This window comes from Lagenorhynchus albirostris, chromosome 14, assembly GCF_949774975.1.
Source record: "Lagenorhynchus albirostris chromosome 14, mLagAlb1.1, whole genome shotgun sequence".
Classification (NCBI taxonomy): domain Eukaryota; kingdom Metazoa; phylum Chordata; class Mammalia; order Artiodactyla; family Delphinidae; genus Lagenorhynchus; species Lagenorhynchus albirostris.
The window spans coordinates 87,837,480-87,962,900 of NC_083108.1; the positions used below are offsets into that span (position 1 = coordinate 87,837,480).

Below are 125,421 nucleotides of genomic sequence, written 5' to 3' on the forward strand. Positions count from 1 at the left end.
CTAGTACAGGGGTGGGGGGAAGAGTCCCAGCCCCCAGAGACGCCAGGTCTCAATCCGTGGGACCCGTGAATAGTTACCTTATGAGGCCAAAGGGCCTTGGTCCTCAAATGGGGAGATTGTCCTGGGTGATGGGGGTGGGCCCAGTGTCGTCACAAGGGTCCTTATAAGGGGAGGTGGGGGGTCAGTCAGAGAAGGGGACGTGACGGCAGAAGGAGAGGTTGGAAGGATTGGCTCTGAAGTTGCAGAGGGGTGGGAGGCAAGGATGAGGACAGCTTCTAGAAACTGGAAAAGCAAGGAAAGGACTCTCGCCGGAACCTCCGAAAGGAACCACCTGCCCAGACCTGACCCCCCAGACGGGGATTCGTGGGGAGAAGAGGGCCGGGTGGCTTTGAGCCGTGAGCTCCTGTGATTGTCAGGCAGCAGGGGAGCCTGCCACCCGGTGACTGTTCCCTCTCCCAGGGCCTCCAGTGTCCTCTCGAGGTCTGCCCCGGAATTGTGCCCAAGGCCACATCCATCTCAGAGGTCCGAGGGCTTGGCCCCCATCCTCTCCACCCTTTTGGAAACTGAAATCTCACTTTGTTTGGTCCCCAGCCTCCTCTCCTGGCTGCGAGGTCTCTCCCTGAGCTGCTGACTGGGGCGCAGTCAACACCGCCAGCCCAGAGGTGCCCCCGGGGAGGGCTTCGTGGAGGGGTCGGGTGTCTCTGGCCATCAAACCGCATCAGTCCGATGTTTGCTGAGAGGGCTGGAGGGCCGGGCTTGCATCCCATGGTCTGATGGTCACAGGAATCAGGAGGCAGAGGCAGGGAGGCAGCCCTCCTCAGCGCCCCAATGCGGCAAGCCTGGGACCCCCATAAAAAGGACTTCCTCTCCCGTGCCGCCAGCTCTCCCAGGCCAGCAGCCTCCGGCACCTGCAGCCAGGCCACCTGGCGGCACCCACCCGCCGGTCCCCAGCCCAGGACTGGCTTTGGGGGACATCGAGGTGCTGGTGTTTGCATCGAGGCGCTGGTGTTTGCATCTGTCTCTCCTATTTGTACGTCACACTTCGAAGTTAAATTTTAATCTGCATTTAATTGCCGTCATTGTCTAGGTATTATATGCTCAGAAATGAAGTCTAAGATGGAGCAAGATGAAAGTCAGGGTCACCCTCCGCCACCCCCGTCTCTCGTCCCATCCCCGAGAGGCCCTAACAGAGCTGGCTGTAGACTTACAGTTAAGGCAGCCTCCGCCTGGCGCTGCCCGTGTCACGCCTGCATCTACGAATTCATTTATTCCTGGGCTCCTGTTCTCCTGAGTTCCAGCTCTCTCACTTACCATTCGGTGGCCCCCAGAGGTCATCAGATGAGAAAGGGAGGGCACACAGAGAGGTGGAGGTGACGTGATGACGCAGGCAGAGACGGGGCAACGCAGCCACCAGCCCAGGACAAGGATGCTGGCAACTCCAGGAGCCGGAGGAGGCCCGGCCAGATTCGCCTTGGAACCCGCAGGAGGGAGGGCCCAGCCCTGCAACCCCTGATCCCAGAGCTCTGGCCTCCCGGCTGTGAGAGGATAAAGTCTGTTGGATGCGGCCCCCAGTTTGTGGTTACTTGTTGCAGCTGCCCAAGGTGACCAGCGCAGCTGGATGGCGGGTGAGAGCTGGGTGGAGAGCAGGTACAGTAAATGGTGGAGCCGCGTCTGGACGATGGGCTGTGGGTCTGCACTGGAACGTTCTTTCGGCTTCCCCGTGTGTTTGAAAATTTTTCATGACAAGTGTTGGGGAAGAAATGAAATGTTAGCAAAATAGAAACCTGTCTCTCCCCACCACCGCTTAACAAAATCTGAACAGATGTTTAAAGACCAGCAGTGTGAAGGGCAGCTGAACTCTGGCCAGCGGGTCCAGGCCACCCGGATGTCCCCGTGCTACCTGCACAGAGGCCTTCCCCTCCCCGCTCCACCTCGGCCTGGCCTCCCACTCCTGCACCCCAGCCTGCCTGACCTCCATCGGGTCACCCGTCCCGGTGAGGCCTTAGCAGGAGGACCCTATTTCTCGCCAACGTGTGAGGCTGGACATTCTAGGGACGGAGGGCAGGGCCACGTCCTGCTCTGCCCATGGCGGCCACCCCGAGAGCCCTGGAGCGGGACAACCCCATGGGAGCAGGGCCTCTCTGTGCCTGGGCTCTGCCTGCCGCCAGTGCCCAGAACAGGGCCCGACCCACAGGCCACAGTCAGCACTCACCCATTCAAGTGACGAGTGAACGAGAGCATTAGCCAGCACCCCGCAGTTGCCTCTGTCCTGGGGACGCCGTGCTGGACACGAGGGCACTCACAGCCGTTTAGGTGAGTCCCTGTCTCGGGCAGAGGAAATAGCTCTTAGCTCTTTTCATGTCATAACCATTGTTATTCAAGCAGAATAAATATGCAGCCACCAGGGGGAGGCTGGCCTCCTGCCTGCCGCCCCAAGGAGCCGGTGGGCCTCCCCCAAGGGCGGCTCTGGTCCTGTCCCCTCCCCTTTGCGATCCGGCCTGGAAGCAGGACACAAGCCTCTGTTTGGACCTCAGCACCACAACCTCTTGCTGAGAATCTCAGGCAAGTCGCTTTGCCTCTCCGGCCCCCATGTTCGTCGTGAAATGGGTACAGGGCCAGCAGCCTCGGAGGCGGCCTGATAGCCAGGGCCGCAGTGCAGGTGAAGTACCGTAGACAGCCTGCAGCTGAGCAGCGCTGCTGTGCAGGTGCTTGGATGGCCACCTGGCGTTAGACGTTTTCTCCTGGAACAAAGTCCATGTTGGGGTGAAGGAGGGGAAATCCCTGTCGAGAGACACGCCACGCCCACACAGACAGATCCAGGTCCTATTCCCGGGCCCTGGGTAAGTAAGCAAGATGCCTGGGAGAGACCTGCACCCTGGAGAGGAAAAGGGCCGGAGGAGGGTTGGGCAGAGGAAGTCCAGCTGGGTGCAGGTCAGAGACGGGAGTGATGGGGCCACAAGCCCAGGGACACCTGGGGCCCCCAGAAGCTGGAAGAGGCAGGAAGACCCTCCCCTGAGCCTCTGGAAGGAGCGTGGCCCTTCACACACCTTGACTTCAGACTTCGGGCTTCCAGGACGGTAAGAGAATGCATTCCTGTTGTTTCTGGTTTGTGGTGCTTCGTTGCAGCAGCCCCAGGAAGCAAGCACGACACCCCAAACCTGCCCCTCACACAGCTCCCCCCGTTGAGAGACGACTGCTCCTTCCTGGTTTCCTAGGTCAATAGGAGGACCTTGGCGCCTTCCCATACTCCTGTCCTCCTGGCCACGTCCAGCGCGTTGGCGCGTGCTGGCGTGTCACCGGCAGCTGGGTGCCGGCGCGCACGGTGGGCCAGGGACATGGGCTCGGAGCAAGTGCATCCGACCAGGACGAGAAGGACTCGTATCCAGACGCACGTCCCCAGCCCCGCCTCTGCTGCCTAGGTTTGCAGTGGCTTTAGCCGGCCTGCTGCTTGCATTCATTCATTCATTCATTCTAGGAATGGGCTCACGTGATTATGGAGGCTGGGAAGTCCCACAACCTGCCGCCTGCAAGCCGGCGGCTCAGGACAGCCGGTGGGGTAGATCGGCCCGCGTTCTAAGGCCTGAGAACCAGAGGAGCCGACGGGGTGAAGCCCGGTCCGAGGGCAGGAGGAGGTGAGACGAGGTGTCCCTGATCGCCAGTGAGGCGGGAGGAAGGGGGGCGTCCTCCTGCCTGCACCTTGGGCGCTACTCAGGCCCCTCTGGACTGGAGAGGCCCGACACCGGCGAGGCCTCTGCGGCAGGGGCCCGTGGCCAGGCGAGCTGACACACGAGGCGCTGTCTCCGCCTCTCCTGCCTCCCGGGTCTCACGCCCTCCCCGGCGCCCGTTTGGCTCAGAGGCCGCGTCACAGCAGCGATAGGTGACGGGCCTGCGCACACGCCCCACTGCTCCCCGCCGGGCAGCCTGCTCGCCCCCGCTGACCTTCCCCGGGCATCACGTGGCTCGCTCCCTCACCTCCTCCAGATAAGGCACCTTCTCAGCCGGCCCTGCTCTGCCCTTTGAGTACCCTCGTTCCCTACCCTCTTCCTAATGCATTTTTCCGTGTGACACTGGACAGGACACACAGCAGCCCGGCTGCGTCCCAAGCCCGGAACACCAGCACACAGTGGGCACCCAAGCCGTGCCACCCGAGGGAGTGGCAGCTGGAGCCCGAGGCACAGCGCTGGGGCAGCGTGGAAGCCCCACACCGTGTGGCCACTTAGTGTGCCCCCTGCCCCCGCCCTGGCCCAGGGCACAGTGACGGGACCCGGATGGCACTGTTGGCAGTTGTAGCCGTGAGGCTCTGCCTCATGGAAGGACCTTGTGTGGCAGGTAGCACGTTCTGACCCTGCCTCGGGGATTCTCAGTCTGCTGCAGCCAGAGACGCTTTGCAGAGGGTGTAGAGCTAACCCGCCCCCCCCCAAGTTGAGGGCTGGCCTTTGTCCGGCTCCAGGAGGGACCCGAGGCCCCGGGCGTCCTGATGGGAGCGCCGTCTGCAGGGCCGCCGCCCGTCAGAGTCCCCGATGGGGGTCACGGCGGGGCTTTGGGCTGAGTGGCATCCGCTCCCCCTCCGGAGGGGCTGGACACTGGGGGCAGCCACGTGGGTCCCACAGCCCCGGTAAAAATGGGACACCGAGGCGGGGAGCCCCCGGCTGGCAGCACCCCGTGCGTGTGCTGTCAGGGACCATGGGGAAGACACTGGGCGCTCGTGCTCGGGGATCTCCGGGGTCTGTCCTGCGCCCTTCCCTTGGCCGGGGTACTTCACGCCCCCTCCCTGCAGTGAACCAGGACCGTGAGAACAGAGCCCTGAGGGGGCTCGGGTAGTCCTCCCGGGGGGTTGTCCAACCTGAGGGGGTCTCAGGGGCCTTGGACTCGTAGTCGGTGTCAGAAGCAGGGCTCTTGTGTGCACTGGGCTCCCCCTAACTTTGAGGGTGGCTAACGCTCACACGATAGCCAGCAGAACTGCTTCCAAAACCCACACGGGGCACCTTCTGTGCTCTGTCTCGCTGCATCCTGTAACGAGAAGAGAGCCTGACACAGAGCGGGGGCTTAATCAATACCGGCTGGAATCAGTCAATTGCCCGGTTGGATGTGAGGGTCGGGGAGAAGCAGGGGTGCCTTCCAGATTCCAGGAGCGCTGTCTGGGCCTAAGGACCCAGGCACTGGGTCACCGTGACAGAGAGAAAGGCCAGGGGGCGGGTTGACCCCTCTGCTAGCACCTGGCCCCTTGCTGCTTCCCAGGGAAAGCTGTGAGAGTCGGAGATGACCTTCCGTCGCATCTATGTGGACGGCGGGTCCTCCCAGGCTGCAGGGGCTTCCTGCTCCGAGGGCTCCGTCCCGGCCCTGGGAGCGCCAGGTGGCCTCTGATGGGCCGAGGGTCCCTCAGTGCACGGTCTGACCTTGACCCCGGCCGCAGTTCACTCCCAGGTCACATAGGCTGAGCTCACTGGGAGCTGCGCCGTCGTCCACTTGTACTCACAGCCTCTGCCCCTCACCCAGGGGTGGCCGCGTGTTCACGCGCTCTCCCCACTGCCACAGCAGGGTCCGCTCTCAGGCCTTCACCCAGGCCTCTATTTGACGCCTCCCCCGCCCCTGGCCTCCTTTTTGACCTAAGCCCCCTGGGCCGTGTCTTTGCCAGCCCTCACCACCGACTGTCACCCACCTGACTCACTTACTGTGTCTCACTGGGGTGAGGATTGGGGCCTGACTGCAAGCAGCGCTCAAGAGCAGGGCCAGCCGGCTGCCTGGGGCGCCTGCCGACTCCTCGACCCCTTGGCCCCCATGAGACCCGCATCGGGCTCCTGGCCTCCAGACCGAGGGAGTGCCTCTGGCGTGGCCCTCCCTCCGGCAGCCGGGAAACCGCACGCCCGGTGACAGTTGTGAGAGCACATTCATCCCACGGGCTTTGCCAAAATCAATCTGTTTGAACAACAACCCTCTGACAGAGCCCTGGGGTGGGGGGACAGACGGAAGCAGCTGTCACCAACAGCTGGTGGGTGCCAGGAGCCTCCCGCAGGGCCTCCCTGCAGGCCCAGAATGGCCCTGGGCTGTCCCCACCCTCTGGCCACATCCCTGCTTGTGGTCGCCTGGAGGCTGTGGGGTGGAGAAGGATTGCATTTGTTAGATGAGTAACGTGGCTGATTAAATTTGCTGGGCAGGCTCCTGGCCCACCACGCCGTCTCTCCCTGGGGGGCAGAGCATCTGTTTGAGGTCGTTAAAAAGACGGTGATTGAGACATCCTGAGGACTAGATCCCGCCATGAGCGCACAGCCCCCAAGGACAAAATCCTGGCCCCATCACTCAGGCTCCAGAACCCCCGAGGGGGGCGGGGAAGTAAAGCCCAGGCCCAAGGACAAAATCCTGGCCCCTTCACTCAGGCTCCAGACCCCCGAGGGGGGCGGGGAAGTAAAGCCCAGGAACACAAACAGGCGTCTAGCAGCTCCCGGGTACTGAGAACGGGGGCGGGTCACCATCTGTGCTTTTCCTGGAATTTCCCTGCCCCACACTTCCCCATCCTGCTGTGGGCCCAGACAGGGCAAGTCAGGGGCTCCCTGCCCTCCCGCCGCCACTGAGTCCAGCCCAGGGAGCGTCCACAGGAGAGCAGGGCCAGGGGCAAGAGAGGGAGGCCCCCTGGATGCCGCCCTTGACCTACCTGGACCACAGCCCCTGCGGGCACCCTGCCCACGTAGGGTCCCCTACTCTCTCCCTCCCCGTGTGTCTGTCTCACTCCCTCAGTTCCCACGTCTGTCCCCTCCCCTCCGCCCTTCAGCCCCAGGTGGGACGGCTCCTCCTGTGCCGGCCCCACCTGTGGATGCCCACGCCCCAGACACACCTGTGTCCCTTTGCAACACGGCAACTGTACTTCCTGTGAAAAAAAAAATGTTTGGTAGTTGCCCTAGAGTCTGCGATGTACATTCACAACCAATCCAAGTCCACTTCCAATAACACTGCCGGGCTCCACAGGCATGTCCACACCTTCCTGGAACACTGCTCTGTTCACATCCCCATAAGCTATAACCCCCCGATACATTGTGCTGGGATCATTCTGAAGAAACTGTTACGTGTTAGGACAACTAGAATAAGAAAAAGCGAAGATTTTATTGTGCCTTCATTTATTCCTTCTCCAGCTCTCTTCTCTTCTGCAGACCTGAGCTCTGACCTAAATCATTCTCCGTCTGCCTCAAGGCCGTCGTCCACCATTTCTTTCGAGGCAGGTTCCTGGCGCCTGTTTCTTTTCTATACCTTCCTCAGAGGGCCCAGGTGGAGGGTGCCTGACTCATTCCATTTCATTTAAACCTACGATTTTCAACAACCCTACGACATGGGCATGATTTTGCGTGTCCTACAGGTGAGGAAACTGAGGCCCAGATTGCTGTGTGCACAGCGTTGGAGGTCATTCACCCACGCAATGACTTCAGAGCCAGGCTCCGAACCACTGCACCTGCACCCAGGAGACTCTGCGGGATGGGTGAGAGATGAGCTTCAGTTGGCCCAGCCCTGCCTGGCCCTCCTGGGAGCCCCCGGCCTCCTTCCACCTCCTGCCAGCCGTGTCGCTAACGCCGCTGTGGGCCACACCCTCAAGCCTGGCTTCTTCCCTCATCAGGACGCAGGACGCGGCCTCACGTCCTCTGAGAGGCTCGTGAAGCGCCTGCCCAGCTGCCAGCTGGCCCAGTTGTTGCCATGGAAAAGCCCAGAGCGTGTGGGCCGCCTGGCAGCCCGACACCCGCTCCCCTGGGACCCCCCGGCCAGGCTGCTGGCCCAGTGCCCAGAGCACACATGTGGCTGGGGACCTGCTCCCAGCGGGCCTCACTGAGGACAGCCAGAGGCCTTCCCTGGGAGGGACAGGCGATGCTGGGCCCCTCTGCATCCGTCAGGGCCAGGGGAGCCCCACTGCGGGCGACAGGGCTCTTTCTGCCTGCCCACCTCCCTCCCCCTTTTTGCTAATGGCACCCCAGCCTGCTTTGAGGAGCAGCCTCCTCCTGTGAGTACAGACTCAGGGGCCCCACCCTCACCTTGGTCAAACCCAGGTCTGGCCAGTCAGCAGGTGTCACTCCCCTACCTCTGTCTGTGTCACACAGGTTGGTCCAGGTCTGGGCAGGTAACCTTAGTCAAACCAGTGATACTCCTGGATACGTGCAAACGCCTAGCAAAGGCAAATGGCTGAGCACAGAGCCAGGGAGACTCAGATGTGTCGGCCTGGGTTGACCTCTGGTTCAAGCCATACCTGAAACCAGCATCCCTGGCATCTCCCATTGCCTGAGGTAGCACAGCTCCATCTTTATTCATGCCTGACTGGGTTGGGTCTTTGTCTCTTTGGGGAGAGCCCTCACTAACACTCTTTGGGTCCTAAGAAGATCCCTCCAGGTAGGCTGTGTCCTGTGTGCCTTTAAACTAATCCCCCCCCGGGAGCTTTGGTGTCTGTGTCGTGGGGACTGGGTGCTACAAGGGCCTCTCACTGTGAGAGCATCCTCCACTCTGTGTCATCAGGAGGACGTCAAAAGAATCTCCTTGTGACGTCAGCCTTTCCCCGTCTTCAGAAAAATGTCAGGGCGCCCAGGGGAGCAAGAAGGGCCGAGCATTGTCTCTTTAACAGAGGTTTGAGCTGCCTGCCTCACTGCAGCAAGAAGAGACTTGTCTGTGCACAGCCAGCCAGGAGGTTCTTTCTTGTTTCCACCCTTGTGTTCTAACTTGTGCCCAGCTCTTTGCCCTGGGACTCATTCCTTGCCCATTCCTGACCCTGCAGGTGGAGCCTCCCAGGCTGGCTTCTGCCTGGGCTCAGCCAGAAGGAGCCTTCGCTGGGAGACTGTGTGTCCATCACCCTGGATAGGAGCCCGTGGCCCTCAGTACTTCCTGCAAGACCTGGTGTGGGTGTTCCAAGTGGGGCTTGGGGGACTGGGAAGGAGTCACTCCACATCCAACTCTGCCTTCTTGGAGGAAAATTCCACAACTTACCCCAACTGTGAGCAAGTCCCCATGTCTCCCCAGCACATCACATCTATGAGTAGTGACACTGCAAAGAAAGTGAGCCTGCAGCCAATATATTGGTCCTTCAGCAAAGCCGTGATATTTCCAACGTGCCCCCCTGACTCTCCCCATGCAGGCAAAGCACTGTTGCCTGACATCTGGGCTGGAGACCCCAGTGCCAGAGAAGTCTTCCCTGCGTCCCTCACCACTATCACCACCTCCGCCTCCACTTTCACTCTCAGGATGTTGATGATGGGGGTGGAGACAATGAGGAGGAGGAAGATGGTGAAACAGGTGATGAAGAAGGTGATGGTCGTGATGATGGAGGTGAGGGTGGTGATGATGGAGGTGATGGTGGTGATGATGGAGGTGAGGGTGGTGATGATGGAGGTGAGGGTGGTGATGATGGAGGTGATGGTGGTGAAGATGGAGGTGAGGGTGGTGATGATGAAGGTGAGGGTGGTGATGAAGAAGGTGATGGAGGTGATGGTGGTGAAGATGGAGGTGAGGGTGGTGATGATGGAGGTGAGGGTGGTGATGAAGAAGGTGAGGGTGGTGAAGATGGAGGTGAGGGTGGTGATGATGGAGGTGAGGGTGGTGATGATGGAGGTGAGGGTGGTGATGAAGAAGGTGAGGGTGGTGATGATGGAGGTGAGGGTGGTGATGATGGAGGTGAGGGTGGTGATGATGGAGGTGATGGTGGTGAAGATGGAGGTGAGGGTGGTGATGATGAAGGTGAGGGTGGTGATGATGGAGGTGAGGGTGGTAATTTGGGACCCATCACCCTCGGATCATGACTAAAAGCTATGTGACTTCTAGGTCAAGTTGTTCAACCTCTGTGTGCTTCAGTGTCCTCAGTGATAAGATGAGGATGAAAAGGAATTGATCTCATTGGGTTGCTATGACGATTAAACATCTAGGTAGCTAGATGGCACTCTGGTCATTGATGACACTCAATAACTGCAAACTATTAGTGTCACTGTCATCATCCCCCTAGTCACAGTGTTTGATCAAGGATCCCCACGAGAGTCCAATCAGAGTGAACCCTGGGATTTCACTAGGACCATCTCACTGGGGTCACTGCCCTGGCAGAGTGCAATCGGGCAGCTTCAGTTCCGGGCCATTTTGCCCCAACCTGCACCCCAGGGTGTGAGCCTGGCCAAGAACAGGGCCGACACAGGGGACACTGGAGCTGGTGGAGGGAGGCAGGGTCTCGGCAGGTTATCTGAAACCCTAGGTCAAGCTGGGTCTGCCCTTTTCAGCAACATGAATAAAGTCCTTTCATTCTACGTCCGCCAGTTGTGTTGGGTTTAGGTTCTTCACGATGGAAGGGGCCCCAGTGGGTCCATGTGAGGCTCCGCTGAGCCCTGAGGGCAGGTGATAAGTGAAGGATGAGCCATGCAGGGTCTGAAGGGTGAGGGAAGGAGGGAGAAGAGGCTGTGGCCATGGGCAGCAGCTTGAGCTTCCTCACACCATGGTGGCCAGGTTCCAGAACTGGCCCGTCTCTCATTCCCTTCCAGTCAAGGGTCGCCGTGTACACCCACACGGGTTATGCACTGCACAACTTCAGGAGATGCCAACCTTCAGCACTTAGGCCTTCCAGCCTGTATCTGGAGTGACAGTTTTCAGCCCAAATCTCTAAAGGTCAGCTCAGGTCAGGTTAATCATCAATTCTCTGGAACCACCTGAAACAAGGCTTAAAGAGAAACCTGGACAAGCAGATAAGGAAATCCAGGGGCAACAGATATCTGCGGAGACAGGCAGGAACCAACGAGCGAAGCACATGGTGGAAGGGAATAGGGAGTGGTGAGGATGGTGGCAGGGAAGCACGGGCTCTGCCTAAAAGTGTTCAAATGCCTTGACCTTCCACCTGCCAAAAAAGTGAGCCCACAGCAGAATTCAGGTCAAGTTCAGAATCTTTGAAATAGAGACACTGTGCCTTAAGCAAGGATGGAGTCTTATGTGTCCCACAGAGAGCCCAGCAGAGCAGGTGCTCGGTAATAACACTGACCTGGGTTAACCTGAGACTCGAGACCTCATGTAATCTCTGAAGGACTAGAAAATAGGGCTTCTGCGTACGAGTCCAGATAGTTACAAGCGCAACGGCTGGTGTGTATCGAGTCCTGTCCACACTCCAGGACGCGTAAACGCTGTTGGAGAGACACCTACTGCTTACAAATACCTGCGAGCTCCTCTCACTTCCCAGCCCTCTCCTGTTTTGGGGACCCATGTGGCTGCTCTGCCCTGTGTCACTTCAGGGCCACCGCAGGACGGGTTGGGGCCTTCCCTCCCAGCTCCCTCTTACACGGCTCGGGCAACTGATACTGTTCCAGACAGTAGACCCTCCACCGGCCTGGGTTCCTGAATGACCACGTGGACAGGAATGGAATGAGCCTGTGAGAAGCGCTGCACTTCCAGCTCCACTCGCACCGTGAGCTAGCCTGTCGTGGCTAAGGCCTGGGTGCTCACACACAGTTCAAGGCAGTGGAGAGGGAAACAGCTCCGAGAGCAGCCGCCGCCCCTCGGAGCCCGTGGACGTGCGCCTGAGTCCCATTCCGGTGGCTCCTGAGCGCCCCCACCCCGCCCTCCAGGGCTCATTTGCTCAACCTCCCTCCCGTGCGCTCAATAGGCTCCTCTGGCCCGAGTCAGCGGAACCGGAACTTGCGTGTCTGCCGTTTGCAAGAACAGCCAAAGAAAACCTGACAGATCCAACGTTGTCCTGCTCTCCTCTGGGTTCTCCATAACCGAAGGGAAGTTCTGGGGTTCCAAGGAGCTCAGGAAGTGTTTGCTGGATAAACAAAGAAACCAAGCGTGGCACGGGTGCCTGAGAGCTGCCGGGGCCGGACGCCTCAGGGGCCACTCCCTGCCTGAGGAGGTGGTGGGTGGCATCAACCCTGACTGAGGGGCAGCCAGGACCCTGGGAGGGAGTATCAGGCTTCAAGGCACAGGGAACCAGAGAACCCGGGCCCCATCCCCTTTGCTGTGGCTTTCGTGGGCTTTTGACAGGTAACGGGGTCGTTTCAGATGCACTCTTTCAGTAAGATGTGCTTGTGGCGGAAGACTCAAACTGGATTAAGCAAAAAGGGAATATATTGAATCACGTGTATGTGAAGTCCATGCATAGAACTGGCTTCGGGTACAGCTGGATCCGAAGTTAAAAATATCGTTAGATCTCAGTCCCCTCAGTCTCCTTGCTCAGTTGTCCTCCATGTGGGATCCAGTCTCTGGCAGGCACTCCCCTTGTGATGGCAAGACCCCAGCTGACACCTGCCTACCCCCAAGACCTGAGGAAAGAGGGAACCTCCCTTCCATGGTCACCACCAAGGCCCTGGGTCATGTGCCCACCCCTGGACCAATCACTGGGCACATAAATGGGATGTTGCAACTGGCATGGCTTGAGTGACACACTCACACCTGGAGCCAGAGATGAAGTTAACACCTCCTTAACTTCATGGACTGAGTACAGGAGAGGAGGGATTCCCCAGAGGAAAATCAGGATGCCAGCAGCAAAGACGTGCTGCACGATGGACGATGGACGATGCCCGCTGTCCACAAAATAGCCGTCCATGCCCCCCTTCCTGGCTCACAGAGCCCCATTTTGTTCCTTCAGAGGCAGAAACCCCAGGACCACAGGAAAGTCTGACCCCCAACCCCAGCCTTATGACAAATCATATTTGGTGGAAGACAGTCATTAGTAAACCCACCCCCCCTTTGCCAGTTTTTCACTTTCCCAGCTTCCTTTACAACAATTAATGGCCATGAGACACACTATTCTGGTGATGAGAACTCCTGGGATTTGGCATCACTGTTGCTTTCCTCTCCTCGTGGGGTGCTGGAGTGACGCCATGATGGCTGGAACTGCAGCAATCATGTCGTATCAATAAAACATCGAGTAAGATAAATAAAAGCCAATGCTGTAAGTAACGTTCTATTTCTTGATTGTTACATGGGTAACACGGAACACGTAACATTTTATGAGAATGCGTTGAGCCTTGCACTTTTCTAGCTGGAGACAATTAAGAATTGCAACTGGGCTTCCCTGGTGGCACAGTGGTTGGGAGTCCACCTGCTGATGCAGGGGACGCGGGTTCGTGCCCCGGTCCGGGAAGATCCCACATGCCATGGAGCGGCTGGGCCCGTGAGCCATGGCTGCTGAGCCTGCGCATCCGGAGCCTGTGCTCCGCAACGGGAGAGGCCACACCAGTGAGAGGCCCGCGTACCGCAAAACAAAACAAAACAAAACAAACAAAAAAAAGGACGGTAACCTGTAATAAGAACACCTGCAAAGAGTCTTGTGTTAGCTCAACTAAGAGATTAAATGAGTTAATGCAGGAAGAGGATTTGGAACCACATCTGACAGATAAACTCTCAAAAAGCGATGGCTGTTAGTGCCCTTGTCACCATCACCACTGCTGCGCCACCACATGGTGCCCCCTCCGTGGCGAGCTTCTCCCGGCCCTACCTTTCTCTCCAGGTACCGTCCCACACCATGTTCCCCTTCACTGTCAGACTCATTGAAAGAGGTGCCTGTGCTTCCTAACGTCACACCCACAGTCAACCAGCCATGGCAGAATCTGGTAACTTCGAGTGTAATGACTTGCTAACTACCCACCTCCAGTACTGACTGCAGGCCCCCGAGGGCCAGGTCTGTGCCCCTCGAGGTCACCACTGCCTCTGCTGCACACACAGATGTCCTGAAAGTCACTGCAGAACCAACAGCTGGTTCCCACAGGCTGGCAGAGCAGAAACATTTCAGTCCCTGACCACTGGGCTCATCACAGTCCATGCCTGAGGCACCCAGCTGTAGCTGAGGAGCTTTGTGAGGTCTTCTCTGAGCCTGGCTGCACGTCCCCTCTACCCTCCTCATCCCCATCTGCATCAGTCAGCTAGTCCACAACATGCTGAGTAACAAACAGCCCCAAGATCCCAGCTTCTTTGGACAATAAGTGTTTATGGTTCACGTGTTTGGACATTGGCTGGACTGCTCATTTCAGCTGGACTCACTCTAGGATGGGCGTGCCCAGCACTGTAGCCAGGGCACTCAGTCCTCGGTGTGTCTCACCCTCCCTATCCTCTGGGTCCAGTGGGCTAGCCTGGGCACGGCCTTCTCACGGCCCTGGCAGAGGCATAAGAGAGCAAGTGGAAACACACAGGGTCTCCTGAGTCTAGGCTCAGAATGGGCACATGGCCGCTTCCATCCCTTCCATGGACCAAGGCGAGGTTGTAGGGGCCTCTAGGAGGGGGTGCTGGTAGGGGAAGCAACGCACCCCCCTCAGGGTAGCAGCCTGTAGTCATTTCTTGTGGCCACAAAATGGGCAGCTTAAAGCAACAGAAACTCACTCTCTCCGAGTCCTGGGGGCCAGAGGTCTTCGATCAAGGTTCCAGCAGGCCTGCGCTCCCTCTGAAGGCTCTGCAAAGACTGCCTCTTTACTGCTGACCTGAACTGAGCAGGGTGAGACTGCTGCAAACCCTCACCTCCCAGGTGGAGCCAGTCTGAGTCCAGCCCGACCTGAGGCCCAGGTGCACATCTGAAGCTCCACAGCAGAGGAAGCCAGGCTGGGTTTGGGTTTCTGTCCACTTCAAGTGGAAAAGCCCCAGGGGTCCCTGCGGCCCTGTCCTCCCTCCCACAGGCTGCCACCCCCAACCTGCTGTGCATACCGCTCAGGGCCATGTTGGGGATACAGGGACAGTGCAGACAGGATCTCCCTGCCTTGCAAACACCCTTTTCTTTCTTTTTTTATAAATTTATTTATTTATTTATTTTTAGCTGTGTTGGGTCTTCGTTGCTGCATGCGGGCTTTCTCTAGCTGTGGCAAGCAGGGGCTACTCTTCGTTGCAGTGTGTGTGCTTCTCATTGCAGTAGCTTGTCTTGTTGTGGAGCAGGGGCTCTAGGCGCGTGGGCTCAGTAGTTGTGGCTCGCGGCCTCCAGAGTGCAGGCTCAGTAGCTGTGGCGCACGGGCTTAGTTGCTCCGCAGCATGTGGGATCTTCCCGGATCAGGGCTTGAACCTGCATTGGCGGGCGGATTCTTAACCACTGCGCCACCAGGGAAGTCCCCAAACACCCCTTTCTTGCATGAGCCTTCCACTCCTCCAAGGCTGGACCTGCTGGAAGACACCCTCCAAGGAGAATCAGGAAGCCGGGACTCCTGGGGCGCCCCAGACAAAGGATACTCAGGGCCCCCAGTGTGTGCGGCACGGAGTCAGGCCCACAGCTGCTCTTCTGGAGCTGCCGCACCCACGAAGGAGAGGGTACCAGGATGGCAGGAGGGAGCCTGTGCCTGGAGAGGCCTTGGGCCCAGGGAGGTGCACTGCCTGTGGGACTGGGCCCCAAAGCCTGGCCTTCTGCGATGGGTGGATAGGGGTGGCGGGACAGCGCTACGGGGTGTTGCCTGTGTGTCTCTAGCATGGCCAGGAGGCCGGGCAGCAGCTGTTAAGATAGAGCCTGGACAAACCCACGCTCCAGAGGGACCTCTCACAGCCGTCCCGGGGAGCCAAGCCCTTCCTCGGGGCTCCAGGAGGGGCAGGAGATGGAGGAAGCCCCTGGGGCTGCAGCCCAGAGCTGCCTGAGCCTCTCGGGGACAGGGGCTGGTGGGTCCTGACTCCGTGGGTGACGCTGGCAAGCCGGGCGCCTTGCAGGGCCCCCGGAGGTGAACTGATGGCTCTCGCTCTCACTTCCGCCTGCCAGAGCGCACGGACTTCTCACGTGGGCATCCCTGACCGGCCACTCGGCGAGGGGAATTCTGAGAAATGTTCCCACTCAGCTGGGTGAACCCAGCACGAAGCGCCCAACTGCACTTCGGGGAGGAGTGACATCTGAGTTAGGGCTGATGAAGAGGGAGGTTGTGGACAGGGTGGGGCAGTAGGGGGTCAGGACAGCTGGGCAGCCCCCGAGCAGCAGTGGCTCAGAGCCCAAGCACAGAGCAGGTCCTGAGCAGCAGGAATGAGTTGGGGGGGGCACACTTGGGATGAGCACACCCAAATTCCAATCCCCTGGATACCCTGCTCAAAACAGATTCTAGGGAATCCCCTGGCGGTACAGTGGTTAGGACTCTGCGCTTCCACTGCAAGGGGCGCAGGTTCCATCCCTGGTGGGGTAACTAGGATCCCACAAGCCTTGCAGCGTGGCCAAAAAAAAGGACAGAGTCTAATTTCAGTCAGAGGCCATTGGATTGGCGTAGCCTGGGCCCCTGTTGTGACAAATGGGAATATGGTCCCCAAATCTCTACTTCCTTCCTGCAGCAGGGCCACACACACACACACACACACCCGAGAATACAGCGCCACCCTCCCCTCCCCACGCTGGAGCGGCAGGCCTCAACTTCCTGCCCCATGGGTGGCAGTCTTGGTTGACAGACTTGCTTTGGACAGGACGTGAGCAGACATGATGAGGCTTAAACATAGACTTTCAAAGTGCCTGTGCAGTGTGGCTTGGCCCCATGAGTTTTACAAAGAAAATGCCTCAGGTAGCTCACGTCTTACAGCCTGGGTCCCAGAGAGAGACCCTTGAAACAGACCTGAACTTGACCCACAGTCTGAAGCTGAGCCCCTCCAGGAACCTGCAGCCCCACCGGCAAGAAAGAAAGAGTTATGTTCCAAGTCACAGAGATGCCAGGGGCTGTTTGTCACACAGCATTAATATGGCAGGAACTAGGACACCTGCCCATTCCGGGGCTAGGAGAGGGGGGAGCGTGCAGTGGGCCGTCCACCCCTCCCAGACTGCACCCATGGAAGGAGGCTATGGAGGCACGCTTGCCGGAAGGAGGTGGGATGGATACTGGGAAGGCGGAAACCAACATCATCTCTCACCGTGCTGGAGCAAACAGCTGTTCACAGACGGGGCAGCAGGGGCTGGCCTGTTAGCAGGAACTCATTTTCTGGCTGTCACCCTACAAGCGAAAAGTATGTTTGAACCCCAAAGGAGCAGCTGACTCTGATGATTTATAGGGCCTGAAGCGGCTCTGTGAGGGCAAACTGAATTCTGAATACAATTCCACACCAATTACCTCTGCTCAGAGCCTGACAGAAAAGCAGTGACTCTAAGACAAAGCCAAACAGCGGAGACTGATGGGGCTGACAGGCCACCCTGGAAGCAAATAACTTTCAGCGATGCCTCTCGGAGCTCTGCTGGGGAGGGCGCTCTGCTGTGTGTGGTGACCGGGCGAGGGCCTGGCTCTGGGGATGGGCCCAGGGGAAGGCTGGGCTTCTGGCCTCACGGCAATGGGCCAGCAGGCTGGGGGTGGGATGGGGGGCTTCTCTCTGGCAGCGTCCTGCCCTTGGGGAGGGTCCCCTTTCCCCTGTTGGACTGGGAGGGATGAGTCCTCAGGGATGGGATGAGGCAGGAGAGACCTGGCCTGGCTGCAGACCAGAAAGCTGAGCCCCAGGGGCATGGAGGGAGCTTGTGGGAAGGCAGAGAAGAGGGAGGAAATCAAGGTCATCAAGAGCCAGGTCCTGAGGGATGCATCTCTCGGGGGAGGTGGAGCAAGAGGCGAAGAAGCCCTTTCTCACGTGAACAAGAGGGGCGCACAGACCCGCAGCCCCGCTTGTTGGAAAGGCAAATCTCCAGGACCAGCTGAGTCTCTGGTACGGTAACAAGCCTCCTGCCTGTGTCACTCCAGGTGGAGTTCAGACCACCCACCACAGGGAGCGTCGTCATCACGCCCCCACCCAGGGTTTACGGAAGGGACAGCTGATGCAGAGAAGTGAGACCATCTGCCCACAGTCCGATGACAGAAGCTGAGGTTGGAGCCCAGGTCCTAGATCTGCCCTGCCCAGCAGAGTAGCCACCAGCCGCAAGGGGCTGTTTCATTTCAGATTAAAGTTAATAAATAAAATGTACAGTTCAGTTCTTCAGCTGCATGAGCCACATCTCAAGGGCTCAAGAGCCTTGTATGGCTGGTGGCTACTGGACTGGGCAGCATAGATCTAGAAAGTTCCCATCACTAGCATGGTGTAGAAGCTATCCCTTAGCCACTGTTGGTGTCCGCACTCCAAAGCCACCCCCCCATGTCTGTCCAGCAAGAAGAGAGCAAATGTGTGTGCAAGCAAACAGGTCAAAACGAGAGACACAGGGGCCCTGCCACCCCTTACACCAGCAGGGAGCGGAGGCGTCAGGCGCTCAGCTCTGCAGGGCTCCTGCAAACCCTGCGGAGCAGGTTTAGAGCCCTGGGAAGGGTACCCAGTCATTCTGTCACCATGTGCACAGCTGGGGGGAAAATGAGTACAAGGCAGGCAAGTAGGCTTCGGCCTCAGATCGCCCCACCCTGCCCCTCTCCAGAGGGGAGGTTCCCTGGGCCCAGAATCCTGAGGAGATGGCGGCAGCTGGTCCCTAAGGCGCTGGCCAGCCACCTGGAAATGAATCGAGGGAGGGAAACACCTGGGGGGGAGGGGGGTGCTCCCCAGGAGAGCTAAGAAACTCAGAGAGGAGTTCCCACAGGGCATCTACAGAGACCCCATCCTTCACCCTGAACGCACATCCAAGCGTCTTCAAGAACAGATGAGCAGACACAGTCATTTCTACACTTGAAAATTTCAACACTAGAAGCTGGACCTTCCCAAGCATTGCTCTAGGAGGGTGGGGAAGGGGTGACAAGGAAGGGCCCATAGGAAGCCCCTACAGTCCCCAAGGTCAGTTCAGCAGCCCAGGCTGCAGGTCTCTGAGGCCTCCGGAGCAGGTATGGGGCCTGGAGACCCCTCTGGGGATGGGCAGGCAGGCCCAAGGGCCTAGATCCAAATGAAACCCGAAAGATTTCCCCTGGGACCACCCCCCAACACAGATTTTCTGGCCTTCTGTCCTCAGAGGGGAATTAGGGGAGGACGAATGCAGAGAAAGTTTGCTGCGTTCCTAACAAGGCTCTGAAAAATCAAAAGGGATATGCTGCTGGGGGAAGTCAGAGTCATAACAAAATCTGGAATGGGAAGAGGGGGAGGGGGACCCTGCCCCCACCCCAGAGAGGCTAGGAGAGGCTGGGGGGAGGGCCCGGAGCAGAGGGAGCCTGGCAGGATGGGCCTGGGAGGACTGGAGGTTGGTCTGGAGGTCTGAGCTCCCCACCACCCCCGTATCCAGAAGTTTGCAGAGCAGCCTTCCCAGCCGCCCCCAGGGACAACCCTGCCAACAGCCTGTGACAACCCAGACCACACAGCTCCCTGCCCTGCGCACGCTGGGGCCCTGGGCTGGCTGCTGGCTGGCCCCCTCTCATCTGGTGGGTCTCAGCTCGAACTGCCACTCCTCAGAGACCTTCCGGGACCACCCCATGCGCACTTCCTGTGACACTTCCCGTGACACTTCCCTGTCAGTTTTCTTCAAGTTGCCCTTCCATATTATGTTATTTGGCTGCGTTCATGCTCTCTCACTTTTAAAAGAGCCATCTGTCTCATCGACTACTGCATCACAAACAGCGCTGGGATGGAGGGCATTTGGTAAATGTGTGCTAAATGAATTGATGACCTTAAGATTTGAGGAAGACAGCGGGCCCCTCCCGACCTGCAGTCGGTCCTCACCAGTCTCCATGCGTGAAAGAGGAAGGTCCTCCTAGACCTAGCTTTCAACTCTCAGGCTGCCCTTTCTCATCCGTTCCTGCTCTGGTGCAGCCCTGGATGGGGAGCAGCCCCTGCACCCCAAATTGCTGTCTCTGTGCCAACCAGGCACGCCCGGGGCCTCCCACCCAGAGGGGTGAGGTGGGGAACTTGACCCAGGAGAAGGGAGAGGGGCTGCACTTCGTGTAGAACTCCCCCTTCCCAGACTAGAACCCAGAGGTTGGGGTGCCTGGGCAGGGGCCGGTGGAGAGCACGGGGAAGCCGTGGAGGGGCAAGACCAGCCTGCAGGAAGCTCCCGGGGGAACAGGGGCAGGAGACACGTGAAGAAGTCCTGGACTGGGGCGCAGGGTAGTGAGGGGCCGAGAAACTGTCACCCGACTTTCACACGCCCCTACTCGGGGCGGAGGTGGTCTGTGCCCCTCCACAAGCAGAGTAAGACCCTTACCCTCCCCTGTATCAGGAGTGGCGGCGAGGACGCCCCACCCTCGGCCCTCGCATCAGGGCTGGGACAAGGACGCCTCATCCATGCTCACCCTGCGGGGGCGGGGGCGGAAGGGGGTGACGGTGAGCGTGGAGAGGCCCCCACTTTTCTGCTCATGCGCTCCCATTTAAAGATTCTTCGGAACGAGGCTGCGCCTGGGGAGGCGCAAAAACGCCCCCCCCACCCCGCAACTGAAACAGCGGGCAGCGATCCAACTCCCCACACCTCTCACTTTCGGGGACGCCTGCCCAGGTGCGAGCGGAGGGGCGGGAAGCGGGTCGGCCTCCCAGCTGCCTTCCCCGAGGGGCGGGATGAGGGCGGGGCGGAGCGCGGCTCGGGCGGGGCGGGGCCGGAGGCGGGGCGGTGGGGCAAGGCCGAGGGGCAGAACGCGGCCTGGGCGGGGCCAGGAGGGGCGGGGCCAGGACGGGGCCAGGGCGGGGCGGGGCTCGTGTCGGCCCTGCTGAAGCGCCCACTTCCTCTGGCGCCGGCTGCCTGGCGGAAGTACGTCAGTTGTTATCCGCTCGGGGCGCCGCTGCCACCGCCGCCTCACGAGCCCAGGCGCCTCAGCCCCGGTCCGCGCCCCGCCCGCCCACCGGGCCTCCGCCCAGCCTTCGCCCGCCGCCAGCCGCCCGCCGCCAGTCGCGCATGGGGCGTGCCCCCGGGTCCGCGGCCGACGGCCGCTGAGCGCCGGCCGCCCCGCCGATGCGCGCGGCCTCCCGCGCCGAGGCGCCCAGGCCGCGCCGGGCCCGGGGCTGAGGCCACCCGCGCGGCATGTCTGGCCCGGCCCGCTGCCCGCCGCCGCCCACGGCCGGAGTCGGCGCGGTCCGCACCGAGCCCGGCGGTGCCGCGTAGCGCAGCGGCAGCGGAGCGGGAGCCCGACGGCGCGGCCGCAAGGTCACCGCGCGCCATGGAGGCCAAGGTCCGCCAGAGCCGGCGCTCGCGCGCGCAGCGGGACCGCGGCCGGCGCCGGGAGGCGGCCCGCGACGCCCGCGACCAGAGCGCGTCGTCGGGGGACGAGCCCGAGCCCGGGCCCGGCAAGGAGAACACGGGCCTGCCCCGCGCGCCCCCGCCCCGCGCCGCCGCCGCGCGCCCCCCGCGCCGCCGCCGCCGCGAGTCCAGCTCGCAGGAGGAAGAGGTCATCGATGGCTTCGCCATCGCCAGCTTCAGCACGCTGGAGGCCTTGGAGGTAGGTGGTCCCCCCGCGAGCACGCTGCCGCGGGGTCGCGAGCGGGAAGCCCCTGGGGCATGGGCACACCCACCCCTTAGGGCTCCCCGGGCTGCGTGGGCCCCGCGCGCCCGGCGGGTTGCTCTTGGAGGACCCGGCAACGTGCATTGGGTGCAGGTGTGTTTGTGTCTTGAGGTGCTGGGGGGAAAAATCTCTAAATTACACTGTCCGAACTGGGGGCTGTCTGGCTACTCAGCCGGTCTTTTTTCAATTGTGTTTCTGTTGCCAAAATGTCACTTGATTCGGTTCAGGATGTGCTAGGGAGGTGGACACTGCTGGACTTGGTGGAGGCCGTGATAAAATGGATACATGGGGAATTCCTCCTGTTCCTCTCCTCCTCCTTGAGGTTTCTGTTTAGACGGGGAGAGGGAGGGTCATGTTTTATCCCCCTCTGTGCGACCGCTGTTTGCTGCGTGGTTAATAGGATGGCAAAAAAAAAGTTGTTTGTCTGGTTGAGGTATCATGGACAGTATTTGTTGAGCAAATGCTTCCTTTCTCGCCTGGAACCAAGAGAGTGGAGAAGGAAATGGATGCTGTCAGAGTTGGCAAGTGGACCGATTGGGCCCGGGTAGGAATGCCGCCTGGCTGCGGAGTCCCGTGAGCCCCAGCCAGCCCGCCCCTGCACCCTCCAGGGGCCCCAGGAAGCACTTATTTTGGGGGACCAGCACCCGCTGGGTTTGGGGCCCCAGGGACCGCTCAGTTAACAGCTCCCCTTTTCCTGGGGGTTGGGGCCAGTGGCCTAGGACTCAACCAGTCACAGAGGCTGAGCTTTGGGGGAAGGGAAGTCCCCACAGTGCAGGTCTCTGCAGTGAGCCCCCTCCCAGGGGTGCCCCGGGTCCGTAGAGAGCCTCAGGGTCAGGTGCTGGCAGCCAGGGAGAGGTGGCCCAGGGACAGGTTTGCCCCTTCTTGTCTGGGCACGTGGATGCACAGAGGTGGGGCACCTGTGTCAGGATCGTCTGTTGTGCACATCTGGGAGGCCTGAGATGCCTCCTGGGCCTAGGGGTCCTCAGCGAACGCGCTTTGGTGGGGTGTGGTGGCACGTGCCTTGGCTCCGTACTGGGCAGGGGAGGTCCCAGGGCTGAGTTTTCTGCCTTTGTACAAGCCAGGTCCTGCCCTGCGGCCTCTGAGAGGGGATACACCACCCACCTTCCAGAAGTGTACCCGCTCTGCCCCGTGGGGAAAAGACAGAACCCCTGCTGCGGCCTCCGAAGCCCTGCGTCCCATCAGCTGGCCTCTGCCACCTGCCATCCTCTCACACCGGCATATCAGCCCCTTTCGGGTTTTGCCTCAGGGCCTCCGTACTTGCAGTTCCCTCTGCCTGGGTTGTTTGGCGCCTTCTTGTCTCAGACGCAAATGTCACTCTGAGAGGCCCTCTCCGGGCATGGCCTGAAGCAGCGTGCCTTTCCCCCCAGCTGTCCATCTCCCCGTCTTATTTCACAGACTTTCTCTGCTGTCAGTTACCACTCTTTCCGAAGTTGTCTGCTCTGTTGTGATGCTCTCCCCGCCAGAACTTGTAGCTGAAAGAGAGCAGGCCCCATGTCTGTGTGTGTGTGTGTGTGTGTGTGTGTGTGTGTCCCCTGCGGGGTCCTAGTGCCCCATACGTGTTTGTGGAATGAACCAGTGAGAGGAGAAGCTGAGGTTCAGGACAGCTGCGCCCAGGGTCACTCGGTGCACCTGTCGGGTCCACACGCCGCCCGCAGTGGCTCTGGCTGCGCCCCTTCTGCATCAGGGGCCGGAAGGTGCAGCCTCGGCTTTAGGGGACTTCTGCAGGCTCAGCCCAGCCCGGCCGGGTCATAGTGAGACTGAGCTTGCGTTCTGCTTGGCGTTCACACAGCCGCACCACCCCAGGGCCACTCCGTGCCCCTTTCTCTGCCCTTCTGAGCCAGGGAGGAGCCTGCCTGCCTTGGAAAGTACGGGGCTTCTGGACGAGTCATAACTTCTCGACCAGCCCCGCTTGTTTGGCCTCATTTCTTGCTAAAGTGTAGTGGTTTTCCCCCAGAGTTCAGATAGTTGATAATGAGGCTGATAGTGACAGCTAGCACTCAGCAGATGAGTGTGCTCTACCGGGTGCTGTTCTGAGGCCTGCGTGTCCCCACGGCACGGATGGGGACATTGAGGCCCGGCACCGTGAGCGTTGAGGCCTCAGCCTGCCTGGCCTCAGAGCTCTGCCAAGCCCTTGGGGGTCCGTCTTGGCCTCCATGCGGACACAGGCTGCCACCCCTGGAGCATAACCTAATGTTGGATGTGGCCCTGCTCAGGAGGTGGGACCTGTGCGTGGTGCCAGTGTCCCTCAAGTTCTCCTTGCCTTTGTCCTGAGGATGCAGGCCCCAGTCTGGGCAGGGGGTCTCACACCTGAGCCCTGGTCCCCATCGGCTTTCTGAGTCTGCATCTATCTGTGTGGGGGCAGTGAGCAGGTAGCAGTGGGACAGCGGTCTTGTGGTTTGGGCAGGACTGGGGCTCTTTCTTCTGTTCTCACTGACCAGGGACATTTGGGACAGACTGATGGACAGCCCTTGCTGTCCCTCTGATTCCTGTGATGTCTCCACCTCCCAGTGTGTTGACCAGAGGTGATGGGAAGGCCCTTGGGGGCAGGCCAGAGCTGCACTGTGGTTCTCTCCCCAGGTCCTCTCAACCTTTCTTCCTTATGGCAGATCTGCCCTCCGACCGCAGGGCAGGTTGTGCGGGCCCCGAGGTCTCCCGGGAGTCGCCTCGCAGGCAGTCAGGACGTGCCCAGCAGACCTACTGTGCGCCTCCTGGGGCTTTCCCTCAGGGCCGCCAGCCCTTGCCCTCAGCTCCGTCTCTGCAGGTCTGGAGAGAAAGCATTTGCCGCTAGAACCACTCTTCTGGTTGGGCATCCATGTGATTCTTTGTTAACTTGCTTTTCGAACAGCAAAACACTTTTACGTGCTTCAAAAGTCAAGCTTTATGACAAGGTGTATTTTGAAAAAAGTCAGGTCCAAACTCAGCCTCCTTCAGTGACCGCTCTGGCCAGCCCGAGGCCTTTCCAGAGCATGTTGTGCGGCTGTAACCGCGCTTTCAGTCTTGTGTCTCCTTTTGTGCAGCAGGAAAAGGTTATTTACCACATCTGTACACATGTCCGGGAGGTGTGTACCCGGGAATAGAGATGGAAAGGAAAAGACCCCACATTTTAGCTGTGGTCGCAGGTGACTGCCTTCCTCTAATTCTGTTTCCTACATGCTGACCAACACGTGTTACTCTTATGAGCACAGGGCACACCCCGAGGCTGCACGTGAGCTGCTGCACGTGGAGTCCTGCCTGGGGAGCCCTGCCCCTGCTGCACTCCACGCGGGGGGCTGCCCAGGGGCTTGCTGTGCATTTCCCCTAAAAATAATGGCGCTCTTCCAGCTTGGGAGGCAAGCCTCACGCCCGCTGAGCGGTGGGATCAGGTCTGGACCTGGCCCTGTGGGGGGTCGGGGAGTCGGTGAGGGGTGCCGAGATGCCCCCTACCCCCGGCTACATCAGGAGGCTCAATGGTGGTGGTCTGTCTGCGCGCCGGGTTCAGCGGCCCACAGGGGCAGAGAGCACGTGGTCTGTGCTGGCTCTGGGTGCTCAGGGAGCTGGGGTGTAGTCCCCACGGCCCATGGATGGAAGCCCATGCTGTTGGTTTGCCTGCGGGGCCACGTGTCCAGCCCAGCCCTCTGACGGGGAAGCAGGGCTGAGACCACGCAGATGATTGGGCTCTGTGAGGAGAGCCAGCAGCCGGAGAAGCCTTCAGCTTGCAGAGCGTCTGAGCCTCCAGGCCAGAGCACCTCCTCCAGGCTGCCTTCTAGTCTTCAGATGGGGAAACTGAGGCTGGGCGGGGGGACAAGTCCTCGCCCAGGATCTGCCCGCCACAGTCCCAGTCCGCAGATGGGAAGAGGCAGAGGGTGGTCCTGCGTGACATCGAAGGGGCAGCCTTTTCCTGCACTGCAGGAGCAACGTTGTGGCCCGGGCCGGCTGTCCCACCTCTAGGGAAGGGCTGTCCCTTCTGAGCACCGCGGGGATCGACGCCAGACTGCAGAGCCCGAGGCTGCACCAGGCTGGGAGGGCTCAGCTGCGTCCCCCGCGTCACCACGTATCCATCGCGGGCAGTAGGATCACAGAGCGAACACTCAGAGGTGACACCCAGCGTGGAGGCAGCCACAGTCCTGACGGACGTTCAGCTCGTTACCCTCGCCTGCCCCTGAGCACAGGTGAGGGTCTTGAGCCCCATGCAGGGGGCCAGGGCCATCTCCTGCGCTCCGGCACGCTGGCCCACTCCCCTGCTCCCATGGCTGGGGCTTGCACACACAGCACTTGTGGCCCCTGGGCCTTGGTTTCCCTGTGTGTCCCACCCACGCTGTGAAGGCCGGCGGGGGGCTGACGACAGGACAGGTGGTGGACGTCCGTCTCCCCACCGCCACCGTCCTGGGCCTTGGTTTCCCTGTGTGTCCCACCCACGCTGTGAAGGCTGGCGGGGGGCTGACGACAGGAAAGGTGGTGGACGTCCGTCTCCCCACTGCCACCCTCTCCTGGGCGCCTGGAGGCTGTGCTGCGCCTGGGGCAGAGCGTCGTGGGCCCCCGCGGCCTGCAGCCTCCCCTTCCCACAAGCTGAGTTTGCCCCGGTGGTGCGGCCCGGGGGCAGCTGCACCCCGCTTTCCCTTTGCCCCACCCTGGCTTCTGGGCAGTGTGCGCATGTCTGCGCTGCGGAGGGCTGGGGGCCCGGGTATGCGTGTCAGGCGGGCAGAGTCGGCCTTCTGTAGGAGGGATGCTGGCGCTTGGAAACCACCCCTACCGTGGGCGTGGGGTCACTGTGAGCTGGGGGCCGCCAGAGTGACAGCAGTGGCACGCAGTGAGACACCCGCTGGGGGACACCACCGTCCTGGCCTTGACCCGTCTGGTTCACGTGCTCTGCGCAGAGCCCTGGGAGCGGGGAGCCATGGTCACGGGGGCCCTGTGCAGATGGGGAGAGTGAAGCATTGGCCTGGCCTCTGCCACTCACCTGGGGCAGGGCCCAGGTGCCTGCTGTGGTCTTGCTGCCCAGGCCGTGCTGCCCGCCTGCCTGCCGGCCCGCACTCCTCTGCCGAGAGCCCCTTTCTGCCTCCTTGGTGACTGGCGTACCTGCTGGCCCTGGTGCCCCTGAGGATGTGTCCCCAGGTGCAGCCTCGTGAGGCTCCTGGGCAGCCGGCCCGCCTCCCAGTCAGAGGCTTTCAGCACCGTGGGTTGCGTAGCTGAGCCGTGGCCCCCCTCATCCAGCCCTGGCAGCCTCCCTCTCCTGGACGGCTGCTCGGGACGGTCTCTCGTCGCTCTCGCTCCTTGCGGCCCAGGCAGCGGTGGCCCCAAGGTAGGCGAAGGCAGGCCCGCATGAGGCTGCCGGGCCTCTGGCAGCAACCGCTGGCCACCAGGGAGGGCTCTGACCCGTCCTTCTCTCCTGACTCACTAAGCATCGATAAGCAGTGGCCGTGCCCGTGCTGGCTGCGGGCTTGGCTCCAGGCAGATAGGTGACTAGACTCGCCGGAGGCTGGGGGGAGGTCACGGGCTGTCATGACAGCGTCCGCCGTGCAGGCCAGGCGGCTGCTGGGCAGGAGCCGGCACGGGTGGGGCTCTCAGGTGGAGACGCCTGGGGAAGGTGGGTGAGGCGCTAGTCGGCTGGGGTGAGGGTGGGGATGTGGGTGGTCACTGGGGTCACCTGAGGCGCTTTCTCCCTCGGGAGCTGGAATCTGAAACCTGCATGGAGTCAAGTGCTTTGGGGACTTGGGGCAGATGTATTTGGCTCCAGTTGAGTGTGGAGAACCTTCCAGTGCCCTGGTTTCCCACAGTAGTCCTGGAAGGAAAACGCACTGCGCTACTCCCTTCATTCAGCTCACCAGGACTCTGTGTGAGTGTGGCGGGCGAGCTGATGGGATCCTGGTGCGCGCGGAATGTATGTGAGGGCAGGCACTGCCGGGTCACAGCCTGGCCTGGGGAAGCGTCTCAGTGGCCCCGGCTCTGCTCCTTCCTTGGAGCAGCCACCTGGGGCGGTCGCTGCCCTCTGGACGCCGCACGGAGCAGCACACGCTGACCGGCCGCAGGTGCCTGCAGGTCCCAGACGAGGGAGGGTTCTCTGGTGAGAGCTTAGCGTCAGCCGGTGACTGTGGTGAGCAGAGCCGCCATGCGCGAGGCACACGTGTGGCCCTGGCAGGGGGCCGCCACTCACACACCACTGCCAGGAAGGAGTGGGAGGCCCGAGTCCGGCCCGTCTGTGGTGATGCCGAGAGCCACGGAAACAGGAGCGACGGCCTCCGGGGCCTCGGCTCACTTCATCCTCCTAGCAGCCCTTGCAGTGGGTGCTTGCTGTTCCATTGTATAGACGAGAAAACTGAGGCATGGGGGTTAAGTCACTTTTTGAGTCTACAGGGCTGGCAAGTGGCAGCGCGGGATGGGAGCCAGGCACAGGGCGTGGGTCTGTGCTGCTCCTTGGGGGCTGGGGGTGGAGGCCATGTGACCAGAGAGCGGCAGGGCTCCCACCTGTCCAGCCTGGGCTTCACCTTTCTGGCCTAGGGCTGCGTGTCTGGCCACCCTGCCTTTCCTGTCCTTGGGAGGGAGGGGCCTCGCAGTTTCACGCTGAGTCAAGAGTTGACCCTGTGAGGATCAGGTTCCTGGTGGGTCCTCCAGACCAGCTTCCATGGGAGCTCCAGCCCTGCGTGGCCATCAGCCACGTCCTGAATCCTCTCCCCTGGCCCTGTCCCACTGGTCGCCCCCAGTCTGACATATTGTGCCACCTCGGGTGCCTGGCAGCTGCCACCCTCCCTGCAAATACTCTGCAGCCTTGGGTGGGGTGTTCTTGTGGCCCCAGGGCTCCCGTCTCTGTACGAGCCAATCCCCACAGGGACCGTGGGTCTGCCATGACCCCATCACTCAGCTGACCTCACACACCACAGCTGTCCCTTCTGCCCCCCAGCCCTGGACCCACATGCTGGTCCTCAGACCCTGGCAGGCCCCTAGCCGATGCTTTTCCCACGTGCTGCCTGGCCTGCCCTCAGCCCTGGCTCCGCCTGCGGCCCAGTGAGGATTTGTCAGACAGGAATGCTCATAGACTCGTCTGGATACAGCCAGGGGCCCCTGGCTCCAGAGATCACATCTCTGCCTGGCCCAGATCCCCTAGGGGTCCCTGTCTGTCATCTGCGGAATGAACCCACGTTCCCCTCGAGGCCTGGCCCTACCCATCTCCTCACCTCGGTCCCTGCACCCAGGAACGTCTGCCCTGGGGCCTTTGCCCAGCTCTCGCCGTCACCCAGGAGCAAGTTTAGGATGCTTCTTCCGAGGCCCTCCAGCCAGCTGAGGTGGCCAGTGAAGCTAGTGAGTGTCTCCCTCTCCTCACGTGTGGCCCCTGCCAGCCCTGTGCCTGCTCCGGGTCTCAGTTTCCTCGTCTAGGGAGTGACAAGGTGGAAGTACCTGCCGCGTGGTCCTGCGCCCTCCCCGTCTCCTCTTCGAGGCCCTTCTCTGAGCTTGTTTCTCTTTGTGCCCCACCCGAACGGAAGGCAGGCACGAGATGCTTCAGCAGCAGCGGCCCCGGCCCCCACAGCTTCCCCTGCCGGGCCAAGACAGTGTGGGATGCGCTGTCTTGGCGTGGAGGAGCTGGCGGTCATGCCGAGAGGGGCCTGGACAGACTGACGTCGCAATGTCACTGTCAGGACAGTGGCTGTGACCGTAAATCCCAGTCGAGTGCAGGGCAGAGGGTGGCCCAGGCCGCCGGCCAGGGTCGCGGTGGGGGACCCACACGTGAACATGGTCTTGGGTGGCGGCTCAAGCGGATCCACAGGGCGCAGACCTGGGCAGGCGGCCGCCTTCTTCCACCAGGCATCGTCTGGCTTGTCTTCAGCAATGGGGTGGGTCTGTGTTTTGTTTCCAGGTGACTTCTCTGTCCCGGCACACTGCGGGGGCTCACTGGATATGTGAAGGGGTGGGTACAGGGCCTGGGAGGGGCCTCCCTCCCGGAGGGGCTCCCCACTCACGTGCAGGGGGCTGGCGCTCGGAAAGCACTCCAGATGCCGTGGTCGTCCTGCTGGAGGCCCGGCTCCTGACTCCCGGCTCCCTGACCACCTGCCATCCAGCCATGCCGGCCTCACCAGGTGTTCAGCGGGCCAGCGGGAAACGGACCCAGAGGGACCAGGATGCAACGAGGCAGGTTCTGGAAGCTTCCGGAGCAGCTGAGATGTCAGTGAGGCCTTCAGGAAATGGTCCTCAAAGGCCAGGTGACTCAGGCAACATGACTTGCCTGGAGGGTTGGCACACTGGGCGTGGGGTTGAGGAGAAGACGGGCAGCGGTGCCTGTGCGGTGTGAATGTGACTTAGGCAGTGGACGGGTCAGGGAGGACAGTTCTGTCCCAGCAGCATAGCTGGAGGTGGTGACTGGACCTGGTCCCCACGCCAGGGTTGGGACAGCCGGGACAGCTCCCAGTTCAGCGTTCAAGCCCGGAGAGAGGTCAGCGGCAGGTGCTGGAGGTGTCCCCGGCCTTCCTGCATCTGGAGCAGGGCCCGTGGTGGGGGTCAGGCCAGGCAAAGGGACCTTCTCACCCCTCCATCCTGGCCCCGAGTCCACTGTGTGGGCAGGGAGGGGCTCTGGTGAAGGCTGTCTAAATGAAGGAAGATGCTGTCGTCATGGTTCACGGGGCCTCCTCAGTGTCTCTAGGACTTCCCTGATTTTGGCACTGGAGTCCCACGTCGTCACCAGAGCCTCCTTAGTCCCAGACAGGCGTGGAGAGTTGGTCACTTGGGGGTGTCGGGCACCAGTTGCTGGTGGGTGGTGCAGAAGCTGCCTCCTATCTGGCCAGGGGAAGGGGAGGGGGTTCCCGCTTGGGGAGAGACCCTGCGCTAAGCCACCTGCTCCCCCGAGCACAGGAAAGGAGCACCTGCAGTTGAGTCTCTGAGGAGTGGGGAAGGCGGGGCGGGGCCTGGGGGCTGCGGTTTTACCCTGTGTGGGGTAGGGGGAGTTGGAGGCAAAACTTGCAGGTGAGAGGGAGTGAGCCACGTGGGTGCCAGGGCAGAGGGAGCAGCTGCGCCAAGGCCCTGGGGCAGACGCGCTCTGAAGGGCATGCAGGTCGGGGGATGACAGCCTGCCCGGTGAGCCATGGCTGAGGCTCTGAAGGTAGAGTGGGTGGGGCCGCACTCAGACTGGACGTGGGTGGGATGTGGCGTGAGCTCCTGGAACCATGGAGAGCAGGTGCCTGAACCACGAGTCGGGAGGGCTGCTGGGGCCCTCAGGTCCAGAGGTTCTGGGAGAAGGCAACCTCCGCCACCCGCAGCCTCCTGGCCCCTTACGGGGATGGGTCTCCAGGCCTGGCCCTGTCCTAGGGTGACATGGACATCCCACAAAGCCTTCCTCTGGGAGGTGGAGGGACAGGTGGGGTGGGGGGCAGTGGTGAGGGCCCAGGTGGGCCATCTGCCTTCTCACCCCCGGCGGCGAGAGTTGCCCAAGTTTGGTGACGAGGGGTGAGTTCTATGGGCTGGGGCCCAGGTACTGGGGAGCAGACCCCAGCGTGGTTCACAGAGTAGAGGGGCCCCCGCCTGGCCAGAGGGGTGTGGCCGCGCCTTTGCCTGCAGGGTCTGGGGGCCTGAAAGGGCCTGATCCAGGTGGGAGCAGGCAGCCTCAGCCCCCCGGTGAGGGGAATCATTCCAAGTCTGTGTTTACTAGTTGTAATTGCTTTTATCTCTCCGCGGTCGGTTTACAGAAGCGAGTTAGAAATTGTATCGGTGCTGCATAGTCATCCTGCTTAGGGGGGTGAACAGGTGGTCACGTAAAATCGCTGCAGGAAGATCTAGTCTGATTTCACAGCAACGTGCCCACCCCCGCCCCCGTGGTCCGGGAGGGTCAGAGGGCCTGGCTACTGCGGGGGGCTTCGCTGCAGGGCCACTGCCTCAAGTCAGTGGGGGCCCGCAGTGTGGCTCAGAAGCGTGGCACGCCTCAGCCTCGCTCCTCCCTGCAGGCCTGGGCACAGCTGCCGCGCCAGACTACAGATGAGGAAACTGAGGCCAGTGAGGGCAGAACTCTGGCACTGCGTGTGCCCAAGCATGGCTGAACCTTCAAAACGGGCCCAGATACACCCCCGTGGGGCTGGTGTCACAGCCCCTCGAGGGCAGCCCCAGCCTCGGGCACCAAGCTCAGGCCTGGCTCGCGCTCACTAGCAGTGCGGTACAGAACAGAAGCCCAGGGAGCTCTGCGGTCGTTCTCATGGCAGTGGCTTGGGGTAGGGGCAGCTGCATCTGGACGCTGGTAAGCCCTGCTCCAGAGAAATCCTGCTGAGGTGGCGATTTTCCTTCCAGGAGAGGAAACTGGCAGGGCCCTTGGCTTAGAGTTCATGCTCTCGAACCTTCAAGCGGGAAACACTATGGGCCTCGCTTGGAGCCGGGACGTGTGCAGCACGAGGCCTCCTGCCTGCGGCAGCCAGGAGAGAGCCGGTGGTCCTGCCGTCCCCTCCGTCTGCACAAGGCCCACGCCTGGTGCACCTCAGCCCGGCCAAGGCAGGTGGCTTTCCTGCTCCCCCCATTCTTCCAGATGCAGGAGGTCCCGCCCTGGTCCCCACCTGCCACTGTGGGCTGTGGCCAGGATGGAGCTGGACTGAGTCCAGGCCAGGGGAGAGGCACTGGTGTTTCAAAGATTCTGACAATCTAGTTGTTTTTAATGAAAAACAACAGAATGCCAAAAACAGGTTTACAGAAGATGTGACGAGTTAGAACAGTCTGTGGTTGACAGACGCATCCTTTTTACCACATGAACGATGCGGTGGCCAGATGTGTCTGGAGAGATGACCTAGAATTTTCCTGAGGCCCTTCCAGAACCTGTGGAGGGGCCGAGGTGGGTCCCGGAGCGCGGCAGGGGCGGGTCTGTCTGAGGTGCTCACCACGTGAGTCAGCACCACGCTTGCTTCGCTGCACGTCTGCCCTTCCTTGTCCTTCTTTGTTCACAAATACTTGTTAGAAAGGCAGGTCCCAGGTGTCCCCCTGGGGCAGGCTGCCCCTGTAGATTCATGGGTAGTAGTGGACTCGTTCTCTGTGTTTGCTCGGACGCGCCACAGGCAGCCCTGTTCTGTTGCAGGGCTCAGACATGAGAGCTCAGAGGTCATCCCCCGGGCTAGAAGCAGTCTTTGTGACTTCAGCCAAGTAGGTCAAAAGTGGCCTCGGGTGGCCCTAGAAAGACCCTGAGGCGGGTCCTTGCTCCCTTCCTGCCCTGTAAAGGCGAGGCTCACCCCGCAGTGATGCGGGACGTGCGCATCCCAGGACCAGGTCGCACGGGGACAGGATGGTTAGTTACTCTTTCCGGAAGGAGGTGGCCCATGGGGAGGTCGGGGGAGATAACTTGCCACTTTCTGTGGCGATGAGAAGGTCAAGGTGGCCCACGGTGGGGGGGCTCCGAGGTGTGGGAGTCGAGAGGCCCGTTGTCAGGGCAGGCTTGGGCCCGGGGCCTGACCAGAACGGCTGCAGCCCAGAGACTCGCGTCCTGCCCGGGGCCCCAGGGTCTCCAGGGTCCCGGGTGTGCAGGGCGGGGTTGCCTCAAAGCCCCACCTCCCCACGCCCGCGGGGCCCCTCAGGTGGCGCCTGCCCGTGCCAGCCTGGCCCCAGACGGGAGGCCGTGTGGATGGGGCTGCATTTCCACCGCAGACTGAGTGCGGCAGGCGTCCCCTGCATGCGGGCGGGCCTCGTCCTGTCTGCTGAAGGCCTGTGTGGAACCAGGAGGCCCGCCCTGCTCCGAGGAAGAGGGGGCTCCTCCTGTCTGACGGGGGCCTTTCCTCCACCTTCAGACTGGAACTACTCCCGCGGCCCTCTGGGGTCGCGAGGCCGCCCGCAGCGGGTCGCCTGCACGGTCGTGCCGCCGCCTCCTTCTAATCGAGCTTCGCCTGCGCACGCACGCTGTGGGTCTGTTTCTCTGGAGGGCCCTGGCTCATGCACCCCTTACAGCGTGGTGCCTGGGGACTTGCCCTGTGTCTCCCTGGGGCCTCTGACCGCAGCCTGCTGGGCCCACCCTCTGCACCACGATGGGGCTGGGTGGAGGTGGGCACCCACGGGTGGGCAGTGAGGCTCTAAGGTAACGGCCCTGCAGGCTGGCGCCCCGTGGTCAGGAGGTGACATCCAGGGTGGACAGGTAGGGACTCTGGGGGCCTCGCTGCTCTCCGGGGCCTGTGTGGGAGCAGCCTGTTAGCAGTGAGACCCTTGTGGGCTGGGTGACCAGGAATATCTCTGGACCTCTCTGGGCCTTGGCCTCTGTCTATAAGGGGGCTGACATTCATGCGTCACGGGCACACCAGGAGTCAATACGTATTAAGTACTTTGCGTGTGGAAAGCGAGCCACCTTCACCAGTGCTTCCTCGTCACCGGAGGGACAGCCTCAGCGTTCTTCGCCAGGGAAGCCTGTGGCCATATCCTGGGCCAGCTGCTGACCAGTAGAACCTCCCTCCTGGCATCACCGTCCTGAGGAGACGGGCACCAGAGGGGGAGCATGGAACTCCTCGTCACTTCAGGGACTTTGCACTGGCTGCTCCCTGAGGGAGGCTCCCTGGGCTCTGACCAGGGGTCGTCCCCAAGCATCCTGAAGTGGCTCCTTCCTTTCCGCTTCCCTGCCTGTGTTACCCTCCTGCCTTTTTGGGTGTCGTGACAACTCGCCTGTTGGGCCAGCTCCCTCCTGATCTGGTCCCAGGTGCCTGGAGCCAAACTAGCCTAGAGTCGGCGCTCACTGCCAGTTTAATGAGTTGGCCTGTGAGCAGGGCCGGTGCTGGGAAGTCCTGGGGTCAGCAGGGGCTCTGTCGGCAGGGCATGAGGGAGAGTGACCCCCTCGGGCTAAGATGAGCTGGTGCCCTTGGGGTTCTGGCAGTGGCCACGGAAGTGCAGATGACCTGTGGGTGTCCCTGGGGTCTGATAGCCCAGAGTGTGAGCATGGGGAAGGGTCAATCCTGCATCCAGGACGTTGGGGTCCCACCTGCTGCTCAGGCAGAAGCCTGTGGAACTTCGGGCAGATCCGTGCGTGGCGGGAGTGCTTCTGCGTGGAAGGGTGTCTGGCCTCACAGGTGCACCAGGACGAGCGTCCTGCCTGCGGCCTCGCGGCCCAGCTGACCTTCAGGAGCCCCAGCCCCACTGGCACAGCATCCCTCTCTCTCTTCCTGGCTGACGCCGAGTCAGCCCCTGAGTTGACACTGGGGACAGGGCAGGGGTGCAGGGCGTGCAGGAAGGTGAGTACGCCAGCCCTTGGTGTGGGGTCGGAGGTCAAGGGGTGCCACATGCCCCCTCTTGAGAAGCTGTGGATGGCCCTTCCCTCCCCAGATCCTGCTTGAGCCGCAGGTCTGTGTGCCCATGCATTTGGGCCTGGGAGAGGAGGGGCATCTGCTGCCGCCGCCTTGTGCAGACACGACTGTGTGCAGCCGCCGAGGGGGGTGGTCAGTCAGCCTGCGATTGGACATGGCTGCTCCCAGGCCAGGCCACGGGCCACACCAGGCGGGGCAGCTGGGGGGCTTCCGTGCCTGGAGGGACAGCTCCAGTCTGGCTGACCTCATTGGCACTCCTCTCGAATTCTGGGAATTGTGGCCCCCTTCACTGGACGGGAGGAGGGACGTGGGGAGTCGTCTTGAGGTAGCTGCTGGCTCCAGGTCAGAGGAGCCCACGCGGCAAGCACAGCACATCCCTTTCCCTGCCGCCAGTCCAGGGGACCACAGCAGGCTGGGACATTGGTCCTTCCTGCCACCTGCTTAAGTGGCTTAGGGACGTTTCCTGGGGGGCCGTGAGGGTGTCACCTGGGATAAGTCACCATTGCCCTCATTCAGGCTTTCCTCTTCCCCTCCTTCGTGGGCAGATACTTTCGGAACCTTCTGGGTCCCTTGTTGGCATTTCCTTAGCTCTCTCTTTAGCAGCCCAGTGGCGCTGGCACTGCCCCTGGTTCCCCCATGGGCCCAAGCAAGAGGCCGGTGGGTGCACCTTCCCTCTTCACCACCAGTGAATGCCAGGCATCTCTGGGCACATTGGCAGAGCTGCGGGTGGTGGTGGGTCCAGGCCCCCTTTGCACAGTAGGAGCTGTGCAGGCAGTGCAGAGGCCCAGCCGCCCGTGGGGATGGGAGACCATGCTGCCGTTGTCGGCATCGTTTTAGCACGTGCTTATTAGACACCCACTGTGTGTCAGGCCCGGCTCCAGGCACTGGGCACAGCTGTGAACAAGGCAGGCCCAGCTCCCTGCTCCAGGGGTGACGTCTGGGGTCGCTGCAGCTCTGCACACCTGGCTGACGTGGAGACTGCTTTCCCAAGACGGGCTCCCATTGGGTCAGGATGCCAGTTGGGCATCCTCGAGTTGGGCTGATAAACCCACGGGTGGCTCAGGACCAGGGGACGGGGCAGCTGGAGTTGCAGCATCTCTGCCTGCAGCCAGCTACTGCGGTGATGGCCCTCAGCCCAGGGCTCGCCCCGGTCTCAGACCAGGAATCCAGAGGGTGCCAGGATGGGCCATGCCTCCTGAAGGCCAGCCCAGCCACCAGTCTCAGCAGCTGCTTCCTGCTGAGCTTGGGTGAGGCCTCACACTGGGCCAAGGATCAGGGCCCCACGTTACTGGCTGGGCTCCTCGGGAAACTCACCCCAGTCACCCTCCCCAAACCCCCAGTCCTGACAGGCCCACCCACGCTCATCAGACCCGTCTGCCGCCTACCCATTCACCCATCTCCCTTCATTCCCCTTCATGTGGCCCTCCCAGGATGGGAGGCTCCTTCCCGAGGTGTGGCAGCCTGACAGCCCACTGCAGGGGGGTGGCGGGGAGTGGCACCTCCAGGTAGGTGCTGTCACATGCCCAGGGCCCCACCTTCGGCACAACGTGGTCTCTCATGGTGTCACTGGTGGGATAACACTTGGAATCGTGTCACTGCCGATTAACTGGCTTTGTCCTTCCTCACCCCACAGAAGGACATGGCCCTGAAGCCACACGAGCGGAAGGAGAAGTGGGAACGTCGCCTTGTCAAGAAGCCCCGTGAATCAGAAAACTGCCCGACTGCAGAGCCTGGTGAGAACGGGCGGCCCCTGGAGGCAGGCAGCTCCGAGCAGGACCTGGAGCCCACCTGCGACCGAGGGGAGAAGAAGGCCCCGCTGCAGCCCACCAAGCAGGTGAGCGCTGGGCCCTCCCACTCCGAATCAAGGGCTCCCGGGCGGCCGGGGGGCCACGGCAGCACCTGGACACCACCCGTCGGCATCTGGGCCTGCCTGGCAACGCGCTCCATTGTTGTCGGGGGTGGGGTTAGGGGCATACGTGGATTGGGGCCGGGGGCAGCCGCCTGCCGGAAGTCTGAGGGTGCTGAGTGGAGGCAGGGGACACCCCGGGTGGGGGGTGGGGGTCACAGCCAGAGAAAGACAAACCAGGCCAGGAACCCAGGAACTGGGGGCAGGGGGTGCTTGGCTCAGGCGGAACTGGAGGGTGCACCCGCTGATAGGCTGGCCCCGTTTCCCCATTGCGTCTGTCAGGCTCCGCCGACTATGGGGTGTCCAGCGTGTCTGTAACGCGTGGGGACCAGGCTCATTGCTGGGTGCTCTCCATGTGCTAAACTTACGCGAAACGCAGTGGGTCTGCGAGACAGGGAGGGAGTCACATCAGTTGTGGTTGGTGGACCAGGTGCAAGGAGCAGCCCTGCTGGGAGGGGCCATCCTTGCTGTCACCCAGAGCCCAGCTGGCATGGGGCAGGGAGACTGGGGCCAGGGGCTTTCTCCCAGGGTACAGGGTTCTGTCCTAGGTGTCGGCTCAGCACTACAGCTGTTTTCCTCTCCAGGGACTCACTGGTTTGCGCCTTCTTTTCAGAGAGGGGTTCTTCTTGGTGTTTCACACTCCACTTTCAGCTCCCTTGGGGATTGGAATGCTGGTGAGGGGGCAGCATGTCTCAGGGGCCTGGGCTGGATGGGGGGTCTACAGGCACACCTGCCCAGGTGGACACGTGCTCTTTCTTCCATGCAGGTGTGCTCCCCAGAAGGGGGGCCGCTCCCAGCCAACCACTGGGACCAGAACGGCCCGGCCCAGCGCCAGCAGCAGCTCCAGCCCAGCCAGCCCCAGGGGTCACTCCCAGCCCCGTGTCAGCGCTGCCAGCCCCGTCGGGCTCTCCCGGACCCTGGGCAGCCCTTCCAGCCCCAGCGGCCACTCCCGGGTCAGCACAGCTGGCCCCAGCGGTCACTTCTGGGCCCAAGACAGCCCAGCCAGCCCCGGCGGTCACTTCTGGGTCCAGGTCAGCCCTGCCGGCCCCAGCAGCTGCTTCCAGCCCCAGATCAGCCCTGCCGGCCCCAGCGGTCACTCCCGGCTCAGCCCCGCCAGCCGCGTTGGGCACTCCTAGCCCCCAGGCAGCGCTGCCGGCGCCTGCGCTCCCTCCTGGCCCCGTGGCAGCGCTGCCGGCCCCTGCGGTCCCTCCTGGCCCCGTGTCACCGCTGCCGGCCCCTGCGGTCCGTCCTGGCCCCGTGCCACCTCTGTCGGTCCCTGCTGGCCCTCTGGCACCGCTGCTGGCCCACGCGGTCGTGGATGGGCCCGTGTCTCCGTGGCCAGCCCAGCAGGGCATCCTCAGGACAGCGGTGCCGGCCCCCACAGTCACTCCTCGTGCTGCGCCCACGTCGCCGGCCCGCCAGCTCACTCTCGGGCCAGTGCTGCTGCCCCCGGCGGCTGTCCCTAGCCCCATGCCAGCCCCGAAGGTCCCTCCTGGGCCAGCCCAGCCGCCCCCGGCGGTCCCTCCTGGGCCTCAGTCAGCCCCAGCAATTAGTCGAAACCCCAGAGCAGCCTGGCCCCCCCAAGCCTTCACTGCTGGGCCCTGGACAGCCGTGCCAACAAAAGCGGCCACTCATGGACCCAGAACAGCCTCACCCGCCCAAGCGGCCACTCTTGGGCCCAGAACAGCCGTGCCGACGAAAGCGGCCACTTCTGGGCCCGAAACAGCCCTGCCAGCCCCTGCGGTCACTTCTGGGTCCGAGCCAGCCCTGCCAGCCCCAGCCGTTACTCCCCATACCTGAGCGCCCGTCACTCCTGGGCCGGCCAACCCCGCCCCGCCGGCCTCTCCTGGGGCCCCCGAGCCAGCCACGGCAGTCCCTGCTGGACCTGGTCCGGGCCCATCAGCCCCAGCTCTCCCTCCTGGCCCCAGGCCAACCCTGCCGGCCCCTGAGGTCACGACGGACTCGATCCTCCACCCCTGCAGTGGCCCGCCAGGCCCCATCTGTGAGCCCTGGAGCCTGACGCCCGTTTTCCCAGACCACCCCAGGTGTGGCTGTGCTGGGCCGGGCCAAGGCCCCCTCAGCCTGTGGCCCGAGATGTGTTGTCAGACTGGCCGGAGGCCTTCTCCGGACAGGCCGGGCCGTTTGCGGCTGGAGGCTGAGGCTCAGCAGAGACGGGAGCCCCTGCAGGGCCACCACCGAGCCGAGGCCCCCCACGCCGGGAAGAGAGGAGAGGACCACAGCGCCTTCCCACCTCCCGCCAGGCTGGCCCCCGCCGTGCCCGCTGCTCTGTGACGTGCACGCGCCCGGGAGAGGGCACACAGCCACCCCCGAGGCTCAGGCTTGTGGGGTGGGGGGTCCTTTAGCATCTCTCTGTGCCTCTAAAGTGCCCACATGTCCTTGGATGTTGGACTTCCACGCCCGGGTGTGCTGCCCAGCCAGTGTGTGAGTTTGTGTGTGCATAAACACGGCGTGTGTCTGCCTGTGCGTGGAGTGTGTGCGTGTGTGATTTTGGGGGGCGTGCCGGCTGTAGGCCTTGCCCTCCTTGGGCCCCACCCCATCTGGCCAGTGTGCATTCCCGTCCCCCACCAGGCAGAATGTGGGCACAACCAGAGCCAGGCCTGAGGTCCTGCCGCTTCCCTCTGCAAAGGGTGATGTTTGCCCAGCTCTAGAGTCCTGTGACTGTGGAGAGGGGACGCGAGGGATGCTCAGGGCTGTCTGTGGTTGAGTAGCAATTACTGGTGAGACAAGAGGCTCCCCCTCAGGACTCTTCTTCCACCCCAGTGACTGAGCACTGAAGCCGGGGGCGGTCTCCTGTCCACCCCCCCAGCTTTGGACCAAGAAAGCCTGCAGGGCCTGAGGCCATTCCCAGAATGTCCCCTCCCAGCATCCCACTCGTCCCCTACAGCTTTCCGGCTCCGGGCCCCCTAGGACGTCCCCGGTCAGGACAGACCTCACACTACAAACCTTTCTCTGCTTCCCCCCACTCCCACCCGACCCGCACCTGCGCTCAAGGGCCACCACCCCTTGCCCCTGACCTCTGGCTCAGGGCAGCCCCGCACTAGTGCTCCTGGAGTCCTGGGCACAAGGTGGGAGAGCAGCGTCGGCCACCAGGGGTGCCCTGGCCAGGCTCCCACGCAGTGCTCTGTGCGCCCAGTCTCACCCGGCTGTGACAGCCACCTCTAATACCGACCCGGTTCATGGAGGCCACGGAGGTGCCCCCCGGTTTCCAGACCCGAGCCTTCCTCCCTGCTTGGTCATGAGGACCCTGGCCCTCGGGGGGTCCTGACACCCAGAGCAGAGCCTACAGATACCTGGTCTCCCTCCCAGAAACATGGGGCTTATTTTTCTGATTAAAGAAAATAAAAAGTGCTGTGCCATTATTTTTATAACAGCATCAGTGTTTGTAATTTAACAAAGTATGTGTCGTACTGGAAGTGCTTTACTCTGACAAGTGGTTTTCTGCACATCTGGACTTGCCTGTCGTTCATTCCATTCCGGCTGAGCTGCAGGAGAGCAGCCAGGGGAGGGGGTGCCTGGCCTGGACCTGGCTCACTGCGTCACATGGTGTGGGCTTGGGGGGACTCAGCTCGCCATAATCACCCTCCAGGCCTCCCTGGCAGCCTCCTTGATGGATCAGCTCCACCTGTCCTGTTTCGGAGCCCCGGCTCTGGAAGGGGTCTTTTTCTAGATGCCACTGAAGGCGCTTCTGAGGTCTTGTTGTTGACCCTTCACGTTCATTCCCACTGTTCCCTGTCATCATGCAGTGAGGGTGGCAAGGCTTCAGGCCACCCCCTCCCTCCCAGTGCCCTGAACTCCCAACCCAAGGGGCAGCGCGAGCATCTCTGCACCGCCCACGCCCCCGGCCCCGTGCTCTTGTCTGGGCGTGGCACGGGCAGGCCAGGACTGGACGGGTGCAGCTGCTGCCTTTATAGGCCTTTCTGCTCTGGGCATGTTGGCTGCAGTGCTTGGGTGCCACTTAGTGGGGGAGACAGGACTGTCGGGGCACCATCTCTGATGGCAGAAGGGGGGTGGGGAAGAGGGCTGAGCCCACAGGGACACCACGGCTGGGGCCGCCCTCCTTCTTCCCCTCCGGAAGGGCCCCGACTGTGGGGGAGCTCCGAGGTGACTGGGGTGGGGCTGTTCCCTGTGTGATCGCTGCTGAGGAAGGGGCTTGGCTTCTGCCTGAACCTGCAGGGGCCCTCTAACCCCTACGGGGCTCCGCATGGCTGCAGCTGGCCTCAGGTTCGAAGTGCTGGGACCTTGAGGGACGTGCACTTTGGCGAGGCACCCGCTGGCCACGGAGGGGACTGGGCTGCGTGTGTCGTGTCCTGGGGGACCCGTGTTGCCATGAGAAAATATAGGTCCAGTGTGGCCAGATCTTTGTTTCCGCGAACAACTGGAAACCTGGGTTTTTCTGTGGATTCAGTGAGTTTTGAAACTTTGGTGGCTAATTCTAATTTGATGACTCACCTTGTTGGCCAAAGGACACAGCTGTGTGGGCTCTGCGTGGCCTGGTGGCAGAGGTTGGGGCCCTGGCAACTGACCTGGCCCCGAGGCCAGGGGTGTGGGGTGTGGCCCACCCCGTCATAGGGAGAGTAGGGCAGCCCAGCCTGGTGGGTGGGGCTGGAGTGAGTCTTTGGGGGTGTCGTGGGGCTTTGGGGGAGGCCCCATGCTGCCCCAGGGAGCCCTCGGACGGAGACCAGAGCCTGGGCACAGTGCTCTACTGGGACCTCTCCTCCGGCCCTGCAGCCCACCTCCCCTTCTGCAGACTGGGCTGTGGGGAGGGGACAGGCACCTTCTGGGCAGGAGCCCCTGACTTGGTGCCTGGTCCCTGTTAAACCTGTGATGGGCAAGGGCAGTGGTGGTTGTGATTTGCTGCCAGGTTGAAGAGGGAGGGGTGACCAGGTGGTCCGTCCAAAAGCGGCCAGAGATGGAGCGTACTGTGCAGGTGCTTACTAAGGAGACCCCTTGGGATCCAGCCAGTGGGTGGCAGGGCAGCCCCGGGAGGTGAGCGTGGGCGACCCCTGATGAGTCCCTGGCCCTCAAAGAGGACCACACGCCACTTCCAGCGTCCACCTGGGACGCCCAGTCCCGGCTGGCAGTTTCCTGGGGAGGATTGCTTGTCTGCTGCCGTGCGCAGGCCTTCCCCATGTGCGTGTGCACGCACCTCTTCTGAGCACAGAGGTGCTCCACACGTGAACGCCTGGTCACTCCCAACAAGATCTACTCCATCACGTGGGAGACACTCTGGGGAGGACAGGCCCCTGGACCGGCCGCTCCCCGCACGAGGACGTCGTCAGCACCTAAGGCGCCGACACTGAGGATGCGTCCCGACTGAAGCAGATCACCTGCGCCCCGTGAAGCCTCTGTCCCTGCAGACACGGAATGTGACTCAGTCCCCCAGTATGTTAGGAGAGGCAAGCGTGTGTCTGGTGTGCACAGACGTCTGGCTGGCCCGCCTCCCCCAAGCCAGGGGCTGCATTGACCGCAAGACACCCCTAGCAACTTGTCAGAGCGGGGGTGGTGGTGTCTAAGGAAGATGGTGTCCATGTCCAGCCACCTGCCCTTGCCTGGGGGGCTTGGCAAGAAACCTATCCCAGGGGTGGGACTGGGGAGGTTGAGACTGAGGGGTGCACCGCCCAAACCCCTGGGGGGGTCCCAGGGGCCTTGTCAAAGGCAGGTCCTGACCCTGCAGGTGACGCTTGGAACAGCACACTCTTTGATAGGACTGTAATAGGAGCCACATTACAAGTATGAAGAGAAGAGACAAAATTAATCCTAATATATTTTAGATCCATGTACCGTCAGCTCTGTGTATCCGCGGACGCAGGGGGCTGACTGGGCTACATCATTTTATATGAGGGACCTGAGCAACCGTGGATTTCGGTATCTGCAGGGGGCTCCTGGAACCAGTCCCCCACGGACACCGAGGGACGGCTATATTCTAAGTAGTATCGTTTCAACATGTAGTCACTATGAAAATTATCAATGGGATATTCCAGTATTTTTGTACCAAGTCTTGGAAAGGCAGCGTGTATCTTACTCTGCCCTTATGCAGCCCTTCCCAGTAGAGACTGGCCTCAGACTGGTCCAGTGTGTCTCAGAACCGGCAGGGTGGGGAGGTGAGCTTCCCAAGTTCACTTTCTCCCCACACTTGCTCCTCTTGTTGGTTTCCTCATTCTCTCGCTCAGCCAGCCTTGGTTTGACCCCTCACCACTGGACCGCAAAGCCGGGCGCGTGTCAGCCTAGAACCTCCCCTTGAGCACCAGGCCTGTGTATCCAGGGCCGAGACCCTCCACTCAGATGCCACAGCCCCGCGCTGAGTGAGAACAAGCCAGAACACAGCTCTAAAGCTTCCCCGCACTTCAGTGGGGAGCCTTGCGTCTGCCCCAGTGATTGGGCCAGAAACGGGGAGCCACCTTCCACTGCTCACTCCCCTATCCAGGCCAGTCCTTTGCTTCTGCCTCCTACCTGTCCTTATGAGCAGGGTTTCAATAGAAAATTCAAATGGAAACAAAAATTCACCATATAGAATGTGTGGGGTGCAGCTAAAGCAGTGTTCGGAGTGAGACCTCCAGCTTCAGTGCTCGTGTTACAAAAGAAGACGGGTTCAAGATCAGTGACCTGAAGAAGCTAGAAAGAGAAGAGGAAGGAATCCTAAAGAAGAAAGGGGCGAATGCAAATGAGCGTAGTTAGTGAACCAGGAAGCAAACGATAGAGAAAATAAAGCCAAAAATTGTTTCTTGGAGAACATCAGCAAAATTGAGAACTCCCTAGTTAAGACTGATCAAGCAAAAAAGAACGCAGATTACCAGTGTTAGGAACGGAAAAGGTAGTAACACTGCAGGTGCTACAGACGTGGAAGGGATGGCGCAGAAACGATTTTATTCCAGTAATTGAACAACCTAGGTGAAATGAACAAATGTTTTGAAAAATACAACTTGCCAAAACCGACATAAGATGAAATAGGTGATCTGAATAGTCCTGCACCTGTTAAAGAAACTGACTTTGTCACCGGGTGCCGTGCCTACCCGTCACGGCCAGCCCACCACCATCTCACCAGCAAAGAGAAGCTGACCTCACAGTCGGCCCAGGGACTGTTCAGCGACCACGCCTGTGAGGCAGCGTGTTGCTAGTGCCATTTTCAGACGAGGGCACTGAAGCAAAAAACAAGCAGCAACAGCAATAACAACACGAGGAAGCATCTCTGTAACTTGCCCAAGACAAGCAGGAAAAGTGGCTGAGCCAGAATTCAAACCAGGTGGCTCGGCTCCAGAGTCTCTGCCCTTGACCCTGACCTTTCCGTGGAAGACAACAGCAGCAGCTGGCCGGCCCCCGTCTCCCTGCCTGTCTTCGGGCAGCGAGGTTCCTCTCAGGAGCTCATTTGAGCATGCCCTTCCCTTGCTGAAAGCGTTCTGGAAGGTCCCCTCCACCCTCGGGAAGTCCTGGCTCCTGGATATGGCCTGAGCTCCCCCTGCTCCCCGCCCCTCAGCCTGCCTCCCAGTTCACTCACCCTGTGGCTCAGCTCCCGCGCCGCCCACCCCTCCGCATACGCCCTCCCTCCCCTGTGCCCGTGCCCCTCACCCCCGCTTCTTTTTTTTTGTTTGTTTTGTTTAATTTTTATTTTGACTGTGCTGGGCCTTCGTTGCAGCACGTGGGCTTCTCTAGTTGCAGCGCGCGGGCTTAGTTGCCCCGCGGCATGTGGTGTCTTAGTTCCCCGAATGGGGACCCAGCCTGCGTCCCCCGCATTGGAAGGCGGATTCTTAACCGCTGGACCACCAGGGAAGTCCCCCGTGCCCCTCTCTTTCAGCTCACCCTTCTGCGGGGTGGTGATGACCCGTTTCTCATCTGCACCCCTCCACCAGGCCTGGTAACCCCGAGGCTGGCAGAGGGCTGGGCCCCTGAAGCCTCGGTAAACGCCGAGAGTGAGACAGAGAGTTGCAGAGTCCTGGGCGCACCCCACGTTGGCCCGTCCGTCCTCCTCACCATCACACCTGTCGGCCGGGCCCACATTTGTTTGCCAGTTTGTCACTTACAAGACAGTTTCCGGACTGGGCCAGGTAGAGTCCTTCCAGAAGATTCACACCTGGCCTCTGGCAGATGAGCACCGTGGTGGGGAATAAGCTCTGACACCTACTAGCGGTGTGGCCTCGGGCAGGTGACTGCCCCTTGGTGCCTCAGTTTTCTCATCTGTACAGTGGGGTAATGACACCCCTCCCTAAGGGTTTTCGGTGAGTCAATTTAAAGTCAGAACCATTCTGGGTCCTGGCTAGCTGCTGTAAATGCCTGGCTCCTTTAATGTGCATGGTTTCTCCCACCTCCACCCGTTCTGAGGCCTGGGCTGCAGCTTGGGGGGGGGGCAGCCGCGGGGGGCTTTCCTGGGTCGTTCTTCATCCTCTCCCCCTCCCCCCCCATCATGCCGTCATCGTCATCGTGGGCTCTGCGCCAGCCTGGCTGGGACCACACACGCGGAGGTGCAGTTCCAGGGTTAGGCGCCCGGGCTCTGCAGTGGCCCCAGGCAAGGACTCCTCCTTTCAGATGGCCTGTCTCCTCGTGTGTGAAGTGGGGCTGTCAATACTGCATGCGCCTCAGGTTGCTGAGATGAAAAGCTGAGTTGGCGTGCACGGTCCGTGCTAGACCCGCTCGTTTGCTGCGCTTACCGTGGTTGCTGCTTTATCGTTATTCCCTGTAGAAGGGTTCCTCCTGCCTCCTGGGTGAGGCCTGGCCGGGCGAGGCTCAGCTGTGGCCTCCTTGGCAGGCTCACCTGGCCCCATCCTGCAGGGGGAATCCGGCGGCCTGGCAGGGCCTAAGGGCAGAGTGCTTGGCATTTCCGCGGCTTTGGCGCCTGTGCCCGGGGCCTGCAACATGGGCCCCCACCCCAGACGGGACCCTCATGCGGATGGAGCATGGGGGACTTGCTGAGGGGCGCTGTTGGGAGGAGGGCGGAGGGGAGCGGACGCCTGGGCGCGGCCGGCACCCACCCCACGCCCCCGGCCCGCCGTGCTGTCACAGCCCGTTCGGCGTGTACTTCTTTGGGCTCTGTTGTCAGTCCCTGTCTGGGCCCGGGAATGCCTCGGTGACTACGACACCCGTTGGAGTTCCAGACAGGCGTGACAGGAGTGGGGAGATTTGGGGGTGACAACAGGCCTGCCTGGAAACGGAAGGGGGCTGCTATAGACCAGGGGATCGGGGCGGCCTCACCCAGGAGGTGACCCGAGCTGAGGCCCGAGTGACAGAGCCAGCTGGCCAGTACCCTGGGATGGGGGTGGCGCAGGGCCTGGGCAAGTGTGAATGCCACTCGCCCACAGAGGGGCCACTTGGGGGTTTTATGCTGCGCAGTGACGTGAGCTGAGTTATGTTTTTCAAAATTCACGCTGGAGGAGGGCTGGGCGGCTGCGGGGAGGTGCTTGCGGCCTGACTTAGCAGACAGATGGGGCCAGCAGTGGAGCAGGCTGAGTGGAGGTGAGATGGAGCCCAGAGGACCCTGCTCTGGTGGTACACACACCCAGAGTCCACTGGCAAGACTGGGGGCAGGACACGGCACACCACCCCGTCCCCAGCAAGAGGGACCACACTCAGGGCGTCGCGGACACTCACACGCACTTGCTTACACAGAGCTCCCAGAGCCTGCTGGCTCCTCGGGGTGTAGCCTCAACTCAGCCAGCATCCCGTATACAGTCTGTTGCACGTCTCCATCCCCCACCTGTCCATCCATCCATCAGTCACCCATCTGTCCATCTGTCCACCCGGCCGAGTCCTGGGGAAGGACGTGGAGCAGCGGGAGGGGTGGCCAGCCTCCGAGGGCAGCAGCCCGCTCGCTGACCCTGTGCTGGCCGTGGGACCCTCCCCACTGTGCCGGGCCCCATGCCAGGTAGTGGGGACTTAGGACAGCCCCTGCCTATTGGGCACTCGCGGCCCAGCGACCCTGCTTCGCTCTCAGAGGGACACCTGGGGGCGCAGGAGCGGAGGGAGCGTCGGGGAGGATCCTGGGAGAAGCAGGGCCCGCGCCCAGAGCCGGGGCTCCTTAGGGCTGACTCCACGGTTCTGGGGCCTCCACCCCTTCGCAGCCGGAGAAGCGCCCCCTCCCTCCCGCTTCCCCGGGTCACCCGGCGGCTGCAGTACCACACTTCACCAGCAGGCGCTGCTGTCAGTCGCGGACGCCAGCCTGCAATGCTGCACTTGGGGTGACCGTCCTCCACGCGGAGCTGGGGGGGGTGCTGTGCGCATGCGGAGGAGAGGCCGTGCAGGCCGCCTTGTCGGGTGGGGCGGGGGCCCTGACCTTCCTCGCCCACCCCAGCGTCGGACTCGCCCACCAGCCCCCTCGTGGGTGTGTTTGCACGGTCTGTGAGAAGGGCCCCTCCCCGGGCCAGCCTTGCCCTATGGCCCTGCCCAAAGCCCAGGCTTCCCAGAGTGGGAGGCAGAGCACAGACGTGGAGCTCGGAGGGCGGGGGCGGGGGGCTGAACAGAGTAAAGTATGTGATGTCCTCACTGCTGTCACGTGCCAGGCCGGAGGGGGTGCAGGTTCAGTGGGGTCAGGTGGCCCCCTGAGCGACAGAGAACGGGGTACAGAGCAAGTAGTCTGGGCGGCAAGGGGCTTCCTGGGCAGAGCTTGGGGTTTACAGCCCTGGGCACTGATGTAGCCGGGGTGACAGAGGGGCTAGGGGGCGGGGCACCATGGGGAGGGGGGCTGCATCCCCGGCACAGCCTGGGCCTCGGACCCGGCTGCAGTCCAGGCTTCAGGTGGACCGGACAGGCTGTCGCCCCCCACTTAGCTGTGCCGGGCACCTGCTCCGAGGGATCATGGAAGGCTTCGGAGCCCACAGAGCGCACTGGACACTGGGGATCGGCTGGAACGAGCAGGGGCCGCGAGTGGGGGCGAGAAGGCAGATGGGTTCTCACGGATGAGCGCAGCTCGGCCTCCCAGTCCAGCCCGCGGGGGCCAGTCAGGGCCATGGGCTTGACCTATGGCTGCCCAGACGTCCTTGAGGTGCCCAGGGGAGTCACCTGGGGGGCCCAGGAGCGCTTGGTTTGCACAGGGGTTGGTCCCTGAGAGGAAATCGGGGTGCTGGGAGGAGTGGGGAGTGAAGGAGGAGGAGCCTCCGCTGCAGGCCTGGGTTGCCATGTGGCCCCGGCACGGAGAGGCCGGGAGTGTGCACGTGCGTGTTTGTGCGTGTTCGCTGAGTGGACACGGGATGGGGTGCCTGGGCTGTCGTGAGCCTGTTTCTGCAGGGGTGTAGTGGAGTTGGTCATGGCGGCACTGTTCCTGACTCCCTTCTCGCTGGGATGTGCCTGACCCTTGCCCCACCCCCCCAGAGCCTGTCCCCCGACTGGTTTGAAGGAGACTCTGGGTGGCCTCAGCCGCAGCCCCCTTCCAGGGTTCCCCAGGTTCTGCACTAGGCCATCCTCCACCCCTTCCCCTCCCAGGCCCGCAGGTGTGGAGGCCAAGTGGGTCTCTCCTTATCCTGGAGGCCAGTGCAGACCAGCCGTGGGTCAGAGGGCACCTCCCACCGCTGGGGGGCATGGGGGAGAGGCATGGGGCAGAGCCCAGAGCCCCTGAGAATGTGTGTGTGCTCGTGTGCACTCCTGAGAGCTCCACGGGCTGGTGCTCGTCTGCGGGCAGAACCGTCTGGTGGGGCGTGAGCTCCCGCAGGGGCTGTCGCGTGTGGCTGTCCGGGTTGTGCACTGCACAGCTCCAGGGCCGCCACCCCACTGTCGCCAGAGGTGGCGCGTGCATCTGCGTGCGCACAGCAGTCGGGTGTGCGGAGGGAGGGCGCCTCTGCTCCGTCTGCGCGGCAGGGCTCCATGGGTTGCGGGGGCCCTGTGTGCGCCCTGCTTCAGCCGAGGGTCTCGGCAGGGTGGTGTGCATGCGGGGCGCCGGGCAGGTGTCAGGAGCTGGTGGGCGACGGTCGGGATGTGGGCAGGAGAGGCCGGGGTGGGTTCACGCGGGGCCGTCCAGGGGCTCTCAGTCGCCCTCGTATCTGTGTGCTCTGGTGGGCGCTGGTCTGTGAAGGGTCTGGAGTCCTCGTGAGCCTGCTCACTGCTGGAGAGAGGGGTGCCGGCTGCCCCCAGCCAGCCCCAGGGCATCCCAGGCCCAGGGCGTTTCCTCCCCCCACCAGGGGGGAAGCCACCTGGTGTGCAGCTTGAGGGGCAGCCTGGGGACACCGCTGGGTCCCACCTCTTGAGCCCCTTCTCAGCCGCACCCCCTGGACTGGACGCCCACTCCCCACACTCTGGGGGTCTGATCACCAAGTGGAACCACATGCTGCCTCCCTGTGGCCAAGTGCGCTTGGCGGCCGGCCCGGGAGACAGACGCTTCCTCCTGGGATGTGCCACAGAACCCAGGGCGGGGAGGGGAGCCCTGCTGGCCGGAAAGCCCCGGACCCCAGGTGCTCCTGGGGTGCCTCAGTCTGAGGGTGGTGTCCTCTCCCCACCCTTCTGAGGGCCGTGACCTGACCCTGCCAGCTGGAGAGCAATGCCCTGCTTCCACATATCCACCCGTCTAAAGGGGAGTGCTGGCCCCGCCAGCCTGAGGACACGTTCTGGTGGTGTGCCACCTTGCACGAGCCGATTGTTGTGTGTTCAGGAATTTTGCACACCTCGAGGAAAGCCTCGTTGCTCCCGGCAGTGCCGTCCCCTACCCTTCCCGATAGCCTCGTGACCCACCTCCTCACCTTTCAGAGTGTCACCTTCTCAGTGAGGCCCTCCCTGGCGACCCTTCTTTGCTCTTCTTTGCCGTAGTCCTTTCAAAGCACCTGTGGCCATTGCCAACCGTGTGCTGGCCTCTTTGTGGGCTTCAGGGGGCGGGGCTTGTGTCTGTTTGTGTTCATTGCCCAGAACAGAGCCAGCTCATAGGCACTCGGTAAGCCTTGGGTGGGTGGATGGATGGATGGGTGGACGACGGGTGGGTGAATGGATAGATGGATAGATAGGTGAATGGATGGTGGATGGATGGGTGGGCAGATGGATGAATGAGTGGACAGGTAGATGGGTGGATAGATGGATGGATGGATACGTGGGTGAGTAGATGGGTGGATAGGTAGAAGGGTGAATGGATGGATGGATGGATGGATGGATGAGTGGGTGGCTAGATGGGTGGATAGGTGGAAGGGAGAATGGATGGATAAAGGATGGATGGATGGGCAGATGGATAGACCACAAGGCCCAGGGGTGGGCACAGGCACAGGGCCTCCCAGCTGCCCTACCAGGACAATCTGTGCCCAGGGAATCTGATGTTATCTCTCCAGCTCCAGCTAGAAATGGAGGCATGGCATCCCTGGCCTTCTGGCATAGCAGGCTAGCAGCATTTCTGAGCCGCTAGGAAGCAGACAGGGCTACAGGACAGCCAGACCCGAGCTTGGGCTGTTTGGGGTCCTGGCCTAGGAAGAGAAGGTGACCAGCCGTCCCAGTCCAGGGTTGGGGTGGTTCCCAGGGCACAGGACTCAGTTTTACAGGATTTTCTGGGAAATGGGGCTTTCAGAGCTAAAACCAACTGCCTAAGGAAGGATGACAGACTCCAGCCTGCCCCCCTCTGCAGGGCACCACCGAGGAGTCAGGATAAGGCATCCTCTCTAAGGCCCAGCTTAGAGAGGAGACAACTTGTGTGAATGTATGATGTGGAATGTGGCATCCTCCCTCCTCACATTTCAGCAGTGTGGGGGTTGTTCTTCAGCCTCTGCTTCCCCTCCCGCTTCGTTGGGTGTCCTTGTGCAGTGAGCAACCTGCACAACTATACACAGCGGCCCTGCGCCAGGCCTTTCCTGTCCTTGCAGTGTCCCTGGGTCCAGCCTTCTTCTTCTTGGGCAGGGACCCTGCTCCGAGCCCAACCCAAAATACTGTCCCCAGCAGTGAATGTGGGGCTCATGGGGGTGATTACTAATGATCAGAGCTGTGAGTCCCAACTGGAGCCGCAGCAGAATCCCCCCGAGGCCTGATGGCACAGCGGGTCTGCGGTGGGGCCTGAAAGTGCGCACTTGCACTAACGAGCTCCTGGGTCCCGCCGCTGCAGGTCCAGGGACCCCACTTTGAAAACCACTGGACTAGGGCGTTTGTTTTCTTGCAGAGGCTCCCCACCAGCAAGGCCGTGAGGAAGGTCCCCCAGGCTCCCATATTCCCTCCTTTTGGTGAGACCTGTCACGGGGTCCAGAGGCAAGAAAGGCCCATCCCTGCGGGGCAGTTAGAGCCCACTGGGGGCAGCAGGGACACCTGGTGGCTTCTCGGTGCTGGAGAAGGGTTCCGGCTCACAAGCAGAGCCTCTTACCCCCATAGTGCCTGTGCAGGGCTCTGTCGGCACCCCCATTTCACAGATGAGGAGACAAGCTCAAGCACAGTCAGAAGAGGCAGCGCTGGCCCAGGGGCTGCGCGTTCACCGCTTGGCTGGGCACGATGGAGCTAGTGAGGCGGGGGTGCTCCTGCCTGGGCGAGGACTGGAACCCCACCCTGGGCCTGCCGTGGGGAGCGAGGGTGGTATTGAGGCGTGGGCTCCCCCGGCTGTGGCTGTTCCAGCTCCCCAAGAGGGGCTGCCCTCCCCTGGGTCCTTGCACCCAGGGCCCGGGCTGTGGGTGGTCACTGGTTCTGTGTTTGTCATTACACTCTGCTGGCCGCACAATGTAGGGGCCTGTGGCTTTGGGGAGTTGTGCCCCATCTCAGGGCTTCGGTTGGCCCTGGGGAGCAGGGGCTCTGAGGGGCTGCCTCGAGAGAAGCTTCTGGCTGAGTCCACCCTGGGCTCTGCAGGAAGAAGGGCGCAGGCCATAAGGGGTTTCCTGGGGACTCGAGAATATTCCAGAGCATAGCTGGTGCACCCTGCTGACCCGTCCTGACCTTCCGCCCTGCCTGGGGTCTCCGGGGCTGAAGGATGCTTATGACAAAACGGCTGGGTGTGGAGGACGGGGCCTGCCTGACCCCATCGTGGTGCAGGTTCTGAGCACTCCTGAGCTCCGCGAGCTTGTGCACTGGGCTGGGAGGCCTGGGGGTGGATAGGAGGGCAGGACGTTCGCACGCCCTGCACGGCCCCCAAGCTGCCCCACAGGGACAGGGGCCGCCCCTGGAGCAGGGGTCATCGGGTGCTAGGCAGCGTGCAGGCCGAAAACCACGGCCTCGGTGTGCTGCTAGGAGACGTCAGACACGCAGACGAAGGTTTGGGCTGTCGGTGTGTGTCCAGACGAAGCTGTGGGAATGTTCCAACACAGGGAGGCTGGAGAGACTGGGAGGTGGTGGGATGGCCGAGCTCAGTGGGTCCTGCCAGGAGGGCACCAGGAGCTGACAAGACATGGGTGGAGGCTGGCCTGGTTCAGGGGTGGTGACTTCCTGGGCCAGGGAGGGTGGAGGTCTGGGGCTGTGATGTGCATCCCTGCCCCACAGTTTTGTGAGGTTTGAAACTATTTCCGAGTAAAAAGAAAGATGCAAGCAGGATTCTGGGTCCACTTTCCACACTGTCACTTAACCTCTCTAGGCCTTGGTTTCCTCGTCTGTAAAGTGGGCACAGAGCATCTAACAGGGCTTTTGTGTGAGGAGCAAAGAGCTGAGGGCCCGCCAGGTCTACAGAAATTCTGGCAGTTATATGACATGGCAGCACCTGTCCTAGTGAGCACTACTTGCTTCGTTCTGCAGATGACAGAACTGAGGCACAGAGAGGTTGAGTAATGGCCCTAGGACACAGAGCGGGGAGTGGCTCTGCAGACCTTGCAGCCCTGACTGCCCACCTTGGGTTGTGGTGAGGACTGAAGAGGCCCGGGAGTGACGTGCATGCCGGGAGCGGGGGTGAATTGCCGCCGGCCTGTCTTGACGCCCCATGACCGGCCCTGGTGGAGTGGAAAAGGGCAGGGCGGCCCATTGGCCCGCTCGCCATCCGGGACTCTTTACAGCCGTCCACTGGGCCAGCGGGAGGAAAGGACAGACAGAGCTGGTAGCAGTTTATGCTGCTGAGTGCCCGCCCTTTGCTCTCTGAGGCATTTCTTTCCCACTCTGGGTAGGAATGGGCGGTAGTGGGTTGTAAATGTTTGGCTGTACCCCTGGCGCCCCCGCCCCAGGCTTCAGCCCAGAGGGACCGGGTCGCGGAGCGGGGAGGGGGTCGCGGAGCGGGGAGGAGGCCGAGCCTGGCTGTGCCCCGGCCCCACCCTGCAGGGTGTTTGCTGAGCCCGTCTCTCCCGTTCCCCAGATGAAGGTCACAGTGTCCAGAGGGGGCGACCACAACAGTGACGGCGACAGCGTCCGAGAAGCCACCAGCTCCCGGAGGAGCAGTTCTCGGGACCAGCTCAGTGACGTGAGTAGCCCAGCCGCTCACCGGAGCATTTCTGGGTCCCTGGGGCGACTGCCAGACCAGCCCCCAACCTTCAGACACTGCAAGCCGTTTGCTTAGGGGCCCAGAGTCTCAGCTGAGGGTTTTGTGCTCACAGTTAGCATCTGCCTTCATTAAAACATGATTTTTCACTAATTAGGGCTTCCCCGTTAGGAGGGATTTAAATGAGGAGCAACCATGAGGCACTGGCAGGGGCCCACGGAGGCGACCGTGCTGGGGTGCAGGTCCTGCATCCCGCTGGGGGCAGGCTCGGGGTTGATGCCAGGCTGGCAGCCGGCAGGGACGTGGATGGGGAATGACTCCCACAGATGTGTTTATTAAGAAGGGCAGGGGGAGTGTCCCTGGCCCGGTGAGTCGGTCTGGAACTGCAGGGAACAAGCTGGAAGCACTCCCACCTGCCCAGGCGGACCAGCCTGTCAGCTCGGGCTGGCAGTGGCATGGGTGTCCAGCAGTCCAGCTCTCTGCTGAGGCAGCCACTGGGGGCCACGCGGAGGGGAGGGTGCGCCGCCGAGGCACAAGCTGGCCCGGGTCTGGGGACACCCTTCGGTGTCCTGCCTAAAAGACGGCTCCCTGAGCTCAGGTCCCGGGGTGGGTGTTCTTGGGGCCCAGTGTGCAGATGACCCAGGCAGGCAACACACAGGAGCTCCCGCTGGGATTTGGCCCACCACAGTGGGGGTGCTGGGTAGCCCTCCAGGGCCCCCAGGTCTCCCTGGACCATGGAGAAGGGGATGGGCAGGTGATGTAAGGGCTAGGGGTGGGGACAGAGGGGCCCCAGGGGGAGGGAGGACTCAGGCAGAAGGGGCCCCAGGAGGAGGCGCTGCTCCGGGAAGCGGCCTTTGTCTTCTTGACCCCCAGCTGCAGAAGTGGCGGCAGAGCAGAGATGGGTTTTCTGCAGGGCTAAATGGAACGAGCCGTCTCTCATTATCATTTAAATGGGGGCTGGGGGAGGGCGGGCACGGGAGGCCGGGAGGAGGGCCTAATTGCCGGGCTCCGATCTTGTTGCCACAAGATGGGAAAATAGGCTGGTAATTGTCTGGGGCCGCGGGGGCTGCCCTAGTTCGAACTCCTCTAATTGCCAGCCGGGGTAAATGAACGGAGACCGATTCTGAGCACAGCGCCGGCGGCATGAGGGCGCAAGCTTGGGGGCAATTGTGGCACCCTCCCCACCCCCATCCGCAGGGTCTGGGACTGGGCCAGCCCTGGTGGTGAGGGACCCCCACTGCGGTGAGCTCGGCCTGGCAGACCCCAGGGGCTGGCCCGGGCCGCCAGGGTCTGCCTGGGGAGGGGAGGGGTGGCCTGGCGTCAGCTGAGCAGGGCAGAGTGGTCCAGGCTGCAGTGGTCACCCCTCCCAGAAGAATCTTGGCATCTGGACCTCAGTGCGGGCTGGACCCTGGTCTGTGGGTCCCACAAACCTCAGACAAGCCCACCCTCGCTGACTGCGCCAATGTCCCCCGCACACACACCTGCCCGGTCACCATGTCCTGTCCGCCTGGACCTCAGGGCTCAGCCCTGGTGACCACCGCCAGCCCTGGGGAGCTGGTGAAATGCACTTGACTGGTCTCTCCCGTCAGATCCGAAATGCCCTTTTGAACCAGAGGGAGCGCCATCAAGCATCGCTGGGGTCGCCCTCACAGGACCTCTGGGGTGGCTGCCAGCCTCCAGGCCACAGCTGACCCCCACATCTTGACATCTGAGGCCCCAGCTCCTCCCCCAGGAAGGCTTCCCGCTGGACCCTGTGACCTGGGAGGCTCGTGGGTGGTGAGGGAAAGGTCGACCTGAGCACAGAGAGGGGGTCGACCCCTGGCCCAGAACCCCGTGTGGAAAGGTGGGGTTGGTCCTCTGGGAGGGGCTGAGATCTGGCCAAGGGCTGAGCCCATCCCCGAGGCACGTGGGGAGACCCCGCTGGGCTGGACCACATCTCCAGGTCTGGGGGTGGAAGGCTCCTGGTGTGGGTCTTCAAGCCAGGCCCCAGGCTGATCTGGGCTCCATGGTGCTCGGCGTGGCCCCAGGCCAGAGTTCCAGCAAAGACCCCGGAGGGGGCTGCCGGTCTCTGCCCGCTCAGGTCCTCGGAGGAGAGGGTGGCCATCAGGGGCTGCCCCCGGTTCCTGACTGTCCTTCTTCCTTCCCTGCAGAGCTCGGCGCAGGCGGTCTCAGGCAGAGGTTACTCCGTAAGTCTCCCGCCCTGCTTCTGCTGTCTGCTCCCCGCACCCCGGCCCTCAGGAGTCCCGACTGTGCCAGGCGCTGCCCCCAGGCTGGAGGGGGTTGGTGCAGGTTGGGGGTGGGGCCAGAGTGGGCAGAGGCGGCAAGGGAGCATCCCGCCTGGGGTCCTGGCCTGCGAGGAGTGTGGGTGGGCCGGACACTCTGCCTCTGGGTCCTGTGGGGCAGCGCTTGGTGTCAGGGGTCCCACCCGTGGAGCAGCTGCCCCCCAGCGCCCTGACACCACCTCCTGGACCATACTCGGCCGGGCCGGAGAGTCTGGACCGGGGCATGAGGCCCCAGCCCCTTGGCTGTCGTCTGGGGCCCAAGGGCAGGAGGGGGACGGCCTGCTGCCGCCTGATACTCCGGCCAAGGGGGGTCCCGTCCCTGTCCCCCAGCCCCCTCCTCACAACTTCATTTCATTTCCTCTTAAGTATCAGGAGGACTGTTAATGACACCATAAACCCAGAGCTCCGTAAAAGCCATTTCTGCGGATTTACAGCCGTTTTGGCTCGTTGGAGGGCAGGGGCCTGGGCTCCGCCCGCCTCATCCCCGCAGCCCCTGATTTACTGCGAGTTCCAGAGTTCCAGGGTTTGACAGGCAGCCTCTCTAAATCACGGGGGCTTTTTATAGGGTGTGTAATTAACCCATTAATTCCCCGGGTGGCAGGGACAGCCATGGATCCCTGGCCGTCCTCTCCCCCAGCTGCCCGACCCCCAGGGTCCGCTGGCCCAGGCAGCTCTGCCTTCTGCCTCTAAGCCCGGGCCAGGCCATAGCGTCTGCGAGCCTTTGACCTGGGGGGGCTGGACACTTCTGGGTGGTGGTCCCGGGTACCACCAAGGGGTGTCTCCCTGGGGAGGCCTCTGCCCTCCTTGGGCAGCCTTGGTGCTCTCATCTGTGGTCACAGTCATGGTTGGTGGCCCGTGCTGTCCCTTCCTCCCGTGGGCCTGGGCGGGCCTGACACACCAGCATCCCCTGGAGCTGACTGTGCTGGCAGTGGCATCCCAGCCAGGAGCTGGGCCAGGACCAGGGCTGTGGGAGATGGTGGGCCGCGCGGCGCAGGCCGGCATGGGGCGAGCTGGCATGGTAATGGGAGCCAGGACACCCACCGGCCTGCATCGGCCCGAGGGTCCAGGAGTCCCGAGAGGCTGGGCCCAGGGACGCCTTGTGTGGAGCCTCCCGCTGGCTCTGAGATGCCCGGGGCAGCTGGGGTCTCCCTGCCCCAAGTCTCCTTGCCAGAGCTGCTGGGCGGCCCTTCTGCTTCCAAATCACCATGTGTCATTCGTGGTTTCTCCCCAGAACGCTGCTTTGAATGTTTCCTGGAGAAGAACCTGTAATTAACATGCCAGCTGCTTGCAGCTTAGCTCCGTACCGCCGCTGCACAGGAGTGACAGATGGTGGCGGGCAGGGGCCCAGCCTGCTGCTCAGCCGTGGGGTTCCTGAGCCATGTCTGCGGCAGCCTGCGTGTGCGCACCAGGCCCTGGCGTGAGCAGATGTGTCCGCAGGTCCCTGACGTGTGCCGGCCAGCACTGCAGGGCATGCGTGGTCAACCCGGCCCTGGTGGCACTCTTGCCCAGTTGGCGTGGTCGCAGGTGGGGCTGCCCCTGCAGCTGGAGGAATGGAAGTGGGCCCGGAGGACCCTTGCCCAGCAGGCAGCGGCTCGGGGCTGGGGGCAGGCAGGCGGCTCTGCCAGGAGCCAGGGGGCTGGGGTTTGGAGGCCAGCTGGGCTGAGCTCAGGGCGGCTGCAGTCCTGCCTCTAGACCCAGATTTCACTGTGGAGGCCTCAGACACACCTGAGGGTGCCACTCAGGTTGGGGGCCGTGTCTGTGTGTGGCTCTCAGTGAAAGGGGAGTGTGTGTTGTGTACCCCTCTGTGTTGACATATGTCGGTCACATGCACGTGCCTTGAGGCGGTGTCTCTGTGTGGCCATGCGGCTGCACGCCTACGCGTAGAAGCGTTACGTGTTTCTCTCTGGCCGTCTGTATGTGTGTCTGGGCCTTGTCCTCTCGCATGTCTGTCTGGAGGTGCCCGGATGTGTCTGTGTTTGTAGCAGGTGGGTGTGTGCCACACGTGTGTGTCTGCATGTAAGTGTCCATCTGGGAGCCTGTGACTGGACGTGGCACGGGTGCATCTGTACATGTACAACTGTGATTCTGCAGTACGTGTGTGTGTGTGTCTGGCCACGTGGCATTGCGTGTAGGTGTGTACCTTGGCCTGTGTGTCCCTTGCCGTCTGTGCGTGTCTGCAGTTGGGGCCTCAGGCCCAGCAGGGGTCACGCTTGTCCTTGCCTCTCCCCGACAGCGTCCCCCCACCCCCATACTAGGTGACAGGGCGGCCGGGGGGGGGCATCTGTCACCTGACCTGGTTTATAGACCGTACTTAAAAAAGTTTAATTTGCCGAGATTTATCCCCAGCAAATCCCCAATTATCGTTCATCCTCAACAGCGTCTGTCCTGAGAGCTCCGTGCAACCTCCCCTGCCCGCCATCAGAGGTTCATTAGTGCCATAAAATTACTTAGAAAGTGATTTTCCTAATTTGACTGCTTGCAACCAAGGACACGAGGATTCGTCTCCCGCCGAAGCAGGGGACTTGGGGCTTTCCTGTATTAAAGAGAAATGAGTATCTAGACTCCCGCCGGGGCGGGAGGCCAGCCCTGCCCCCACCCCGAGTGTGCTGCCCGGGGACGGGAGTGGAGGACGCCAAGCGGCAGTGACGCCGTGGTGACCCGGGCAGGTGTCCCATGCCACCCTCGGGGTGAACGTTGTTATCCTGGCGATGGCTGCCCACTCTGTAGATGAGGGCGCTGAGGCACGGGGGCAGAGAACCCGCTGCAGCGCCCACTGTCAGGAGGGGTCTCTGCTAAGGACCCCGGCCCTGGCCACACCTCTGTGTCCCTGCCGTCCCCTCCCGCCCAGCCCCGCCCGCCCCCGGCCCCTGCTTGTCACCGACGGGAGGAAGCCTGCCCGCCACCTCGCCCGCCTGAGCCCAAGGCGCAGCACCCAGCTGGTTGCCTTTGGCACCTCTCCCGCCCTCACTGGCCAGTCTCAGCTGAGCCGCCATCCTCCCGCCTCCCCTGGGCTTGGGTGCATTTGTTTCTTCCCTCCTCCCCTCAACACACCTGGGTTGAGGTCTGCTCTGCACCAGTCACCGCCCTTCACGGCAGGCTGGGAAGGAATCAAACAGCCAACGCCCTGCCCCGGGGATAAGTAGCGTCCCTGTGGAGGCGGTGAGCGCGCTGCGGAGGAGTTTGCTGGGCGCGGCGGGAAGGCCTCCCCACCTCACCCTGACACCGGAGCGGCCCTGACACACACGCACACACAAGGAGCGGCCCTTGCCGCGGGGCCCACGTGTGTCGTGTGTCGGGAACAGTGCGGGGGCGGTCAGTGAGCCTCTAACTCTGGTTCCCAGTAGAGTGGTGGAGGGCTGGGAGGAGGGGGCACCTGCCTGCACCCTGGCCTCCAGGGTGCCCAGGCTTGCCTGGGTCGGGCGGGACCCCACCTGCCAAACCTGCCAGGGTGGCCCCCGTACACACACACACACACACACACACACACACACACACACACACACACACACACACACACACACACACACACACACGAGGCACGGTTAGCTGATGGGCGTGACTGCCTCAAGGGGGTTTCTGGAAATGAACTCTGAGCTGTTGGCTGGGCTGCAGAGAGCCTGCCAGTCTCACATCACCTGCACTGCAGCGCCAGCCCCGGGTCTCAGGGACCTCCACACCTCGCGTTCCTGGCGCAAGTGGGTGAATAAGACGTGTCAAGGCCCAGCTGGCGCCCTGCCCCAGGGCCACGGGGGGGGGCGCTGCTTCGGCCTGTGGCGCGCCCCTGGCTGGTCCCTTCCCCTCGGAGCCTGGGCAGTAGGGCAGAGTTAAAACTAGCAGCTGGCGTGGCCCAGACAGAGCCGACACGAGGGCTGGCAGGGCCCAGGCTGGCGCTGTGCCCAGCCAGCTGTTGCCGAGGACGTCTGTCTGGAGGGGCGGGGAGGGGGGCCGCCGGGGCTCATCGTCGAGGAAACACCTCGACATCTGGGGTCACGGGAGGCTCCTTTCCTCCCGTTCTGGGGCTGGGCGCCAGCTCATGGCTGGCGGCCTCAGCTCCTCTGACGTGGGCCTCCCCGGCGGGCTGGTTGGGCTTCCTCCAGCGTGGTGGCTGGTTACCAGGGTCCCGAGAGCGTGGAGGAAGCAGTAGCGGTGGCGTGGCCTCAGCTCCGGGTGGCACGGCGTGGCTTCCTGAGGCTGTGTTGTCGTAAGCACCCCTTAGGCTCGTGGGGAGAGGCTGTGGGTGCCTCCCCTCTCTGGTCAGAGTGTCAGCACCTCATGAGAGGGGTGCAGGCACCTGGGCAGCCTGGGGAAGCACAGGAGCCCCTCCCCACTCTGACGAGGCCTCTCACACTCGGGGGCGCAGCGGCTTCCGCTGGGGAAGTCAGCCGTGCACGCGCATGTGACACTGGCATCAGCCCGCGCGCAACCCTGTGAGGTGCGGCGGTGGCCGAGGCCAGCTGCGCTCTAGCCACGACGGCAGGGCCGTGTCCCGTGCCCCGCGTGTGCACGCGCCCACCACCCCGTGGCTCCTGCCGGCCCTCCTCCCGGACGTGCTCGTCGGGGCTCCCGGCTCCACACTCAGCTTTCTGCCCTGCCACCCTCTCTGGCAGGAGTGAGCGGCACAGCCCTGCCTTCTGGGAGCCCCGGTCTGGGGCTCAGGAGGGCAGAGCAGGTGGCCCCCGGGGACGGGGTACCTGGTTGGCCGCCTGCAGGTCACTTGCTAGCTTTGCCCGTAAGCCAGGGGCGATCGTGGCTGAGATGAGGTGCAGCACGTGGCGGGGGACTCGGCTCTCGTGAGCCTTCAGGGGCGGGACGGCTGGTGGACGCGAGCGGCAGAGTCCTGCTGGCTGGCAGAGGCACCCGGGGTGCCCCTGGGCCGTCCTGAAGCCTGCCTGCCCCCGTGCCCACCGCGGGAGCGGCTCAGCGCCCTCAGCCCCTGCAGCGCCCACTGCACACTCTGGCGGCCCGGGCCTCCGCTAACCCGCCCCGCTGCCCCCTCGCAGCCCGCGGCAGGCTCCGTCTTTATGAGGCGGGTTTACAACATCCGTTACCCTGCTTCTCGGGCCACTTCCGAGCAGCCGTAATTTGTACAAAAGCAATAAAAGCCTGTCAGGCTTTCCCCGGAGCCGGGAACTGCATCCTCGTCCCACCTCCGAGCACAGGACAGTCCTCAGCCGCCCGCTGGGAAGGGGTCGCCAGGGACGGCGGGTGTGCGGTGGGCAGTGTCCTCACCTGTGATGCAACCCCAGCCCGTGCCCAGCCAGCCTTCTGTCAGGAGGCACCGTCTGCCCATACATCCATCCGTCTGTTCGTCCATTCTTCCATCGTCTGTCCTTCACTTGGCCCACCTCTCAGGGTCCTGGGGTGCAGCTGTGCCCCACATTCGACCAGGCAGAGGACACGGAAGTCCTTCCCTGTGGGTTGATGGAGAGCCTGTGTCCCGCTGCCCCTGTCATCCGGCACCTCTCCTGGCCTGGCTTGGGGAGGGGGGTCAGCACCGCCTCCTCGGCCAGTTGTGAGGGGTTCTGAACGAGGCATGTGGGTACATCCGTGGTTGTTATTCCCAGGGGAGCAGACCGTGATGTGTTCGCCTTGGGAGCCAGGGCCAGGAGGGGAGAGCGCCCAGGACAGCCGGACCGTTCCTTGTCGCTGACCTGGGTCGGTGGGTGTGGCACCAGGAAGGGAATGGCCCTCAGGGCCTCTGCTCAGCTTCCTGGGAGCGGGCACTGGGTGGGGGGCCTCTCTAGGCCGGGGGCAGCAGGGTCTTCCTAAGAGGGGTCTAGGCCCCAGAAAGAGCAGGGACAGAGCGATAAATAAGAGAAGCCGGTGACCCGCGCGGTGCTGTAGGCGTAGGTGGTGCTGGCTTTACAGGGGTGCTGGCATGGGGGTGGGTGCTGGCTTTACAGGGGTGCTGGCATGGGGGTGGGTGCTGGCTTTACGGGGGTGCTGGCTTGGGGGTGGGTGCTGGCTTTACGGGGGTGCTGGCATGGGGGTGGGTGCTGGCTTTGCGGGGGTGCTGGTGCAGACGGAGGAGCGGTCAAGGGCTCGGGGTTTTCCCGGCACGAGCGGCCCCGAGTGGAGCCGTGCGCATCTGACGGGTCTGCCTGCGCGGCTTCCCGTGGGCGCACTCTGGGCCCCTCTGTCTGTGGCCATCCTCTGCAGGCAGCCGGGTCCTTGGCCCCTGACTCTGCTGCCCCGCACAGAGGTCAGCCTGCCAGGGCGCGGGGTGTGCAGCAGGCAGGCCAGGGCAGCATGCCCTCCCCCTGAGGGCTCCAGCGTCTGGGCCCCTCCGGGGTCCTGGGGACCCGGCCTCCCGGCCAGGAAACCTCCTGCGGCCACCCTCTGTCTGGCCAGACGCTGGGGTGGGAGAAGGAGGCGTCCGTGCTCCCCGGGGGTCCCTGGCCCAACCTCTTGGCCCTGAGCCCGCGTCGCTCCCTCCGCCCCACCGCTGTGTGCTGCTCGCCCTCTCGAGGAGCAGCGCCCCAGCGTGTGCTGCGGGGGGCCGTCTCCGGGCCCCCACGGGTCACAGTCCGGTTGGGGTGGCACAGACCTGGCGGCCCCCTGCCTCTGGGAGCCCTTGGCCTCGGCGCGTGGCCCGGCAGGACGGCTTGGCCCTCCGGTTGAATATTCTGGTTCCTGGCTCTGCTCTGTCAGGGACACGCTAGAGCCTCCTCCGGGAAGGCCAGGTGTGGCCCCAGGTGTCGATCAGGGATGGCAGAGCCAGAGGCCGCTAGCCCCTGCCCGCCTGGAGGCTGCACTGCCAGTCCGAGGTCCTGCGAAGCCTTAGGGCTTGAGCGGCCCGCTGGGCAGGGCCTAGCAGCGTCTCGGGTCGGGAGAGGAGGTGAAGCCGCCGGGCTGGGTGCCACCCGGTGCCCCAGTCTTCTCATCTGTAAGACAGTGAAGCCCCGGGACCCGCCCCACAGGGCTGCGGGGAGAACCCGCGAGCCTGCCAGGCGCCTGCTGTTACTCTCTGCGTGCGGCGGGTCGCTGTCACACTCCACGTGTCTGCCGAGGGCACCACTGAGGCCTGTGGCCTCTGCGCCGCCCGCCCTGGGGGCACAGGATAGCGAGTCTTGGGGTCCCTTCCCTGGTGGGGAGATGGTGGGAGAAAGCAGGTACACGAGCGGCAGGTGCCTCCAGAGAGCGCTGGCTGCTGCGGAGGGCATCTGGGGCAACAGTGCCGGCGGTTGGGGCAGCGTCCCAGGAAGAGCCAGCAGGGAAGTCGGGCCAGGGGCACCCAAGCTGGGGTGCAGGTGCGCCAGGGGCCCGAAAGGAGGAAGGGAGGGGCCCGCCGGCCCATGGCTTCAGCAAGGCTCGTCCCAGCTGCCCAAACACATCAGGCGTTGGCACTCCTCTGGGTGGGTGGCTCCATGGGAGCTCTGGGGAGTGGTCAGCAAGCCGGACTGGAGGCTGGGAGGCCCTCTGCTCGCTGGGGGCCTGAAGCTTCAGGCTGGGTTGTCCGGGCCTCGGGTTTGACACGGGTGTGTCACCCTTGTGTGTCTCGTGCTGTTATCTGAGCAAGGGTCGGATTTAGTGGCAAGAGAGCATTCATTCGTGAGAAAACCTCAAGTCTCCGTGGCATTTTGCAACCATCTTTAAAAGGCTCCCCCCCACCCCCCATTATTTTATTTCAAACCGCAGCAGACCCACGAAGAGGCATCAGCCCGCTGCAGAGGCAGGAGCTGAGACGCACGCACCAGCCCGCCCAGCGTTATGGAGCCGCTGACGGGAGAACACCCGCAGCTGGCCTTGCGGGGTCAGGCCTTCAGGGGGCCTTGGATCTGGGCCCCCCTTGGGCACTTAGCAGGCACTGCCGGGAGAAGCTACCCCGGACCCCGTACCAGCCGCTGCCCTGCAGGCACCTCCGTCCCGATGCCGAGCCCCTGGCCTCCGTACGGGGTCCCTCCCCTCCCCTGCTCTCCATGTGGAAGGCTCTGGGACATTCTAGAAACCACTGGCCCCCAGAGCTGTCTCGTCGTATCCCACTGCTTTGTGCACTCAGCTCTGGGCGTTCTGCCCCCATAGCTGGGCGGCAGGCTGCAGGTGGCCTCACCCACACTCCTGGCTCCTGGGCGGGCGCAGACCCACCCTCTCCATGGCAGCTCGAGGCCCTCCACGGGGCTCTCCCTGTGGGATAGTGGGGCGGCTCGGGGCTCTCAGGGGGCCAAGGCAGCCGTGGGGCTGGCCTGGTGGCACGTGTGCCACTTTCCGTTGGTCGGCTCAGCCACGCCAGCCCAGGTCCGAGGGGAGGGGATGGGCCTCTGCCCTCGATGGGAGGGCGACCGAGAACATGGCCTGCTGCGGTGTGGCCCTGCCGCCTCAGGACGCCCCTCGCCAGGCCAGCGAGCTGCTTCTCACTCGTGTGTTTGTCATAGTTGCTAAGTAACCAGTTGCCCTGACTTAGTTGCTTAGGGCAGCAGCGCTCACCATGAGCGGTTCTGAGGGCGGGCGTTCAGGGGCGCTTGGCTGCGGACCTCTCCAGAGCACGGCCTTCGGTGGGGGGGCGGGGGGCGGTGAGGCCCAGCTCTGGGCAGCGCGGTCACTCTGCAGTGGGCTCTGGGAGGGCTCGTGGGGGCCACCGCAGCCCCCTCCCCAGGTTCCTCCCCCGCCCCTCTGGACAGGCGGCAGCTTCTACCCCCGGCCCCACCCGGCCCGCCCCCTCGGCCTGCGGGGCGGCTGCAGAGGCGACATGCGGCGGGCGCCCGCCCCTCCTGGCCCAGCCCGGGTACCAGCAGGCCCTGAGCAATTCAGGCCCCTGGAGGCCCCGCCCCCCCGCACGAGCCAAGGACTCTCGTCCAGTCTGGTCCTGTCCCTAGAGCCTGGACGCCGATGCTCTAGGGAACCCCTCAAGGCCACGGCCACATGTGCCAGGAGCCACGGCTGGAGGGACGGTCATTCTGGGGAGTGGGTGGGTGACAGGCAGGCCGCTGGGAGTGAAATTCAATTATGTGGAACAGGCGGGGCTGCCAGGACCCAGAAGGTTAGGAATTAATGTTAACACCGTTCTGGTTAAGACTTTTTGTGTTGATAAATAATTCATAAGGCAGTTAGCGCTTTGAGTCTGACAACAGGAGAATATATTAATACAGTCGACTCCAAAAAGGTCAGCGGCGGGCGGCAGGGGCCATCTTTTATTCATTCCTGACATGGGATCGTTCATTATTCCAGCCCAGTGAGGGCTGCGGGGAGAGCCGCTGATGAGAAAGGGAGAGCGGGTTTGGTGTGACCCAGCGTCCTAGGCGTGGAGGAAGGATGGACCCAGCAGGCCCCAGCGAGGCCCCTGAGGCGAGCCGAAGGCTGCAGCGAGGCCCCGCCTGCTCCCCCGCAGCTCGGGCGGGAAGTGGGTCCTAAAGCGGTGACTGCTGGCCGTCCCCAAGTATTTGTGGCGCCCTCGCTGTGGGCCAGGTACCACTCCAGGCCCCAAGGTCAGAGGATTGAAGAGAACCCAGAAATCCCCGCTCTCGTGGAGGCCATGGAGGGGGGGGCAGATGGGAAAGAGGGGAAGCAAGTCAGAGGAGTGTCGTGTCAGCAAAATTGCACGGAGCGGATGAAGCAGGAAGGGGAGAGGATGTGGAGGGTGCCCTGAGGCTCGGGGTGCAAGGGTGCCATCCGAGGAGAGGCTCGGAGGAGGGGCCCGGCCTCTCCGGGTACCTGTGGCATTGGCGCTCCTAAGGGGAACGGAGTGCGTGGGACCCTAGCCATCACGTGAGCATTTGTGTGTCAGTGTGTGTGTGCTTGGGCATGTGTGCAAGTACGTGTACAGGTGTGTGCGTGTACACAACAACGTGAGTACACGTGTGTACGTGCAGGTATAATTGCAGCCGCAGTGTGGCCGGCCAGTGGCGGGGGGATGTCAGGGGAGCTGGTGGCCCGGGAGGCCTGTGGAGATTTGGGGACGTCACGTTTGCCCCGGGAATGAGGCGGATGTCACTCTTGGCTCTCAGCGGTGATGCGGCTGCTGCTGTGTTGCCAGGAGCTGCTGGTGGGGACAGATGAGGCATAGAGCGGAGGATGGGGGCTGCAGGGATAGACACGTTTGGCCCGTCTGGGGGCAGCAGATTTGCTAATCGGCTGGCGGAGCCTGCGCGGAGGGCTCAGGGAGGGCTCCCCGGAAGGACGGGGCTGCCCTCCGCGCCCCCTGTCCCCGCATCCTGCGTCGCCCCTCACGGTGGGACCACATAACCCCAGCACAGAATTAGAAAGCAGAGAGTTCGGCCCTTGGTGAAACTGATGGGAAGAGAAGTTGCTGGGGGAAAATGACTCGTTCGTGATGTGAGTGCCAGGCCTGAGTCCTGGCGCGGATGCGCAGAGCAGAGGCCATGGGGCGCTTGCAGTGCGTCCTCATCGCTCTTGGAAAAGTTACCCGCAAGGAGATGCCCCAGTTCTCCTTGGTATCTGTGGGGGCTGCACCGGGAGAAAATGAAAAGTTAACTTCGTGTTTTTCGTAACAGGGTCAAGGCTCTGGCGATACTGAGCAGGCTGTCAGCTTTGTGAACATTCCAGAATTATGTGAGGTGCTAGGCAATGCTGTGGGTACGGCCCCCAGCACAGGCAGAGCCCCACTCTGTGTGACACCCAAAGCGCCCTCTGGATACCGACCCTCGAGACCCGTGAGGGGAGGAGGAGGGTGGGAGCGGCCTGTTGTCAGGGCCTAAGTCATCCAAATGCTCATTCGTTCACTCCCTGCCCGTGCTGTCTGGGGTCTGTGTGTACCCCCCGAGTCATTCATTGGTTCACTCCCTGCCCGTGCTGTCTGGGGTCTGTGTGTACCCCACGAGTCATTCATTCATTCGTTCCCTGCCCCCTGCTGTCCAGGGTCTGTGTGTACCCCCCGAGTCATTCATTGGTTCACTCCCTGCCCGTGCTGTCTGGGGTCTGTGTGTACCCCACGAGTCATTCATTCATTCGTTCCCTGCCCCCTGCTGTCCAGGGTCTGTGTGTACCCCCCGAGTCATTCATTGGTTCACTCCCTGCCCGTGCTGTCCGGGGTCTGTGTGTACCCCCCGAGTCATTCATTCATTCGTTCCCTGCCCCCTGCTGTCCGGGGTCTGTGTGTACCCCACGAGTCATTCATTCATTCACTCCCTACCCCCTGCTGTCCGGGGTCTGTGTGTACCCCACGAGTCATTCATTCATTCGTTCCCTGCCCCTGCTGTCCGGGGTCTGTGTGTACCTCCCGAGTCATTCAGTCAGTCACTCATTCCCTGCCCGCGCTAGACTGCAGGAATGAGATCTTTGTACTTTTTTTTTTTTTTTGGCCTTGCCGCGTGGCATGTGAGATCTTATTTCCCCGACCAGGGATTGAACCTGTACCCCCTGCATTGGGAGCGGGGTGTCTTAACTACTGGACCACCAGGGAAGTCCCAGAATGAGATCTTTGTTCTCAGGGAACTTGGGTTTCACTGGAAGGAGGCTGATGATAAACAAATGAGCAACTAACTGAAGATGGCTGCAGGGCGAGGTCAGGACTGCATAGGCAGCTGTGGAGAACTGCACCCAAGCCCAGCTCAGGAAAGGGTGGGGAAGGCCAGCCTGGCAGGGGAATGGGGGGCGGGGCAGCAGGCCAGTTGCACAGGCCAGGCGTGGGAAGGCCTGGAATTCTGTTCCAGGTCCTCCTGAGGTTGGCGGGTTGGGAGGGGCGGCTTTTGCTGTGCCCGCCTCCCCTCTCACTGGGCACCGGCTCCACCCCAGACTCTCCCCACTGAAGACAGACCACACGCTGGCCGCTCGGAAGCCGCGGCGTCCACAGCGACAGCTCAGACTTGGGCCCTGGGATGAAGCCGGGCTGCCAGCAAGACCCGCACCGTGTCCCCGGAGGCTTCCCTCAGAGGCAGCTCTCAGCCGCGTCTGAAAGTGCAGGAGGGGCCCCAGCCCCCCACCCCGCTGGCTCTCAGGCCCCGCGAAGCCCTCGGCCAGGCTGCAGGGCCATCTCTTCTCAGCCAGGCTTGGCGGCGCTGTGGCCCCCAGAGCTCCACCCACTGCCACCTCTGGCTCCAGCTCCCGGCCGGCGAGGCACAGGCACTCAGGCAGAAGCGGGGAAAGGGGAACGGGCTGCGGGGCTCAGTCCTCCTGGCCCGGAGGGGCCTGGGGCAGGCAGGTGGGCCGTGTGGGCTGAGCACCTGGCCTAGGCGGACTCGGGCCCCTCTGTCCCCTCTGCACCCCATGACGGATGGCGTCCCCACAGCGCATCCCTGCTCGGGGGTCTCCCCACCTTCTCTCTGCTCACAGAGGCAGTCCAGGCTCAGGCTGTTAGGATGCAGTAACTTAATTGCTCGTTAATTGAGTAATTAGTGCTTTGTTTTGCTTTAAAGCCTAAACACTCAGAAAAAGTGACTTAGCTGAGTAAACAAGAATGGGATTTTCAGGATCCACCATCCAGGCATCATGCCTAGTTAATCAGGGCCGACTGTGACTTCCTGGGCCGAGGGGGCCAGGGGCTCTTTGAGGGACAATACTGGGACCTCAGTCCAGTCTTGGCCACCACGAGGGAGTCGCTGGCGTGGGGCCCTGACGATATGGGCCAGGTTAAGACTGTGGGTTCCGGAGCCCTGCTCACCCACCCTCCAGCCATGCCCTAGGAGGACTCCCAACCGCTCTGCCTCAGTTTCCCCGTCCATAAGCAGGTAGATCTGTGGCGGGGCCTAGTGAAGTGTGTGGAAGCAAGCCCAGTGAGCAAACACAGCATCAGCCCCGTGCCCTGTGGTTTTCTGGGCCTCTGCCTCTCTTCTGCCCCCACTCCTGCCAGCCCTGCGGTCCCAGGGCTTGCCTGGGGTTCTAGAGCAGGTGGACAGTGGCACAGGGCCATTTGGGGCCCGGACCCAGCTCACAGCCCCTGCTCAGTGGCCATGTGGCCGCAAATAAATCCCTTTAACCTTTGAGCCTCTGCTTTCTCATCTGTGAAGTGGGCTTATGCCATGGTGAGCACTGGTGGCTGCGGCCGCCCTTGAAAGGAGGGTGGTACCAGCCTTCCCCAGCCGTGAGCCCAACTCCCGGCACTGCAGAGCCGGCCACCCGACAACCCCATGGGCACCCCATTCCGCAGATGAGACAGCAGAGGCCCCAGCACTGCCCTCCTGGCACCCCCGCCCCCGAGGGCCCCCGGGGTCTACTTCTGACAGGGAGGGGGTGCCTGGCTGAAACCCTCAGCCGCGGTGCTCCTTTACATGTTGGAGGTGCGCATACAAGGATGAGAAGTGGCCTTGCCACTGCAGAGCGTAACCGAACAGCGCTGCCTCTTCCCAGGCTGCCCGCGGCCCAGCGGGGCTCACAGCGCCTCACCTGGCTCTGTATTTAGCTGAGTCGCTCAACTGGCATGTGTTCTACATCCCCACAGGGCGTTTGCAGCAGAAGCGAAGGTGACGCTTCCGCCCGGGCTGGGGTCCCTCTGCTCCCCAGACAGTGACGCCCCTCTCTTCTCCCCCAATTCTTCCAAAGCGGCTCCAAAAAGCAGAGTGTTTAATAAGCTGGAGCTGATGTGGGGCCACGGGCGGGCGCCCCGAGCGCACGCACGGACCGTCCACACAGCCACCGCTCCTGGGCCCGCGTGGCCCCACGGCAGGTCGCCTGACTGTTCAGGTGCCACACCCTAGTGGGACATCTGGCGGGACGCGCTAGGGTAGAGCAGCCCTGGACAGGGTGCCGGGTGCTCACGTGTGAGATGCCTCGGAGCACGACTCCCGTGTCCTGGCGCTCAGGCGTGCAAAAGGCACACGTGACCCACGAGAACATGGCCGGCGAGCGCTGCCCACGCCGAGGACTGTGCCACCTGGGCTTCCCGGGCGCCCCCCGGCACACCTCCGGCCACGTGGCTACGACCCAGGGCAGGGCTCAGCACCGGCTGCCCAGCAGCTCAGACCTTCCTCGCCGCCACGCTCAGGTGGCCTGAACAGAACGTCCTGTCACCTTCCACTCACGCACAGACCGCGGATCCTGCGTACTTTTTCAGTTTGCAGCTGCTCTGGCCTTTGCAGGTGACGGTGCCCACTGGGAGCCCGGCCCAGGCCAGGGGGAGGGGCCGGCCCTCCTTGGCCCCCAGCAGCTCTGCAGTCAGGGCCCGCTGCTGGGCAGGGGCCGGCCCACCCCCGCCTCCAAGCGCCAGGCCACACTGACCCTGAGCCTGCTGGACCCCTGGATGGAGGGGGGGCCGCCTGAGTGAGAAGAAGGGCCGGGGCGGTTTCACACCCTCCTTCCAGCAGCCCCCCGGCCGCCCCTCGACCTGTGTCTCCGTTGCACAGTGGAGACTCCGCAGCGATCAGGAGGGACACCCCCGCCCCCATGGGTGACTGGCCCAACCCTGGGTGCTGGAACGTCTGCTGGGGGCACAGGCTCAGCAGCAGGGCTCCCTGCCCAGGAATTTTTCATGCCTTTGTTTGGGGAGTGGGAGAGGCAGCCTTCCTCAGCGCTGCTGTGACGCAGCGGTAATTAACGTTCGCTCTGAGAGCAGAACAAGGCCCGTCTCTGCGGCTGCTGAACAGCCGTGTCAATTTGTGGAGGCCCGTGAGCCGCCCTCGCCCCAAGCCAGTAGCTGCCCAGGTTTCTGGAAGGGTCTCGGTGACGGAGGCCAAGCTCTCCAGACCTGCTGTGCAGGTGCCCCCAGGGAAGCAGGCACTGTCCGGCGACAGTGTCTGTGCCCAGGCCCGTGGATGGCTCAGGTGCCTCCAAGGGCTGGTCGGGTGACATGGAGGAAGGGGCCGGGGCACATCACGGTGACGGCGAAGGTGACAGTGCTGATGATGAAGATGACGGTGACGATGGGGGTGACACTGAGGAAGGTGGAGATGACGACGACAGCGGCTCACACTTATGAAGCCCAGACTGCCAACCAGCTGCTGCTCTGAGCTCTCCACCCACACTGACTAATTTAACCCCAAGCCACCGCAGCACGGAGGCCCCCCGTCTCGGCAGACGAAGAACTGAGGCTCAGAGAGGTGAAACGAGCAGCCACCATAACCGAGAGTGAAGGCAGGGGAGCCCCGGGCTCCAGGACCCACCGGGGGGCTCTGTCCCCAGCATGCGATGAGGGCCAGCACTCAGGCCCTGGACGCCAGGAGAGGCGGGGCGGGGGCCCAGCGGAGCCCTGCCTGGCACTGGGCGGGGCTGTGTGTGGGCACGTGGCTCCGCATTCCCAGTAAGACGCAGGGTCTCATGAGAAATCTCCAGATTTTTAAATATTGGCAGCGAATTTTTTTTTCTTTTTTTTTTTGGGGGGGGTACGCGGGCCTCTCACTGTTGTGGCCTCTCCCGTTGTGGAGCACAGGCTCCGGACGCGCAGGCTCAGCGGCCATGGCTCACGGGCCCAGCCGCTCCGCGGCATGTGGAATCTTCCCGGACCGGGGCACGAACCCGCGTCCCCTGCATCGGCAGGCGGACTCTCAACCACTGCGCCAACTGGGAAGCCGGCGGCGAATTTTTTTTTGAAAATTAGGCCAGTTAGGCCAAACAAAGCCTCATCCAGCTCATGGCTTCTCACGCTGTGTCTCAAGGCCATGTCCACCCATGGATGGGTCCCTCGTCACATCACGTCCGTGAACGTGGGCGACACGCAGTTAAGCCTTGGGCATCCCCACGTCACATCTATTAGCGTGAGTGACACGGTGGCCTGGGACGTGGAAGAGCTGAGCTTTGGGGCTTTGGGATGCGGGACCCTGAGCTCACATCTGCCTCTGACCTACACGGGGTGGTCTTGAGCTCCCAGCGGGGTGCCTCTCCCCAGCCACTCATTAGAGTCACCTGGCCCAGGCTGCAGGCTGACGGGGTCTGAGGTCCCTTGGGTGAGCTGAGGCGCACTCAGGACTGTAACCCTCTGGGCTGACTGAAGGAGGGGCAGAGGGGCTGGTCCTGGATGAGTAGTCCTACTGGTTCATTGTTTGCTGGCTCGACCAGGCTGGGAGGAACTGGTAGGCAAGTAGAGGGGCGTGCTGCCTCCGGAGCGGGATTGGAGCTGGGGGCGAGCAGGGAAGGGTACAGTTGATACTGGGCTCGCATCTGGGCCAAGCAGTGCTGCCTTTCTGGTCAGCAGCCGTCAGGGTCAGGCAAGAGCTGGTACTTCCAGGGCCCAGAGACGCCTCCCTGAAACGCTCAGGTTTGGGCCTTCAGCCATTCCAAAGGGGAAACGCTCATTCTTGGCCTAGTTGGAAGACAATAATAATATTGAGTGATGGTGGTGGTGATGGTGGTGGTGACAGTGATGATGGTGGTGGTAGTGGCGGTGGTGGTGAAAATACAACCACACGGTGTATCATGATGAGTACACACCCAGCACTGTCCTAGTGCTTTGCACGTATTCACTCATATAAGCTGTACAACAATCCTGTAGGTGGGCTGTTGGCTCTGTTTTACAGAAGCGTAACTGAGGCACAGAGAGGTCATGGTACTTGCCCAGGGCTGCACAGCGTAGGTGGCAGCACAGCGTCAGAGCAGGCGTCTGCTCCAGAGCCCATGTCTTGGGCTCCCACCATACCCAGCACATCCCTTGGGGCCTAGGGGCTGTCCCCTGCTCTGTGGACTCCCCGCCTGGACCCGCACCCACACCAGGATGACGCCCTCCAGGACCCGCCCAGCCCAGCGCAGCCCCGTGAAGGTCGCCCCACTCAGGCAGCTCCCACAAGACAGATGGGGCTCTTTTTCTCTCTTTGTCCTGATTAATTGCCTCATTCAATTCCGACTGTATTGCAGTTAAACGTTAATTCAGTAGGACTTAATAACGTGAATTCATTTGCAGTGCAGCCTGTGCTGCCTGAAAACGGTGAGCTCTTTGGTTAATTATAGGCTCCGACTCGCTGGAAAGCACCCTCACCCCCTCCTCGATGTCAGATCATTTAGCTGTCGCCAGTGGCACCGTCCGAAAGCGCAGACAGGATGGAACCGGGCCTGGGGTGGAGCAGGGCCAGGCCGAGGGGTGCTTGCGGGCTGCCCAAGGGACAGGTGCGCTGCGCCCGAGGCCCGGCCCCCTGACGCTTTCATGGGATTGCAGTTTCCACCTCAAGGGTTAGCTAGGCATAGAGGCCTGATTGGGGGTGTCTGGCAGCTCGGCTGACTCTGCAGCATCAGAGGGGTTCCTGGCCCCGCGGCCCCCCAGGCCCCGCGCCCCCAGGCCCCGAGCCCCCCAGGCCCCGAGCCCCCCAGGCCCCGCGCCCCCAGGCCCCGAGCCCCCCAGGCCCCGCGCCCCCAGGCCCCGAGCCCCCCAGGCCCCGAGCCCCCAGGCCCCGCGCCCCCAGGCCCCGCGCCCCCAGGCCCCGCGCCCCCCAGGCCCCGAGCCCCCCAGGCCCCGCGCCCCCAGGCCCCGCGCCCCAGGCCCCGTGCCCCCCAGACCCCGCGCCCCCAGCGCCCGCCCCCCAGGCCCCGCGCCCCAGGCCCCGCGCCCCCAGCGCCCGCCCCCAGGCCCCGCGCCCCCAGGCCCCGAGCCCCCAGCGCCCGCGCCCCCCAGGCCCCGCGCCCCCAGGCCCCGCGCCCCCAGCGCCCGCCCCCAGGCCCCGCGCCCCCAGGCCCCGCGCCCCAGGCCCCGCGCCCCCAGGCCCCGCGCCCCAGGCCCCGTGCCCCCCAGACCCCGCGCCCCCAGCGCCCGCCCCCCAGGCCCCGCGCCCCAGGCCCCGCGCCCCCAGCGCCCGCGCCCCCAGGCCCCGAGCCCCCAGCGCCCGCGCCCCCCAGGCCCCGCGCCCCCAGGCCCCGCGCCCCAGGCCCCGCGCCCCCAGCGCCCGCGCCCCCAGGCCCCGCCCCCCAGGCCCCGCCCCCCAGGCCCCGCCCCCCAGCGCCCGCCCCCCCTGCTGGCACAGAGGGCGCCCGGAAGCGCCGGCCATGTGGCCGCACGACGAAGCTCAGCCCAAGCGCGCCGCGCAGCGAAGCTTTGCACGTTCTGGCCACTCGCCTTTCCAGCCTCATCTCCCACCTCCCCTTCTCGCCTTCCTGCTCTGTCTCTGGGTTTCAGCCACTCTGCTAGAGCCAGCCAGCCACGAGGGGTGGACCTGGCCTCTCACCGTGGTTGTACGGCCAGGAGACTGGGCCCGTGGTCCCTTCTGCCATTTGTGAAGGGACACCCGCCCTGGAGGTCTTGGGCCAGGCCCTGCAGGGTGCAGTGCGAGGTTGGGGGCCAGAGGGTCCATGGGGCTGCTGTCAGCCTCAGGAAGATCCCCCTGTCCCCAGGGTCACTCTCCACCTGCTAAAGCAGAGGCAGGCCGCCACAACTCGGCGAACTCTGTCATTGGACCCACCCGGCCCTCGCCCCAGGGCGCGGAGGGCGTGTGCAGGGCCCCGTCGCAGAACGGGTCTGGTGGAGGGCCCCACGGAAACAGCACGTGTCTGTGGAGCACGTCCTCATGTCTGCCTGGGGCCCATCACCCTCCTGTGCGGCCCGGGGAGATTTATTTTCAGCAGCGTAATTCACTTGACATAAACGTGTCACAATTACAGTTGCTGGGAAGAGATTCTTTATGGTTTATATTCTTTTAGGGGGAAAATTGCTGTGGTTTCTTTTTAAAGCTCTGCTCACTGAAAATGGAAAACAAGGATTTGTTTGCACGATTTTCACAATCTTCCCTTAACCAGCTGCGCTACAACGTGGAGCGGATTCTGCTGGGGCACCTGCAGGGAGGGCAGGGGGAGCAGGTGGCCCCCACCCCGCCAGGCAGCACCTGCAGCACAGGCTGTCCTGACTGCTCGTCTTCCACGGGTCCCAGCCCTCACTGCCCCCCGCCCGCCCTGCGGCCCCTTCAGGCCACCCGAGGCTGGGCCTCTCTGTCTCCCTGCCCAGGCGGTGCCCAGAGTCCCTCCCCTGAGCCCTGGTCCTTCGGCCTCGTAAGCAGCCAGGGGCCCCTCGCATCTCACCGCGGCACCCCCGCTGCCTGGAGAGCTCAGCACCTGGGAGGGAGCCTGAGGGGGCGGGGGGCTGCTCCACGTGTTTCCTGGGGTTACCGGGTAGCTCGGGCCTGCTGCGGCGTGCCGGTGCTGGCCTGCATCTGCCCGGTCACGTGCGCTCCTTGTCTCACCTCTGCCTCGCCTACCCCACAACCGGCCCCCTGCCCAGGTCCTCGATGGAGCCCCCACCCAGGGCTTGCCTAGGCCCCCAGATCCCTCCCGGCTCCCGGTGCCTGGGCCCCTGGTCCTGCTGGCTGGGGACACCCCCATCCCAGACCTGAGGCCCCGAGTCGGGGCGTGGGGCGGCCAGAGCAGCCTCCTCTGGCCCTCCCCCCCAGCCCAGGCCCCTCCCACACTCTCACCTTCTCAGCCCCTAGCACCTGACCCGCCTGTGGGGCGCTGACTCACCTCTCTCTCTCTCTTCCCCCCACTGCAGTGCGACAGCGAGAGCGACGGGGATGACAAGGTAAGCCTTCCACCCCCTCACCTGCCCCTCCTGCTGACCTGGACCCCAGCAGGCAGGGCCCTGGACACCAGGCAGAAAGGTCGTGGTTCTCCTGTGGGGTGTGCGGGTGACTGTCGCCTCCCTGACCTGGCTGAGGACCAGATGCGGTAGACATCCACGCTGGGACCTGGGACGCTGCCCGGGCCCCTTGGGACTGCAGGACCGGGCCTCAGCTCCTGGCCTGTCAGCAGCTGTCTCAGTCCAGGGTTCCCTGGGATGGGGGAGCCATGGGCAGAGCGGGGGCCACACTCTGTTGCGTTTCCATGCTGGGGGCCGTAAATATCACCCCAAAACAGAGACTTCCGCTAATAGCAACAGCGCCTGGCCCCTCGCAATTCCCTCCTACCCCTCGCTTTTCAGGAACAATGAAGTTTCTACTAACTCGGGATTTATGCAGTGAGAGAGTTAGCACAGGGACAGCCGAGGGGCCTCCCGGAGGTGCCGGCACCCTTCTGCGTTCCTTTCCGCAGCTCCTGCCTTGGCCCTTGGGGTGCAGGAGACCTTGGTGCTGGCCATCTGCAGGGCCCTGTGTGTCCTGGGGGAAGGGGAGGAGCTCTTGGCTCAGCAGTTACTTGCAGAGCACCTACTGTGTGCTGAGCTCTGTGTGGGCAGGGATGCAGCTGGGGGCGCCTCTCGGGACTGGCTCTCAGGGGCAGCGCCCGCAGCAGCAAGCACAGGCGTGAGGCCCAGCGGGTGCAGGCGCCTGGCACTCACCGCCCCAAAGCCCTGTGGGGCAGGGACTGTCGCCATCTGATGTAGAAGTGGAGACCGAGGCACAGAGAGGGTAAGGAACCTGCCTGAGGTCACACAGCTGGAACCCGGGCAGGCTGGGCACGCCGTCCTCGGTGAACGAGCTAGCAGCCCACCTGAAGGGCCTTCGGTGGTGAGACGGCAGAAGGTGGCCGCGCCGCCGTGGTGGAGCCCCTCGTCCTCGGGGTGGGGCCCCCCGCGGGTGGCGCTGGGCACCAAGGAGGACAAGTGTCCAGGCAGCGGGGCCAGTGTGCATGAGGGCTCTTCGTGTGAGGCGGATGGAAGGGCAGCTGAATACCGACTGGCGTCTAGGCAAGTTTCTGTGAACTGGAACGTGGTCCCGTCGGGGGGTCTGTGCGGTGTGAGAGCCTCAGTTGCTGCCTCTGTGGTGTGTCCTGACCTGCGTGGGCAGGAGCTGTGGACGGACAGACGGCCAGCCCCCCTCGTACAGGCTTCACGCTCAAGCACAGAGCAGCCTATGAGCACGTGAGCAAGTGTGGAAAGAACCCAGGCCGGCTAGCAGGGTGCTCAGGGTCAGGGCAGGCCTTCAGCGGATGCCTGGGGTCCGGATGCCCAGCCTCAGGAGGTAGGGCACGGGTCTGGGCTGGGCGAGCGTTCATCCCACGGGCCGGGAGGGGGCAGGAGTCGCGCGGCGAATGGAGGAGGAACAGGTGTGGGCGGCTGAGGCCGGGGGTGCGCCGCCCAAGGCGAGGGGCCCAGAAGCTCTGTGTGGAGTCCTTGCTGCGGTCTAGACCATCCGGGGAAGGTGGCCAGAGGGCAGGGCAGCTAGGAAGTGTCTGTGGTCCCGAGTGCTGCCCCTCAGCCGTCCTGTGAGTGGACAGGGTGTCGGGCCGCCGGTGGGCACTGGGACAGGTGCTGCGTTTCCGCAGGAGCTGTCGCTCCTGGTGTCTTTTTTTTATATATAAATTTATGTGTTTATTTTGGCTGCGTTGGGTCTTCGCTGCGGTGCGCAGGCTTCGCATTGCAGTGGCTCCTCTTGTTGCGGAGCACGGGCTCTAGACGCACGGGCTTCAGTAGTTGTGGCTCGCGGGCTCAGTAGTTGTGGTTCGTGGACTCTAGAGCGCAGGCCTCAGTAGTTGTGGCTCGCGGGCCTAGTTACTCCACGGCATGTGGGAATCTTCCCAGGCCAGGGCTCGAATCCGTGTCCCCTGCCTTGGCAGGCGGATTCTTAACCACTGCGCCACCAAGGAAGCCCCACTCCTGATGTCTTTAATGTATTAGATCGCAGCACCTGGGAAAGTGCTGCGCTGGGCCATCACCTTCAGCACCTCCTTTAATTGCAGATCTGCAGGAAACGCTCTCTGAGGCCACGGACTGCTTTGAGGGGGTGTGGGGAGGGGCTTCTGAGACCCTGAGGCAGCTGACTGCTCTGTCCAGGGGCCCCTTGGTCAGCGCTGGGTCTGGCATGTTTCACCCTCCACCCCTCGGTCCACCCCTCCTGCCAGAGCGAGGACCCTGGAGTGGAGACCAGGCGCTGGAAGGGGCCGAGCCAGGGCACAGCCCCACATGGCAGCTCCGACCAGGCACGCCGAGAACTTCTGCCCAGGGCCGTCAACCCCGGGCACCGAGGCCAGCAGGCTGTGACCGAGGGCTAGCCGGAGGCCGTGGCTTTGGCCTCCTCTGCATTCACGCCCACCCGCGCACTGGCCGTGGCCCCGAGCTCAGCCTGGCCGAGGGCTGACAGGCACAGCAGGCGCGGTCACCGGGGGTGGCCCGGGAGCTCGCTCTGGTCGAGTCTGGGGTGGGGTCTGGAACCAGCAGTTCCTCCTGGCGATTCCCCGTGCAGCGTGAGGGAAGCGCCCCACTCGGAGGGTCTTTGGGAAGGCCAGGGCCCGAGTTCCGGAGGCCTCTGCTGGGAGAGGCTAGGTTCTGCGCCGGGGCTGACCCCGTGGCACTCTCACCGGGCCTCGGCGGCCGGGGCTCCCCAGGAGGAGGGGCAGAGCCCAGTCTTCCCCGTGGTGACTGGCGCCCGGCGTGGCCATGGCGGTGGGCCCCCAGTGGGCTGCACAGGCGAAATGGGCATGTGACTGCCCCTGGCTCCGTCGCGGGCAGGCCTCAGTGGGGCCCAGGCAGGGGGAGGGAGAGAGAAGCCTCCCACTGTCGCCACCCGCTCCGTGAGTGATGGGGTGCCTCTGCTGGGCTATGGTGAGCTCTGAGCTAGCACCGGGTGACTGGGCCTGCCACTTGTGGGGCGATGGGCCCGCTGAAGTGGGCGGAGCCGGGCTGTGCTGCAGAGAGCCTCTCAGTTGATGAGCCAGGGAAAGGTACAGGATTCCTCCCCGGTCACCCGAGTCTGCCTTCTCCATGAGCACATGGGGCTTCTGGGACACTAGGGTGTGTTCCAGACAGCTGGAGATGCAGGCCAGAGGCCAGGCCGAGATTCCATGCAGCGGACCATGGTGCCGCTCGGAGAAGGGGGCCTGGACGGAGCCCAAGAGCTGCCTGGTGGTGGGGAGGTCTTGGGGCTTCCCAGAGCTGCCCCCTGGGATAGGAGCCCCCGCTAGGGCCCCAGGGCTGTTCACCAGCCAGCATGGACAAATCTTGGTATTTCTGCCGCCGGGACGGGGATGTGTGTGATCAGCACTGGCTGGGCTGTTGTGACTCGCCAGGCCCTGCGTGGCTGCCTGGGCTGTAGGTCTGGAGGCTGCAGCTGCCCTCACCCTGCCCTCACCAGCTCTCCTCTGGGCGTGGCAGTTTCCTTGCTCGCCAGCTCACATCTCTGCCCTTACAGAAGGATGCAGAGACCTCTGTTGCCTACGCGATAAACTCCCTACCTCTGTCCTGGCTTTCAAGGTGCACACACCAACTGTCTACCACATGGCCCCGTGTCAGGGAGGAAGCTGTAATGGAACTGGACTAGAGAAGGAGTTTGCATTTCTCACCTAAAGGCCCGGATGTGGACCCTCCCGGCTGGCATGGCCTGTCTGTGGTCATCAGGCTTCTCTGTCTTTCTGCTTGGCCATTCTTGGCATGTGGCTTCCTTCCTCATAGCCACCTCTTGATCCACAGAAGCAGCTGTAGCACCAGCCATCTGATCTGCATTCCCCTTTCCCACATCATTGATCTTACAACCTGACTGATCGCCTCCTGCGTGGTGAGGCAGGGATGACATTGATGTAAAATGTCCAGTGGGGCCGAAGCAGAAGGAGGGAGGGAGGGAGGGAGGGAGTGGCTGAGCTCAGAGAGGCCACATTGTAAAAAGTCATGGCAAGAAATTCAGCTTTTGATCCAAGTGTGGTGGGGAGCCACCTTCCTGGGAGGTCCCTGACACACAGCCTCGCCCTGGCGGTGCTCCCCAGGGACACGAATTACGCACCAAGGGTATCACCTGCGGTCCAGACCTCTCTGTTTCCTCCATGGCAGTGACACCTGGTTACTCGAGGCTGTTTGGGTCTGAGTTGGGGTGGTGGGTTTGGAGAGACCTTTGGAGTTCCTTCTGTCCTTTACCTGAGCTGGGTTTCTGGGCAATGAGTAACTTCCTCTGGGCCCGTCCAAAAGTACGCACAGGTCAGAGGGCCAGGGTGGACACTTGCCTGGGACCTCGGCCAAAGTTACCATCCCCCGCCTTCCCCACCCCCTAGGGCGGGGAGAGCAGAGAGAGGCGTCCGCCCTCTGCCGCACTCCGGGGCAGAGCCCTGCCTTTCCGAGGCCGCGAGAGCACAGGTGGCAAGGAAAACACCGTCCGCTGACAGCAGTGCCCTGGCCTCCCCTGGAGCCTGGCCGCGAACAGGCTGAACGAAGCTGGGACAAGCTTGACTTGTCACACTTCTTGGTGCACAGCAGACTGGAAGCAGCGGTCAGAAGCCCCCCGGGCTGCGGAGACGCAGCTGGGTGTGCAGGTGGGGCGGGAGAGTGAGGGCGGAGCCCCGTGCGCGGGGTCTGTGGGCGCTGACTCCACACCCGTGCTGGGCGCTGGGGATGGCGTGCCAGGCAGGCAGCCCCAAGGAGGCCTCCTCCTGGGCAGGGCGGCGGGAAGACCAGGGCTCCGTGTCTCCTGGCTGGTTTGCGCCCCTACGCCCGCCAGCGTCTGAGGTCAGGGTCTGAGAGCAGCTGCACCTCCAGGGCCTACGGCTGCCCCTCCTGCCCTGCTTGCCTCCCCGGCCCTGGGCTCCTGCCGGCCCACCCGCCCCTTGCCCACCGGCCTCGGGCTCTGCCTCTTGGCTCGAGGTGCGGACATGCTGAGGACAGTGTGCCTCCCAGACACGGACAGTCGGAAACCCACGAGGCCTCTTCAACCAGCCCAGCCCCGGAGGCTGACGCGCAGACTTAGGGACAGACAGACAGATGGAAAACCTCTCCGCCGCCTCCCCTTCTGCGGGACCAGGCCCTGCCCCGGGGGCAGCCCACGCCCGGGATGCAGGCCCCCCACCCCCTGAGACACTCCCCTCGCCACAGAACCCCTACATGCTTCCCCACGCCCCACCCCAGCCCTGCTCTGGGCGCTCAGTGCTGGCGGGGAAGGCGGCCTGAGCTGCCAGGAGGCTCTGGAGCCGGGCGGCCAGATGGCTGCGGTTGGTGTCTAACTGTTGTTTTATTGGAAAAATACGGGGTGAAAAATTGTGTGGGGCTCGTCAGGCAGTCTGCTGGTCCAGGCCGGCTGCCGTCTGCCTGAGCGGCCCGGCCAGCACCCAGCCCTCTCTTGAGGGGTGTCTGTCTGGCCTGCCCGCCAGGCTCGCCCCTCCAGCCCTCCAGGACGTGCTCCCGGCACTGGGCTGCGGGAACGGGCAGGGCCGGGGATGGGGCCGTTAGGTGGCTGGCCGGAGGGCCGGGTGTCCTCCGAGGGCAGCCCTGCAGCCCCGAGCCTCGCTCTTCTCTAGTTAAGCGTTGCGAACGGGGGTTGTGGGGGTGCCTGTGGCCCGGGGGGGAGGCTGGGGCTTGGGGGGTCAGCGATTGCTGCTGAGATGGCCGGGCAGGCGTCCACCCCCCAGGCCCCGGGTCCGCCTCGCTGCTTGGGGCCCTCAGTCTGCAGTGAGCACGGACGCTGGTCCAGGCGCTGACGCCTGATGCCTGACGGGGGCCTCCTCTGAGTCCCCGCCTCTCACCTCTGACACGAGGCTCGCTGGACCCACCCCTTAGGTCCCTGTGGCAGCCAGGAAAGGGCACGACAGCCCGACAGCAGCTCCGCGCAGCGCCCCGCGTGCGTCCCTGCCGCCCGTCTCGGGGCAGCTCCCCTCTGCATCCCGGGCCCCGCTGGTACTTGCCTCCCACGCCACCGCTGCCCCCAGTTCCCGCAGGACGCCCCTGCTTGCCCTCAGAGCATCCCTGCTCACAGAGGTTTCCTCCGTGTGCCGGCCCAGCCCCGCTCCCGAGAACACCTTACCGTAGTCTGTAGGAGGTGCACCCGCCTTCCTCTCTCCCAGCTGCAGGCCCCCCTCCAAGGCCGGGTGCTGGGGGGACAGAGGTGCAGGGAGCTGGTGCTCCCCGGTGCAGGGGGTCCTACACCGGTGACCTCACCAGGGTGTCCTCACAGGGGCTCCGGGCTGTGCACCGTGACCTAGGGCTGCTCCAACCAGAGCGTGTCTTCCCACGGGGCTGCCCGAGGAAGAGGAAGGGCCTTTGGCGGTTTGCTCACTGAGGGTCCCAGGCAGGCACGGGGGCGGCACATAGGTCCCAGCAAGGACCACGATCCGATGACTGAAATGTAGCCCGCGCCTCCTGGGCCCTGCACGCGTCAGCTCATTCCGCCCCAGATAACCCTCTGACGCGCATCTGTCCTGCAGCCCCACCTCAGCGAGGAACCCGAGGTACAGAGTGAGGATCTGCCAGGACCGGAGGCCTCGGGGGAGTCAGGCACCGTCAGGCTACTGCAAGGGTCCCAGCAGGTGCGGGCGGAGGCCTGGGCTGTGGATGCAGGGGTGGGAGAGGCGCTTGTGTCCTACAGCTGCTGTAACAAATTACCATAGACTGCGTGGCCTAAAACAGCTCAGGTTTATAGTTGAGGAGGTCAGAAGCCCAAAATGGGTCTCCCTAAGCCAAAACCAAGGCGTCAGCAGGGCTGCTTCCTTCCAGAGGCTCCAGGGAGAACGTGGTTCCTTTCCTGGCCGGCTTCTGGAGGCTGCCGTGTTCCTGGGCTCGTAGCCTCCTCCCCTCGTCACTCTGACCTCTGCTTCTGAGGTCACATCTTCTTCTCTGACTCTCCTGCCTCCCTCTTATGAGGCCCCTTGTGATCACATTGGGTCCATCCAGGCCCACTAGGGCCTGTGGGCTGGGACGCTAGAACCCGCTGATGCCTTCGGGAACCCACTGCTCCCCTGGGACGGCCCTGGGCACGTGGGGGGCCGCAGGACGCCACGGGATAGAGGTAGGGGAGGGCCTCAGTCTGGGAGGTGCTGGGTCTGAGGAGCCTGAGGGGTGTCCCAGCATAGGTGAGACAGGTGTGATGGCCGCCAGGGACAGAGAATGGGGGGTGGGCACCGACCCCAGGGGCCCCGTCCACGAGCGCCGTGTAGCGTGAGGCCCGGCACAGCAGCGAAGGTGGGAGTGCCCGCTGTGCTCAGCAGAAAGCTGGGTGCGGAGAGTTTAACTTCCTGCTGGGGTCACACAGACCTGAGTGCCGGGCGGGACTTGCACCTGCACCTTCCAGCTGAATGGGAACGCTGAGGCCGAGGAGGAGCCGGCAGGCTGGAGGAGAAGGCAGGAAGACCTCCACGGTGGGGGCCAGCTGCCCCTGCTGCCTCCCCTGCCCTGGCCTTTCCAGAACTAGCTGAGCAGGACCCCGGGCAGCTCCCGCATCCACCTCCAGGTCTCCCCGGGCTCCCGCAGGGATGCACCGGGCTGCCTGGGCGCTTACAGGGAGGTTGTCCTCTGGCCCTGGGGTGTCCATACCCCTCTGTGCCTGGAGGGGTCGTAGCACCTTCAGACGACATCTGCCCTGCTAGCCTCGGAGGGGGCCTCACTGGGCGGGGGCGCCAGGGGCCTGGTGCAGGCTTGCGAGGTGGATGGTCCTTACCTGGGGGAACCACGGATTGGTCAGGGCACAGGCAGAGGCCAAGCATGTAGAACAAGCAGATGCTTTCAGAAATGGTCAGAGCTTGAGGACCAGTCAGGTGGCTGGGGCAGGGGTTAGAGGGTGGCCGAGACTCCCCACCCCGTCCCTGCACGCCCCGGCCCTGCCACGGCGCAGAGCTGGATCAGCGCCACAACGGCGCTGTGCCCCCGGGTCCCCAGCAGGACCGGAGGCGCCGCCTCGAGAGGAAGGGCTTTGCCGTTGCTCTGGCTGAAGAGAGCCAGGCCTCCGTGGCCTTCGTGCAGACGCAGACGCGGCTGGGGACAGGCAGCCGCCACACGTCCCTGCCCTGCGTCGCGCACGCGCGTGCTCCCACACACGCACACGCACGCCTTCACACCCGCACACGTGCGCGTGTTCGCCCACGGAGTGTCGCACACACGTGCACTCAGCGGGCACTCGCGTGTGCACATACACGGGTGCGCTCAGTGCCCACACGCCCCTCCTGATACCTGGAGCTCATGGCTTCTGCATTAGACACCGGCTGAGAACCCACTCCCCTCAGGGATGGGCTGGTCAGGGTGCCCACCGCACACTCAGTGGACCCCAGTACCACACACTGGGCAGCTTAAACCACAGGAAGTTGTTCTCCTACGTCCCGGAGACCGGGAGCCTGGCATCAAGGTGTGGGCAGGGCCGCGCTCCCCTGGAGGAGGCCTCCTGCCCCTGGTGGCCTCAGGCTTCCCTAGCTCGTGGAATCGCTCCCATCTCCGCCTCCGTGGTCACGTGGCCTCCCTCCCGCACCCCCGTGTCTGTGTCTCCTCTGTGCAGAAGGATGCAGTCATAGGACTTGGGCCCCCAGTCCAGGGTGCACTCACCCCAAGATCCTGAATCACAGCTGCAAAGACCCTAATTCCAAACACGGCCACATCCTGAGGTTCTGGGTGTGCATGTCTTTGGGGGCCACACTCGGCCGCCGCAGCAGGCTGCCCTGGCCTGCTCGCAGCGGCCTCACGGGCAGCACAAACCGCAGAGGGTTGTCGTGGCCGCAGCGCTGAGGGCTGCAGAGGGCCCGGGGCCTCCTGCGCCCTAGAGGCCCCGCTCAGCCTCACGCAGCATCCACGCGGCTGTTCTCCCCAGCCCATCAGATCCTCCCTCCTCCAAGGCTTTCCAGAGGGTCTTCTCAATTGCACGCACCCTCACATCTTCGGCACAGTCTGCAGTTACCCCTCTGCCGTTGTGCACTGAACTTGCATTTTCTGGTCAGTAAGGAGGGCGAGCCAGCGTTGAGCGGGGTCTGAGTTCACCCTTGGTCGGCCCATTAGTGAGCATTTGTAGATTTTTCTGGCCTTTGCTTCGTTCCCAACACTGGACACCAATGATGGACATGCCCAGCTAGCGAGAACCCTCTGGACCCCACCCCGCCTCCCAAGCCCTCCCCTCCGCTGAGCCTGCCAGCCTGGCCCAGAGGGTCTGCGCTCCGGTCCACGGCCACGGGGTCGCTCTGTGTGAGGCCACAGTCGCAGCTCAGCAAGGATGAACCGAGGCTGGGGAGCCCAGCCCAGGAAGCCTGGCCCCCACCCCCCCAGTGACCCCCCCCCAGCCACACTGGCCTTCTCACACGCATGGGACCCTGTCTCGGCAGGTGTCCTTGTCACACGGCCCACAGGCCTTCGTCTGCAGCCCCTGCATCCACTTGCCCCCCAGAGAGGCAGCCACGAGGGAGCGGGCCAGCTGTCAGCGCCTTAGCCCAGCCCAGCGGAGCCCAGCGATTGACGTGGCTGCTTGGCCGTGGGGTGGGCACTCCCAGTGCCCCCCGGCTGTGGGTGGAGCCCCTCCATGGCCCCTGTGACGACACCTCCCCCTTGCTCTGTGTAACGATGACAGATGTGGTTCTAAGATTGGTTGTCGGCCCTGCCCACCACGCGCGGGCCCTGAGTGGGTTACCTCTGTTGGGCCTGGAAGTCACACAGGGATGTCCCTCCTGGTAATCTAGTCCCGCCCCGTTTCCTTCTAGATTTCTAACCTCATTAAATCTTTCACATCACAGCCACTTTCCTTTCTAAACAGAATTAAAGCCAGTCCTGCCCAAAGTCTGACTTTACTCCCAAACCAGAGGGCGGTGCCGTGGCTCAGAGGTAGCCTGGCAAGGACTGCGGCCTTTTCAAGGACCATGAGAGCCCAAGGTGGTCTTAAGAATGATGTTTGAAGTGAAGCCGCGTCATTACGGGAAGACAGGCTCCTCCAAGGTCAGGCTGTGGTGGGAGAGGAGCCGGGGGGCACACTGAGACCTTGACCATGACCTGATGGTCAGACCCAGGGGCTTGGTCTGGACCGGGAGACGAGGCCGGGCTGCGGCTGGAGAAGCTGCTAGCTGCTCCCGCTGGTTCCCGGCGCTGGCCCAGCCCTCAGTTGCCACCCGCTCTCCCCACCGCCACGGGCTCCAGGAAACTTTTACTGCCAGGGGTGGGGTCTCCAGGTAGCTGGGAGAGACTGGGTGCAGCCCGGCTGCTCATCCGGAGGAGACATGATGATGCAGTGTACCTTTGGGGCCCCGAGGATTCAGCTGCTCAACTGGGGGAGGTGGCCTGAGCTGGCGCACCAGGGTCACCGCCCGCAGAGCTCCAAGCTCCGCAACCACTGCCAGCTGACATCTCCAGTGGGAGAGCCCCTGTCCCCACCTCTGGAGGGGCCCCACCACCTACCCCCTGTCATCCCCATGCCTGCTTGTCACTGCAGCTCCTAGCCCAGCTCCCTGCGCCCCACCCAGCCCTGTGGCGGATCCTACAGAGGGGTCTTTTTAAAGACCTCATCGTCCGTCTCCTCCTCAGATCCCACACACATCTCTTCCTGTTGCTCAACACAAATGCCCAAGCTCTCTCATGGCCCTCAAGGCCCTGTGCCCCACCCCACCTCCCTGGCTGGCCCTGCCAGGTTGTTCCTGCCTCAAGGCCTTTGCACTGGCTGTGGCCGCCCCAGAAGACTCTTCCCTGAGCTCCCCTCAGCGTAGCCTGGTCCTTCTCATGTTTCAGGTCTCAGCTCAGACGGGCCTCACGGGAAGGCTCCCCCAGCTGCCATCAGATCAGTGCCCGTCACTGCTTTTCACATTGCCCTTTACTGTCTGTCCACCCCATCTGCACTCGTATTCGCTGTCTCCCTGTGTGTGGCCCTTCTCTCCCACTAGGCTGTGAGCTTGACTCAGGCCTGCCGATGGGGCGGCTTGTTCTGCATTCCGTCCCCTAGTCGGGGTCCTGGCTGAGTGTAGCTGAGTGTGGCTGCGGTGACAGGTTGTCACCAACTGGGCAGCCAAGTACTACACTATTATCTCTCAGTCTGGAGGCCAGGAGTCCCACAGGAGTGTCCCCGCGGGAGTCAAGCTGTGGGCTGGGCCGGCCCCTCTGCGGCTCCAGGGAGAATCCCTTCCCGGCCTTTCTGAGCTCGTAGAGGCGCCCACATGCCTGGGTTCCCGGCCCCTTCCTCCATCTTCACAGCCAGAGGGCAGCGTCTTCCCGTCTCTCCTCCCACTAGTAAGGACCCTGAGATTAAGCTGTGCCCATGGCATCGTCTCCCCATCTCCGGGTCAACTGACCAACCTTAATTCCACTTTGCTGTGTAAGGTTCACAGACTTCTGGGCTTAGGGCCCTTTTGCTGCTGACCCCAGAGGGGTAGATCAGGACACCCCACTGCATGAACACCTTTCCCCTTCGCTGCCAGAGGCCTTGGAGCTGGGCCAAGTGCAAGAGCTCACACCCTGCTGGGGCATGGCGCAGTGGGCACGGGGGCACATGGGCCCGCAGACACCCACCCCTGAGGTACAGCCACCCCCCAGCCTGGGAGTCAGGGTTCTCCCGCCAGAATCCCACGTCCCAGGACCAGTCGCTACTGCTCTCCTAGAGGAAGAGCACGTCTTGGCTAAACCCACGGACCCCAGGGTCAGACTGCCGGGTTTCCAATCCCAGCCCTGCCACATACCAGCTCCGTGGCCTCCAGCATGTCACCTCACTTCTCTGTCTCAGTTTCCTCATCAACAAAACGGAGATGACAATAGTATGTCCTCAAAGGATAGGCGTGAGGGCCCAGTGATTTCATGGTTAGAAGCCATTCAGCACGGTGCCACATATGTGCTGTTTTTATGGCAGGAAACAGGGTTTTGTGGTATGATGTTTATGGGGGCGGGGTAAGGGGAATATATGTAATTGGTAAATAATTCAAACAGAACAAAAGGACTTAAAAGCCCCACCTAGAGGCTGGCACCGTTGGCCATTCCTTTTTTACGGTTGGAGATTAACTGTGGGCTGTGTAAGTGCTTGTGTCTGCCTGTGTTTTGCCGCCTTTTGAAAAGGGAGCGCTGGCCCAGTGCCCGAGGCTCTGGAGCTGTGTCCCAGGGTCCCGTTTGAATGGCTGCGCGCTTCCCCGCTGAATGGACCCGCCTCTGATCACCCAGCTTAGGGCAGGCGTCTGCAGGCCCTGAACCTGGGCTCTAAGCTGTGGGTCCCAGGATGCCTCGCCAGAGCTGACCTCCTGGTGGCCTTAGCCCCACAGCAGCTTAGAGGTGGGCTCTCAAACTCCTTCCAGGAGCCCCTCGGCCCCCTTACCCTCCGTGGATTGTTTTACAGCAAGTTTCATGATTGGGAGTTGTGCTGCTGGCGTCCTGGTGTTGCACCTGCGCGCTCTGGAATGTTAGGTGCCACCCCGTGGGCCTGGATCCATGTGGGGCAGACACTCGGCCTTCTCAAGGGGCAGTTGTTCCCCCTGGATCTGAACTCGGTTTGAGCCCACGGAGCGGCCAGGTGGCTCCGGAGTAGTGGTCAGGGTTGGCGTGTACTCGCAATTACAGTAACTAGTTGGACCCCTTCTCCCACTTTGCATCCCCATTTCGCAGATGGTGAAACCGAGGGCGGAGCTTACATCGGACAGATGTGGGGGATCTGTTGTCCTTCCTTCAAGTCCCAGCTCCTCGACCTCGCCGCTCCGTGACTCAGTTTTCCCCCCTGTAAACTGGGCGTAGGAGCCATCCATACTCGTTGCTGTGAGCGTCGGAGGAGCCGGCCCATACAGCGTTCGGTACAGCTGGCGCCGCGCGCTCTGACCTGGTGACGGGGATGGGACGGCGAACGCTCGAACCCAAGTCCGCGGCCCCGTGCGGGCAGATCTGCGTCTCGGGGCTGGATTGATCGGGCCTGCCCGCGCCCCGCCCCCGCCCCGCCCCGCCCCGCCCCGCCGCGCTCCCTGGCCGCCGCCTGCGCGCCAGCCCGCAGTGAGCTTGCCGCCTCCGTCCCCGCCGCCTGTGGGCCCTGCGCCGCGCCCGACGGCGTCCGGGAGCCCAGTGCGCACGGAGAGCCGCCCGGAGCGCGCCGAGTCGGCGCGGCGGACATGCGTGCCCCGCGCGCCCCCGGCCTGGGTTCCGGCTAGGCAGGGCGCCACGGGAGAGGGGCCACCTCGACGGGCCGAGGCTGGCGGTGGCCCGCGTCCATGCCGCCCAGCTTCGACTCCGGCTCCGGTACGAGGACTAGCGGCGGTCGCCTGCAGAGCGCGCCGGACCCGGGGCGCCCGCGCGGTGAGTGAGCGCTGGTGGCTGCGGGGAGGAACTCGGGACTTTGGGGGCCGGGGTTGAGAGAGCAGCCGCGCCTTCTATAGGAACGGGGAGCGGGAGAGGCCCCCGGCGCTCTGCTCACTCCGTCTCTCACGGGAGCCGGGCGCGCGGAGACCCCACGTACCTCCGCCTGCGCCCCTGGGGCGCACGTGGCGGCAGACCCGCAGAGAGTCCTGGGCCTCGGCCAGGGCGCTGGGGGGCCCGCGGCGGAGGCGGGGCAGGGCGCTGGGGGACGCGCGCCTTTGTCTGCGTCCTGGCGCGGGCTCGGCCGCCCGGGTTCCCGGCCGCCGCCGCGCTCACCTGCCCGGAGTTGGAGCTCTTTGTCTGGGGCGGGGCGCGGCCGGCGGAGTCTGGGCCGCGTGTCTGGGCCGAGGCTGCCCCGTAGGTTGGGTCCTCGCAAACAAAGCGCGCCTTGACCTCCGCCCGCGGCCGGGATTGCGTATCTCCGGGGAAAGAGTGCTGACCCTGACATTCTCCGTACGGAGCGGGCCTCTTCCACGGGGACCCTGAACTTGCAGCCCGGGGACCTCCAACCTGCACTTTGGCCTGAAGTGACCCTTTCCTTTCACACCCACACCGGCTCAGTGCCAGGATTGGAGGAGGGTGCCGGCGCTGCCTGGGTCAAGTCCCAGTGGATAATCCTCGGGAAGTTATTAGCACAGATCTGGTGGTTGCGCTAGGGCTGCCCACCCGCCTTGGGTCAGCTGGCCGGCTCCGGACCCCTTGTCCTGGAAGGGAAAGAACCGAGGGACCTCGACCTGGGCCAAGTCCCAGCAGGGGTGGCTTTGTGCCTGTGCTGGGAAGGGCTGGAACCTGAGCCACGGCCTCAGAGGTCCTGGGAGCTAAGGGTGCCTGTGGGTGTTTGTTGAGAGACTTCTCCAGTGGGCCTGGCTGTGCCTGGCCCGGTATCCCGGCCCTTGCCGTGCGGTGGAAGCCTGCCAGGTCCCTGCCCACGACCCCTGTGGGGACTTGGATCCCTCAGCTTCCCTGAGCAAACTTTAACTTGGGCAGTGTGGCTGTGAGGACCGGACGGACAGGGGACAGTGGCCTTGCCACCTGCCTCCCTCCTTTGCCCGGGTGGCATCCCAGGGCTTGGCAGGGCCAGGGAAGACGCTCCCCGTCGCCGCTCCTCGCCCCCCTCCACTCCCTCCTGTGCTCCCCTTTCACTTTCCCGGTGTCTGGGGCGCCACCTCCTGGCTCTGGGGCCTTGAAGTGAACCAGAACTGGCCTAGCTGGGCCTCCCGGGCAGGGCAGCGGCGGCGCCTGCAGCCTTAACTGGACTTGCCGCTCTTCCCTCCACCCCCAGTCTCGGACCGGGGGCAGTCCTGCGCCGCAGGAGCAAACGCACTTTCTCACAGTGACGCCTCTGCCACGTTCCTTTGCGACCCCAGCCTTGGTGGGTCGGGGTGCCCCGCTGTACCAGGTGAGGGTTGGCACACACGCCGACCTGCCGTGGAGTAGCCCCTCCCCCTCCCAGCGGCCCAGCGACCACAGCCCTGGGAGCTAATGACAGCTTGCAGGCTGAGCTCATTCATTGCACCTGCTGATAGCGCCCGATAAGGCACTGGGGTGGGCTGCTTGCAAGGTCAGCACCACCCCCAGGCCCGGAGGGGCTGTCGGTGCCTCAGGTAATGGAGACCTTGAGGGGGCGGCCTCCGGAGAGCAGAGTGGCTGCCCCTGCTCTGGCCCATCTCATTGGGGCGGCGCCAGCCCTGCCCACTCATGCCCTTCTCCCGCTGGTGCAGGGCAGCAGGCGAAGAGGATTTAAACGTGCGCCAGTGGGGGCGGGGCACCCTCAGACTGACGGGGTCTGGGAAGGCCTGTGGGGACTTGGCCGAAGCCACTGGATCAAGGGCCCAGACAGGCCGGCCGGCCACACCCTTTTCGGGGCTGGGGGAGCTCACACTGTAGTTTGGGGCGGTGGGGAGGCACTGGAGTGTTTTCAGTCCAGGGTGACTTGTTCTGGTTTGGTTTTTAAAGATACTCTCGGCTGCTGTGTGGAGAATTAATTTGTGAGAGTGTTAACGAGACCAGCTAGTAATTAGGCAGCTGTCACTCGGGCTGTGTGGCCTCAAGTGGGAGTGTCAACAGGACCCCCTCCTGGGGTCATGGCGAGGGTCCAGTCCTGTTAGGCCTGGGGTTCTTTGGGTGGGAGGAACGGTGACTCATGGGCCTCTGCGGGAGGATACAGGGCTCTGGGGGCCCCTGGCCGTAGCTCCCAGCAGAGCTGGGGCCATGCCTAGTGCAGAGTGAGCTGGCGTGAGGTGTCCCCATCCTGGCCCTGAGCGGTAGGAGGGCCGGCGCTGCTGACTCTGCCGTCCTGACCCCGCGGACCCCCAGCTCAGGTGGACCCCTCACCCACCCATCCCCGCCCACCCCCCGGGGGTCTCCTCGGGCAAGGCCACGATCCAGGCTGCTCACCACGCAGGATGCCTCGGGAACACCCTTAGGAAGAGGTAAAGCCACAGCCTCCCTGCAGAGGGCACGCCGGGCCTCAGCTCCCCGCTCCCCTGGGCGGGGGATCCTCCGCTGGGGACTCCCCTCTGGTGCGGGTCCGAGTCCAGCCCGAGGAGCGTGGGCCTGTGTTTTCGGGCTGCGTTTGCCACCTGTTTTCTTCCCAGTGCGGGGTTTCGGGGCGTGGTTAGGCAGGAGGCCCCAGCCCAGCACGAGTGTAAGGGGCGCAGCAGTCTGTTCACGGTTCGCTCTGCACGTTGCCGTCAGCAGGCCTGGAGTGAGTGACACGGGCCTGGGGAGCCTCAGTCCGAGCAGCTCCTGCCCTTTCCCACAGACCCGGGCCCTGCCTGTGCTGGGCCTCCTGTGTGCGTCACTGTCTGGGACTCCTGTTTCTGTTCTGTTCACCTGTCAGTCTGTTCTCCCCTCAGTCCCCGTCTCATGATTGACTTTCTTGCACCACAATTTACGTGCAAACAAAACGCGCCTGTTCTGAGTGTACGGTTTGGTGTTTCGACAAATACATCCCACTACATACCCCCCACCAGAGTCCGACAGAGGATGTTTTCATCACCCCCAGAGAGCTCTTTCACGCTTTTTTCTTTAAGGTTTTTATTTATCATGGTGAGATACACATAACAAAATTACCATCTTAACCATTTTAGGTGTACAGCTCGGGGCATTAAATACATTCATATCGCTGTGCAACCATCCAGCTCCAGAATTGCTTCATCTTGCCAGACTGAAACTCTGTCCCCGTCAAACACTAATGCCCCGCCCCTCCCCCGGCACCCGCCAGCCTGCTCTCTGTCTCCGTGGACTTGCTGCTCTGGGGGCCTCATATCGTGGAAGCACACGGGATCTGTCCTTTTGCGACTGGCTTGCTTCACTGAGCATCACGTCCTCAAGGTCATCCACGTTGCTGCCAAGTCAAAGTTTCCTTCCTTTTCAAGGCTGACTAATATTTCGTTGTGTGTATACACCACATTTTGTTTATCCAGCCATCTGTTTATGGACACTTGGGTTGCTTCCACGTTTGTTGTTTTTTTTGGTTTTTGGGGTTTTTAAAGTATTTATTTATTTGGCCCGCACCGGGTCTTAGTGGCGGCACTCGGGATCTTCGTTGCCACATGTGGGATCTTTTTAGTTGCAGGAGGCGGGCTCTTTGTTGCTGGCATGTGGAATCTAGTTCCCTGACCAGGGGTCGAACCCAGGCCCTCTGCATTGGGAGCGCAGAGTCTTAGCCACTAGACCACCAGGGAAGTCCCTGCTTCCACGTTTTGGCTCTTGTGAATAATGCTGCTGTGATCGTGGGTGGACAGATACGTGTTGGAGCTTCTGCTTTCAGTGCTCTGGACATATGCTCACGAGTGGGATTGCCGCATCATACGGTAGTTCTGTGATTGATTTTTTGAGGAACCTCCATACCGTTTTCCACAGCGGCTGCACCGTTTAACATTCCCACCAGCAACGCACAAGGGTTCCAGTTTCCCCACGTTTTTCTCGCCAGCCCCGGCTGTTTTCTGTCTTTCTTGATAGTGGACGTCCTGGGAGGAGGCCTCATGCCCTTTGGTACTCAGTCACCCCACGCCAACAGCAACCACTGTCTGCTTTCTCCCCGAGGACGTCCACGATGGGGGCATCGGGAGACACTGGAAGCAGAGTAGTGGTGCCCGGGGCGGCGGGAGATGCGAGGATTGGGGTGACTGATAGCTGAAGGGCATGTGGTTTCTTTTTGGGGCTGAAAATGTTCTAAAACAGGTTGAGGTGACGGTTCTCACAGCTGTGTGCCTCCAGTGGGCGTGTCACATGGTATGTGAATCATATCTCGGCGGAACTGTTTGAAAACAACACCAGCTAGGAAGAAAAGGTCTGCTCAGAACAGCCTACGGGCTTGCGGCCGCGAGCCAGCGGGTGGGCCACACCCTCATCCTCCCTGTCCTTCCCAAGGCCCTGCACACACAGGGGCGTCTCCCCAGGAGAGGAGAGGCCGAGCGGCCCAGGGGCCCGTTCCCTCCTGAAGTGGGCTGGCCCCACTCCACGTGGATACTCAGTGCATCAGTGGTGGCCGGGGTCCCCAGACCTGGGACGCAGCATGTCTGGGGCGTGGCAGGTGATGTCCTGCAGCCTGGGGCTGGGGGGCGGGGGCATCCCAGCTCTGCTGCCCCCACCCTGCCACCTCCAGTGCCAGGCCCAGCGGAGCCCCGATCCCCAAGTCCTAGCTCCCCACCCAGCAGGGCCCCGCTGAGCCCCTGCATCCCTGCCGAGTGGGGCGTCCTGGGTTCTCTGATCACAGGCCAATGACCTGTGTCCGAGTACTTGCAGCTGGGCCTGGGCGTGGTCACCCTCCTCCATGGGGGCTGTGGGCACAGAAGGATGTGTTCTGCCAGGCTGGGCGGCCCTTGTGTGCGCAGAACCTGCCCAGACCTGTTTCCTGGGTGCCGGGGGCAGGGGGTGAGGGCCAGGTTCACCCCAGCGCTGTAGGTCTCTCTGGCCTCTGACCCTCCTCTCTTTCTTCCAGGCGTCTGTGGGCTCCGAGAAGCTCTTTGCCCCGGCAGCCGATAAAGGTACGTGTGTCCCTGGGCTCCTGGCCTCTAGGAAGGGACAGGACACATTCCTGAAGTCCGTGGCGGCCCCCAAGTTAGGCTGTCTTGGGTTTCAGGTGCAGAGCCTCAGGCAGGAGTTGGGTGCTGTCATTTACTGAGGGATGCAGCCCGCCCCCCCACCAACCCCCGGGGAAAACCCCAAGGAAACAAGGGAAGCTGAGAACGGGGCCAGTGTCTCGGCCAGAGCTGGGCAGTGCTGGAGCGGCGGTTCCCAAAGCGGGGTCCCTGCACTGCTCGGGACCGTGAGGAACGCACTTCCCCGGGCTCAGGGGCTCCGGGGTGGTCAGCAGCTCCCGGCTCGGGATGCGGCCCCGCCAGCACACCCAGGCCCTGGCCAGTGAGCCCCGAGTGGCATGGCGCAGGTACCCAGCATCTCACTGTCCCACAAAGCTCTTCTGGCAGGCACTGTTCTGGAGGGTGGATGTCTGGCCACGGTCCCATCAAGGCCAGGATAGGCCTTCGTGACCCAGCCTGTCGGCTGTGGGCTGTGGCCGGGAAGGGGGTTTCACTGGACCCAGCGCAGAGAAGGGACCCTTTTGCTTGGAGGGCTCCCTCAGGATGTGACCACACAGGACAGGCCTTGGGGCACCCGCAGCCCTGTGGTCCTGCTGGCCTGGTAGCCGGGCATGGCCTCTACGTGCCTTGAACTCAAGAAGCCCCTTCCTCGAGTCAGAGCATCGCAGCCGAGCAGACGCCTGCTGGGGAGCCTGGGTAAGGCGGCCCACCAGAGGCTCCGAGGAGCCAGGCACGCTCAGCGGCATTTCACACGGAAGTAACGTAGGGCGTATCCGCTTCAACAAATGACCACAAACCGCGCAGCTTGAAACAACAGGCGTTCACCTGCTCGTGGTTCTGGAGATCAGAAATCTGGAGTCCAGTGTGCGCGGGGCTGCGCTCCCTCCAGAGGCTCCGGGGGAGGGGTCCCTCCTGCCTCTTCCAGCTCCTGGTATCGCCGGCAAACCTGGGCGTCCCTGGCTTCTGGCTGCATCCTTCCCGTCTCTGCCTCCGTCTTCACGAGGCCTCTTCCTCTTCTGTCCCTTACAAGGACACTGTCACTGGATTTAGGGCCCACCCGATTCCAAACTGATCTCATCTTGAGATTCTTAGCTTGATTACGGCTGCAAAGACCGTTTTTCCAAATAAGGTCACAGCCACAGGTTTGGAGGTTACGATTCAGCAGAGTTCAGGGAACTCTGGGCTTTGAGGTGCCCAGAGAGGTGCCTAGTGGCGGAGGGCGGGGGGGGGGTGATGAGTAGCAGTGCTCATGCTTTTCCAGCGGCAGGAGGCTCGTAGAAGGTTCCAGGCGTCTCCAGAAGGTCTGGGGCACTCGTGGTGCACGTGGGGTCGCGTCCAGGTCTGCATGGCCCATGCCTGCCTCTTCCCATTCTGATGGCTGCTCTTACTTTGTGAGGGCCTCGTGTGGAGATGTGCGAGAGACAGGAGGGGACAAGGGGCTAGCGTCCCTGGGCAGCTGTGAGCAGCAAGTGGGCTGAAGCCAGCGGTCTTCTGTTCCTGTCCTTGTTGCAGGAGTGGTGGCAATGGCCTCCTCTGTACGTGCGTCCCTAAGCAAACAGACCCAAGGCAGAGGGAGGTGTTGCCCTAGGGAAGGAGACTTCCCAGAGGCTCCAGATCTCTCACCTCTTTGCCAGCCTGGGTCACACTGTCCTGCAGCTGCAGGGGAGGCTGTGGCCAGCTCTTCACTCAGCGTGGCAGCCGCGGGGTCAGCCCACAGCCCAGCGACCTGAATTTCCACTCCTCCTGGGGACCGGGATGCTGCCCCGTGCAGGCAAAGCTGCTCACGTGGGTGGTGCTGCCCTCCGCCTGGCCGCTGGGGCTGTGACCTGAGGCCTCCCTTGTAGCAGTTTCAAAAGGAGGGTCTGAAGTGAGCAGGCGTCTGGCTCCCGGCTGGCTGGAGCTCACGGCCCAAGGGCAGACCCGCAGCCCGGAGGGGAGCAGAGGCTCTGGGCGGTGAGGAGGGGGGCAGTGTTGGCCCGCAGCAGCTTCCTCCCGACAGACCAGGCAAGGCGTGTCATCCGGAAGTCTCCCCCAGGGCAAGGGCCCAGAGGGCTTAGGCCAGGGGTCACCGGGTGGGTCCCGAAGGAGCAGCCGCTAGCACAAGTGAAGCTCCTGCCAGAGGAATGAAGGGCGACAGAATGAGCTGGGAGCCCAGCGCCCTGCCTGGCCCGGCTCCCTCGTGCACCTCCCGTCTCCCTCTGTAAAATGGGGCCGGGACAGCCCCTGCGCTGGGATCTCCGTGGGCAGGAGGTGCAGGACACTCCCTGCGGGTCGGCCCTCGGGGCAGGTGGCCTGGGGGGCGGGGGTACCGAGGTGTTGTGGGCGGGAGCTCCGCGCCGCGCGTCGCCCCGTGGGAAACAGTCCTGGAGGGCATTCAGTGAGCCAGGACCCGGGCTCACTCCGGCCCCTCTCTCCGCAGGACCCACGCTGGGCGAGAAGTCCGAGGCCAACGCCGGGGCGGAGCCCAAAGTCTCGGGCCTGGAGCGCAGCCGCGAGCTGAGCACCGAGCCGCCCTTCCTGCCCCCTGTGCGCAGCCCCGCGCCGGTCCTGCCCTCCGCCGGCCCCGCGCCCGGCGCCCCGTCCAGCCCACCCGTCAAGAAGGAAGCCCCGGGCCTGCCCCGCCTCACGCCGCAGCCGCCGCCCGCGCCCTTGCAGACCCGGGCCTCCCTCCCGACGCACGTGCCTCTCCCCCCGGGCGCCTTCCCGGGCCCCGGCGCGGCAGCGCACAACGGCCTGCACAGCCTCAGGTGGGCGCGGGGCGGGGCCCGCGCAGCCGCAGGTGGGCGCGGGGCGGGGCCCGCGCAGCCGCAGGTGGGCGCGGGGCGCGCCGCCGGCCGGGCACTGAGCGCCCCTCCCTGCAGCAGGAGCAGCAGCGCCAGCAGCGGCGCCAGCCTGGGGCTCGCGAAGCACGCGTCCCTGTCGCCTCACGGGCCGGGCCCCCACCTCTCTACCTCACACTTGGCGCTCCGCTCGCAGGCCCAGCACCAGCACCACGCGGCGGCCATGTTCGCCGCGCCCCCGACACTGCCCCCGCCCCCGGCGCTGCCGGCCAACAGCCTGGTCATCCCAGGACACCCCGCCGGTAGGTCCGGGCGCCGCTGGTGGGGCAGTAGGGTCACTGTTTCCCTCCACTGTGGGATCCTAATCCCCGGGGGGAGGGAAGCGGCTCCTGGGGAGGGGCCAGCCCCCACCCAGCTGGATGGCAGCCCCCCAGCAGCCCATAGCGCTAGCAGGCCACCTTGCCCAGGGCAGAGGAAGCTTCCTGCCAGGGCTTCCGATGTGTGTGTGTGTGCGCGCACACACACACAGATACAGGTGCTCACACGCGCGTACACGGACACAGACATCCCTTGCTCCATTCTGAGCCCTTGCCAGGCCTGGTCGGGCAGTCTGAGGCAGGGGATTGGTGCAACCTGGAGCTGCTCCGTGGTCATGGCAGTGAGGGCTCCCAGGGCCTGCCGTGGCTCTTCCCATCCACCGTCCCTGGGCTGCTGGGCGGGTGGGGGAGGGGAGGAGGGTTCAGTGGTGGAGGAGAGGGGCCCCAGGTGAACAGCAGCTGGCCTGGCCCAGCCTGGCCTCTCCCTCCCTGCCTGATTCCAGCAGGGGCTTCCTCACGGCCAAATCTTAGGTCACTAAGGATTTCTCTGTGGGTCTCCAATTTTTTTCTAAAGTCTTGTCGGCCTAGCTTGGGTTGGGGCAGCTCAGTGCCCCAGGATGGGACCAGGACACTGGTCCGGGGGTGCTGGGACGGGCAGGGCTCCCCTTCAGGGCTGTCTCCGGGGGCTCCCAGGGTGGCTCACGGTGTTCTCTCTTGCCTTTAGATGCCAGCCTGTTGATCTCATTCAGCCAGCCAATCATGTATTGCCAGCCTCATTCGGGGATTCTGATTGGTACTTGGTCACAGGCACCTCTCTTACCTCCACCCTGGGGCCCGCACGTAGCGAGCGGCCACCACGGCTTGGCCTGCCGAAACCGGGAGTGCCAGCAGGTGACTATCCGCCTCGCCCCGCCGGGAGCCCGCGGCCGACGTGCCTCTCTGTCTCTCTCTTTTTCTCTTGTAGATCACGAGCTGCTCAGGCAAGAGCTGAACGCGCGTTTTCTGGTCCAGAGCGCCCCCCTGGGCCCGGGAGCTCTGCTGCGGGCGGAGTTCCACCAGCACCAACACACACACCAGCACACACACCAGCACCAACACACATTCGCCCCCTTCCCTGCCGGGCCGCCCCCGACGCCGCTCCTGCCGCCTGCCGCACCCCCGCCGGTGCGTAGGCTGCGTGCCGGCGGGCGGGCGGGCGGGCGGGCGGGGGCGGCCCGGGCGCAGGACACGTAGCAGGCACACGCAGACGCTCTCTGCACGCATGCAGGCTGACACCATCCCCTTCCGTCCGGCCATCCGTCCAGCTCCTTCTCTCGTCCCCCCGCCCCAGGTCATGCCTTGAGGTTCCCCATCCTGAGCCGTTCTTTCGGGCTTGGGGAGCACCGCGTGTCCACACGGCCGTGGGGCCAGTTGCACCCACATGGGGTCCTCAGTGTCTCCACTGGTAGCAGGGCGGCAGGTCCAGAGGCCCGACAAGACTGAGGGGCCACGGGAGCCAGGACTCTTCCCATGTTCCTTGTCCTCGAGGTCTCATGCCCTGAGCCAACTGCTGTGGGGCAGGGTCCCCTCTGCTCCCACCCAGCTTTGTTTGGTCACTCACTAGTCTGCCAGTGGCCTCGGTGTGTCCTGCAGCCTAACCACCAGCCTTGGGCTCCATGCCCTCGCCCCCGCCCCAGTCATGGCCACAGACACCAGATGGGCGAGTCTGCGCCTCCCGTGCTGAGACCACTAGAACAGGGAAGGCCAAGGGGCAGCACGCTCGGGGAGCCTAGGGGACAGCTGGCTGAAGGCCACCAGCCTTGCTCTGGCCACTGCCTGGCTGGAGGGCGTGGGTGGGTGCTTGACCAGCGGAGGGCGTCAGCGTGGCCGGAGGCCTCACTCTCTGCCTCCTTCCCTTCCAGTTTGACAAGTACACGCCCAAGCTGGACAGTCCCTACTTCCGACATTCCAACGTGAGTGTCCCTGTGCGCTCTGAGCTCTCCAGGCAGGGTGAGGGGTGTGGAGGGCGGCGGGGCTGTGCCGTGTCCGTGTAACCTTCCACCCAGTGCAGGGGTGACGGGGTGGGGACCAGAGGGCTGGGCCCGGCGTCCCTGCCCTGGGCGTCCAAGCGTCCAGCGAGGCCCCTGGAATGCCCCTCCCACCTTCTCTTGCAGTTTTTCCCGCCCTTCCCTCCAGCCGTCCCAGGACTGCCCGCCCTGCTCCCACACCCAGGTCCCTTTGGATCCCTGCAGGGTGCTTTTCAGCCCAAGGTACCAGCTGCTCCCAGGAGGGGGGTGGGCACTGTGGGTGGGCTCTGCAGGACCACCCCGCCCCCAGCCAGCCCTTGCTGTCCCGGGGCAGCTCCAGCCGCCTCGCACGTAGTTGCGTGTGTCATGACCCTGGGTGGCCCCCAAGGGGTCTTCACCTCAGTGCAGAACATCCTGACCCTTGGTGGGGCCCTCTGTGCCCCATGGGGCCGGGAGAGCCTGGCTTCGCTCGTTCTCACCTCCTGGCAGCGCTCGGGGTTGGGGTCTGGATGGCGGCAGCACAGGGGCATCCTCGCTGCAGGAGGCCCAGGCAGGAAGCACCCCCTACGCCCCAGGACCAGGGACTGGGCTTGCTCTGCTCACCTTGCCTGAAGCGGGGCTGCCTTGGCCCTTGGGGAAGCCCCTGGCCCAGGCACGTCGATCAAGAGCCTTTTCAGAAACCTCCGGACAGGATATGGTGGGATGCCAGGCCGCCCCTGGGTGGCGCCTGGGGGCTCTCATGCCGCCTGGGCATGGGGCCTGCAAAGTCATCTCGTGCCCTGTCCGTCTCTCCCCTCAGACTTCAAACCCACTCGAGCTAAGAGGCCAGGCCAGGGCTGTTAACACCCTCCTACAGAAAGCCCCCGGGGTAGGTGGCAGCGGTGCCCGGCCTCCTTCCTTCTCTGGTGGGCATTCCCGCCGGCGCGGCTCCTCGTGGAGGCCCACATAGTCCTCTCCCCCCGACCCCCGGGGCTGGGCTGCTTGCAGAGCCTGGGTCTGATGCTTCTTCCTCTGTCGCTGGCAGGTGTCAGACCCATACCGGACAGCAGTCAGGGTGAGTGTGTGTGCCTGCTTGCCTCACCTTGGGAGGAAGGGGCCTGGCGGGACCTCAGGGAAGGTCCAAGGCCCGGGAGGACTCTGGGCGCCTCTTGAGCGGCCACAGGGGTGCACTGTGACAGCAGGAAGCGGGGAGGGGGGAGCGAGGAGGTCCTGGCCTCAAAGCTGAGCCCGTCGCCCGCCCTGTCGCAGAAGCCCGGGAAGTGGTGTGCTGTGCACGTGCAGATCGCCTGGCAGATCTACCACCATCAGCAGAAGATAAAGGTGAGCTTGACAGCTCGCGCTGCCGGCCAGGCCTGTGCTTCAGAGGCTGCCCCTCGCCCAGGCGCTGTGCCGGGCTGGGAGGGGTTGGAGGTGGGGAGGGGACAGGACAGCAGTGTGTGGGGAACTCAAGGCCACTTCCCACCTGGCCACCCAGGGTGATGCAGGCAGGGGTTTGGGAGGAGCTGACCCTGCGGGCCTCCCCACCATCAGTTGAGTCCTCCCAGTGGGCCGTCGGCCCTGTCCCCTTCTTCCCCCCAGGTGTCTATTAGCACTTGGGCCTGCTGTGTGCCTGGGTTTTTAGCCAGGGGCAAAGATGACCAAAAGCGCTCGCGGAGCCTTCGTGCTCCTGGGGTGGGGGGGGTGACAGGTGGGGAACGGGAACCCAGCTCGAGGCCGTCGCCCTCCCGGCAGGTGGTACCAGGCGCCCTGGCCGAGCGACACAGGGAAGTGGGAGACCTGGGGACCCACAGCTGGGGCAACGGGCCGGGGCGCTGCCCTCGTACCGCAGAAGGGTCTCCATGCTCTCGTGTGCCGTCTCAGATAACGCGTTACCCCACGCACAATACTTTTAACTCATCACGTCCTAAATGTGCTACAAAGGACCAGTCACAGAAAGGGATTTATGACAGATTATTGTGCAATTCAACATGCAGATGCTTAGAGCCACCTAGAAGGCACAGTGAAGGAGGTGGGGCAGCGTCCCCAGCTAGGGCCCAAGCCTCCCGCTCTGTCGCTGCCATCTCGGCAGATAGAACTCACCCAGCCCCGTGCCTCCTGGGGCCCTTGTGACCCAGGGACGGGCTTCGTAGTTCTGTTTAACTTCACTAAATTTGAATCTTAACACTGAAGGTAAATTTAGTCATCGGAAAACTGGAACGACTTGGGTGTGGGATGTACGTTGCCAGCTCAATTTTACAAAATCTAAACCAAGTATTTCCAGTGAAAATGTCGCATCCAAATTGAGATGTGTTCTAAGTGTAAAACACACCAGCTTTCAAGAAGCGCATGAAAAGGAGTGGAACACCCCAGTCAGGACCCTCCTGTGTCAGTCACACATGGCGTTCGGTTATTCTGCATCTGCTGAAACGTCGTCAGGATAAATCTTACCTGTCTGTCCGCTCACTGGGCAAGGCCAGCGGAGCAGGTGGCGTCCCACTTTGCTGGCAGCTCACTGGCAGCCCCTGCGTACCCTCTGTCCCGCAGATGCAGCTGGGCCCTCACAAACTGGACACGGGCGCCAAGCTGGACTTGTTCAGCAGACCCCCTGCCCCGGGCGTGTTCGCCGGATTCCACTACCCGCAGGACCTGGCCCGGCCCCTCCTCTCCAGCTCAGGTAAGGCGGCCTGGCTCGTGGGCGCTGGGGGCTCGGCCACCGTGCAGGCCGGGGGGCGGCCGGGCGGAGGCGTTCTCACCGTTTCCCTCCAGCTGCTCGGGCAGCGTTCTTGTTTCTCCGGCCATAGCTGGTGGGGTCTGGCAGCCTTGCCCTCCTCGAGCTTCTCCCCCTGCGGAGACTCCCCCCCACCCCCAGCCGACCTGAGCCCCGCGTGGACTCTGGCCAGGATGCCCTCCTCTCTGGGGCGTCCTTCCCGCTGTCCCTCCCAGGAAGGGTCTGGCTTTTCTCTCGGAACCCGTGTGCTCGCCCCCACCCCGCCCCCCAGCAGCCGCGCCACAGCCTTGCGGCGTCAGGGTCCCTGGGACTACCCCAGGCTCGCAGCGCTCCCAGGACTCGGCACACGTCACACTCCAGCCCCGGCTGTATGCGTTGCAGCCTCGGCCAGGAAGAGGGGGAGGGTGGAAATGGGTGGGTGTCTCCCGAGCACTGCCCCAGGGGCCCCAGGACGCACTTCGTTCCCCAGCGAGGAGCCATGACAGCAGGGCGAGGCGCTGTCTCCCAGAGAAGCTCGTGGAGACCCACTGCCCAGGGTTCTTACTGGGGGCCGTTCACGTAGGCAGCTCTGCCTGCATGGACCAAAACCCGGAATCCCAGAAGGAAAGCAGGTGCTCGCACAGACCACCTTGTTTGCACAAGCAACTGAGCTTCCGTGCGGCCTTCCTATCAGAGGGAAGCGAGAAACCTGCTGGAACCCGAGTTCCCAGACGCCAAGGGCAGCCGAGCAGCAGGCCTTTCCGAGGTCAGCGGCCTTGAGCCCTCGCTCCGGGGCTGCTGCTGCTTCCTCCCCAGCTGTGAGGCCCTCAAAGGGCGTCACCTCCGCAGAGAGCCCTCCCTGACTGCTCCTCGGACACCCCCCCGCCCTCCTCCAAGCTCATGTGCGCTCGCCCCCACCCGCTGCGCCTTGCGCGTGGACGCGTCCGTGCGGGCAGCCCGTCGGCACGCTGGCCGTCCTGGTGAGCGTGGCGCCTCTTCCCAGCCCTGGCTCCACCACCCTGATGGCCTCCAGACCCCAGCCAGGCGTCAGGGCCCCTCAGAAAGCAGAGGGCCTCCCATCTGGGCCAGAGCCCACAGGCTGTGGCCTGGGCCCCTCTGTGCTCCTCACCCACCCACGGCCCTGTCGATACACCACCCTCTTTAGCCCTGGGGCCAGCTGGCTTCCGAACTTTGACTTAAGGTCGCTTGGAGGTGAGGTCAAGTTTCTAGCTGGGAGCTCTCTGGGGACTCGAACCTGCGTGTGTGTGGGTGGAGGAGCCCACCTGTGACGCACACAGCGCACCACTGTTGGGGTCCCCACAGGTGGAGGGAGCTGGAGGGACACGAGGGGGCGCCGTCACTGGTCTCACCAGGCACTCACTTCTAGGCTACGGGATGGGGCACCCTAAGCGGCAGAGTCGGCCCCTGACTCAACAGGCCCCATCCCCAGACTGGGCCTACCGGCTGCCCTCCAGGTTCGGTCCTGAGGGGCGTCGGGGGAGCCGGGGCTGTTGCCATCGTGACGCTTGTGGACTGTGGCCTGCAGCCAGGGGACACCACAGGACGAGCTGCGGCCTCTGGCAGCCGTGACTCGGGCCAGTGTCCGTCAGCACCCAGGCCGCACCCACTGTTAGGTGACCGGGACTGTAGCTCTGGTCGGAAACTCCAGGGCCGCTGGCTTCGGGAGAGCCCCCTGAAGGCTCGATCGCAGGCCGTGTCTCTGCCCTTTTTCCTCTGGGGGCTCCACTGCTGTCAGCACCTGCCTCTCTGCTCCACCCCCTCGGGGTCCCCCAGGCTCCGGGGAGATGAGAGCCCACCTCCTACTTGGTCACATGCCTGCAGTGGGAGGAACAGCCGCCCAGGGCGCACCCACCCTTGGAAGGAGCCGCAGTCGAGGCCCCGGGTGCACTCCGGCTTCCATCAACCTGTCCCCCTCTCAGGTGCTGCCCATCCCACCACCAACCTGTTCGGACCCTCAGCGCATCCTGGCAGCTTCCTGCCCACTGGTCACTTGACGGGTAGGTGCCCCTTGAGGTCCGTGCGGTCTGGCTGGCCTGTGCTGACCTCAGGGCTGGGGGGATGCAGGTGGGTGGGGAGATGACCCCAAGAACCGGGTACCCCTCCGATTGCGGAGGTAGCACCTGCCAGCTTCGGGAGCCACGGGGTGGGGGGAGGGTCCGGTGCGCACGTGGAGAGCCCTGAGCCCTCGTCACCCCCACAGACCCTTTCAGCAGATCAAGCACCTTCGGGGGCCTGGGGAGCCTGGGCAGCAACGCCTTCGGAGGCTTGGGGAGCCACGCGCTGAGTGAGTGACTGCGTCCCCCCCCCCCCCGCGCATGCGCCCTCACTTCGCGCAGGGGCACGCGCATGTGTTTTTCCGCGCGCACGCCTGCGTGGGGCGGGGCCGCCCTGACGCCGGGCGCACGGACCCCTTTTGCCGGCTGCTTGGGGCACGTGCGGGTCTGAGGTCGGGAATCTCCGTGTGTGTGCGCCTCCCTCGCAACCCGGCCTCACGCTCCCACCGCCACCCACCCCCCAGCTCCCGGTGGCAGCCTCTTTGCCCCCAAGGAGGGCCCCACGCTGCACGGCCTGCCCAGCCCCCGCGAGGCCTGGAACCGGCTACACCGGGCGCCGCCCTCGTTTCCCACGCCACCCCCGTGGCCTAAGCCTGTAGACGCCGAGCAGGTCTCAGCCCTGACCAACCACGACCGAGAGCTGGACAAGAGCAGGGAGGAGCGGTGAGTGGGGACCCTCCGCTCTCCCATCCTGCCGGCTTCCCGCCCCCGCAGCCCCTAGGCAGCTCAGCGGAGCCGCGCGTACCTGCCCGCGGGGCGCACTGAGCTCTGCCCTCAGTTTCCTTGGTTGGGAGGCTGTGAAGTTTGCAGCCTCAGGGCCCGGGAAGACTAGGGGAAGGGAACCCCACCCCCAAGCACTCTCCATTCTGTCTGCACAGAGGACCCTTGCTGGTGCAGGGTCTGGGCAGGCACCATCCAGGGCGGGGGTTCACTCCCTCCGAGGCCTTGGCGGGGACCGTGGGCTTGTGGACCACAGCGGGGCCTCGAGGGAGCTCAGATCAGCAGGGCAGAGAATGCCGTTGCACGCTGCAGGGGGCCGCTGAGCCACCAGGGGGCCCGAGTCTGGGAGGTACACCTGTGGGCAGGTGGATGGGGGCTGAGCTTGTGCGTGCTTCCCTACCCCCAGCCCCATGCGTTGCAGAGCTAGGCCAGGGCAGGGGAGGTGGTAGCCACGTTCTCAGGTCAATGGCAGAGGCTGGGGCTTGAGTGTTCTTGAGTCGTGGCCCGCCACGTGGACTGGAACAGAGGGCTCCCTGTCCGGCCCTTCCACCCAGGTCCTGTCCCCCCAGTCCTGAATGTGGAGCATTTCACTCATGGGTAGTGCTACGTGCCAGACACTGGGTGCACAGGGTGGAGCTTGAGGCAGAGCAAGGAGAGAGAGGAGACGACCTAGAATCAGCCTGGAAGACGGTGGGGATGTGTCGCAGAACCCAGGAAGGGTGCCAGGGAGCAGCCCAGGGCCTGCCCACCTCCTACAGCCACAGCACTGTCGCCACAGCGGGTCAGGAGCCCGGGGAGTTGCAGGTCCCCCGTGGGGATCTCAGGGTCAAGCGGGTGGGGCTCGAGTAGAGTGATGGTGGCCAGGTGCAGCACAGGGTTGGTCAGGGGGCCGGGGGACCTAGGGACTCCCAAGGGGAAAAGGAGCCTCGGATCTGACCCCGTCAAGCCCAGCTGCCCTCCCAGCCCTTCATCAAGGTGGGGGCCGTGCCCATCGTGCTCCTAGCTCAGGGGCAAAGGACTAAGAAGTACAGGGTGAAAAAAAAAACAACAGGGTGGCGCCTCGGGTGAGAAGCAACCTGCAGTGGGGTGGGTGGAACTATGGTGACCGCAGCCAGGCCACACGCTCCACATGAGGAAGGATTTGCAGGACCCTGTCCCTGCAGCAGGTCTGGGGCATGGGTGGAACTGCCCTAAGTTTCTCAGCGAAGGACTGTTTGGGCTCAGGGGCTCAGCGGCCTGGGTCCCCGTGGAGCGCTCTGCGGTTCCGCTGCAAAGTCGGTGTCCGTGGTGCTTGTGGAGGGGAAACAGGCGTGGGGCAACTCTCGTGGGGACGTGGGTTGTGGTCACCACGTGTTGACGGGGTCTCACTAGCAACGATTCCACGGGAGGCGGGGGTGCTAAGCGGACCCCACACGCACGCACGCAAGGACCCTGAGGTCACTACGGCGGGCAGTGGCCTCGTCGCGTTGAGGTGGGAGCTTGGTGTCGGGGGAGCTCGCTGCAGGGTGCCCCGCCAGGCTGAGGGGGGCTGTCTTGTCGCTCCCAGGGACCTCCTGGAGAAGACGCGCCTGCTGAGCCGGACCTCGCCCGTGGCCGCCGTGGGCCACCTGGGCAGTGGCCTCCTGCTCCGCGGCCAGGGCGAGCCGGGCCGGACCGGGGTGCCTGCCGAGCGCGAGGCCGAGCCCCGCGTCAAGGAGAGCCGCTCCCCGCCCCGGGAGGACAGCGCCAAGCCCAGCAAGGCGGCCCTGGGGGACGGCCTGCGCCTGGCGGGCCTCCTGGGCCGTGAGCCGGCGAAGCCGCTCGAGGCGGCGGCCGAGCGGCCCCAGAGCGACGTGAAGGTCAAGGAGGAGCGCGGGGAGGACGGCGACGCGCCCCCGCAGCCCGGGCCGGGCCTCGCGGGCCGCGAGCGCCCAGCTTTCGCCTGGGAGCCACCGCGGGAGGCCTACCGCGGCCCCGAGCCGCCCCGCCGCGCCCCGCTCGCCCCGGGCCCCGCCGCCCTCCTCGAGCCGCCCGAGCGCCCCTACCGCGACCGCGAGCCGCACGACTACAGCCCCGAGCGCTTGAGGGAAGCGCGCCGCGACGAGCTGGAGCGCGCCCGGGCCGCGCACCTGGACGGCGCGGCGCTGCTGCCCGCCCTGGGCGCCCTGCACTACCCGCGCCTCGCGCCGGCCGCCGCCGCGCTGCACAACGGGCTCCTGGCGCGGACCCCGCCGGCCGCCGCCGCCTCGCTCGGCGCGCCGCCCCCGCTGGTGGCCGCGGCCGGGCCCCCCACGCCCCCGGGGCCGCCGCGGAGCAGGACTACGCCGCTCGGGGCCCGCGCGCCCGGCGAGGCCCGCGACTACTCCCCGTCGCGCAACCCCCAGGAGGTAGAGGCGCGGTAGTGGCCGCGGGGCCGCGCCCGCCGCGCGTGCGGAGGTTCCTCCACGAACGAACGCACTGCTGTCGACTAACCTAAACGTCTGTTTCTAGAACTTAAGCACAGTTCCATCGGTCCTGGGGCGATGCTCGCTCTTCCACTCGCAGCCTGCGGAGTTGGGGTGTCATACACAGCTCTTCTGGGGGTGGTCTTTTGTTTTCCGAGCTTGAGATGAGGCTACTGGAAAAAAAATTCAAGTTTGTACCTTTTTTCCCACAGGTGAGAAGCGTTTTTAATAGATTTGTATTTTTTTCAACTTTGTGCTCTTTAGACACTTCAATGAAACAAAAAAGACTTTTGCTTTTTAACTTTTAGTTTGCTTTTGCGATTTAATGGCCTCAGAGCCCCAGGGGTTTTTTTTTGTCTTATTTATGGAGAAGAAAACGGTCATTTTGTCCAGCGCACTGTGAGGTCCCCACTCAGGCCCGGCCCTGGCCCTCCTTTGGTACTTGGAACCGAAGTTACAGATATATATTAAGATAATTAATAATGTACAAAACTTTATTTGCCTTATTATGCAGAAGTGTAGAAGGGTTTCTTTTTCGGTTTGTTTTTTTTAAAAAAACACAGTGTAAATAGTCTTAATATAAATATATGATGTTATTAAATTCTTAATTTAGGTAGACTTTATAAAAACGGTTTCTAGAAACTCCTCTGGTTATCTGTTTAACGTGGTCACAAAAACCCACCCGCTGTCAGTTGGAAATGCCCTCAGACGTTTAACTGCAGCACCGTCCTTCAACTATGCAAGCGCTCAGGGCGGCCGGGCCGCCGGGGGGACCACGGAGCGGCCCTGGGACGTGTGTGCACCTTGTGCTGACTGTGCAGTGTCCTCGGGATCCACCCCAGACAAGTAGGGTTTGGGAGGTGAAAAGGCTAAAGGCACAAAAGAAATAACTTCTCTTCTCACGGAGGACATCAGCAGACGTTTGTCTCATGTTTTCCCACCGGCCAAGGCCTTGGCACGATTTCCTTTTGGTTTCAGTCTTACTTTCATAACCCCGTGAATGTCACCATGCCCTGTCGTCAGCGTACCTTGTTTCCTGGCATCCACACCTGTGTCCTCGGCGTTTGAGCCTTGGTTCGGCCATCTGTAGCTGTTTGCTTTCTTCGGTTCTGTATCTTCAACCCTGTGTTTCCACTGTAGACTCCGGTTATTTTAAACATTCTGTTCTCACATCAACCAATGAAGGTAAATACAGCCTTGATTTTGGATGGACAGGTGGTTGAGTGTTTTGTGGGGCTTTGTGACAGCTGGGGGTCGCGCACCCACCCTCAGTTCCTTCCCGCACCCTGGCTGCTGCCACCACCAGGGCTGCCCAGTGGAGCGCCGGCCTCGAAGTCGCCAACCTCGCCTCGCCCCGCTCCCCCAGGCCGTTCAGGCTCATCTCTCTGACCTTTGCATCTCCAGCTGGGCCTTCAACTCCGCTTTGGTCACGTGGTCCCCACCCTGTCGTCTGCCACATCACCCCTGTATGGAACTTGTCCGCTGGGTTGGTCTTCTCTGTGCACCGGCTGTTGGGGTGCACGTCCAGGGCGGGGCGGGCCTTGCCCCCCGCTGCCCCAGCAGAGCAGGTGGTGGCTGTGGGAGAGGGGAGAGCTCAGGAGGGAGGGGAGCAGGGGCACAGCTGGCTGCCTCCACCCGCTGGAGGAGAAGGGCGAGGGGGCTCCTGCCCTGGCCGTGGTTTAGAAATGGGGCCCTGGCACTGTACCCCAAGTGGACTGGCCTCCTTGGGTGAGCAGCCAGGGCCTAAGCAGGGCCTCTGAGCCCATGACGGTCCCCATGGAGGGTTGGGGGGGGGTGCCCTTCATCCCCAGGGACAAGCTCCTGGTCACCGTTGCACCCTGGAGCACCAGCCAGGGGCTTCTCCAAAGGGGTTTGGTTCCCGGGGACCAGCGCCACCAGGCCGCAGTGCCTTCCTCTTGCACATCTTGGTTTTCCCTGGTCTCAGTTGTAGCCTACACAGCAGAGCTTCAGGGGCACCCCGTCACCGAGTTCTCCTGTGATGGACTGGGGAGGCTCATGGCCACGCCCACCCTGGGCTGCCCCCACCCCGCTGCAGGGTCCCTGCAGAGCAGGGAGTGAGAAGCAGAGGCCCAGCCGGCTGGCGCCCAGGGCTCTGGGACCCCACCCATAGGTGTAGTTGCAGGGTGGGTGCAATTCAGGGTCTGCCCTTGACCAAGATCACTTGGGAGTCCAGGGATATCAACGTGAAGGAATAAAATACTTGAGTTAAAGCCAAAGGACACGGTCTGCACTGAACCATAGGGACCAGGGGAGTAGGCCTATGCTGCTTGCCTCTTCCCAGACAAGGGCCCCTAGCAGCATGTCACCTGCAGGGTAGTGCTGGTATCTGCCCTGGGGCAGGCCATCCCTAAGGGACGTCCTTTTCGAGGGATCCTGTTCTCTAATGGAGTGTCATCCAGAAGGGTATGATTTTTGATGGAGCAAAATCAATAACGGAATTTGCCCACTGGGGGGCGCCCTCCGTGCTGGCTCATCACCCAACAACGGCCGTAGTCTACGAAAGTGGCCCATAGGGACCGTTGTCTGTAAGGCAGCACCAACCTCCAGGGACCCACAGTCCACGCTGGAGTGCCACCCCCTAGGAAGCGTCTGTGAAGTTAAATGATTGTCAAAATTTTTCAATAAAAGGATTAAAAGATAGAATTTATAGTTTATAAAATCCCCTAGAAGGTAAAACAAAAAGTGAGTTGAAAATGTGAGAAAAGGTGAACGACTTAGACGGCCTTTCCAGGATGTCCCTCATCCAACTAATAGAATTTGGGCGGCGGGGAGAAAGCTAAGTGCAGTGGGACATTTTAAAGGAGCGATTTTAAAACATCCTGGCCAAATACCAGTCAAGAAAAAGACGTATCAGACACGCAAGGATTCAGACATACATTCATTCCCTGCGTCTCTTCTTTGCAAGCCACTGGAAGAAATATTCCGGTAAAATAAGGGTGTAAACCACGTGAAAGAGAAAGAGAGGGGCCCAGGAGGTCGCCCTCCTGGCCCAGGAAGCAGGTGGGAAGCCTTGGGGGAGGCTGTGAGCACAGACTTTGCTGCTGTTCTTGCAGACAGTTTCTCTATGTGAACTTTAGGGTTAGCTTGTCAAATTTTGTTAGTTTTTTCCTGTCACTTTTATATTGGGATAGCATTGGATTTATAGACAAGTTTGGGAGGAATTGACACTTTTACAATGTTGATCCTTCCTGATCCACCACAGGACTCTCACTGATGTATTTAAGTTTCCTTTCCGGTCTCTTGGTGAAGGTCTCAATTCTCTTCCGCTGTCTCGCAGCTTCTCGCGTGTACTCCTCGGTGTTGCCGCTTGCGGTAAAGCTGCGTGTCGCGCTGCTCATTACGACAGTGCGGAGTAGCTCCTGGTTCGCGTGTCTGCCGTGGGTCTCTCTGCCTTCCTGTGGCATTGGTGCTGCTCGCCGAGCACCCCGCAGCCTCCAAGTGCACAGGAGGGCTGTACCACTGGCCCCCGTGTGTGGGCGGAGCTGTGGGACTCGCCCTGGTCTTCGTCAGCCGCGGAAGGGCATAAGCTGCTTCTGAGCAGGGACGCTCGATCGCTGGTGTGGCGTCCCCCGGGGCCTCGGCAACCAGGACTGTTCCCAAGCGGGCTGCACTGTGGGGCTCGTGGTGGGAAAGCACAGAGCAGAGCCCTGAGACGTGGGGCTGTCCATCATGGCAACACAACCGGACCTCTCCTGACCAAGGTACTGACCAAACCTCCTACCAGTTCCAACGGCCTTTCTGTTGGTTCTCTTACTTTCCAGGTAGACTGGGAGGTCGTCTTCAGGCAAGAACAGTCTGGCTGTCCTCCAGCATCTTCTCGCTGTCCCCTCGTGCTGTCCGTATATAGTGGGTAGTTTGATGTTAAGTCACCAGGTTTTCTTCGTTAGCTCACTTTTTAAAAATTTTAAATCAGACACAGGTGTTCAGTATCTGTTAGCTGGCCGTGTGGGTTTTCTCTTTGAGTCGGATAACGTCACACATGGCACAAACAGCTGTCCTGACGCTGAATCGCCTTTGTGCTTACGCACTCAAGTTCTTGCGAAATGGCCAAGTCTGACCAAGCAAACCCGTGCTCTTCCGCTTGACCCTCGCTGCCTTGAGCCAGGCACTCAATTTTAAAATGGTTTTGTAAGTTGCACACTTGACCACTTTAACCCAACAGGTGTGGTGTTTTTGTTTGTTTGTTTTTTTTGGCTGCGTTGGGTCTTTGTTGCGGTGCGCGGGCTTCTCATTGCGGTGGCTTCTCTTGTTGCGGAGCATGGGCTCTAGGCGCCCGGGCTTCAGTAGTTGTGGCGTGGGGGCTCAGTAGTTGTGGCTCGTGGGATCAGTAGTTGTGGCGCACGGGCTTAGTTGCACTGCGGCATGTGGGATCTTCCCGGACAAGGGCTCAAACCCGTGTCCCCTGCGTTGGCAGGCGGATTCTTAACCGCTGCGCCACCAGGGAAGTCCCTCAACAGCTCTTTGGTGACCAAATTTTATTCTGCTTCTCCGAGTCCTGAGGAGGAAGTTGAGACTTAGTTTCCTGTGCCTCCGTGGCCGTTTAACGCGTTGCCTGGCAACCTTGCCGCCATCTTTCTGAGGATGTCGCGTTCATCTGTGACCACATCTGTCCCCCAAGGAGGTCCCGGCGAGCCTGCCCCCGGCCAGGCAGGGGCACTGACCTTTTCTGATTTTAGGGGGTAACCCGTCTCTTCAGCATTACTACCTGGTTTCAGAGACAGTTTGGGCAGTTTTTATCTTCCTGGGAATGGGTCTGCTCTCTGAGGAATGTGGGCGCATCAAGCGAATGGGTCCACACAGCACGCTTCTTCCAGTTTTTACAACTGTCTTTCCTCTGAGACTGTTGTCTTTCACGTTCCTCGGGCTCACCGGTGTCTCCTCTTTCGTCAGTCAGACTCTCAGAGGTTTGTCTCTTCTATTATATTTTGCAAAAGCCAAACTTTGGGTCTTCCCTCCCTCCCGTGCCCCTCACGCCCGCAGGACGCAGCGCCCCCGCCCTCCTTCTCCCCAGCAAACCTCCCAGTGCTCGGGGCTCCCTGCCCGCGGGTCCTGCAGGGCCCACGCCGCCCCCGAGGCTCCAGCCGCCGGCGCTCGCCGCATCGGTACCACAAAGCGCCCGCTTTCCCTCCAGCCACGTTACCGTAGCCACAAAGCGCTTCCAGGGGCATGCTTGCGCTCAGCCCGCAGCACCTCGGGGATCAGCCACCTAGAGACTTAATCCGAAACCCTACCCAGGGAGCCGACACCTCTTGTCACTTCTCATCAGAGTTTTGGGGGAGACCACGCGGAGTGTCTCCAGTGACGGCCACTTGTCCCGAGCGCGAAGCTCCCGTCCCCTGACCGTCTCCCCATCGTGGCCCCGCGTCCCGGGGAATTATCGATAGTTTCGTGACCCACTGGGCTTTAAGCCAGAGCTTCTTAGCGCAGGAAGTGGCCGCGCTGAGCAGTGACCGCCAGGCAGAGCCTGCAGCAGGGAGGCGGCTTCACCCCTCCCCACGCGGATAGAGGGACGGCGCCGACCGTTCACAGGCGGGGCGGCCGCGGGCCGCGGGCTCGGCCTTGCTCGGCGCTGGACGCCTGCCAAAGTGTCAGGGGTCTGAGGGGGCAGTTTCCGTCTGGGGAGATGAGAATTTGTGGAGATGGTGGTGGACGGTCGCTCAGTGCGAATGTACTGAATGCCCCTGGGCTGTGCGCTTAAAATGGCTGAGAGAGAAATTCTTCCGTCGTGTGTTTCACCACAGTTTTCAAAAATCGCATTCTGTGACTACAGAATAAGAAGTTCGGGGGAAGAAACAAAGTCAGGAGAACTGTAGGCCCACTTCCTGCCCACGCGGACGGCGCCCGCGGCATTCTGCGTGCGAACTCGGGGGCGAGGAGGCCTGGGGGCACCCGTGGAGACCGCTTTCCCGTCTGCAGAGGAGGTCGTCCCGTCCTCGCCGTGACGGGGGAGACGTTGTGCGACTTGCTCTGGACGAAGAATCACCCAAGTCTCTTCCGCAGGGTGGCGCCCGGGACCGTGGCCCCCGGCCCCCAGCACCGCGGCAAAGTCCCCGCGGCCGCCCAGCCACCAGGCGTCAGAGGCGGGGCCACCACCATCGAGTGACCCCCGTGAGCCCCTGTGGAAAGTGGCCCTCGGATCACCTGTCGCCAGCTCCCTTGCAGACCCCCTCCTCCTGCTCTGCCTGGCCCTGGACCCGAGGTGGATCCCGGGGTCCCTCCTCCGAGGAGCCCTCGGTCTGCCATCAAATCAGGGCCGCCCAGGATGGCAGGAGGCCAGCGGGGGGGGGGGCCCGGAGGACCTTCAAGGGGACAGATGAGAACCCCACCCGGGGCCCCTCCGTGAACCGCCGCTTCCTCTCCCTCCCTTCCCAGGGCCTGGGGCCCGGCAGCTCTTCCCACCCATCTACGGTGTTTCTAGAACGACTTGGAGGGTGTCACGGGCTGAACTGTGTCCCCAAGATTCACAGGTGGAAGCCCTGACCCCGGGACGTCAGGATGTGACTCTGCGTGGAGACGGGGCCTTTAAATGTGTGACAGGGAGAACGAGGTCATTAGGGTAGGGCCGAATCCCACAGGACGGGCGTCCTGAGAACAGACACAGGGAGCACCACGTGGGGACACGGGGAAGACGCGGCGCCCACGCCGCCCCGAGGCTCTGTCAGCCGTGCGCGCGGGGGCAGCTCGCCCCGGACACCACGTTCTCCGAGGAGTGCCCGGCCTCGAGGGGAGCAGGCTCTCCTGGAGGGGGAGGAGCGCGGGCTCCGGCCGATCCCCGCGAGAGGGACCCCCGCCGCCAGGAATCCCCTCGCGTGCGGCGCTCACCCGGGCTAACCTGCGCGAGGCCTGCAGCCAGTGGGCAAACTGCTGTTTTCCTGCTGCAAAGGGGAAACGTCGGGGTCTGTCCGCATCCCGGGAGGAGCGAGCCGCTGGGGCGCCCCGGGGCCTGGCCGGCTGCCGACCCCCAGCGCCACCTGGCGGCCGCGGGCGGAACTTCCCTCGTGCCCGCGGGGTGCCGGCGGGTGGGGTCGCTGTGGGTGCATCGAAGAACAGAACCGGCAAGACGCCCGCGCGGCGGGCCCAGCGCCCCAGGAGCTGAAGCACCATGAAGCAGGCGGAGCGTCCGCAGCATCGGAAGGCCCCGCACCTGAGGACACACGGAGGGGCCGGCACTAGGGTGGCCGGGGTCCCGCTGAGAACCAGGCGTCTGAGTACGGACTCGGCTAAGGGCGCCCCGTGGCTCTGCGGCGCGAGACCGGCTCCCGGAGAGGGAGGGGTCGGTGGGCAGAACCTCAGGGGACGAGGCGGGGACAAGGTCGGACACTGCTGGCCGTGCGGGGGACCCTGCGCCACAGCGAAGGTCCCGCCGCTACCCCAGAGTCTCCAGAGTGTTTTGAGCTAAGGAGAGCGATCCTTCTGGTTTTGCTGGGTTTATTTTATTTATTTATTTTTGGCCTTGCTGGGAGCGGCGCCGGGCGGGCATGTGGGATCTTAGTTCCCCAACCGGGGATTGAGCCCGTGCCCCCGCCAGGGGAAGTCCCGGTTTTGTTGTTGTTGTTATTTATTTATTTATTGGCTGCGTTGGGTCTTCATTGCTGCACGTGGACTTTCTCTAGTTGCAGTGAGCGGGGGCTACTCTTCGTTGCGGTGCGCGGGCTTCTCATTGCGGTGGCTTGTCTTGTTGCGGAGCACGGGCTCTAGCCGCGCGGGCTTCAGTAGTTGTGGCTCGTGGGCTCTAGAGCGCAGGCTCAGTAGTTGTGGCGCACGGGCTTAGTTGCTCTGCGGCATCTGGGATCTTCCCGGACCAGGGCTTGAACCCGTGTCCCCTGCAGGTGGATTCTTAAGCACTGCGCCACCAGGGAAGTCCTGTTTTGTTGTTTTTAAAGAACGAGCTGCAGTCACTCTGGGATCCACTTCCCGCCCACTGGGATAGGACCAAGAAGACAGACCATAAGCAGCGTCGTGCAGGGTGTGGGCAAAGCGCCTGTGGGAGTGTGACAGGGCGCGGGTGCTGTGGAGAGCAATCTGGCATTTCCTAAGAGGTGAGACGTGGAGTAACTGTATGAGCCAGAGTCCCACTCCTGGTACAGGCCCAGAGAATTAAAAACCTGTGTCCACAGAGGACGTGTATAGGAATGTGCACAGCAACTTTACTCAGAAGAGTCAGAAATGGAAAGAACCCGCGTGTCCCTCCACGGATGCTGGTAGACAGCATGTAGTTGCAGCCACGCGGTGGAATGTTACTCAGCCACAAAAAGGAGCAAAGTTCTGCCTCACTTGACAGCGTGGATGAGACTTGAGAGCATCGTGATCCGTGAAGGAAGCCACAGCGGCCCCGGATCGTGTGAGTCCGTCTCCACGGAGCGTCCTGAGCAGGCAAAGCCGCAGAGACAGAAGGTGGACGAGTGGTGGCCTGCGGGGGAGAGGGCGGCCTGGCGGACGCTGGACGGAGCCCCGAGGCCTGCCCGGCCTCCTGCAGACTCGCCCGCCCAGAGGACCCTGGGGGGAGGGGGGCGCCCTGCGGTGAACCTCGACCCACGACCCACGGGCGGCCCCGACCCCAGGGCTGGTCCAAGCGTCCTCTCCTTGCCCATCTCCCCGAGAGCCCTGCATGCCAAGCGGCCAGCCGCGGGGGTCCTCAGCTTGTGGCGGCTGCCTGTTTCCTCACGTCCGTCCTGCTTCCCTGCCGCACAAGCTCAAACACACCAGCGTCCCCAGGGCTCCACCAGATTCGTTTCACGTGGGGCTCACGAGCGACAGTAAAGTCTCCCCAAGTCGGGTGAGCCGTGAGGAAAGCCACAGACTGACGCACCCCTCACAACCGGGGCCTGGCCTCTCGTCGCCCCCGGAAGCCCTGCTGCGGCCAGTCGTGCCGCCCCCAGCCTGCAGCCTCTTCTGGAGAATCGCGTGGATGGGGCCTCGCGGGCGTGGCCTCTGAGGCCGCTCCTCCTCGGGCGGCGGGACCTCCCGTCCGGGGATGCACCACGTTTGTCCACTCACGCAGCAGCGTCAGGAGCAAGAATGAAGAGCTTGAGTGGGTCAGGGTGCGACACAGGTGTTCGGCGCACCTGGTGAGTGTGTGCGCGGCCGCCCCCCGCTGCTCGCGAGGCCGCCGACGTCCCGTCCGCCGCGGGTGCCCCAGGCTCTGCAGCCTGGCGGCCCTTGGTCCGTCTAATCACAGGCTGGACGTCAGCCTGCTCTGCGTTTCCCTCGGGGCTAACGATGGTGGACCAGCTTTCTCGTGCGTCTGAGCTGTCTGTATATTGTCTTGGTGAAATGTCCGTTCAAATTTTTTGTCTTGTTTTTTAATTGGGTTTTTTTTTTAATTTATTTATTTTTGGCTGCGTTGGGTCTTCATTGCTGCCTGCAGGCTTTCTCTAGTTGCAGCGAGCGGGGGCTTCTCTTGTTGCGGAGCACAGGCTCTAGGCACACAGGCTCAGTAGTTGTGGCACGTGGGCTCTAGAGCGCAGGCTCAGTAGTTGTGGCTCACGGGCCTAGTTGCTCCGTGGCACGTGGGATCTTCCCGGACCAGGGCTTGAACCTGTGTCCCCTGAATTAGCAGGCGGATTCTTAGCCACTGCGCCACCAGGAATGTCCCTTAATTGAGTTGTTTTCACTTAACTTTTGAGAGTTTTTTGTATAGTCTGGATCCGAGTCCTTTGTCAGATGTGTCATTTCTTCTCGTCTGTGGCTTGTCTTTTCATTCTCTTAACTGTGTCTATCACAGAACAAAAGTTTTTAATTTTTATGAAATCCAATTTATCTAATTTTTCTGTTATGTGTGGTGTTTGGTCATGACTAAGACCTCTGTCTAATCCAAGATCATGAAACTATTCTCCTCTTTTTCTTCTAAATGCTTTACAGTTTTATGTTTTACGTTTAAATCTATTCTTTTTTTAAAAAAAACAACTATAATTTGTGGCTTACCTGGCTTGTTCTCACTATTAGGGTGGGAGCGACGGCTTCTCATGACTTACTCTGCAAGTACTGTCATAGTCATCTCCAGCCCAGGAGGAGCAGGCAGAAGCGGGGAGGCACAGGGTGGAGAATTGTTCTAGCAGAGCCCAGAAAAGCAGCCTGGTGTCTGCGGGGTGGGTGCTGGGCACAGAGGAAGGTGACAGTGACATTTCTGGCACTCTGGGTGCAGAGGAGCGGCTCTGGTGTTTGCCCCGAGAAGCCACCAGAGGGAACAGTTTCTAGATCAGCCAGCACTTCTGCTCCAGGGGAAGGTGGGACCAGTGGGAGCCCCCCCCCCAGGGGTCTTTAGCGGGCTCCGATGTCCTCACTGCGCCATCCGCAAGGTCAGGGGAGCCTTTCCAGTTGGAACGGCCAACTGATGACTTACCTGCAGTGACCAGTCATCTGTGTGCGCCTGCGGGGGAGGGACGTGTCTGCACCTGCCCTTTCCTCTGGGGAGACTCGGTCTCTGGTGAAGGGGGCTCCTTAGGACGGTGCTGAGCTGAGACCCGGTGTCTCCACGTCCACAGAAACACTCACTCAGTCGGGAGGTTTGCTGATGCTAAGTTATCACCTCGAGGTTCCAGTAGGGGCCACCCGGATGCGGGCGGTCTCAGGAGTTCACAGCTAGACGTCTGATACCTGCAGGTTTTCACCATCCCGGGAAGAGCAGCCTGAACACGTGCAGGGCTCAGGGTCCAGGCAGGTCTCCAGGGCACAGACCGGGTCCAAGTCACTAGAAGACACAGCAAAATTAGGAAACGCACGGGGAGACGCAGCCTTCGGGCAGCTGGATTGTAAGGGCCACGCTGTCCTCGGGACCGACGATCCGCGCCTCTGGGCGAGGCTGCCGGCGGAGCGGCCTGGTTGTCTCCGACACCCTCGGGACACCCGTGGACTCACTGTCGTGGCACCTCTGCACCCACCGCCGCTCTGGGTGCTGACGGGCCAGGTGGGCGTGCTCAGGAAGCTCTGGCTCTCACCCTCGGGGCCCCGACACACCTTTTCCGTCAGACTGCAGTCACGGGTCCCGGAGTCTGAGCTCGGGCACCAGAGTGTTGTCTCCCAGCCGCTCGCCGTGCCCCTCCGGTCACCGTGCCCCACCTCCCTCTGCGGCCCCCCTACCCCGTCCTCCGTGGTGTCTTCAGGTCCTGCGTCCTGGGGGGCCGCCTCACTGAGCTCCTTCTTCTGGGGAAGGTGATGGGGGGGGAGGCCCCCGAGACAGTCCTTCCCTTCGTCCAGCCCCACAGGAGTGAGTCCCGGTGCTGCCCCGTCCCGTGGGTCCGCCCCCCGCCGCTGTGCTGGCCCTTCCCCGGGCATCCAGCGCTGTGTCCTGCTGCGACCCTGGTGGACCTGAGAACCCACCCCCCGTGACCCGTGCCCTTTTCTGACGCCTCATCCGGGCTCTGCTTCAGGAAACGGGAACAGAGGCCGATCTGCAGAGGCAGTTGGCGGCCTCTCCTGGGAGGGGACACACCACTTCCAGGTCACTGCCCGCCCGCCCGCCCGCCCTCAGGCCAGTCGCTGGAGTTAGCCCCACAGGCGGGCTGGACCCGGTTCCAGGACTCACCCAGGGCAGGCACTGGACCAGGACGCCGCTCCGGGGGACGCAGCGGTGGGGGTCGACCTCGTTCGGCTGGACGCAGCACTTGCTGCGGCACTCGCCGTGGTCCGTGCAATAGTCCCCGTTGGGCTGGGGGCTGTGGTCCGTGCAGTAGTCCCCGTTGGGCTGGGGGCAGCGGTCAGAGCCAGCAGGCGCCCCCCTCCGGCCCCGCGGCCCTTGGCCTCACCTTGCACCACGGCACGCACTGCAGGAAGATGGTCTTGGCCGTGCGGTACGTCTGCAGCCCGTAGCTGCTGGTGACGCAGCAGCCGCTCCAGCACTCTGTGTGGTCCAGGCAGGTGTGCCCGTTCGGCTACTGGAAAAGGAGACCTGGTCCCTTCTGCCAGGCCCCCAGCCCTCCTTCCCAGGGTCCGCCCTCCCTGGCCTCTCGCCCCTCGCCGGCCCGGGCAGGGCACACCTTCTGCCAGGACAGGCACTGCTGGAAGACGGCCTGGGGGCTGCAGAACTTCTGGGGACTCAGGCTGTTGGTGACGCAGCCGCCGCTCCGGCACTCTGAGTACTCCTCGCAGGCCTCCCCGATGGCTCCCCCCGCCCCGTGCCCGCCGCAGCCCCGTGTTCTCCCCCACCCTGCAAACTTGGCTCGCCCGCCTGACACTGTGCTGAAACATCCGCAGACCACGGGGGTCCAGAAGACGGAGAGCCGGGGGAGGGAGGCAGAGGGTAAACTGAGGCACAGAGGACAGAAGAGGCGGCTGTGCGGCCGAGCAGCGGGCAGGGAGGGGTGCCACGAATGAAGCTTCCAGCCCCTCCCCACGCTCTCACGTTTTACAGGTGAGACGCTGCGGCTCAGAGAGGGTAGGTGACCTGCCCGGGATCACAGAGCCAACAAGGAGTTGGACTGAAGCCCAGGCCTGCCGCCCGCCCACCACCTGTGAGGGGCCCTCCACTCGGCTCTCAGAAATCTCCTTCACAAGCTCAAAACTACTGAGGGTCCCAAAGAGCCGCTGTTCCGCGTTTACTGTTCTGGGTAAGTCACTTCAGCTCTCAAGGGCTGAGAATAAAGGCGTCTGGGCTCAGGGTCGGGGCGGCCCAGCGGGTGAGACCCGAGGACAGAGGAGGAGCCGCCCAGAGACCAAGCAGACAGGAGGGCCCCGGGGAGGGGCCGTGCGGCACGGAGTCCTCCCTGCTGCTCCTGTGCAGGGGCCGCCGCGGACGAGGCAGGACGAGGGGATCAGGGCGGTGACACAGCCCCCAGGACAGCCAGGTCGCGTTGTCTCCGCTGGCATGCCGCGATGCGCGCGAGCTGATCGCTGTCGCCCCGGCACCCGCTGCCCCTCCCCCCGCTCCCCTGGGCCCGCCCCCTGCCATTCCACGCCGCGCCGGGTCCCTGGAGCAGCTTCTGTCCCAGGTCGCAGGGGCCACTGGACTGGGTACTTGGCGCCGGGCCTGGGTGTGAGTCAGGAGTCAGCTGTCCTGGGGGCCTGAGAGCCTTGGGAGGCGGGCGCGCTCACAGGCTGGGCGTGGGAGGGGGGACAGAAGAGGGAGCACAGAGCCGGGGCAGGAAAGCGGGCTGGGAGCCAGGGGCCCCGCGGGCCTGGGTGCGGGCAGCCCTGCACTGTGCAGCGACAGGGGGCAGGGACGTGTAGCTCACCTTGTGGGACCGTGGCAGGTGCGTCCCCCGCGTCGTCACCAGGGTCGCGGGCCGCAACCAGAGCAGCAGCAGACGCCCAGTGCTGGCCGTGGCGCGTGGCCTGTTGGCCCCCGAGAGGCCCCGCCCGCAGGGCTCCTGCCCCTCCCCTTCCCAGGCTTTCTCCACCCAGATGGATTTTTAAACATGAATAGTCATTGTTTTCTTAGAGGGGTTTTGTTTACAAGATTGGGCAGGAAGTGCAGAGAGTTCCCGTACATGCCCCTGCCCCGCCTCCGTTTCCATTATCAGTATCTTAGCCGGTGTCATACATTTGCTGCAATCCATCCAGCGATTTTGATAATTATTATAAACCAAAGCCCACCGTTGCATGAGGGTTCGGTCTTGGTGTTGTACATGCGATGGGCTTGGACACACGTATGAAGTGTACCTACGCTTGAGAATCATATGGGGTCGTTTCACTGCCCAGAAACTCCTCTGTGCTCTGCCTGTTCATACCCCAGCCCTGGCACCGCCCACCCCGACCCTGATCCCTTCACGTCCCCATGGCTGTGCCTTTTCCAGACCGTCCCAGGGTTGCAGCTGTGCAGTGTGTCACCTTTCAGGTGGCTTTTCCCACTTCCTAATATGCACCTGAGGGTCCTCTGTGTCACTTTAGGGCTTGGTAGCAAATTTCTCTTTATCACTGAGTGGAAAATGTATTTTCAACAGCCTTTCTCTGGGGAGCGATCGAGCCCTTTATTGGTTTAGACAAGAGCGTCTCTGAGGTTAGCGCGCCCAGAATCTCTCCTCGCTTCTCTTTTGGGCCCATCTTGGCAGCGGTCCCCTCTGGTCTCCAGCTCTGGACCCTGCGATGTGACAGGACGAGTGTCCTCAGGGCCCGCGGCCCTCACCCTCAGACTGTCCCCGGTCACTTTATTTGTTGCGGGGCATCTGGGGAGACCACCGGGCCTTTCTGGGCCCTAGTTCCCCTCCCTGTGAAATGAGGGGTGGGCCCCCTTTGAACCGTCGTGAAGCACGGGGTCATCTGCCTGGCGAAGCACCGCGGAAATCTGCTTTTTAAACTCCTGCACCTGTTCTGGAGCAGGCCCAGCCCTCAGAGCCTTCCGGAGAGCAGAGCCGGGTGGAGCACAGACGGGGGGGGGGGGTGGTGGTGGTGGCCTGGTGCCCCCCGAGCCCGCCCGATCGGGGCAGATCCTCAGACCAGGAAGGTCGTCGTGGGCGGGGGCCTGGTGGGGCAGCGGTGCTGGGCGCCTGGGGGTGGGCGGGCAGGGGTCTGGTTTGTCTCCTGCGCATTGCACCTCACGCAGAGCACGCTATCCAAACAACCAGGCTGGTAGTTGCTCCAGAACCATGCCTGTCTGTCAGCGCAGACTCTTTTGGCCCCATGCAAATATCCAGAAATTACCCTGTGCCTCCAGGCAGGACAGAATTGAGCAGCACAGGACATCTCAGAGTGGCTTCGTTTACACTTTTGTTAATGAAAATGGCAAGTCGCAGGACTCACCACTTCTCTGAGTTTTGGTTTTCTGTGATTTTAGAGTTAAATTTGTCTCCAGTCAGCCGTAGCTCAGGAGCCACAGAAGCAGGGCTAAAGCATTTCATTCTGAAGTTTTGCTCTTTCAAAAGAGACACAACAGCATGAACTCAGAGCCCTATTTGGATCTGCGGATGCCGAAAAGGGATGAAGATGCAGAGGATGCAGGTCTTAGTGACAACAGTACCATTTCTCTTTTAAATTTTACCTTTGAAAAAGCACCTCAAAGTCTGTTTCAACGTGTGTTCGACAACAGTGTTTTAAACTTTTCCCCTCAAAAAAAAAAGCACCTGCAAAGCTGGGACGCACCTTTCCCACACGTGCGTCCTACGTGCCGGCAGAGGTCCAAGTGTGTCTGCAGGTCTCCCTGCAACCCCATCGCAGGTCGGCAGATGTGAGTGGGCCGTTCTGAGTCCTGGGGCCTCACCGGGCGCTGCCGCCCGCACTTCCCAGGCCCCGGCCCCGCCCAGGATCCTGTCCCTCCACTCAGAATCGGCCCTTGGGAGGAGGACAAGTGTTTCCACGGTGGAACCCAAGACACACTCTCTGGTCCTGGGAGACTGAACCTACAGACAGACCCACAGCCTGGAGCAGCCACCCTGGGGAGCTGGCCAAAACTCTCAGTGACCCCAGATGCGAGCCCCAGGTCAGTGACCCCAGCTTCCCTGGCTTTGCCCCTCCTCCAACTCAGGACCAGCCTGAGAAGCCAAATGTGCCCCCTGACCCATCACACGGGATGCCCGTATCAGTCTGCCAGGCTGCATAACAACCCCACAGACGAGGACGGCCTTGTATCCTGGAGCCTGGCAGGCCAGGTGTGGGCAAGGCTGGTTCCCTCTGAAGCCTGGCTCTTTGGCTGTCTCCTCCCCTGCGTGGTGGACCAGCCCCCATGCTGGGCAAGCTCTGGACAAGCGCCCTTGTGCTGACCACGGCGCTCTGCCTTGCTGCTGACCTGTGAGGGCCACCGGACACAGGCTCCAGGGACGGCGCGGGAACTCACTTGTTTTCCTTCATAGCAGGTCAGAGGTCTCGGATGCCTCAAATCACACGACTCAAGGAAAATGACACCAGACAGTTGAGTCGTACAAGCAGTTTCCAAGATAAATGGCAACCCCACAGCCACTGTAGGAACTTTGTAAACCCTGTTCCCACATCATATCAAACCTATCAAATATAATCATTATGTCACAACTACGTAAGAGCTAAATTTCAATCACAACTTGAACACCTTCAACTTTCAAACCTGCAGTGTTCTTTTTGTACTTTAAACCAGGAAAAAAATGTTTTCTGGTCTCAAACCTTTTCTTAGGCCCTTGAAAAGTTCGCAGACCCAGTTTACGCAATTGGTCACGATGTGCCTGATCAATCAGACAGCCCACACGGCGCGGGAACGCCGTGCCCCCTGGAGAAAGTCCAGTTCGTGGAAGGCCACAGCCCACCTGTGCTCACAGCCCATCACTCACAACAGCCGAGGGGGGAGCAGCCCGAGGGTCCATCGATGGATGGACACATAATACGTTTGTCCACATAATAGAACATTATTGTCCACATAATAGAACATTATTGTCCTTAAAAAGGAAGGACACTCCGGCACCTGCTACAACACAGAAGAACCTGGAGGACGTGATGCTCAGTGAGATAAGCCAGGCGCCAAAGGACAGATTCTGTGTGGTTGCTTCCCACTATGTGATCCTTCCTGGAGGAGTGAAATCCACAGAGACGGGAAGCAGGAGGCTGGCTTCCAGGGTCTGGGGGTGGGGGGTGTTATTTTATGGGGACAGAGTTTCCGTTTGGGAAGATGAAAGAGTCCTGGAGATGAGGGTGGTGAAGGTTGCACAACAGTGAAAATGCGCTTAATGCCCCTGAGCTGTGCACCTAACAAATGGTTAAGGTGGTAAATTCTGTACTGTACACATTTTACCAGAATTAAACTCAGGGCCCTGGAGGCATAGCTGGTCCTGAGCTTGAAGAACCACGCATTCGCAGCCCCTGCTTGTTCTGAAATACCCTCTGTGGATAGAATCTCGTTTCTCGGACATTCGTTTATAAGTCTCTCGGCTCAGGCATCTTTCCACGGTTTTGCCTTCCGACATCAACGTCAGGTGTGATGCCACAGCGTCTCAATCTGACAAAAGCCCGATGCCAAATCTTGCCCAAAACGTTACACATCCTGATAAATTAGATTATACAACCACAGGTACCATATTTACAGCATAAACCCCTCGTGTGGGTCCCATACCCACCCGGCCTCACTGATTCTCCGAGCGGGGAGGCGGCTGAGCCTCTGGTGCCCACGAGGAGAGGTGACCCACAGGTACAGCCCTGACGAGCGCTCGCGTGCAGGCCGCCCAGCGCGCACACGCAGAAGAATAAGGCGTGCCAACGAACGTGTGAGAGGGGACATTCCCTGCAGAGAAACGCCCTCTGGGAGCTGATGACGGCTTGAATCCTCAGCGGCCCTACCTTTGAATCTTGGGTCCCACCGGCTCCTCTGTGTAGAAGTGAGGCTGGCCAGGCTGTGGCTTCCGGAAAAGACTCCCAGCCCCCAAACAGAGATTCACACAGGAGCCAGGCTCCAGGGAGCCTGGGGCAAAGCTGCCGCAGAATCGCGGGAGCAGCTCCCAGCCCCGCCTCTGTTCCCGCCTTCACCCTCTCGAGAAGTCTCCTCCCTCCTCAGGAGAAACCGGACACACAGTGGCCGGTGGCCGGGCCACACAGGAAGGCAGGACGCTGGCCCACGTGGGAACCCCAGGAACCAGCCGCAGCCTCTGCAGCCGTGGGCCCAGACGGCCGGCCCCAGGCCGGCGACCGCAGCTCCCCCGGGTCTGCCCGCCCCGACTCAGGACCAGCCCCTGCCCCATCCCGTGGGACGTCCCACTGCCGGTCAGCCGCCCTGCCTCCCCACGAGCAGCCCTCAGGGTCCCTGGAGCCGACCCCTTGCACTCTCAGGGTCCCCACCCGCCTGCCTGGGGGGCTCCTGATTCGCAGCCCTGTTTGTTCTCACGGGGTGGTCTGAACACAGTGTTCATTCAGTTACATTTCCTGACTTATTTATTATTGACGACAAGCCAGGCTCTGCGGAAGAAGACTGAGAGTCCGCAGCCACTGATCGCCCCGGAGGGCGTTCTTGGCCTCGTGTGGGAAATGGACCTGTCGACAGATTACGTAACGTGTGGAAGATGCCTCTAAGGGAGCGGTGGGGATGCTGGGAGGGAGGACCGGGTTTCCCCAAGTGGGGATCCCCAGGTGGTGGGATGCAGGACAGAGGTCCAGGCAGAGGAGGGGGTGGGCCTGGGAGTGGGGGCGGCTGGGGGGGCCGGGCCTGGAGAGCTGGCACGGGAGCCTCCACGGGGCCAGAGGGCGTCGCAGAAAGTTCTGGGCGCCACGCGGGGCGGGACGAGAGGCTGGCGCTGCTGGACCGCTGCAGGGGGCGCTGCCTGGGTGTGGGGCGAGGGCTGGGGACGGGGGTGTGAAGGGCTCAGTTCCACACAGTGTTTCAGGGGTCCACCACTGCCTAGCGGCCCCCAAAACTCAGCGGCCCAAAGGGCAATTGGTGAGTGCCTCTCGGGTCCTGTGGGCTGACTGGACTCAGCAGGGTGGTTCTCGCTTGGACTCATGCGGCAAAGGGCAGTCAGATGGCACCGGGCTGGCGAAGTGACCTGAAGCCGCGACTTCTCCACCCGCTTGTGCACGGTGGCTGAATGGCAGGGGCGCCTCCCCAACATGGCTGCCTCACAGCACTGAGTCCCGGGGGACCAGCCCAGGAGCCAGCATCACCCCAGAGACGCCCAGGTCAGTGTGGGAGGAGGAGTGACCAGAGCCAGGGCTGAACCCAGGAGTGGGCACGACCCCCAGGAGCGGACACGAACCCCCGGGAGTGGACACGACCCCCAGGAGCGGACATGAACCCCCCAGGAGCGGACACGAACCCCCCAGGAGTGGGCACGACCCCCAGGAGCGGACACGAACCCCCCAGGAGTGGACACAAACCCCCCAGGAGCGGACACGACCCCCAGGACTAGACACGAACCCCCCAGGGGTGGACATGAACCCCCCAGGGGCGGACATGAACCCCCCAGGAGTGGACACGAACCCCCCAGGAGTGGACACGAACCCCCCAGGAGCGGACACGACCCCCAGGACTAGACACGACCCCCAGGACTAGACACGACCCCCAGGAGCGGACACAGCCCCCAGGAGTGGACACGACCCCCAGGACTAGACACGACCCCCAGGAGTGGACACGAACCCCCCAGGAGTGGACACGAACCCCCAGGAGCGGACACGAACCCCCAGGAGCGGACACAGCCCCCAGGAGCGGACACGAACCCCCCAGGGGCGGACACGACCCCCAGGAGCGGACATGAACCCCCCAGGAGCGGACACGACCCCCAGGAGCGGACACGGCCCCCAGGAGCGGACACGAACCCCCCAGGAGCGGACACGAACCCCCCAGGGGCGGACACGAACCCCCCAGGAGCGGACACGAACCCCCAGGAGCGGACACGAACCCCCCAGGAGCGGACACGAACCCCCCAGGAGCGGACACGAACCCCCCAGGAGTGGACACGAACCCCCCCAGGAGTGGACACAGCCCCCAGGAGTGGACACGACCCCCAGGAGCGGACACAGCCCCCAGGAGCGGACACGACCCCCCGGGAGATGGCAGAAGGTGAGGAGGGGCAGCTGGTGACAGGATATGGTTTCTTACAGGGGTGATGTCTGCGCGACTCTGTAAATATACTAAAGCAATGAAATATACACTCTAAATGGGTGAATTGTATAGCATGTGAATTTTATCTCAATAAAGCTATTTAGAAAAGGAAATCTATTTGAACTTTTACTTATAACTTCATTGTTTTTACATTGTTATTTATACGTTTTTAAAATTCTATCCTTGTCAGAGAGTAACATTTCCTTTTAACCAAAGAATTAGAATTCAATTGAATAACTTGCTTTTTTCACTTGTAAAATGCCTTTTTAAGTAAAAAAAGAAAAAAATCAGTCCTCCTAAAACTAATTTCTTTCACTTATTTTTTTAA

The 125,421-nt window shown here is 62.9% G+C and overlaps 1 protein-coding gene and 1 long non-coding RNA gene across 18 annotated transcripts; one reads left to right on the forward strand and one right to left on the reverse strand.

Moving 5' to 3' along the window:
• The first annotated feature begins 20,768 nt into the window (after positions 1-20,768).
• On the forward strand, positions 20,769-106,867 carry FBRSL1 (fibrosin like 1). Of its 14 annotated transcripts, XM_060121209.1 has the most exons (20): positions 20,769-21,161; positions 36,084-36,284; positions 52,510-52,614; positions 54,783-54,818; positions 74,197-74,226; positions 92,549-92,594; positions 95,068-95,395; positions 95,510-95,730; positions 96,470-96,538; positions 96,710-96,909; positions 97,647-97,697; positions 97,899-97,994; positions 98,551-98,619; positions 98,776-98,805; positions 99,000-99,071; positions 100,275-100,404; positions 102,378-102,455; positions 102,659-102,742; positions 102,977-103,175; positions 104,779-106,867. In XM_060121209.1, exons 1-20 carry the CDS (start codon positions 20,883-20,885, stop codon positions 105,611-105,613), a joined length of 3,159 nt encoding a protein of 1,052 aa, XP_059977192.1. In that variant the 5' UTR covers positions 20,769-20,882; the 3' UTR covers positions 105,614-106,867. The 14 variants fall into 14 exon arrangements, with proteins under 14 accessions (XP_059977192.1, XP_059977183.1, XP_059977185.1 ...); XM_060121200.1 differs by having other exon boundaries at positions 96,470-96,909; XM_060121202.1 differs by having other exon boundaries at positions 96,470-96,909; positions 99,003-99,071.
• Positions 106,868-113,087: 6,220 nt separating this feature from the next.
• Positions 113,088-118,986, reverse strand: LOC132504074 (uncharacterized). Of its 4 annotated transcripts, none has more exons than XR_009534721.1 (3): positions 118,846-118,986; positions 115,601-117,546; positions 113,088-115,391 (listed from the first exon to the last, which is right to left on the reverse strand). It is a non-coding gene; the product is annotated as an uncharacterized LOC132504074 (long non-coding RNA). The 4 variants fall into 4 exon arrangements; XR_009534723.1 differs by lacking the exon at positions 118,846-118,986 and having other exon boundaries at positions 115,601-117,330; positions 117,421-117,768; XR_009534722.1 differs by lacking the exon at positions 118,846-118,986 and having other exon boundaries at positions 115,601-116,366; positions 117,201-117,768.
• Positions 118,987-125,421: the final 6,435 nt, after the last annotated feature.

What these genes read in the sequence shown, in the direction of transcription:
- FBRSL1 (XM_060121200.1), top strand. Translation starts at nt 20,883, where the DNA reads ATGGAGGCCAAGGTCCGCCAGAGCCGGCGCTCGCGCGCGCAGCGGGAC. An exon ending in GCACGCTGGAGGCCTTGGAG is followed by an intron (nt 21,162 to 36,083) that starts GTAGGTGGTCCC and finishes CTCACCCCACAG; the next exon opens with AAGGACATGGCCCTGAAGCC. An exon ending in GACAAGAGCAGGGAGGAGCG is followed by an intron (nt 103,176 to 104,778) that starts GTGAGTGGGGAC and finishes TGTCGCTCCCAG; the next exon opens with GGACCTCCTGGAGAAGACGC.